The sequence below is a fragment of the Eretmochelys imbricata genome, chromosome 3 (genome assembly GCF_965152235.1).
Source record: "Eretmochelys imbricata isolate rEreImb1 chromosome 3, rEreImb1.hap1, whole genome shotgun sequence".
NCBI classification, from domain to species: Eukaryota; Metazoa; Chordata; order Testudines; family Cheloniidae; genus Eretmochelys; species Eretmochelys imbricata.
The window spans coordinates 30,267,657-30,411,835 of record NC_135574.1 but is presented as its reverse complement, the minus strand read 5'-3'; the positions used below and the strand labels follow the sequence as shown (position 1 = coordinate 30,411,835).

The 144,179-nt window shown below is 41.8% G+C and overlaps 1 protein-coding gene across 2 annotated transcripts; it reads right to left on the bottom strand.

Moving 5' to 3' along the window:
• Window positions 1-51,079: 51,079 nt before the first annotated feature.
• NOL10 (nucleolar protein 10) lies at window positions 51,080-136,826 on the bottom strand. Of its 2 annotated transcripts, XM_077812523.1 has the most exons (21): window positions 136,683-136,826; window positions 133,249-133,294; window positions 130,523-130,621; window positions 129,294-129,371; window positions 127,838-127,875; window positions 123,826-123,962; window positions 122,153-122,218; window positions 121,490-121,550; window positions 120,822-120,907; window positions 120,362-120,440; window positions 118,199-118,348; window positions 114,457-114,523; window positions 108,785-108,837; window positions 74,158-74,284; window positions 70,064-70,143; window positions 69,824-69,922; window positions 68,712-68,798; window positions 66,512-66,685; window positions 65,870-66,117; window positions 58,802-58,904; window positions 51,080-52,534 (listed from the first exon to the last, which is right to left on the bottom strand). In XM_077812523.1, the coding sequence occupies exons 1-21, from the start codon at window positions 136,746-136,748 to the stop codon at window positions 52,418-52,420; spliced, it is 2,061 nt and encodes a 686-aa protein (XP_077668649.1). In that variant the 5' UTR covers window positions 136,749-136,826; the 3' UTR covers window positions 51,080-52,417. The 2 variants fall into 2 exon arrangements, with proteins under 2 accessions (XP_077668649.1, XP_077668651.1); XM_077812525.1 differs by lacking the exons at window positions 127,838-127,875; window positions 129,294-129,371; window positions 130,523-130,621; window positions 133,249-133,294; window positions 136,683-136,826 and adding an exon at window positions 126,684-126,809.
• Between the last annotated feature and the right edge of the window lie 7,353 nt (window positions 136,827-144,179).

Sequence of the window (144,179 nt, the reverse complement as noted above, 5' to 3'; positions counted from 1 at the left end):
CAGGAAAGCACCAGAAGGGATATTCAAGTAAAGCACATCTGCAGGATGTGAAATCAGGGTCAAACCAAGGAATTTGGCAACTTTGTACGGAAATGATGATAGCAATTTTTTTTTTAAATCTCATGCAGTTTACCCATTCAGCAGGGACACTGTTTCCTATTTCAAGACATTTCCAACCTACATATCTCCAGGCAATGTAAACACATTTCAGGATTTGGTACAGCTCGTTAAAACGAAAAACTATAAACAAGGGCTTTCTAACATACCACTGCTAGTTCCAGCTAACTAGGAACTGGATTAACCATCCCGGCATGTGATATGCTGTATATGCTAGAAACAGCCACTAAGGGTAAACTATAGGATTCCAGTGATCTCAATCATGTACTAAATTTGATCTATGTCCAAAGAACCTAGAGCAATAAAGATTTCTCACATACAAACCATCTTGGAACTTTTGGAAGGGTGAGTGAGAAGCCCAGGTGCTGCCTTCCTGTTACTAACAATATCCAAATATGTTTGCACTGATCTTTAAGGAACACTTATGATGCAATTCCTGCATGCAGTGCCAAATGGTGCTCCTCCAGCCTGATGCATTCCTTCTCCCCTGCCACGCGTATTACTGTTTCTGTCAGTGGCAATCTGTAGAGTAGAGTGGTATCATGGAGGAGACTGGGAGCTGAAGGCACAGGCAGCGGCACAGTAGTGAGATGGAGGAGCCGTCGAGACCTCAGAGAGACAGTACTATTTCAAACAGTACTACGTCAATGCTCATGAGGGAACTTTTACTGCACACCACCGGGGTCCTCACGGAGAGTTAGTGCATGACATGCACTGGGGCACACTAGGATTTACACCCCAGCTAGTGTGCACTAACTCAACATGTAGACAAGCCCTCAGATTTCCTCAAAATTCGGCAGCCCTATTACTTAGATTTTGTGTAGAGAAGAAACGAGGTCATTCCATATAAGACAGATCTGAAATCTCTTATTTTGCCTCATCTTAACTTCAGTGAATGCTAATGATGGTTTGCTGGATTCTGCTTTTGTGTTTGATAAAAACCTAGGGAATAAATGAAAGCGCAAGATACTGACAAAGCAGCTCAGTTTTGGCCAGTGCTAAAGGGCCTGTTTTAAATGGTTACACTCTTTTCGGAACTCCGGTTGCAAATAATTGCTGAAGTTAACCAATGGAGGAGACAGGCTTCAGATACAAAACACTGTTGGCTTCCATTAATTACAAACCCAAGAATAAAACATGGTGAATAAAAGCAGCAGATAATGGCTTCTAGGAAACAACAGACTTTACTGACCCGCAACTGGTTCGTTGGGATAGGCACTATCTGTGCAGCAGCGATGGAATGTCAGATTGGTTAACAGTAATGAAAATGGCTGTTAAGTGTCTTATTAATGTGCACTTTGTGATTCATAATCTCAACCTACATGTCCTTAAGAAGCCCTCAATTTTTAAGTGAAGTTGACAAATTTCCTAAATGTTTTTCAGATTTTATCACTATTTGGCAGCTAGGAAAATGAGAGGAAGCCTTGCTGCTGTGAAATCAAAGTTCAGCTTTTTACCTCACGTGTGATGGGGGAAGGGGATGGAATAAAAGGATTGTGCCGTACTCCTAGACACGATTAAGGCCAAGATTTTCAAGAGCAACTAGTCATTTTATAAGCCTCAACTTTTAGGTCTCCAACTTGAAGAGCCTTAAAGGAGCCTGCTTTTCAGAAAGGGCTGAAAACCACCTGCTGAAAGTCAGGCCTCTTTAAGAGATTCAAAGGGGGGCACCCAATGAGCCACTTTTGAAAATCTTGGCCAAATCAACTACAGGCAAAGGCGATGAAGGTATCTCCCTGCAGGAAAACAAAGGACTTTGGGTTTCAGGTAACTTCCTTCTCCATGCATGCAAGGTTTTTAAGCAATTAAGTTATTTCAGAGGCACAATCTACTACTGTGTCAGGTTCAAATACTGTACAAGTGAATAAGTATGGCCCACATCTCTTAAAGGAAGCTACAGGGACAACTGAAGACAAGCACAAAGCCAGAGTAAGATACTAAGCAGAGGTCACTGCTATCTCCCAAACATGTGAGCAAGTCATTGGGCTGCAATACAGTCCTTCCACAGCAGCTGCTGCTGCCACCTGTAGACTAGAATACCAGCAGCTGCTGATCTGTAACAGGTTTTTATTGCTAAAAGGTGATGTCACAAATGTTTGCTTTGTTCTGGACACACTTTCATGATGAACTGGCAAAGCATTAGAATTAGTTAGGGACCAAGAAATTCAGTTATTAGGATCCCACTTCTCTGCCCTGTGATTCTGATGATGACAGGGCCAGGACTTAATTAATGAGTGATGCATATTTAAAGTTTGAAGCCAACACTTCAGATTGGGTGACCTTTTGGAAAGGGCATTTTCTAACTCAAAATTTCAAGCGCTCAGCAGACTGCTATCCAGAATAGCTATTTTGCTGGCATCTACTGCTTTGTGTGAGAGGGGATTCACTCAAAAACAAGCTTTGGGCATCATTAGAAACAGTAGCATAAATGAATTGATAATGATATCAATTAATGGGTCATCTCTCAAGGACTGTGATACAGATGGGACACTGACTGATGGAATTTTGACAGCAAAGCCACTCATCATATTGAAAGCCTGTCAAATTGAATGTCACATTTCTGTCTGAAAATGTACTTATTATTACAAGCAACCTCTAAATTTACTATCACAGCATTTAGACAAAATATGTATTTTCCTCCCCACCCTAGTGTGCTTACTTTGTGTAATTGAAAGCACTTTGTGTATAGTTATTTTCACTGATTTGGTTGATGGTGCACGCTCTTTCCAGTGGGAAGGGAAGGTGCTTACCCAATACAAGAGCAGCAGAGTACAAACTGAAAGTGAACTGGCAATAAGCAGGTCTAGACAGGAAAAGATGGGCATGAGCATGGTTGGTAGCATGGCTCTTGGGATCATTCTAACAGAAACAGGGCAACAGAAGAATACAAGAATGGCCATACTGGGTCAGACCAATGGTCCATCTAGCCCAGTATTCTGTCTTCTGACAGTGGCCAATGCCAGGTGCTTCAGAGGGAATGAACAGAACAGGTAATCATCAAGTGATCCATCCCCTGTCTCCCATTCCCAGCTTCTGGTAAACAGAAGTTAGGGACACTTCAGAGCACGGTTTTGCATCCCTGACCATCCTGGCTAATAGCCATTGATGAACCTATCCTCCATGAACTAATCTAGTTCTTTTTTGAACCCTGTTTTAGTTTTGGCCTTCACAACATCCTCTGGCAACGAGTTCCACAGGTTGACTGTGCGTTGTATGAAGAAATACTTCCTTTTGTTTTAAACCTGCTGCCTATTAATTTCATTGGGTGAAATGGTGTTCTTGTGTTATGTGAAGGAGGAAACAACACTTTCTTATTCACTGTCTCAACACCAGTCAGGATATAATAGACCTCTATCATATCCCCTCTTAGTCGTCACTTTTCTATGATGAACATAGGATCATAGAATCTTAGAATATCTGGGTTGCAAGGGACCTCAGAAGGTCATCTAGTCCAACCCCCTGCTCAAAGCAGGACCAATCCCCAACTAAATTATCCCAGCCAGTGCCTTGTCAAGCCTGAACTTAAAAACTTCAAAGGAAGGAGGTTCCACCACCTCCCTAGGTAACGCATTCCAGTGCTTCACCACCCTCCTAATGAAAAAGTTTTTCCCCATATCCAACCTAAACCTCCCCCACTGCAACTTGAGACCATTACTCCTCGTTCTGTCATCTGCTACCACTGAGAACAGTCTCGATCCATCCTCTTTGGAACCCCCTTTCAGGTGGTTGAAAGCAGCTATCAAATCCCCCCTCATTCTTCTCTTCTGCAGACCAAACAATCCCAGTTCCCTCAGCCTCTCCTCATAAGTCATGTGTTCCAGTCCCCTAATCATTTTTGTTGCCCTCTGCTGGACGTTTTCCAATTTTTTCACATCCTCCTTGTAGTGTGCGGCCCAAAACTGGACACAGTACTCCAGATGAGGCCTCACCAATGCCAAATAGAGGGGAATGATCACGTCCCTCGATCTGCTGGCAATGCCCCTACTTATACAGCCCAAAATGCCATTGGCCTTCTTGGCAACAAGGGCACACTGTTGACTCATAGCCAGCTTCTCGTCCGCTTTAACCCCTAGGTCCTTTTCTGCAGGACTGCTGCCTAGCCATGCAGTCCCTAGTCTGTAGCGGTGCATGGGATGCTTCCGTCCTAAGTGCAGGAATCTGCACTTGTCCTTGTTGAACCTCATCAGATTTCTTTTGGCCCAATCCTCTAATTTGTCTAGGGCCCTCTGTATCCTATCCCTACCTTCCAGCATATCTACCTCTCCTCCGAGTTTAGTGTCATCCGCAAACTTGCTGAGGGTGCAATCCACGCCATCCTCCAGATCATTAATGAAGATATTGAACAAAACCGGCCCCAGGACCAACCCTTGGGGCACTCCAATTGATACCAGCTGCCAACTACATATTGAACCATTGATCCCTATCCGTTGAGCCCGACAATCTAGCCAGCTTTCTATCCACCTTATAGTCCATTCATCCAGCCCATACTTCTTTAACTTGCTGGCAAGAATACTGTGGGAGACCGTGTCAAAAGCTTTGCTAAAGTCAAGGAATAACACGGCCACTGCTTTCCCATCATCCACAGAGACAGTTATCACAGAAGGCAATTAGATTAGTCAGGCATGACTTACCCTTGGTGAATCCATGCTGACTGTTCCTGATCACTTTCCTCTCCTCTAAGTGCTTCAGAATTGATTCCTTGAGGACCTGCTCCATGATTTTTCCAGGGACTGAGGTGAGGCTGACTGGCCTGTAGTTCCCCGGATCCTCCTCCTTCTCTTTTTTAAAGATGGGCGCTACATTAGCCTTTTTCCAGTCATCTGGGACCTCCCCCGATCACCATGAGTTTTCAAAGATAACGGCCAATGGCTCTGCAATCACATCCGCCAACTCCTTTAGCACTCTCGGATGCAGTGCATCTGGCCCCATGGACTTGTGCTCATCCAACTTTTCTAAATAGTCCTGAACCACTTCTTTCTCCACAGAGGGCTGGCCACCTCCTCCCCATGCTGTGCTGCCCAGTGCAGTAGTCTGGGAGCTGACCTTGTTCGTGAAGACAGAGACAAAAAAAGCATTGAGTACATTAGCTTTTTCCACATCCTCTGTCACTAGGTTGCCTCCCTCATTCAGTAAGGGGCCCACACTTTTCTTGACTTTCTTCTTGTTGCTAACATACCTGAAGAAACCCTTCTTGTTACTCTTAACATCTCTTGCTAGCTGCAACTCCAAGTGTGATTTGGTCTTCCTGATTTCACTGCTGCATGCCTGAGCAATATTTTTATACTCTTCCCTGGTCATTTCATAGAATATCAGGGTTGGAAGGGACCTCAGGAGGTCATTTAGTCCAACCCCCTGTTCAAAGCAGGACCAATCCCCAGTTTTTGCCCCAAATGGCCCCCTCAAGGATTGAACTCACAACCCTGGGTTTAGCAGGCCAATGCTCAAACCACTGAGCTATCCTCTCCCCCCCGCCATCCAAACTTTCACTTCTTGTAAGCTTCTTTTTTGTGTTTAAGATGAGCAAGCATTTTACTGTTACGCCAAGCTGGTCGCCGGCCATATTTACTATTCTTTCTACACATCGGGGTGATTTGTCCCTGTAACTTCAATAAGGATTCTTTAAAAATACAGCCAGCTCTCCTGGACTCCTTTCCCCATCATGTTAGAGTACTGTCCCTGTCTTTTTAATCTCTCTTCATACAGAAGCTATTCCATACCCCTAATAATTTTTTGTTGCCCTTCTCTGTACCTTTTCCCATTCTAATATATCTTTTTTGAGATGTGGCAACCAGAACTGCATGCAGCATTCAAGGTGTGGGTGTACCATGGATTTATAAAGAGGCATTATTATATTTTCTGTCTTATTATCTCTTTCTTTCCTAATGGTTCCTAATATTCTGTTAGTTTTTTTTTTTTTTTTTTACAGGGACCTGTTTTTTAAAGAGTACACTTTCAGCAAATGGAATTTTTAAAGATTAGTCCGTTAAAATCAGCTTGGTGTCCCTTTCAAAGTTTTCTCTTCTTTTTGCACATTTTGTTTGCATCAGAATTCTTGTCCACACTGTAGTTTATTCCACACTTAATCTAATCCACATGTCATAAGGGACAGATTTTCAAAAGTACCTAAGTGAGTTAGGTTCCTAACCTGTTCAGGGACTTTTATAAATTCCCTATGGGTGTATTTGCATTTTAGATGCCTAAATACCTTTGAAAATCTGGCCCTATGTAAAAAAAACAAAAACAGTTAAAATAATATGGGATTGATACAGGAATTGCTTGGTGAAATTCTGTGGCCTGTGTTATACAGCAGGTCAGATTAGCTTAATGATCCGTTCTAGCCCTAAAATCTATACAAAAATAAAGTTTAACTGTCAAAGAAATGTTTCAGTCCTTTAAATTGCAGCAGCGATGGCTCTGGGGGCACGTGGCTTGGGTGATGTCAAAGGTATTCTTCATTCTCATTTGGGGGATTTAGTCCTCAGGGTAGTAAGCATTAGGAAAATATTTCAAGCCTGAAATACACCAAAAGAGTATCAATAAATACACCCTGGTGACTGCAACAGGAGAGAGAAAAAATTATTATTTAGGCCCCAGAAATCATGAGACTGGCTTAAAACTCATGAAATTAAAAAAAAATAAAATAAAATAAATTAAGGGCTTATTCTTTTTATTTGCCTCCTGGTTTTTCAGCCCTTAGGGTTCACATTTACAAGTTCTTCCCTACAACCATGAAGGGCAAAAGCTCACTTTTAAAAAATGAAAGCTGAGACAGTCGTGCAAGCTAGAACCCTGCACAGAACTGTCCCACTTACAAAGTGGTTCTCAACCTCTTTTTAACCGAGGGACCCCTAAACTTAAACAGAGAAACCTGTGGATCCCCAGGTCCCCCCTTTTATTTTGTTGCTCATAATTTGTTTCTTTTCACAATCAAAAATGTTACTGTAGAGAAATTTTTTTTATTTGAACAGATCAACAAAAAACACAGCAAGTTCAAATATTGACAGCTTATCTGATATTAATGCGATCCTTGGGCTTGTTTGACAGCACACAGCTTGTCCAGCTGAAAAGTAATTTCACTTAGGCAAGTGCAAAGGTCATCTTCAACATTCATTCTTGAAAGGTGTTTGTTTTTAATGCAGGTGGAGCCTGAGAATTCATTTTCACAAAGGTAAGTGGTAGCAAATGGAAGGAGGACTCCCAGAGCACAGGTAGCCAGTTCGGAAAATTCACCAGACATGTGCAACCAGAATTCGGCAAACAGGCATGGTTTCGTTGCACATTTCTTATCAATGATGTTTCTCAGCTCAATAAAATCCTCCTCCTCCTCTTTAGGAATCATTTCAAGCATTAGTAGATAAAAAGGGATTTGTGAGCCACAGCATTTCAGTATTGCTTACCTAGTCACTGAAGTAGGTTCTGAGCTGGTAAAGAAGGGAATCCATGTGTTTTGTGATAATAGCACAAAGTCAGGTGGTCGGTCTTGACTTCGTCAAAGTCAAATTTATCAAAAATTCCTGAAGGAGAGGATATATGCTCATATTCCCTTTGTGTACTCGTTTCTGCTGTAGATCTAGTTTCTCAACAAACGCAGTCGCTTTGTTTGACAGTGTGACAGGAGTTGGCTGGCATCCTTGCATGCTAATATTAGGTTGATTCAGGTATTCAAAGATATCAGCAAGATAAGCAAGCCGAGCAAGCCAGTTCTCCTCTGAGAATCTACCTGCTGATTTGTGCATTTTCTCCTCCAAAAATACCTTCAGAGACTCGTGAAGCTCAAAAACGTGATTCAAAACCTTTCCCTTGAAAGCTATCTGACCTCCGTGTGCAGGAGAAGATGTGGTGCAATTCACCCATTTCTGCACACATTGCACAAAAAAATACATGCATTTAATGGGTGTGCTTTGATATAGTTAACAACTTTTATGGTCTTGTCAAGTACATCTTTCAGGTCATCTGGCATCTTTCTCATGACTAGGTTCTCCCTGTGAAGCATGCAGTGCGTTACACTTTTGTGAATGGTGCCTCCCTGTCATTGCAGCAGCACGGTCTGTGGAAACACCATACCATTGTCCCTAGTCTAGGATGTTGCACATCATGCAAGTATCCAGACTCTTAAAAATCTCATCACTTGTCATTTTTGTCAGTAGGGATCTGCAAAACAGCAGTTCTTCCATTTTCCCATCACAGATGTATCACACATAAACCAACAGCTGAACCTCACCTGGCACATCCAAAGATTTGTCCAGTTGTAAACTGTATTTCCCACTTGCTTGAATTCCGTGTAACAACTGGTCTTTCATGTCAGCTGTAACATCTGTAATTCATCTTTTAATGGCATTGTTTGCTACTGGCACATTTTTCAATTTATTAGCAGCTTCGTCCCCTAACATTTCATGGCACATATCAATTGCAGCTGGCATCAGTAAAGTTTCAGCAATTGTATGTGGCTTTTTGTTTTTACCAATTCTAATTGCAACCCAGTACGATGCTCTGAGAGCCTTTTCTTGTACAGTTGACACAGTTGTATAGTCTTTTTTTGTTTTAGTAAGCAATCCTGCTTCATTTCAAAATACTCCACTGCCTTGTCAATGCTTTCCGCATGCAAAGATCGCAGATGTCTTCTAAGTTTTGCAGTCTTAAGTGCTTCATTAGAAAGTATGTCTCCACAAATTACACACTGGGGTCTTGATTATCCTCTGACACATATGCACATAAAACCAAGTTTAATGTAGCTGTCATCATATTTCCTCAGTTTTTGGTTTTTTGAAGGTGGTTCAATTTCGCTTTTTTCTCTCCTGTCTTATTTGAGACATTTTCTGCTTCATGAACTGCCAAAGTAGATGGAGTCGTTTTACAAATAACAAAATTTATCCATTATAGAAATTAAACAAATTAATTATATTTCACAGTTGCAGCTGTGAAAAATATAGTATTTTTGTAGCATGAAATAGCATTTTTCTTTCCATGCTGAATTACAAGGTCCATGTTAAACCAACATCTAACTCAACTGGCGTAAACCAGATGTGTGATTGGCACATGATAAATTTTAAAAATGCAGAACCTCAGCTTTTACTTCAGTAATTTAAATACATCAGACTTGTATTCCTGTGCTTTGTTCTCAAACAATCCGGGCACTGTGGGTGCCCCCACTTCTAGGGAGCTTCCGGCGCTCACTCCCAGCCTCCCCAAGTGCAGGAGTCACGCATTGCCCATGGTTGCTTGCATTTTCATGGAGCCCCTGGGCAAACCACAGATTGAGAACCACTGTACTAGCAAACTCCCTTACCGCAGTTAATGTGCCAAACCATGGCACCAAATACCTTAAACTAGAGGTGGAAATTGGGAGTCACAAAGTCCAGTCCAAACCCTGAAGGGGGTGTGAGTTTGTAACCAAAGTCACACCTGAGAAGAGATGTAAACGGAGAGGCACTTTCTAATCCAGGGTCTGAAATATGAGGAAATGTCAGAAAAGATATTTCCTCAAAATATAAGGAATCACCAAAAATAATGAAGAGTTGTTTCATCAAAAAGGAAATGAGGAAAATCTGCACCTAGAGAAAGAAGGGAATCAGCAGACACTCCGTAATATTATGTGTCACTGAATGGTTTGAGAATGGACAGCAATGACAAAATGGACACAGGTACAGAGTAAGCTGGTAGGTGCTTTCACCATCCCGGAAAGGGAGTCAGCACCACACCCAAGTCCATTTCACACCCTTGCTTCAGGGCCCTTTTCATTACTCAACAGCACAAACTAATGAATAACACAAAACCAAAGCCTTTGCCCTGACCAATGCAGGATGCAGCCCCCAGGTTTCCTCTTGCCCCTTTCAGCTCCCTCTGCTGGGAGACCCCTTGCCTTAACCCTTTCCTTACTGTTTTATCTGGACACAAGGAGGTGCATTGTTTCCAGTAGAAATGTGATTTTCAGGTCAGTGGTGTCCCTTGAAAGAGGGATTTGTTCTGGTAGTTCCCAAAATGTCATCAGAACACAGAGAGAACTAGCCTCATTCCCGGTTTCCTCGCAGTGTATTGATAACTCTAAAGTACAGCACAGGCAAAGCATTTTTCTCAACACTGTAACCGAACTTCCCTTTGTTCCTGTGTTTTTGTTTCACAGAGAAAATTCTGGAGGTTCCTTTTTTAAAAAAATGTCAATTACTTTTGGCCAACAATGAACATTGCTAACATCAGAGGCTGTGTGGATCACCACATTACCATGCGAACTGGCAGAGAGACACAAAGCAATAAAAAGCTTAGCAGCAAAAAAAAAGTGCGAAACAGTGGAAGGGAAATTGACTGATTTAAAGGCCTTTAAACAGTCCTGTCATGTTTTATTTGAAAGCCATTTACCGAAAATGAGCATTTGCCTCTCTAATTTGCACTCCCTTGCAGAAGGATTATCATCTCCTCACTGTGATTTGCTGTTTGCCTGAGTGACGTGGCAGAGCTTGTTAGGCCTGGTTACAGCATTCGCAATATTGAGGTCAGTTGCCAGCCACAATGGAGGTGGAAATTAGAAGCCACAAGCCTGTTGATAAAATGCAAGCTCCAGGCTGTCTGGAGCCAAAAATGCTATGGATTTCCTTCCACAGCCCCTGCAAGCTACCTCCACAGCTCTACAGGCATTCACCAGAAGATAAACTGGCTGCCGTGGGAAGAAGCCTTCCACAGGACTTAAAATCATGTGACATTGTCATTGCATATAATCAGAAAGAGCTAGTTCTAGACAGCATGGAAGTCAATGGAAAGATTCCCCCTGACTTCAGTGGGTTTTGGATCAGACTGTTTGCTAGAATATTAAACAAACACTAAAAGTTACTGGTAGCTCTGCCTAAAAGGAACATTCTCTCTCTCTCTCTCTTTTTTTTTTTTAAATAACCCTAACATTATATCACATTTGCATCTTTTGGTATGACTAAGCCTCTTTTGAGTTTCCTATTTCTTGCCATGAGAAACAGTCAGCCATAATATCAAAACTAACCTACCTCACCCCCTAATGTGCCTTTTACAGGAAGGTTTGTTGTTTTAAAGTTCAGCTTTATCCAGATAGTGACAATAGAAAAAAAACAACATTTGTGTTGATTCTGTTTCAGTAGTACCTAGAGACCAGTCGTACCAGGAATTGCACAAATACATCACTAGTTGTGCAGGAATCAGAATTTCTGTCATTTGGAAAATTTCACATTTCCAAAAGTAACTGTGTTCTGAATTGGAATAAAAATTGGAAATACAGAATTTTCCATGGGATGGAAATTTTTGAAAAATTGAATTATTTAAAATTTCAGGCAGCTGGCAAACTGCTTCCCCAAACTTCCTCGCCAACTTGTTGGGGAACCCAAGGAGTAGGGCAGCCCACCTGCCAGTCAGCCAGTCCAGGAAGCTGGGGAGCCCATCAAGCAGGCTTCCAAGGAATTGGTGAGGCAGGCAGCCTGCTGGTTGGTTTCCATTGAAAGTTCTGATAGAATCAACATGTTCTCAATAGAATGTTTCAATTCCATCAAATCAGCATTTTCCGATGTAAAAGTGTTCATTTGGAAAATATTTGATCAGCTCTACAGATAAAACAGACAGTCCCTGCCCCAGAGAGTTTACAGTCTAGGACATGCCTTTATTAACTCTAATATTTTGGGGATATACAACATTCCTGAAGACCACGCATCATGATTGCACAATGAGAAAAGAAGACCCTAAAAGTGTAACATTCTTCACAGCCACAGTGTTGATTGAGTTTGATCTATAACCAAGATAAAACAAAAAGTCTCTATTCTAGGCTGTATTCTAGGTGCCCTGGACAAAAATACTTAGCAAAATAACTAATCGAGTTTACAGGTCCACTGATTTCACCGCAATGCCAAACCAACCACAGCCAGGCAAACAGAAACAAACAATGGGAAATCCACTCCTCTTCCCAGCACTCAGCACCTCAGAGTTCTCCATCCTCCACAAAAGTCAGGAAGAATAATATATGGACTTTGCAGTATCCCCTAAAGGTGAACAGAGTCTGGCTCTTTTGGGGCAATAGGGAGAAAGTTCCAATTCTTGGGAGAATACCCTGCCACCAGCCTCCTCTCTCATACATGGAGGGAGCCCCAGTACCTCTGACAATTGTAAATGCAACAATTTAGCATGGAGAACAAGACTGTCTTGCAGGCAGACATATCCCAGGGCATTCAGGGCTTTATAGGTTAAACTCCACCTAGCAACTAATAGGCAGAAGTAACGGTGTGTGTCTGTGTTAAGCATGTTTAAAGGAGAGATCTATCAACCACAACTGAGGCTCCATTGGGTTAGGCACCATTAAAACAAATAGTAAGATGATCCCTGCCCCAAAGGGTTCATAATCTCAAAAGAAACAGCAAAGGGATGTGACTTGCCTGAGGTCAGAGAAGGTGGAAATGAGAATAGAACCCTGGTGTCGAGAGGCCCAGTGCCCTATCTATTATTCAGTGCACTAGCCACTGGACCACACTGCCTTGCTAAGCCACAAACACTACCTGAAAAGTAAAAAGGGGGAGATAGGGGTCATTTTTTGTCCAATACTTGGAAGCAAGTGTGCATTTGTTTTTTTACTAGATGCCTTCCTCCTCCCCCCCCCCCCCAAATAATAATTTTCCACCAACCGTGCCCTAATTGGACCATGATGTTCATCTTTATTCTGCAGGCCACTTTGTAAGTCAGACACTAGATCTTGCACATATAAGCAGAGTCTGAATGAGCCCTCCCCTGACATCTAGTCATGAGCTGTGGAAGAGGACTTCAAGAGCTGATCTCATTTGCATAGGCATACCCACTCTACCTAGGTGCTCAATATGATGGGACTGCTTGCCCAAATGATCACTTTTGGCTGGTGTTAGATCCCCAGTTTCCTTGTTATTGGGGCAGGAGTAATAAAAGGTTGTTATCCCTGTTGTGTGAATCAAGGGCAGCAGAACTGTGCTTGGCATGCCCTGATTGAGGGACTCACCCTCAACTAAATGGCATTTGCTAGGTAGGGGACATGAGTTCCAAAGCAGCAGCCCAGTGAGTTGAGAGAGGGTGGAGGATAGGCACTTGTACTAACTACCAATGTGGCTCTCCACTGTGTAATAAAAGTGTTAATTTAGATTCAATTAAGAGTCTTGTTACCCACTATAGAGCTGAAATCACTGATATCTAGGTTTAAGTGTTAGACCTGCTTTGGGACAGTGTCTCTGATGCAAGAGATTGCCCAGCGTGTACCAACAGTGAGGCTCTCCCCCTAACAGTTGAAATCACTGAGAGCTGTGTTAAGTGGGACCTTAAGTGTTAAGGGGACCTGAAGACATCGGGGTGGATCAGTGATCAGCTGGCAGGGTGGCCAACAAAGAGGCATGGCAATGGGCGGGCAGGGCAGCCACCAGAGTGGAGCCCTGCAGAGAGGCATGGTGATCAGCCAGCAGGGTGGCTGGCGAAGAGGAGCAGCAAGTGAGTGCCTGGGCAGCGGAGCAAGTAAGGTGCCTTCTTACACACACACCCTCCACCCAGGGTGGGAGGTGAACTCTGCTGATGCACCTCTGAACTCCGGGTCTGCACTGACCAAGGACAGCAACTGTGAGCGGGGTGCAGAGAAGGGATAGGCATGTTAAAGGGACTTTGGTTGCTGGACTTAAGAACCTGAGGGAAAAGGGCACTGCCCAACTTACCTGGGGGTGGGTCTTTTGCTCATGCTTTATGTTTATGAGCCCTTGTTGTGGTGTTTTCCCAATTTGACACCGGATTACTTCCCCACTTTTTATTGAATGTTTCTTTGCTACACTCAGACTCTGTGCTTGCAAGAGGGGAAGTACTGCCTCTTAGAGGCACGCAGGAGGTGTGTATAATTGTTCCAGGTCACGGGGAGTGGGAGGGAGGCTTTAGCCTGTTTTGTGTTGTATAGTTGAAAAGGAACCCCTAGATGCTCAACACGGCCCTTGTTGCTGCCAACACTGACTGGTAGAAGAGTTACACACAGTGGCTGGAAGTGCCTGGCATACACAGAGTAGCCAGAGTTGTCTGAGCTCCGATTGCTACGCTCTAGTTGTAGACAGCACAGGCTAGAAAGTGGACCAGAACACTCCCTTGACAAACAGAATAGCCTACTACATTCTGGAGTAATTTCAATTCACTAGTCTTGAAACAAGACATTTTTATAATTGTTCACTGGAGTCCTTTAAAAATGTGAAGACTTGAGATCTTATAGTCATGGTGCGATGCTCCAGCATTATGCTAGGCATGCTGCCAAGGCATCAACAAGGGATTAGTTGTTAAATATAATTAAAATTACTGGCCCAGCTGTTTGTAGATTTGTGCAGCTTAGGCACAGCCTGTGGACAGACAGAATCATCCTTGAGCATGCAGGACAAAGATGAGCTATTGGAACATGAAGGTGTATTACTGTCCATGCAAACTTGATTCCCGTAAACGAAACCACACAAAACACTTCTTGGTTTGCCTGTGGCCAAGAATATTATGGTGTAATACAACATCTGGGGTTAATTGTTAATTTCCCAGTAGCATAACACTTACTTTTCTGTGCATGTCTTAGATTAAAACGTGCTGTTCATTGATTGTTTCAGTCAATGTATCCTTTGAAATTTAAATTTCACTATTTTGGGTTTTGAGACCTCTGTTTGTTCACTTCAAATATTGTTTTAACTGAAGAAATTTGGCCACTAAAAAATCTGGTGTATGAAACAATTTATTAGGATATCAAAAAAAATATAGAGAGTACTCTAGCAAATTGCATTCTACTGGCAAAGACCTCACAAAAGATAGACGTGGGACTGCAGATATCAGGAGGCATGTACATGCCAGTACAGTTCTAGTCAACAACTCTCTGCCTTAAATAGCCTAAGATCCTCACGGTATCGGGGAGATTTGTTCTGTTGACAAAATGGCTTGTAAGTGGAGCATGCTAATACGGGGCACAACATTGGAGAACTGCCTCACGTGGAGCCTGTCACAACCCCTAGTAAGGCAGGGCTCTGTTTTTCTGGGTTACAAAACATCTGTGACCATCAAATGGTGACCTGAGTTAAAGGAGGACAGCAAGGGATCAGTACAAGGAAACAATCAGAGAGGCCAAGGTGTTTAAAAAAAAAAAAGGTAGCAAGTGACAAACCCATAAAAATTCTCAAATCCTAACTGTGTCGTGTGTTCCTCCCGCCCCCCGCACCCTTGAAGGGAAATTTGCTGAACATGACTCAGATAAAGTAATGGATGAAAAATCTTTAGCATGTTGATTTAAGTCCACATCAGCAGCACCAAGAACCACAGAAATCAACACCAGTGGCTGAGAGCAAATGTAACTGCTAGAGAAAGCCAGGAATTTAAGTTTGTGCATGGTCTGAATATTGCAAAATTGTGACAACTGTGGAAGAAAACAAGTCTTCTGTGTTTGTTAGCAATAAGTCAGACAGTTTATTATGAGCAGTTGCAAGGGAAGACTGCAGTCGAACAGGGGGTCCCCTGATCTTAGGCAGATCTTCCTCCTACAAGCAGTGTAAGACAGGTATTTATACTTTCCCGTGACATACATCAACGGCTAACAGTTATCCTTTGTTTATACAAATTCCCTCCAGATGCTACCTTATCTCAAGGTTTCTGCTTAAGTCAGCATTCCATATTTAAAAACTAAAAGCAAGGCGAAAACAGCATCTCTTACAACTCCCGCATTATTAGGGTAAAGGTCAGGGTTTCCTTTCACTCTATCCTTACATTGACTAAGAGTTCTACCCCCAGATCCTCCGTTTTCTCTTTTTTTGCTTCCACACATGGATTTATTCATTTTTATATTTACTCTCTGTGACGGGTTCGGCCACAGAGACCCCCTTCGGACTGTCACCTGTCATGCTGAAACTACCTCTGAGCCTTTTTTTTCCTGCCAGCGTGGGACTCCAGAACCCTGTCTTGTTAAGCCAGACGCGCTAGCCTGCTGCAACACAGATCTAGGGTCTGAACCATGCCCCCAAAGTTGCAGACTTTAACCAAAACTGCTCAGCGGGTTTCCTATCTCCAGCACCCAGACACCCAGCTCCCAATGGGATCCAAACCCCAAATAAATCCATTTTACTCTGTATAAAGCTTATACAGGGTAAACTCATAAATTGTCCGCCCTCTATAACACTGATAAAGAGATATGCACAGCTGTTTGCTCCCCCAGGTATTAATCACTTACTCTGGGTTAATTAATAGACAAAAGTGATTTTATTAAGTATAAAAAGTAGGATTTAAGTGGTTTCAAGTAATAACAGACAGAACAAAGTAAGTTACCAAGCAAAATAAAACAAAACACGCAAGTCTAAGCCTAATACATTTAAGAAGCTGAATACAGGTAAATCTCACCCTCAGAGATGTTCCAATAAGCTTCTTTCACAGACTACACTCCTTCTTAGTCTGCACCCAATCCTTTCCCCTGGTACAGTTCTTGTTAGTTCCAGCTCAGGTGGTAACTAGGGGATTTCTCATGACTGCAGCCCCTTGTGTTCTGTTCCACTCCCTTTTATGGCTTTGGCACAAGGTGGGAATCTTCTCTCTCTGGGTCCCCGCCTCTCCTTCTAAATGGAAAAGCACCAGGTTTAAGACGGATTCCAGTACCAGGTGACATGGTTACATGTCCTGTGAGACCCCAAGCCTCCATTCTTTCTGGCCTGACTCACATGAACACAGTTAGGCTTACAAGTAAACAGAGCCATTTACAATCTGTCATAAATATAAAGGGAAGGGTAAAAACCTTTAATTCCCTCCTGGCCAGAGGAAAAACCCTTTCAACTGTAAAGGGTTAAGAAGCTAACACAACCTCACTGGCACCTGACCAAAATGACCAATGAGGAGACAAGATACTTTCAAAGCTGGAGGTGAGGGGGAACAAAGGGTTCTCTCTGTCTGTGTTTTTTGCCGGGACCAGAGCAGGAATGCAGGTCAGAACTCCCGTAAAGGGTTAATAAGCAATCTAGTTAGATATGCGTTAGATTCTGTTTTGTTTAAATGGCTGATAAAATAAGTTGTGCTGAATGGAATGTATATTCCTGTTTTTGTGTCTTTTTGTAACTTAAGGTTTTGCCTAGAGGGATTCTCTGTGTTTTGAATCTGATTACCCTGTAAGGTATTTACCATCCTGATTTTACAGAGGTGATTCTTTTACTTTTTCTTTAATTAAAATTCTTCTTTTAAGAACCTGATTGCTTTTTCATTGTTCTTAAGATCCAAGGGTTTGGGTCTGTGTTCACCTATGCAAATTGGTGAGGATTTTTATCAAGCCTTCCCCAGGAAAGGGGATGAAGTGAGCAGTAGCTCACGAAAGCTTATGTTCAAATAAATTTGTTAGTCTCTAAGGTGCTACAAGTCCTCCTTTTCTTTTTGCAGATACAGACTAACACAGCTGCTACTCTGAAACCTGACACAGTAGATTATAAGCTTTGTAATGATACCTTACAAGAGACCTTTTGCATAAAGCATATTCCAGTTACATTATATTCACACTCAGAAGCATATTTCCATAAACATATGGAGTGCAACATCACACTCTCCATCAAGCACAATTTTATAGCTGAAGCCAGTGCTTGGCACCAATATTTAGGGCAAGATTTGTGCTCAATAATCTGAACAAATCTTGGGAAAAATTCCTATTTCCCATGCCAAGGAAAATTTAAGGATATGAAGAAATATGTGGATTTGAGACTATGGAGTCATCACCAGTGCCTGGGGTTAGCACACAGGCCATACACACAGGCACAAACATAGCTGCTCTCCTGCCCTCTGGGTTGAATCTGCTCTGCACTGGGTTAATGGGTCTGTGCTACTCCCTGGGCCTGTCCATAGCACATTTGGGACAAACTTTTTACCTTGTGCCCCCACTTATCCCTGTCTGTGCCCCCCACACCTGCCAGACCCTGGGCCAGGAGCGGGGCTGCGGCTCCAGGAAGGGGGGGATGCAGATGGGGTAAGGGGGCCAAGGCTGGGGGGTGGGAGAGAAGCCTTAGCTGGGGGCCAACGCCAGCCAGGAGCGGATCTGGACAGTGCTTCCTCACCACTCCCCACAGGGCCTGACCCGGGCCCCGCCATGCCTTGCCGAACAGTCCTCTGTGCTCCTGGGGGGCACACCCACTCCTGTGCCTTAGGAGACAGTAACCAGCCAGCCAGTCACATATGTGCTTGGCTGTAATATCTGAGGCCAACCTTGCAAGGGACTTTTAAACCCAAAGATGAAGCACCACTATGTGAATGGCAAAGCATCATTAGCCACACATTCCAGATAGGTTAAATAAAGTAGAGAGAGCTTTTAATGAACTGAGAGGAGCCTTATAAAGAAATAATGCAAATAAATAATACTACTTTGTGGCAACTTCCATCCGAGAGTTTAAAAACGGTCTGCAACTAGCAATGAACTGAGTCTCTCAACAGCCGTGTTTGTGAAGTATTTCACCTATTTTAAAGATGGGGAAACTGATACGGTGTAACTTGGCCAAGGTCACACAACAAGTTTGTGACAGCAAGTAAACAGCTCAAACCTTCCAGCTCTCAGTCATATGCCTTAACCACAAGATCAAAGGCATAGAGAACACAGTGAAAATAAATAAATAAAATTACTAGTGACTAAGACCAGGAAAAGGAAAGAATTGATTGTAAGAACAGAGTACCTCATGATCAGGCCCTCTCAGAGGTCCAGAGAGGCCTGGGCCACTTCCAGCTTTTGAGGTCCCTAGCCATAATAAAAATAAAAAATGACAACACATGAAAACAAAATGAGGCACCACAAAAAGAGTGAGACATCATTTGAATATTTTTTTATTTAACAAATGCTTTTCTAGCCTTTTTCTGTGCAAATGCACTAATTATTGAGGAAAAATCTAGTTTTCATGCAATGTCACAGTTGATATTAAGCCTGGCGAGCCCATTCAAATGCTCTTGTCCCATAGTTGAACAGTGATAGTTCTTTACCTGCTTCAACACCTTGAAGGTGTGTTCACCGGATTCCACTGATGCAGGCAAACTGACAAAAATACACAATATTTATGAACATTTTTAACTCTTTAATATGACAAAAATCTATATCAGTTAACAAAAAAATTATGTCTTTTACCAAACCACATCTCTTACTAGCTTAAATTTGCAGCTCTAAGCTGAGAGAGTGTCACATTTTGTCCGATAGGGATGCGCATAAAAACAACGTTCAAAACGTAACAAATGCCAAAAAAATAACAAGTGTCTAAATCTGAGGCCCTCTTTGAGCTTGAGGCCCAGGCCAAATGGCTCTCCTGGCCCCCCCTCGGACTGGCCCTGCTCATAATCACCTCCAGAAAAACAATGGAAATTCTGCATAATGTCTGGCAGGCAAGCCAACTAAGGTTTGATAAGACACCTGAAGGATGTGAGAATCAACTATTCAGTTGTTTCACAAAAGAGCTATTAACAGTAGAGCTTGAATTCAGTAACAAAAGCTAATCAAATGTCAAACTTCTGCATGGTGGTTCTCGTATTATTATTTGTATTACTGCAGCATCTAGAAGCACCAACCATGATCAGGGCCCCACTGTGTTAGGTGCTGTACAAATACATAGTAATAGACCGTCCCCCCAGAAGAGCTTTCCGTTTAAATGGGCCAGGCTGACAAAGGGTGGGAGGGGAAATAGAAGCACAGATCAGTGAAGTGGCTTGCTGAATGTTACACAGGTCAATGGCAGAGGCATGAAGACAATCCAGGCTTCCTGACTCCCAGTCCAGTTCCTCATCTGGTCAAGCACACTTGCCTCTCTTTGGGGTCACTAAGGGGATGTCTACTCAGCCTGTAGAAGTGAGCTTCCCAGCCTGGGTCGACAGCCTCGGTCAAGAGGCTCAGCCTAGTGGGGCTCACACTAATACTCTAAAAATAGCTGTATAGACAGTGCTTTGAAGTTGTGGCTCAGGCTGGAGCTCAGGCTCTGAAGCCTAGGGCCACAACTTCAAAGTGCTGTCTACATAGCTATTTTTAGATTGCTAGTGTGAGCCCCACTAGGCTGAGTCTCTTGACCCCAGCTGGAAGGGTCGCCTCTGTGGGCTGCGCAGACCCAAAGGGTACGGTCACGTTCCATGATGCAATCCAGACCAGTGAGGGGCTGTGTCACCACCTGACCTGCAACCTTGGGTGCCTCACAATGCTTTGCTGTTGTAACTCCCAAGCTGGGCTGCTCACAAACAGCCTAACAGCATGCAGGTCATGCCCTGAGCGTCTGTGTAGAGCTGCAGCCCTGGTCTAGCAGCTCTGACCCCTGCAGCCTGTCAGCAACACACCAGTCACACGCTGGCTTCCACCAGCCTGGGTTATTACCTGCAGGATGACCCCAGCATACTCCCAATTCCGAATTTTCCCAAAATGTGTGTTCTGCCCCAGCCAGCCTGGATGGTTCAGGTATTAGAGGTCTGTTATCCCTCTAAAGGGTCAATATTCAACGATTTCCTACTTTAACTGTAGTTACCGAACAGTTCAGTTTAAACTCAGCCCTGGATTAGTTTAGATTAAAAAATAAATGAAGCTTATTAATAAAAGAAGATAGGAGTTTAAGTGAATTCAAGTATAAGGTATTAAGTCAGAAATGGTTACAAGAGAAATAAAGATAAAACACTTTCTAGTAGCTAAAATTTAACAAGTTAGACTTGGTTTAGGGTAAAATCCTTTCCACAAGTTCCCAGAATTGTGGCTAGCCAAATTCTCATGTCAGGATTTCCCCCAAAAATCAAAGTTCTGGTTCCTTTGTTGTCTTAGGAGAAAGTGAGAGAGATAGCTTGGAGTTTTCTACCCCTGTCTTTTATAGTCTAGTTAACCTTTGAAGTGAAGTCTTCTAAGGGTTTCAGAGGGTACAGAGGGTGTGAATACAGGGATGCTTTCAGTCATAGATACATCTACACTTTGAGCTGGGAAGATATCCTCATGCAAGCACTGACTGAGGAAGCATGGTAAAACTAGAGCGTACCATGCTGATGCAAGCAAGAGGAGGGGCTACCTGCAAGATTTAAGAGGGGCTCATGCAAGATACTAGGCATGCACTCATGGCAGCTGGCCCCTCCCATTGCTCATGCTGTTGCGGCTGCAGTCGACTTTTAGTGTCCTATCTCGATGAAAACTAGGCTGGGTATGTCTCCTTGAGCTGGAAATCACATCCCCAGCTCGAAGGGTAGCCATACGCTAAGTTTGTATAATGCACTAAACTCAGCCCTAGAGCCAACACTTGCAGCAGGTACACAGCTTTGTGTTTTGATACAGCAAATTTCGTGCTGATGAAAAGTTCTAGTTTGACTCCCCGGGAATATGAAGTACTGTGTCCATGGAACAGGCAGTAGGCACACCAGCTTCCTCACACTGCCCCACCAATATGCCTCAGATTTGAACTCATCTAGGGATGAGATAGTAGTTCAGTTGACACAAGCCCATGCCATCCATGGCCTCTTACCTGAGCTCTTTAGGATTAGTGCCAAGAGTCCTAGCTGTGGTGGTGGTTCCACGAATGGAATTGGATTAAGATTAATTTAAATCATATCAAAGACTACTAAAAAGCCACCAGCAGGCAATATTGATCTCTACTGACCTGATTCAGAGTCTAATCAGCAATCTAGAGGGTGGAAGGATCCATTATCCATCCCCTGGTTCATCCAGTCCCATGGAAACTAACTTCAGCCACCCTTTCTGGAAATAACCACAGTCATCATGGCTGCAGTTCCATTCTGTCTACAAATGACACAATCACTCTGAGTATGTGTCAACAGGAGCAGGAAGGGTGGAAATGAACCATGAGAAAATCACAGCCCATTTAGTCTTGGTGTGGAATAAGGGAGGGAGATCATTGAGGAGCAGAACCAAAATAAATTTCAAAAGAGACAAAAAAGGAAGATTAGAGAGTGGAAACACCCAGGCAAAGATAAACAGCTTTAATTTTAACTTGCAAAGGATTTTTAAAATTGGGTTTGAGCTCTTTTTGCTGATTTAGGATATATACAAAGGGTTGAAATATATTTTTTTACCTTGGTAATACCAAGAATGTCAAGTTTGGTATTACTAGTTTTGCTATAGGATTTCTTGGATATCTCAGATACACAGTGTGGTCTCTTACACCTTAGGTAAAGGAGTGGGACATTTAATTTTTTAACAAAGACATCCCTTCTCCAAAATATACATTAGACATTGGAATTAAATAGCTAAAAAACAAGGGTACATCCACACTGTGATAAAAGACCCATGGCACAGCTGTGGCTGGCCCAGGTCAGCTGACTCAGGCTTGCAGGGCTCAGGCTGCACGGCTATAAAATTGCAGTGTAGACAGCTGGGCTTGTGCTGGAGCCTGGGCTCTGAGACCCCAGCAAGGGGAGGGAGAGTCTCAGCCTGAGCTCCAGCCCTTGTACAAATGTCTATACTGCAATTTTATAGCCCCACAGCCCGAGGTCTGCAAGCCCGAGCCAGCTGACCCAGGCTCTAAGAGTCAGTTTCACAGGTTTTTAATTGCAGTGTAGATGTACTCCAAGACACCTGAACACTCCCTTTATCCTCATATTTGCTTATTTTAGGGCTATCTACATGCAAACTTGTACCAGTTGAATTAGAAGTGCAATTTCAAATTGTTTAATTAAACTGGTGCAAAAGGCTATGCGGACACTCTTAAAACAATATCAACCTGGTTTATAATGAGTTAGATTAAGCCAAATTAGGCCTGATCTGCACACATAGGTGTACTGGCAATGCTGTCAACTCCTGCAATTTGATCACAAGTGTTGCAATGTTTGGTGCATTTCTTAAATCATCAACCCCTGCAGCCATGTGATTAGGTGAGCATCTTGATTTACACTTTAAAAGGAGGTTTCTAGGCCTTGTGCTTGCAGTAGAAAAACTTGGAAACGTGACCTGAGTGTGCCCTCAAGGCTCATAAACCAGAAAGGAAATAAAAAGAACTGAAAATTTATTAAATCTCATGATTTTTTGGCACCTGACTCTTGATTTTCACATGCTTGCCAGCCAATGCAAACCAGCTCTAAAACCGATACAAGATTTCTACCCACAGTGTTTGCACCGACGTATGGGTTTAAAAATGGACACAGAAACTGATTTAAGACAAACTGTAAGTTACAATTCAAGCTGGGGGTGTGATTCCCTGCTCAAGAATTTATACTCCCACTAGGTTTGATTGAGCTAATATGCTAAAAATAGAATGTAGCCATGGCAGCACGAGTGGTTGAAAGGTAGACAAGTTTTAATATAAAAAACAGCAGAATTCTTTTTTTTTTAAACCCCTACTTCAGAGACCTTCTTTCTACATCACAGTGAAGCAAACCTAATGCACAAGCCCAAGTTTATTTTTCCTTTGCAGGTCACCTGTCATAAATATAAAGGGAAGAGTAAACACCTTTAAAATCCCTCCTGGCCAGAGGAAAAACCCTTGCACCTGTAAAGGGTTAAGAAGCTAGGATAACCTCGCTGGCACCTGACCACAATGACCAATGAGGAGACAAGATACTTTCAAAGCTGGAGTGGGGAGAAACAAAGAGTCTGGGTCTGTCTGTGTGATGCTTTTGCCGGGGACAGAACAGGAATGGAATCTTAGAACTTAGTAAGTAATCTAGCTAGATATGAGTTAAATTCTGTTTGTTTAAATGGCTGAGAAAATAAGCTGTGCTAAATGGAATGGATATTCCTGTTTTTGTGTCTTTTTGTAACTTAAGGTTTTGCCTAGAGGGATTCTCTATGTTTTGAATCTAATTACCCTGTAAGGTATTTACCATCCTGATTTTACAGAGGTGATTCTTTTTTACTTTTTCTTCTATTAAAATTCTTCTTTTAAGAAACTGAATGCTTTTTTCATTGTTCTTAAGATCCAAGGGTTTGGGTCTGTGTTCACCTATGTAAATTGGTGAGGATTTTTATCAAACCTTCCCCAGAAAAAAGGGGGTAAGATTTGGGAGGATTTTGGGGGGAAAGACATTTCCAAATGAACTCTTTCCTAACAATAATAATAATACCGGTGTTAGACTAGTTTGGTGGTGGAAGCGAAAGTCCAAGGGCAAAGGGTAAATTTGTACCTTGGGGAAGTTTTAACCTAAGCTGGTAAAAGTAAGCTTAGGAGGTTTACATGCAGGTCCCCATATCTGTACCCTAGAGTTCAGGGTGGGGAAGGAACCTTGACATCATCTTTAAAGGTTTCAGAGTAGTAGCCGTGTTAGTCTGTATTCGCAAAAAAAAAAAAAGGAGTACTTGAGGCACCTCAGAGACTAACAAATTTATTTGAGCATAAGCTTTCGTGAGCTACAGCTCACTTCATCAGATGCATGTAGTGAAAAATACAGTGGGGAGATTTTATATTCACAGAGAACATGAAACAATGGGTGTTACCATACACACTGTAACAAGAGTGATCAGGTAAGGTCAGCTATTACCAGCAGGAGAGCGGGGGGGTGAGGGGGCAGAACGGACTTTTTGTACTGATAATCAAGGTGGGCCATTTCCAGCAGTTGACAAGAATGTCTGAGGAACAGTAGGGGCGGGGGGGAATAAACATGGGGAAATAGTTTTACTTTGTGTAATGACACATCCACCCCCAGTCTTTATTCAAACCTAAGTTAATTGTATCCAGTTTGCAAATTAATCCAATTTAGCAGTCTCTTGTTGGAGTCTGTTTTTGAAGTTTTTTTGTTGAAGAATTGCCATTTTTAGGTCTGTAATAGAGTGACCAAAGAGACTGAAGCGTTCTCCAACTGGTTTTTGAATGTTATAATTCTTGACGTTTGATTTGTGTCCATTTATTCTTTTATGTAGAGACTGTCCAGTTTGGCCAATGTACATGGCAGAGGGGCATTGCTGGCACACAATGGCATATATCACATTGGTAGATGTGCAGATGAACGAGCCTCTGATAGTGTGGCTGATGTGATTAGGCCCTATGATGGTGTCCCCTGAATAGATATGTAAACACAATTGGCAACGGGCTTTGTTGCAAGGATAGGTTCCTGGGTTAGTGTTTTTGTTGTGTGGTTGCTGGTGAGTATTTGCTTCAGGTTGGGGGGCTGTCTGTAAGCAAGGACTGGCCTGTCTCCCAAGATCTGTGAGAGTGATGGGTCGTTCTTCAGGATAGGCTGTAGATCCTTGATGATGCGTTGGAGAGGTGTTAGTTGGGGGCTGAAGGTGATGGCTAGTGGCGTTCTGTTATTTTCTTTGTTGGGCCTGTCCTGTAGTAGGTAACTTCTGGGTACTCTTCTGGCTCTGTCAATCTGTTTCTTCACGTCAGCAGGTGGGTATTGAAGTTGTAAGAATGCTTGATAGAGATCTTGTAGGTGTTTGTCTCTGTCTGAGGGGTTGGAGCAAATGCGATTGTATCCTAGAGCTTGGCTATAGACAATGGATCGTGTGGTATGGTCTGGATGAAAGCTGGAGGCATGTAGATAAGCATAGCAGTCAGTAGGTTTCCGGTATAGGGTGGTGTTTATGTGACCATCGCTTATTAGCACTGTAGCGTCCAGGAAGTGGATCTCTTGTGTGGACTGGTCCAAGCTGAGGTTGATGGTGGGATTGAAATTGTTGAAATCATGGTGGAATTCCTCAAGGGCTTCTTTTCCATGGGTCCAGATGATGAAGATGTCATCAATGTAGCGCAAGTAGAGTAGGGGCATCTGGAGTACTGTGTCCAGTTTTGGGCCCCACACTACAAGAAGGATGTGGATAAATTGGAGAGAGTCCAGCGAAGGGCAACAAAAATTATTAGGGGTCTGGAACACATGACTTATGAGGAGAGGCTGAGGGAACTGGGATTGTTTAGTCTGCAGAAGAGAAGAATGAGGGGGGATTTGATAGCTGCTTTCAACTACCTGAGAGGTAGTTCCAGAGAGGATGGTTCTAGACTATTCTCAGTGGTGGAAGAGGACAGGACAAGGAGTAATGGTCTCAAGTTGCAGTGGGGGAGGTTTAGGTTGGATATTAGGAAAAACTTTTTCACTAGGAGGGTGGTGAAACACTGGAATGCGTTGCCTAGGGAGGTGGTGGAATCTCCTTCCTTAGATGTTTTTAAGGTCAGGCTTGACAAAGCCCTGGCTGGGATGATTTAATTGGGTATGGGTCCTGCTTTTGAGTAGGGGGTTTGACTAGATGACCTCCTGAGGTCCCTTCCAACCCTGATATTCTATGATTCTATGAAAGTATTATTGTCCCCATTTTGAAAAATAGGAAGACTGATGCAGCGAGAGATTAAGTGACTTTCCCACAGTCACACAGGAAGTCTCAGAGTTAGGAATAGAACCTAGATCTACCAAGTCCTACGCTAGTGTTTAACCATCTGACTATCATTCCTTCTGAGAACTTCCCATGGGATGGGATCCGCTAAACAATGTGCAATCTTTTACCAAACCTGCTATGTATCACAGCATTATTATAATATCTAAGTACTGTGATGCAGGAAACACTATTTAGCATGGGCTGTTCTATACGCATCACTCTTCTGAGTAAAAATAGAACCAACCTTAGTAGCCTATTTCTAGGGACAATGTGCTGGTGAAGGTGCCATGTTAAAATGGAAATCCTGGACATTTATGAACATTAATATCCTGTGACACTACACATCTGGCCCATTCTCAGAGAACTGTATAGCCCTCAATTGCCTGACATTTCCATCACAGCTGTATAGCCCGTCACTTCCTGACTCTAATCTGTCGTATAGCATAGCTATCATTGTTATAACGCTGGCCACATTCCACTCCAGAGGTGGCTGTATTTTAGTGGCATGTAACATGATGGGAGATCCCCCATTTGAATTAAGGGTCTTTATGCTGGTAGAACTCACTCACATGAGCAGTCTCACTCACTTTGATGGGATTGCTTTGGAGAGTGACAGCTAGTCTCACGAGTATGGGTTGCAGGATTGGGCACAGTTTGTAATTCTGTTAGGTACTTTAAGGTTTGTGAAGGGTGAAATATTAATCAAGGAATAAAAAGCCAAATAAATAAAAATCATAATATTCTCTTTTGTCTCATTATCAAACCTAGACAAATCCCATAAAGCTTGGGGCTCTCAGCCTTCAGCTCCAGATTACAAGCACCTCAATATTAATCTGTCTGGATGGGCGGTGAAGTGCTGGAATGCGTTACCTAGGGAGGTGGTGGAATCTCCTTCCTTGGAGGTTTTTAAGGTCAGGCTTGACAAAGCCCTGGCTGGGATGATTTAGTTGGGGATTGGTCCTGCTTTGAGCAGGGGGTTGGACTAGATGCCCTCCTGAGGTCCCTTCCAACCCTGATATTCTATGATTCTATAACAGTGAGCAGGTGGCAGCTACCAATATTTGGGCAGTGTCACAGGCAATACAGGAGGATGCTGGAAACGTGTGAACATTTGTATATAGAAGCAGCTGCTGCCATGTTTCCATCCCTTCAGATTGACATTTTTTATTCTCATCATTTCTGTCAGCTGATTCACATCAAGTGGCAGGACCAGGTCAGAAACGAGGATATTCTAAGCCAAATTCAGCAACAGCATCCTTCAGCACTGATTCAGTTTTGGCAGCTTTCTTGGTGAGAATTTATTATTAGAATGCCAGACCAATGAATCCCAAAGTGTGCGTACCAAGGAATGCTGCTACATGGCTGGTGATCACTTGGGACACAAAAGCTTCAGTGGCATGACAAGATTGCCAGTCATGGACATAAACTGAATATATCATCGGACCACCTTAAGCACCTTGCCAGAGGTCAATCTGCATGGATTTGCAAGGAGGCCATGTCACTTTAAGATTTGCCATGGTGATGATGATCTTTTCTTTTTAATTACACCTTCTTAGTCTCATCAGATTGCCCAAATTCTGACTTATTAATGCTTCATATACAACCCAAGTATCTTTTGCCGGTTTATACCCAGCCTCTATAACTGCCAAGACTGTGTTTGATTTCCTTACTTCTGCCAGAGTGTTGATGCTTTTAATGTATCAGACGAATAGCTGAGATACTAGAACCACTGGCAAAATAATTAGAAACAATTGCTTTACATAACCTATGCCAAGTTTCAATAGTATTAACAACAAGTTTAAAAAAATGAAACAGATTTTCAGTGGGATAACAATACTGCCAGTTTTTCTGGTCATAAATTCTGCCCCCTCTTTCTCACTTCCTTCCATTTTGGGCTTAAATAAGCTGACTGCTCACCACTCTCATGGGAGTCCATGTTGCTCAGCACATCTCAGAATCAATCCATTTATGGGAGTTTTGTACAAGCCATAGAAGTGACCAAAAAGTCAGATAAAAAGGACTTGTTGCAAGCACAGTGTGTGATTCACAGCACCTATAAGTTAAATAGGTTCTTATTAATATGGGTAAATGTACAATGACAATGAGCCATTGGCACCATCTATGACAGGAGTAATACATGATACATGTAGGTGGATCATCTAATAACATCTATGACATTAAAAGCAAAGCCAATTAATATCAGATGTGCACATTGTGCATGTTATTTAAGCAGAGAGATTGCTGTACTATGTCATTTAATGGAGTTTCAAAGGTACTAAATCATGATTAAGGCATGCTGGCAATCTGTTATTTATCTTTACAAGTTATTCTTAGGTTTTGTCTACAACAAATAGCATATGTATGCTTGCAGCATTTTATCAGCTCTGGTTCACACAGTTAAGCACATAAAGCCATTTACCTAACAGCTCACTGTAACACCAGCCACAACACAAGTGAAATCAACAATTGCAAATAAAAGAACAAGCTGATGTTAAAGAGCCTTAAAAGATTCTGAAATTAAAGATAATGGCCTTGAAAAGCAAATGCTAGTCAGAAGAATGTTGGAAGCCGTGCTGACCTGTTAAAGTTTCCTGTAGTTAGATTATCCAGGGTCGACAGATTAAACTGATTATGATTATCTCTTTACAAGAGACTTATCTGAGATTGGCCGTGTGTACACAAATACATCTTCACAGCAACTGGCTAAAGTGAAAAACTATATTCAGATAATACAATACTACATTTATTATACAAGAGTAAAACATTTCAGATGGAGCAGTAACAAATCCCTTACAAATCAAAGGATACCTAAAACCAGATGCTACTAAATCTAGGCTGGACAAAATTTCATACCACAAGACAGAGTCAGATCTTTAGCTGGTATAAATCAGCCAAGTTCCAATGACTTCCATGGAGTTAGGTCAATTTACACCAGCTGATAACCTGGCCCCCTAGAGTCAACCTCTTCATACAAAAATATATTATTTTCCTTTGCTCTTGAAAGAAATCAGGTAGAAAGTTAGCAAACAGAGCAAACTGACAGATGAGCTAATGGACTGCAAAATGAATGGGTAAATGCCACTTTGGTCTCTGACAAATTAGCACGTTACATTTCACATTTGCATCGTGGAGCCTATGGACATTAGGAAAGTCAGCTAATTGCTACAATGACATTATGATATATGCAAATATTATATGAATGTATCAAACTGAATATTGAATCTATAGTGTTACCATGATGATGCAGAGGGAAGAATCTGGTCCTATATTTTTACAGTAATGTTAACCCATTTTACAGTATATTTCAGCTATTAAAACTCCAGCTCAGAAGGTCAAAAGGGTGTTTGAAGCCTAAAGGCTCAAACATGGCTCCCAAAAGTTTGATTCACACTAGGGCCCTGAGAATCATCTTCTTCAATAAAAGCCAAACAAGCGGGCTCTGGAAGAGGTTTTCCCCTTCCCTCCTACTCCTACCAGAAGATGCTTCAAGGACCACGCAAAATCTGGCTGGTCCCTGGGAAGCCAGAGCAAAGATTCACCTTAGACTCATAGACTTTAAGGCCAGAAAGGACCGTCGTGATCTAATCTGACCTCCTGCACACTGCAGGCCATAGAACCTCACCCACCCACTCCTGTAATAGACACCTAAGCTCTGGCTGAGTTACTGAAGTCCTCAAATCATGATTTTCAGACTTCAAATTACAGAGAATCCATCATTTACACTAGTTTAAATGTGTAAGTGATCCATGCCCCATGCTGCAGAGGAAGGTGAAAACCCCTCAGGGTCTCTGTCAATCTGACCTGAGGGAAAACTCCTTCCCAACCCAAATATGGTGATCAGTTAGACCCTAAGCATGTGTACAAGACCCAATAGGTAGATATCTGAGAAAGAATTCTCTGTAGTAATTCAGAGCCCTCCCCATCTAGTGTCCGGTCTCCAGCCATTGGGGATTTTTGCTACTGGCAATTGCCAATGGGCCACATGTCATTGTAGGCAGTCCAATCATATCATCCCCTCCATAAATTTTTCAAGCTCAGTCTTGAAGTCATTTTGGTTTTTTGCCACCACTGTCCCCCTTGGAAGACTGTTCCAGAACTTCACTCCCCTGATGGTTAGAAACCAGCATCTAATTTCAAACCTAAACTTGTGGATGGCCAGTTTGTATCCATTTGTTCTTCTGTCAACACTTGCACTTAACTTAAATAACTCCTCTCCCTTCCTGGTGTTTATCCTCTGATGTATTTATAGAGAGCAATCATATCTCCTGTCAGCCTTCGTTTGGTTAGGCTAAACCAGCCAAGCTCTTTGAGTCTCCTCTCATAAGGTAGGTTTCCCATTCCTTGGATCATCCCAGTAGCCCTTCTCTGCACCTGTTCCAGTATGAATTCATCTTTCTTAAACATGGGAGACCAGAACTGCACACAGGATTCCAGATGAGGTCTCACCAGTGCCTTGTATAATGGTACTAACCATAGGCACCAAGTTTCTAATCTGCCAGGCGGAGTTCCCCCAGGCCCACCTCCACTTCACCCCTTCCTCCAATGCCCCACCCTGCCCCACCTCTTCCCACCCCCACCCCGCCTCTTCCCCACCCAGTTCTGCTCTCTCCCCCAAGCGCCCTACGCCCTCGCTCCTCCCCACTCCTCCCCAGTGCCTCCAGATGTCGCGAAACAGCTGATCCATGGCAGGCAGTAGGGACGGGGGAGGCACTGATCAGCGGGGCCCACCAGTGGGCAGGAGGAGGGAGTGGGGAGGGAGTGGGGGGGAGGGAAAACCATTGATGGGGAGGGTGCTGGTTGGTGCTAAGTACCTACCATTTTTTTCCCCGTGGGTGCTCCAGCCCTGGAGCACCCATGGAGTCGGTGCCTATGGTAATAACACTTCACTATTGGAAGTACCTTGCCTGATACATCCTAAGATTACATTAGCTTTTTTCATGGTTCCATGACATTGGTGGCTTATAGTCATCCTGTGATCAACTATACACCCAGATCTTTCTCCTTCTCTGTCGCTTCTGTTACACTCCCAGCTTATAGCAAAAATTCTTGTTAGTCCCTAAGTACATGGACCTTGCACTTTGCACTGTTAAATTTCAGCCCATTTCTATTACTCCAGTTTTCAAGGTCATTCAGATCTTCTTGTATGATATTCCAGTCCTCCGCCGTATTGGCAATACCTCCCAATTTTGTATCATCTGCAAATTTTATTAGCACACTCCCACTTTTTGTGACAAGGTCATTAATAAAAATGTTATTTAAGATTGGTCCCAAGACTGAGCCCTGAGGAACCCCACTACTAACCTTCCTCCAGATAGTTCACCTTTCAGTATGACCCATTGTAGTCTCCCTTTTAACCAGGTCCTTATCCACCTTTCAAGTCTCATATTAATTATCATCTTCTCCAATTTAACTAATGATTTCCCATATGGAACTGTATCATATGCCTTGCTGAAATCTAGTACTGCATTTCTTTTGTCTAAAAAATCTGTTAGCTTCTCAAAGAAAGAGATCAAGTTAGTCTGGCACAATCTATCTTTTGTAGAACCATGTTGTATTTTATCCCAGTTATTGTTTACCACTCTGTCTTTAATTACTTTCACTTTCAAAATTTGTTCTGAGACCTTACATATAATTAAGGTTAAACTAACAGGCCTGTAGTTTCATGGATCATTTCCTCCCCTGCCCCACTTCTTAAAAATAGGTACTATATTAGCAATCCACCAGTCACAGGGTATGACCCCCGAGTTTACAGATTCATTAAAACTCCTTGCTCTTGTGCTCACAATTCCATGTGCTGGTTCCTTTAATATTCTTGGATGGCGATTAATTGGGCCATCTGATTTAGTCCCATTAAGCCGTTTCAGTTTGAATTCCACCTCAGATGTGGTAATTTCAACTTCCATATCCTCATTCCCATTAGCCACCCTGCCACTAACCCTAAGCTCCTCATTACCCTTATTAAAACCGGAGTCAAGGTATTAGGTGTTGGGCCATGCCTAGATTATCTTTCATCTCTACCCCATCCTTAATGTGTAGCAGTCCCACTTCTTCTTTCCTTGTTTCCTTTTTATTTATATGGCTATAGAACCGCTTCCTATTTGTTTTAATTTCCCTTGCAAGGTCTGTCTCTGCTTAGGTTTTGGCACTTCTCACTTTTCCCCTACACTTTCTAAACTCCAAGAGGTAGCTTTCCTTGCTGATCTATCCATCTTCCATTCCTTGTAGGCCTTCTACTTTATCACCTGTTTGAGATGCTTGCTCATCCAGCTTGGTCTGCAACCCTTACCTATGAATTTTTACCCCTTGCTTGGGATGCAGGCTTCAGAAAGTTTCTTCAACTTTGACTTAAAGTAATTACAAGCCTCCTCCACATTCAGATCCTTGATTTTTTTAATCCAATCCACTAATTTCCTTAAAATTTTAAAGTTTGCCCTTTTGAAATCAAGGACCTCAGTTGCAGATCTATTTTTGTTTGTCTTTCCATTTAGTTTAGGCTGAATAAGCTCATGATCACTCCAACCAAAGTTGTCCCCTACAACCAGTACTTCTATGAAGTTCTCGCTACTCACCAATAGCAAATCTAAAATGGCATCACCTCTTATAGATTTGCTCAAGAAATCTGTCAGGTATCACATCCAAGAAAATCTGGGCCCTTCTATTAGTAGTAGCATTTGTCTTCCAATCTATATTTGGGAAGTTAACGTGTCCCATAATCACACAATTCCCAGTAGTTTTTATTTCATTAAAAAAATTAGAGAAGTCTTTAATGCTAGGGGCTGCTGTTCTGATCTGTGAACCCATGAGCAGCTAAGCAGGGTTTCCTCTAGTGCCGTACATGGATTAATTTTGTAGCTCAGTAGAACAAATATGGAGCCATTTTATTGGAGAGCTCTCCTAGAAATCAGTGCTCTCCTGTCCATTAGTCCACTGCCTTGCAAGCAATGGGGGCTGGAAGCAACACTTAAATCAGACTATCACAAAAGTTTGGAATTCAGAGCTGATAAACTAGGCCAGATGTTTTGTGACTATTTCTTTTGGAACGCCAATGTGAGAAAAGGTATCTTTCAGCTTTTTGACAATCTTGCTAGTTTGAGTCTAGTAAAGATAAAAATGTCTACAAAGCTAGAAAAAAATGGCTACCAGATAGCTGCATCCACTTTCTCCTTGCTGGGTCACTTGCATTTTCATTAGCTCAGACTGCTTTACCAGTTGCAAAGGTACCTACTTTACCAGGAACTGCCTGTTCCAGAGTTACCTCACATATGAACTGTTTTTTCCTGAAAATTCCTTATTTAAAATCCAAACCACTAAATGATTTTTATGTGGTCTTCATTACCAATACCACAACGCTTCTAATGATGGCCATGATTTGTCAAGGCCTCTGTATCCTCCAGCTAAAGGACACCCATTGGCTTATTATGTTTGAACATTGAATGCACAACACTTTTTTAAAGAATATACTTACTCTTATTTCCTCACTCAGTGAAAGCAAAATGATTTCATCTTCAGTCCCCATTGTATGTGTGTGACAGGGCGTATTCAGGCTTTGCAGCTGGGGCCTCTGTGGTGCTATTACAGTCCCCCTGCAAGAAGCAGCAAGCTGAGAGGGAAAGAGCCGCAGAAGTAGGTCCTCCAAGCTTGTGTAGAGAGCCCTCTCCAGGGCAGCCATTTTGGAGACTAAAGAGGCCTGGTCCTCCACGGGCTAGAGGGGCTAGCAACAGCCAATCAGGGCCCTGCTGGCCCAGATGAAAAGAGATGTCCTGGTTGGACTCAGAGGGGGCCGTTCTCTCTCTAAGGGGGCCTGGCAACCAGACAGAAGTATGGCAGGCTGACCTTACATAGCAGGAAATGCTGAGAGAAGAACTTGAGGATGTTGTAGGAAGAGGCCCAGGGAAATAGCCACGATGGATTGAGGTGAGTGGTATGCGGCTGCTGGGCATAGGATCCCTGAGTTGGAACCTGAAGTAGCGGGTGGGCCTGGGATCCCCTACCAGGCACAGGTAAAGCGGCATAAAGCCCAGGAAGAGGGTAGGGCTCATTTGGGAGCCTGAACAAAGGGGCTGAATTTAAAGGGTCCAGAGCCAGGGCTAAAGACCGAAGTGAGGAAAAATAGACTGTTTGTTTATTGGATTTTCTTAATACCTCAGAAGGGATTCATTTGGACTTGGAGACTTGGCTGCAGCCCCAAGCCACTGAAGACCACCAAGGTCAGCTGGCAGCCTGCAGGGGGCATTGGGGTAAGAAGGGGACTGTGGGACCATATCCTGCAAAAGTGGCCTGTGGAATCAGATGCTGTAAAGAAACAGGAGACAGTCACAGAGACCCTAGCTAAGGAGACTGAGTGGAGTAGCAGGGAGGGGAATGAGCTGTGGGAGCCCTGTAACTCTCTCCCCCCATCCCCATACTGCTCTAAGACCAGCCATGCAGGGAGCTGTTACTAGCAGTGGCCTGGGGGCATTAATTAATGATCTGGATGATGGGATGGATTGCACCCTCAGCAAGTTCGCGGGTGACACTAAGAGTCCTGCACTTAGGACGGAAGAATCCCATGCATCTCTACAGGCTGGGGACCGACTGGCTAAGCAGAAGTTCTGGAGAAAAGGACCTGGGGATTACAGTGGACTAGAAGCTGGATATGAGTCAGCAGTGTGCCCTTTGTTGCCAAGAAGGCTAATGGCATATTGGGCTGCATTAGTAGGAGCATTGCCAGCAGATTGAGGGAAGTGATTATTCCCCTCTATTTGGCACTGGTGAGGCTACATCTGGAGTACTGCATCCAGTTTTGGCCTCTCCACTACAGAAAGGATGTGGGCAAATTGGAGAGAGTCCAGCCGAGGGCAACGAAAATTATTAGGAGGCTGGGGCACATTATTTATGAGGAGAGGCTGAGAGAACTGGGCTTATTTAGTCTTCAGAAAAGAATAGTGAGTGGAGAATTGATAGCAGCCTTCAACTACCTGAGGTGGGGTGGAGCTAGACTGTTCTCCGTGGTGGCAGATGACAGAACAAGGAGCAATGGTCTCAAGTTGCAGTGGGGGAGGTCTAGGTTGGATATTAGGAAAAACTATTTTGCTAGGAGGGTGGTGAAGCACTGGAATGGGTTACCTAGGAAGGTGGTGGAATCTTCCATCCTTAGAGGTTTTTAAGGCCTGGCTTGACAAAGCCCTGGCTGGGATGATGTTGTTGGGGTTGGTCCTGCTTTGAGCAGGGAGTTGGACAAGATGACCTCCTGAGGTCTCGTCCAACCTTAATCTTCTGTGATTCTATGTGATAATAGTAAAGACTCACAGAAGAATCTTTCTTCTACCATTCACCAAAGAACTTTGGTTCAATGGCTCTCAGCACCCCCACTATACAAATTGTTCCTGCACCCCTGGATAATTCTGCTTTCTTTATTGTAACAAACTTTAAACCCTGTATATGCTGGACACCACTTCAAGCCAGGGGGTGCCGCAGCACCCTTAGTTCCAGCACCTATGGAATTATCCCTAAGACTATTCTGTCTCTCTCTGGGCTTCACTGTAGAACTTCTTCCTAGAAATATACCCATACTCCTCGTTCTATAAATTTAAAGAAACAATACACATTCTTCCATCTATGATGAAATCGAAATTGAAGGGGAAAAACCTTCACATCAAATGAAAAAGTTACGGCTTACACTAAAAAAAATTACCTGGTGTGGGTCCAATATTTAAACTTTATAAAATTGCATGTTAGCTAATCTTTTGAGATCTGCTTTTTCATTCCAAGAATGTGTGTGAGAAGTGTGACAACCCAATAATCATCTCACAATCCAGCTGCAACAGAAGCCATTTCAAGAATCGTAAATAATCCTTTAAGCAAACCCAGCAAGTTTAAATCTAATCTTCTGACTTCACTAGTTCTGTGAGCTGCAACAGAAATACAACCCTAATAATAGAATAATAGTACTTCACTGCCATGTTGCAACCATGATGCAATGACCCAGACCCCAAACCAAACATTTAGATACAATTCCTCTCCAAGAGAACAAGATAGAGATTTGTTATTAGGCTGGCTTATTTATAGAGCTAGGCAGGAAACAATTGTCCCATTTAGCAAAAATTTTCAAGATTTCAAAAATTTGCAAAATTCTCTGAATCACAAAGACCTGGGACTTGAACCCAAGTCTGTTGTATCCCAGCTGAGAACCCTCACTACTGGGTTACAGAGTTGCACTCTTTCTGCATACACTTGCACCATATGAAGGTGAACAAGCTGAACAGCAGAGCTTAACAGAGATAACACTCTAAGCGCCTAGTGGCTAAAGCACTCACTTGCAATGCAGAAGACCCTGATTCAAGTCCTTTCTTTCTCCCTTTCCTGGACTTGAGAAACCTTTGCCAACAAAAGTTTTTGTACGTTCCCCAGGAGAAGTTTTGGTTTTGTCAAATCAATCTTTTCAGCCAAAAAAATATCAAAAAACTCACACAGGTCTGTTTGAACATATTATGCCAATATTCTGCTGAATTTTCCAGTAGTTGCAGGAACACTGTCATAAAGGACAATACAAGGAGGATTATTATTCCAGCTAGCTTTTGTTTCATAAGCACAACCTTTCACCTCCCAGTGTTCCTCTGCTAGGCCTCCTTGCTACTTGTTTCAGAGGCTGTGATCAGTGGAGCAGCATTTAGGGATATTTTCACATGAAGGGTGCTGTGAATGAGTTCCATTGTACTCCACTGGATTGTCGCCTATAAGGAAAGGCCTTATCCAATAGGGAAAGATAAATCAAGATTTTGCAGAGCATGGGCAGCATGAATAGCCTTTGAGTAGCTGCTGGCAGTCGCTATAGGAACAGGATTTATATCTCTGGAACTGCACCGAAGTGGTTTATTTGTAGTTCAAAGCTGGGATGTTAATATTTTATATGTGGTGAACACTGTGGTAGACTTGGAACGCTGTGTAGTTGGCTCATAATATGCAATGAAGCAGGCATAGAGTGCATCTTCTGGTTTCTGAACTGGTATAGACAGTCTGGGTCTGGAGTTTTACTGTGCCTGGAGATAGGTTGTCCAGGCTTGGGAGTCTGTGGTCAAACAGTCTCCAAAGGAAGTGGATATTCATGCTTATAGGGCTGATTAGCTGGATCTGGGTGTTAAAGGCACAGTTATCCTAGCATGGCAAGGTAAGAGACAAGCACCGCGTGACTGGTAAAATACAAGGTAGCAGAAACCACAGCCTCTTTCTGGATAGGACTTTAATTAGACAAATATGTACACATTCACAGATGTTGTCTACCCTTCTTTTTGTAATTGTTAATGTTTCTTATGTTTATGCCAATTACGTTAGCGCTTGATTAATCTTTGACTGTAAATACATAGTTCTCAATGTTAATCTTTTTTCCCCTTTACGTTGTACATTGTTTAGGGCAGGGCCTTTCCCTTTGGAAAGTGTCTGCTGGTTAGCCATGCAGTCTAAATAATAAATACAACACAAAAAACAGCACTGAAAGAACATTATTAAAGGTGCAGAGTGAAGATTTGCTAGAAATAAGGTTGCCTACGTGTCACTTAAGAACACCCAGTCAATGGACTGCTTCAGTTTCAACTGCGGAAAGTTTGAGTGTCAGACATGTTATGAAACTGCTTAATCTGTGACTCTGTCTATCCAATAGGAACTTGCAGCATCACCACATGTCCATGGGACCAGCAGTCTTGATTATTGTATTGTAATTCCTTTCTCACAGGGCTTTGAGCAAGCCAGTTCCATTACTTGCATTCTTCAGACAAGCTGCCACAGTTTCTTCCCTAGCCCCAGCTATCCTACTTTTTTCCCCTGTAACATCCAGAGGTTCTTCTCTCACAGAATCACAGGGTTAGAAGGGACTGCCAGTCTAACCCCCTCCCAAGATGCAGGATTTGTTGCATTAAAGCTATCAAGCCTCCTTTTGAAAATCTCCAGTGAAGGAGCTTCCACAACGTCCCGAGGCATCTGTTCCATTGTCCTGCTGCTCTTACAGTTAGGACGTTTTTCCTGAGATTTAATTCAAGTCTGCTATGCTGTAGTTTGAACCCATTGCCTCTCGTCCGGCCCTCTGTGGCGAAAGAGAACAAATTTTTCTCCATCTTTTTATGGCAGCTTTTCAAGTATTTGAAGACCACTACCATATACCTCCTGAATCTCCTCTTTTCCAAACTACACATACCCAGTTCCTTCAGCCTTTGCTAATATAGCTTGCATATCATCCTTTTGATCATCTTTGTCACTTGCCTCTGGATTCTTTCCAGTTTCTCTACATCCTTTCTATACACTGGTGACCAAAATAGGACACACTACTCCAGCGAGGCCTAACTGGTGCCGAATAAAGCAGTACTATCACCTTCCATGACTTGCATGCTATATGCTCTGTTAATGCAACCTACACTTGCATTTGCTGCTTTTGGGGGGGGGGGGGGAACAGCATTGCATGGTTGACTCATGTTGAGGTTGTGATCCACACAACTTCCAGATCCCTCTTAGCAGCACTACTCCTGTTTAGTGACTACAGAATAGGGGTGTGGAACATAAGAAAAGCAGACATCTTCACTCTTGGGTGTTTCTTTCCCCTTCCCAATGCTGGAGGCCATAGAAGGGGGAGCTCTAGTTCTTGGAAAGTGGTTCTTCTCCCTCTCATCTGTGGCCAGAAGGCAAAGGCAATGAGAGAGGTTCTGCCCAGCCGTGACTGAACCACCTCTAGCACTGTAGGCCTGATCTTCTCACTTGCTCTGCCTGCTCTGAGCCTAGATTGGGCAGATCTAAGCTCCCACTGTATACCGGTCCTAAAGCCCAGTATCACTGGAAGGGCTCTTCTAAATGACTGAACAAAAGGTGTTGGCCTCTTTTGAGCTCCCCTGGCACACTGCTGCTTTGTCCATGAAACAGACTGAAGCATCTCTGCAAAATATGGTACAGTCCCAAAGCAACAGCCCTCTGGGCACTTCTCCAGCAGGCCACTTAAGCTATCGCACATCCATCCAAAATAAGTGTTCCTAGAGCACTTTAAAGGGTCACCATAAACTCAACATGTAGTGAATTTCCAAGAACGAAATGAAAATCATTACAGGGCTAATCCTGCCCTGGAGCCCTGTCATAAATATAAAGGGAAGGGTAAACCCCTTTAAAACTCCTCCTGGCCAGAGGAAAAATCCTCTCACCTGTAAAGGGTTAAGAAGCTAGGATAACCTCGCTGGCAGCTGACCAAAATGACCAATGAGGAGACAAGATGCTTTCAAAAGCTGGGGGGAGGGAAAAAACAAAGAGTCTGTCTGTGTGATGCTTTTGCTGTGGACAGAACAGGAATGGAGTCTTAGAACTTAGTAAGTAATCTAGCTAGATATGCGTTAGATTCTGATTTCTTTAAATGGCTGAAAAATTAAGCTGTGCTGAATAGAAAGGATATTCCTGTCTGTGTGTCTTTTTGTAACTTAAGGTTTTGCCTAGAGGGATTCTCTAGGTTTTGAATCTAATTACCCTGTAAGGTATTTACCATCCTGATTTTACAGAGGTGATTCTTTTTTACTTTTTACTTCTATTAAAATCCTTCTTTTTAGAAACTGAATGCTTTTTCATTGTTCTTAAGATCCAAGGATTTGGGTCTGTGGTCACCTATGCAAATTGGTGAGGATTTTTACCAAACCTTCCCCAGGAAGTGGGGTGCAAGGGTTGGGAGGATTTTGGGGGGAAAGACGTTTCCAAACAACGCTTTCCTAATAAATAAACCCAGATAAATGTTTGGTGGTGGCAGTGGAAGTCCAAGGGCAAAGGGTAAAATAGTTTGTACCTTGGGGAAGTTTTAACCTAAGCTGGTAAAAGTAAGCTTAGGAGGTTTTCATGCAGGTCCCCACATCTGTACCCTAGAGTTCAGAGTGGGGAAGGAACCTTGACAAGCCCTCTGCTATTTTTCCACATTGCAAGCCCACGAGCCTTTTTAAAAACAAAACAAAAACCCAGCTTGCTTTTCTCTCCTCTGTTGCCGTATGAAAGACCCACACATCCAACCAGGGAAATGGAACCTACTCTCCAAGGGAAACGGTGAAACGGACTATACACAGAGCTGGTAAGTGTACAGAGCAAACCAGCCGAAAAATACAGACGTCTTCCATCTATCTCAGCTCTAACCATCTCTAATGTTGCAAGTGACACTAGTTGGTAAATTAATTGCCCCTTGCTGGTTTTAAAAGTTTTTTTTTTCTTTTATAAGAAAAGCGAGCTGCTCCAAACAGCTGAACTTCTCCAAGGAGGAAGGTGTACATATTATAAATACTCAGAAACAGTCATGGAGGCACCCAGATGTTTTGGGAAGTACTGGTTCTATTGGATTGTTAACTCCTGAGGGGAGGGACTGCATTTTTCCTATGTTCTCTACAAAGGACACCACCTTGGCATTAAAGGTCTTATAAATAATTCTCAAAGATGTCAGCTAAGCAGTGCGAACAGCAGCATGGGGGAAAAAACCTGCCCTACTGCATCAGCAATAACCCACATCTGTGTAACATGCTTAGAAGGTTACACTGTAGATGATTGCAGAGATGACAGAGCATATTTGTAATCCTTTGCACTCTGATACAGTAGCACTTTTCTGCTAAAGATCTGAAAGTGTGGCTCAGTTTGTGTTTGGAAAGCTCATCACCCTCCTGAAGTAGGGAAGGGTTTTATCCTAGGGGAAACTGAGGTACCAACAGGGCAAATCAGCTAGGAATAACACTCAGGACTCCTAACTCCCAGTCCTCGGCTCCAGCCAATAGGTGCAATGCCTCAGTGGAACAATATCTCCTACTTCCATCTCTACCCTGCAAGAAAGAAAGGCAATAGGAAAACCGGAGTGTGTGATTTGCCTCACAACATACCTACACGCTGGGCCCAATCCTGACCCTTTGACATCAGTGGGAGTTTTGCCTGTGTCAGGACTGCAGGATCAAGCCCTTTTTGGAGAAAATGCAGATGGGAAGGAAAAGATCGGGGGTGGGGGAGGGGAGAATTGGCGGGAATGAAAGCCTGAAAAAAATTGAAAAATTATTCAGTAACAGTTCAAAGCCCTGCGCACGTAGGATGAAAGCTTTCTTGTGTGCAATAAATCTGAGAAGTGATTCAGTAATAGTTCATACTTTGCAGGGAGGAACCCTGTAATTAATGCAACCAACGTCCATAAGAACCAATATAATTTGAAGTACTGGTCGCTCAAATTACTTCTCTGCCTTTGGGCAGGCTTTCTTATGCACCCAACAAATGTGTATTTTTAATTTAAAGAAAAGCATGTCTAAGTAGCACAGCTAAAACAAGCTATTCAATCCATGATACAGATCAGCCAGTGAGGTAACCTTATTGCATGGATTTATAATATGGTTATAATACAGTTCTCGCAATAGCTTTCTTTTGTTAGAAAGTTATGGAAACTGTAGCCAGTTCTTCTCTTTGGAGTGATAAAATCATCCTGGTTTGAGTATAGATGAGGCCCCAGTCCTATCGGTAACCACATCTTGCCTGGATACAGTTATACCCCTTCCTGTGTCAGAATTGCCATACTAGTCTAGCACATTTAGACCACTATAATTGCATCCACACTGGGGTGGGTGTGTGGGTTGTAGCACTTTATACCACTATAATTAAAGTGGTACAACATGTGTATGTAGACAAGGCCTAAAAAGAGATTGGAACTGACAAAGGAATTTTTTTGGAGCCATCTGAGAAGGTACAACATAATATTGGCTTCTGATCCATTCAGAAATGACGACTGGTTAAATGGAACAGGATAAAGCAAATGGATAAATGTTATTTTCAAGCTTTTAGGAGGGTGTTACACTAAAGATTTGTAAGAGTACTGGACAGTGTCCTTTTATTTCTATTATTAATAGTAGAGATGGGCCCATGCTCTGGATTCAAAACACCTTTGAACTTTGGAGAAGTTTGGGATCATGATCTGTATTTTTGTGGCAAGGCTTGGACCCACTTCTAATTAACAGACAAGCATTTAGATCTGTAGAGACCGTGTAACTTAAGTGTAGTGGAAGCTTGTTGATTGTATAAGCATGTTGCACAACACTGGATTCTCTAACCATTTCTTTTTAAGTGGTTTTTCTATTTTGGTGCGTGAATCAAGATGCCCTGAAATTACTGAATTTTATAAATACGGATTTGTCAATTTCACAGGGCAGATGGACCTTGGATAATGCTTGGCAAGCTGGAGGTAAAAATACTGCCACAAGTAATTGTCAGAGGTGCCACAACTTCCTGTGATTTAAAAATGAAATCATCCCCGCTTCTAGATTATCAGGGCTAGTTGTCATCAATTTCTGCCTATACTAAAAAAGCAAAAAACCTCAGTGCTGATAGTGGTTGTCACCAACTCATTCCCACTACATCCCACTTAGGTGCTAGGACAAAACAAATACAGACAGCATGAAATACAGAAGAGGTTTCCTATCAAACTTCCTGTAACTGCTTTGGACTACTGTGCTATTAACACAAACGTTTTTCAACCAGCTGAGGGGAGACCGGGGACCTGTTGATAACAACCACTATCAACAACTGGTCATTTTTCTACTGCAGACAGTGCAAGAAGGTGGATTCATAAACCCAGAAGGAAGTGCATCGGAAGACAGTTCTGGGAGCTTAAGGAAGCTTAGTGGCCAATTGGAATGACTGACAAATCTTGTGATTCCATAGAGCTGAATGGAAAATTCCTAATGAGTCCAAATTTCAATGAAAATTGAAACAAGAAGTTTGAGCATGTTTCTGTGATTCTTATCAGCTCTAATTACATTGCATGCTGGCTGGAAAAATCCAAAATTCTATCTTGAAGACTGAGAACAGTTTGTACAAGTGACTAGATCAAGTCAGAAAATTATTTTCTCTGAACAGTGAAAAAATTGTTTCAGTTTGATGAAACTTGAATTTTTTGCAAAGATTTCCATTTTCATCAAAAAGCCATTTTCCAACTAAAAAAAGGTTTTGATGGAAACATTTTAACCAGCTTTACAAATGACTTTTTTTCCCCTTCAGCTGTTTCACCATCATAGCTGAAAGTGACTCACAGCGTCAAACTAATTCTCTCTACTTGGAATCCCACAAAGGAGTGAGCAAGATGGGCAATCTCTGCAGAGTAGTGAGAGTTCTGTTTTCCCAGAGTTTAGGGTAAGGTATTCTTCCTCCCCATTCTCCTTCACACATCTAGAGGACAATACAGTTTAATCACTTTGCCAGGATAGAAAGGGAACTTGCAGGACCCATGAGTGCCAGGATACCCACAATTGTGTATCATCAGTGTGTTTATTATACTGTATTCATAATGTTTAGAAAGGATTTCAAGAGGCCTCACACACATGTTGTTCAAACATGGGAGACAGGATAGATTCTTAAGGAAGATTGCACCTCCAATCACTCAGTGGTGACTGAGTTACATGTCTAGCCTCTCATGAAGTCTGATTCCTTCCTCTTTAGCATCACCAAAATCTGCCCTCTTCTCATTGTTCCCACTGGTGAAATTATTTTCCCTGCAGTGCTCATTCCTTTGTCTTGATTAATCTCAATTTCCAGTGTAGTCATCCTGACTCTTTCCCCCTCATGTCTATCCAAAAAGTTACCGCTGGAGTCAGCTTTCTTTCATTCCCACCAATCTTGCCAGGTCAGTTGTTCACTGAATCTCTGAATTAACTTGCTGTCTCCTACTGCATCACATTTGAGCTTTTCTTCCCCCTCTACAAAGTCCTGGATAATCTTGCTGCCTCCTTCTTCCTCCATCTGAGCTCTCATTTCCCCCTGCCCTTGGTGTTTCCTCACAATTTTGATTTGAGCCTTTTACCACATTACACCTGGTTCCTCTCCATCTCCTTACAACCCAGTCTCCCAGAAATCAGTTCTAGCTTATTAATAATTTTCATTTCCTCCCTTAAATTCAAACTAGTTTAGTGGATTAGACTCTCTCTCTCTCTCTCACACACACTCACCCACTTCTGGGGACATTCTGTGATGAATAGCCTTGTGATATCTCCTCTCCTCCTCCTTTGCTTGTACACTATTTTAGACTGCAAATTATTTAAATGTGTGTAAAGCACACATTCTAGTGTACAATTTGCAGGGCAGAGATTGTGCCCCTCCTTTGTTTGGAAAGTGCCTGGCACATATTGGGCAGATTATTGCAATATAACAATAACAACCACCAAATACAGTGTTCTAGAAATAAAGAGCTGTTCTGTTTCAAATTGGAGGCTCTTTTTGGACAGAAAACACACATCTTTACTTTTTAAAGTATTAAAAATGCGTTAACCTCAAGTTTATGCCACACATCCGTACCATAGGTAAGTACTATAGCCTCCATATAACAGTTGGGAAAAATAAACAGTGTTATACACATTCCCACTGGTCCAGCTAAACCTGTGGGACCATTAGCGTGAGCCCTCCACTAGAGAAGGTTTAAACGAGACGGTAGTGTTAAATCATTTATTAATAATAAATGATTATAATAAATGCTTATTTAACACTATAGTCTCATCCAAACCTTCTATAGTGGTAGACACTGGTCCAGGCATGGGAGCCTTGTGTACAGAGGGCTCATGCTAGATTTCACTAAGTTTTTCTTGGTAAGATTCTCTCCTTCATTTATACTGAATTGTAATAATATGCTGCACATGCACACCTGATTGTCTAATTGATTAATTAACATTCCGTGACAAATATTTCTTCTTCTTGGATGTTGTAGGAGAGAAATAAAAATATGCAGGAGTTTACGTTAAAATATGAGTATTCTCAACCAATGTAGTTTTTACTCTGGTTTATACAATTCACCTCTTTCCCCCAATCAGGGTTGTATTAATAAGCTATCTAGAGGTACCTGAGGTTGTGCACAAGTATTCCATAAGCGTAGGCTATATCTGTTACAAACAAAGAGCACTGTGTGAGCAGAGAAGAAATCACACACAAAATGAAAGAAGAATGAATAGGAGAGGAAAGTGAAAATAAAAGGGTTCTAAGCCTACACATACACATGAGGCCAAACCCTGTCATATTAAGGTCCGTAGGAATTTTGCCACTGGGACTGAATTGGGACCAGGATATGTCCCAAACAAAATTTTAAAAAGGGAGCAGAGGGGAAGCTATACCTAAAATTAGATGAAAATACAGGAAAAGTTAAAAGGGAGACTGAAGAAGGAAGTAAACATTAAAAGAAAACAATAAGGACGAGTGTCAGATGTGGATTTAGGGAGGAGCGGGGAGAAAAATCAGCTAAACCAGAGAGTCTGCTGTGCAGTTTCAGAGCCAAAATAACTGAAGAAGCACTTTGTATTAAGAGCTTTATGTTTATTCAACCTCTTGCATTAATACTTAAACAACTTGGATTCCGTGTACTCCAGTAAATGGTCTTTAAATATGTATTTACTGCAAAAGCCTTAGATTCTAATATATATATATATTTTGGAGACTGTAATGCAGATTGTCTCCTCTGTTGATACAACAGGACTGCTTAAGGCTCATCACAGAGTCAGTTATTTAACACAAAGGCTTAGAGGGAAAACAATATGATCAAGGACTACAAGCTAATAATAGAAGTTTGCAGTGCTTCCATTCAGCATATAAAAGCTAGGCTTAGTGAGATCAGACACAAAGCACGTTGTCTATGTAACAAAGCTAAGAAAAGTGTTATTATGAAGAAAAGTAAGAAGGCAAAAGTAGCAAGTGGTTTGCTTTGCAATTCGGAGGGACCGTCTGTGGGGGAAGCGGGGGAGGAGGAATATATTATGGAGACCCATATTTCAATTAATGTAGCTCCCTTACATTCTACAACCAATACATTAAAGATCTGTATGCTGGTGGATTACTCATCTGTAAAATCTTATGATAAAATACATCTACAAACAAACATTTAAAAGAGTGAAATATTTTGGATCCTATTTCACTAAGATTATTCAAGCAAGGGGGCATATTGGCAAAGGACTTGTCTCAATGGAGGGCAATGTTATTTCATTATTTAGGGTAAGTCCATGGTTGTTTTTAGATTTCAGAGTGAATTTTGCATCATAGGAGCTCAACATGTTTCTTCATTTATTAAAATATCTTCATAAGTATTTTGGGAAGGGTATTAAACTTTAATCATTAAGAGACAGATTCTGAACTTTATCTAAGTGGGATAGTAATTTAATGCCACAAATAGTGCCCCTGAAGTCAGTGGAGCTACTAAGTATGAATAAAGGTATCAGTATCTGACCCTAGGCTTTTTCTTTGTCTAGCTAGTATGTCATTCATGCATCTCTCTGATTGTTAAACAGCAATTTTAAACTTTTTTCTACAGTCAGTTTTGAAACTTGAGCAGTATTGCTAACTCCAAGTACATACTGAGCAGTTGGTTTCTAAAAGGCCATACTATCTGGTCACTCCTCACAGATCATTTAGAATCATTAATTTCTCTAAGATGCCCAAAGCAAATTTCAATAAATGTCAAAAACCTCTTAGGAATTTCCACACTGGGTCAGAGCAGAGGTCCATTGGACAGTATCCTGTCCCAACAGTGGCAAGCATCACATGCAGCAGAGGCAGGTGTAAGAAACCCACAGTTAGCTGATGTGGGATAATCTGCCCACACAGAGGTCTCAGCCTAATCAGAGTTTGGTTTAAATCCTAAAGCATGAGGTTTAATATCCCTTCCAAAATTTGTTATTAATTATAGCAACTCTGGATATTCTTGATATCTGTATCCATATCCAGTCTAACTCTTGTTAAAATCTTGGCCTCAATGACTTCCTGTGGCAATGAGTTCTACCTCTTAAATTGAGGTTACTTACCTTCAACTAGAGGTTCTTTGAGATGTGTGGTCCCTATCTGAATTCCAGACCTGGGTACACATGTGCAGAATGTGCTTGAGATCAGAGATTTCTAGCAAGTAGTGTCCATTTGTCCGCATCTGCACAGTTGCTCTCCTCATGCTCCGAACTGAGGGTATAAGAAGCAGTTCAGGCTGACGTCTTTCCAGCTCTGCTGTTACCACAAATCATAATGATCTGAAGCAGAGGGGAAGGAGGGTGGGTAGTGGAATGCAAAGAGGGACCACACATCTCAAAGACTCTCCAGGTACGGGTACATTTCTTCTGTGAGTGCTCATCCTCATAGGTATGTCCACACTGCAATGTAATCCCAGGGTTAGTGGGATATGAGTCAGCGGATCCACGTTTGAGAAGCCAGGGCTTAAGCACACTGATTGCCAACCCTAGCTTAAGGTTGACTTAAGGAAGACTTAAGAATTTTTTAACCCAGGCCCGAACCGAGGGCTCTGGCATCTACACTGCCATGTCCCGCCAACTGTATCCCAAACTCCCAAAATGTGGCTGCTCTAGCCCTTTGTTCGTGGTGCAGTGCTGAAAAATTAGACTGTCCACCCCACATGTTACAGGAAGTTTGAACAGGCTGTCAACACATCCTGCCGAGTCACCATTTTGGTCTGAGTGCTCCCAGATTCAGCAACATGGGGGACTTGCTATTTCAAGAACTTTTCTAACTTGGGCTTTTTCTCCTGTTTCAGCAAGTAAACAGAGCTTCCATGAGACACTGGTGGGAAGCTCAGTGGTGTTTCCTGACCCACCAAAGGCACTTGACAGATTTAATGATGAAGAAGGAAGGTGACAGTCATGGAAGACTCAGACTGGCTGATGCTGCTTATGACACTCAGTATAGCCACTGCCCCGTATGCAGCCAGTGTTTCTGGGGCAGGGTCACAAGCACAGACTGGATGGGATGACAAGCAATAGGTCCAAACATTTGCATGAAGAAAGGTTCTGAAGCACCGTGAATAGCTTGCCCAGTACAAAGATGCGCATAAGGGCAGCCATGCTGGTCCACAAGTAGGTTGCTATAACCACCTAGAATGTGGCTACCCAGACTGCTACAGGTCAGTTACTAACCAGTTTGGTGTTGGGAAGTTGACTGCAGGAAAATGGTGGCAGAGGGTTTCTGAGGTAACCAGTCATGTGGCTTACCCCAAAGTGGTAGGCATAAAAGACATGCCTGAAATAATTGCTGGCTTTGCTGCGCCATGTCCATTGATGGGATTCCTGTGCCCATAGTTTGTCCTCCTCAAGGAGCATGAGTACATAAACTGCAAAGGGTACTAACTCCGTAGTTATGCTGGCTCTGGTGGGCCACAGAAGCTGATTTATGAATGCCAGTGTTGGCTGCTCTGGAAAGTTCATGATGCCAAAGTTTTCTGACGTTTCGGCGACTACCTTCATGGACAAGCTGGGACACTATTCCATCCACATGACATTGTCATAAACAGAGTTACTGTCCCCACTGTTACTCTGGGAGACACCCCCACCCAGACCTCCTTCTGCCATGGCTTATGAAACCATACCCTGATCTCAGAGGCCCTGACAAAAGATGATTTAATTACTCTCTCAGGGGGTGTGGAATGGTGGTGGAATGTGTGTTTTGCACATTGGAATCCAAACAGGTCTGTAGACATTGCCAATGGGATTTCAGTGTCATCAATGCTGTCTGCATTACTGTAGCTTGCTGTGCTCTGCACAGTCTTTGTGAAGCTGAATGGACCTATGACAGCGAGGGACAGCTGAACTGGTACTGAGCCAGAAAGTGCACCTACTGCAGCTGCGGCTGGATGCAGTCCAGCAACAGAAATCAGGGATGTTTGCATGGCCCAATGGAAGAGGGAGGCATTGATTGTTTGTCTGGGTGGGGTGTTGACTGCATTGCACTGTATTTCTGAATGATATTACTGCTTATGAAATGGGGGGGACAGAAGGGAAACCATATGAATTTATGTATATAACTGTACTGAGACATGGATTTTGCATACAGCCCCCAAATTGTCCCTGATCATGTGTTGACCTTTATTACTTGAAAAACACATTAGCTGATGTGTTGCAATGAGGGCAATAAAATTTCTTTATAATTTTTTCCCACATATATTGGACAAGTAAACTATTAAACCACTGCCTGGCAAGCCAGCTGCCATTACACCAGCAACACAAAAAGCTTTAAAGTAACCAAGCACAAAGTGCATAAACAAGTACAATCAGTGGAATGATGTACAAGACACCGCCCCTCATTACTACTGAATGTCCCATCCTCCCATTCTCCTTTCCATTCCTTCCACTTTTGCCACACACTTGAGGCTGGAGCAAGGGGGGAGGCATCCACAAGGGAGGGGTTCAGCACTGAGGACTGCATGGGGTTCATTTGCCCTATCCCACTGTTCATATGGCCCACACAGCTATGCAATTGTCCAAGCTGTTCTTGGAATGCAGGCCAGGTTATGCAGAGGGGTATGTCTTATGACTATTAGAGACAGCAGCTGCTCACAGTTCTCTCTCGTGCACTCTATCATCCTCCCTTCACTGCCATTCCTGTTCCAAGAACTGCAAACAAATGTCTGCTCCTGTTCTGCTACCCTATGCTCAAGCTGCCAAGCCAGCCTCTCACCATATCTTTCCTCTTGCTGCAAGTTTCTTTGCCTTTGGTACTCAACCTGCCTGTTGGCCTGGGCCAGAATGTCAACGTAAGTACACAAACGCTTCCTCTTGTAACAGTGCAAGAAGCTATGGGGAGCCAGGCTTCTGCAGTGTGGGGAAGCTTTGGCGGTATTATAGCTTGTAGAGGGCGAAGGGCCTGGAATAGGACAAGACATAGAGGGTTGTCTCAAATAGCCCAGTGCCAGAGCACAGAAAAAAATCGTTTTGGAATATCAAGGGCAGAAAATGTTACTTTTTGAAAACTGAACTTCAATACATTGGCAGACGGCACAAACTCCTTAGGCACAGCTGGTTTAATCACAGTGAAAGAAGTGCTGAGAGAATCATAAGTTAAAAATCACAACCCCCCCCCCCCCCCCCAGGCTCTGCAACTGGAGTTGTGGGGAGGCTGGTAGCCTACAGAAGCCTACTCCTGTCATTTCAGGAACTGCACATTTTGGAGGACGGAACAGTTCTTGAAATCCGAAGACTTACTTAATAGGCATAATAACCCTATAGTTAAAGCACTGCCACGGCAAAGGACCATCCTTAAAGCACTGCCACGGCAACACTTTAACATCGTTGCCCCTTTTGCCTCCCCCTGTCCCCCCGGCCGCCAATGGTGGGGCAAACGGAGCAGCTGCTCCGGGGCCAGCGATTTAAAAGAGCCCAAGGCTCCGGCTGCCGCTGCCTCAGGTCCTTTAAATCACCGCTGGAGACCTGGGCGATTATTCCAAGCTGCCAGTGGGAAACCAGGTGTGTATGCCACCAGGTGAAAGTAACTCCATAAGGCTGAAGTCTTTTACTCAGTCCCAGCAGCCAGCCAGGAGCTCCCTCTTGCTCCCCCAGATCTTGCCAGCAACTGAACTGTTTGTGGTCCTGCCGTTCCTGCAATCAGCCAGGAACACAGTCCTCATGCCTCCAGCTCCAGGCAGCAACTGACTGTCTCTTGTATGCCAGCTCCTTTTATATATGGCCTTGGTGGGCCCTGATTGGCTGCTTACCTGCAGCCTCTCTCCAATTAGCTGCATCCCCCACAGCCCCTTTAGGCAGACTGGAAGACTTCTCTACTGCTCCTTTCTGGGACAGGGTGTGGTAGGACCCTGAGGCCTCCAGCCGAGGGCCTCTGGACCTAATACACTCTGTCACAGAGACACTGAAGGACCTCAATCAAAAAGAAGACTGAAAGGCAACTTGACATAAAATACCTGGTACTTAATCTTGCAGTCCCCCCCCACCAAAAAAAAAAAAAAGCATATAAAGAACCAAGAGTTGGAAGTTAAAGATAAAATTAAATTAGAAACAAAGCATAACTTTTTAATGGAGGGTGATTAACCACTGGAAAAAACTAAAATGGGAAATTATGGTTTCTCCATCTCTTGATATCTTCAAATCAAGACTGGATGTTTTTCTTGATTATATCCTTTAGTCATACACACATTACTGGGATCAATACAGGGGTCACTGGATGAAGTTATATAGTCTGTGTTATTTAGAAATAGGCTAGATGATCTCATTGTCCCAAGTTTGAAGATCACTGCTCAGTGCTTTGAATTAAGGAGATTTTGAAAACTGGCTCTATCCAGAAAGTTCACAATTTATTTGGACTAGCCAAAGAGGTATCAGATTTTTTTTAAATGATGAATAAATTATTTTAAGATTCAAAACACTTAAGGCAGAATTCATTCGATTGCCTAGAGCCTTGTATTTGCCCTCTCTGCACTGAAATTAATTTCACCCCCGTTGAAAAGTGTAGGATTTAAAGTTACAACTAAGTTCTCTTTAAAGCATTTGATAGACATCCCATTTACAGTATGTTCCTTGACATGATTCCAATCCTGCAACATTTGAAGTTAATGGTACTAATTCATGTGGGTGAGGACTGCTTGCATAAATGAAGGGTTTGCATGATCAGGCCCCATGTTCACACAGCACTGAACATACTGGTCACTTCCTAATTTAAGCCCTGATTCATCGAGGTACTAATCACGTGCCTAACTTTACACATGCGACTAGTCTCATTGACTTCAACTTACAGACATTTAGGCACTTAACTACTTTGCTGAATTATGGCCTTACTTACCAGTACATACCAAAGCCAATGCTCAGGGTTGTGTTTGATTTAATCTGCTATCAGGACAACAGCAATACCCAAAGCTATGGTGATTCCTATTTTGTGTGTTTATAATGTCAGCTATTATAGGGAAAAATGACTTAACCCTTGATCTCAGGTCTTAGCAGCCTAAAACTTTTCAATCCACATTTAAACAGTGAACATTTCATGATGCTATAAAAAAAAAATCATTGTTTCTCAAATTAAAGAGACAGATAATGTCCTGTTTGCACAGACAGGACTTTCATATAAATCACATCCAGGGTTACACAATAACCAGTCACTGCTGCTCCATGCACAAGTCAAAATCAAGACTTTGAGTTTGTAACACTGTCCTCATGGTGTCTTCTCCAAATACTCCAAGCATTTTGTGAACTTCTCATTAGCTCGCATACAGTTTAACAGGTTCTAGTTTTCTTGTGTCCACCTTTTAGATACAAAAAGGAGTATGTCTGCGCTGTAAAGTCCCACCTTCCAGGTAGCAAGTGAAAGTAAACCAGTTTCTTTAAAACATAATTAAAATGGCCCTCTTCTACCACGTTTACTCTTGAGGTGGCTTGCTGAACGCCTGATATTTTTCCTCTCCTGATGATGTTGCTTCTCAGCTTCCTGCTGTTTCTTCTGCTGCCCTGACTGGAATATTTACAAAAAACAGACTTGAGTTAGAATTCCAGCTGGCCCGCAAAAATGGTACAACATTAACAAAGTCAGGGCAGTTCCTGAGCTACATGTAGTAAAAACTGCACAGTTCTAGACATAAAAACGAAAAGGAACAAGATAATTTATGTGTAATATTTACAGTTTACAAAAACTTTCCCCATTAAACTGTCAAGCACTCAGGTACCACAGAAATAATGTTTTTTATTTTATCTACATTGCATGAATTTGTGTAAAACTAAGGTTCTTATACATGCATCCATCATGTTATTTGAGCATAAAAAGCTATGTTTCCAGTAGAGAATTCTAATGGTAAAAATATTACCATTAAGGTGATGTTATAGCAGTTTGTTCAGCACGATAGCTTTAGGTTCTAGCACTGCAGCTTTAAAATGCAGTGTATTTTAGAGGCACACAGTTTAATGTAATGGTTAAAAAAAAATCTTCAGTCCTTTTGTTCTCCAAATCTTCTGCCTCTCTAGTTTGAACTCAAAATTATTTACATTCCAAACATACATAAGATTTTTACTTTGTGCTTTCCTGACGTCACCTCTACTTCAGAATGGAGACACACGGTTTACAGTTCATTACAGGCTTCCATGTGTTCTATTCCACCTACTCATGTTCAAGCCCAGAAGAGTTTGTTCCTCTGTTGGCTAAAGATGGCTATCACACACTTTACACACGAGTATTTCAAAAGACAATAAGAGAAACTCCCAGGAAACAAAGGTTTTTGTTTTGTTTTGTATTTTTAAACTTGTATCATGTTACACAATAGCTCTGCTATTGATTACATTACTAGGCATGTTTTTACAAAAAAAATGATTACATTTCTGTACCAACATGGCATGTTTCTGTGCTTTGTTGATAATGTTATTCCTCCTTCTCATTTATCATTGACTACAAATACTAGCTCAACAAAACCTTAAAAGCACACTGTACGTTTCAGGACAAACAGGAACAAGGCAGGTACGTAGTTACCCAGTGCAAATTAAACTGCCTCTCTACAAATCATATCTGTAACTTCAGGAAAAGAAAACTAGGTATTACTTTATAAGACAAGAAACTATAGTAGAGCTTCACTAGTCAGCACTTTTGTAGGGCCAGCCCAAGAACTGACTGGAAAACGTGGTAATGGGCAGAGAGGCCAGCATGCACATTCTCCCTGGGCCAGTGGGGGAGCACTGCATAACCCCATGCCCCAAAGACTCACGCAAGCCAGAACAGGGATGGGTTATACGGTGGTGACAATTTCTCTTCCACCCACATTGGAAGGAGGCAGAGGCACGAGCACCACCTCACCTGTTTTGTATTTTAGCAATAAACTGCAATCCTGGAAATTCACTAGAGTGTGAATTCACAGTGTTAAATGAAATGTTTTCCCTTTAGAGCACAAAATACATATCACCACCAATAAGTCATGGAAATACACAAAAGGGAGGGGGAGAGAAATCACATTAATAGGGAAATAAAACCAAAGCAAACCTAATAGTTATGCATACAGAATATTTATGCCTTGCTTCTGCAATCTGATTAATATGAGTGGACTCTCATGATCCACCTGAGAGCAGGAATCTGCCCACTGGGCTCACACTGCAAAATCAGGGCCTTTGACTGGAAGCTGTTCAAAGCACTGAAGTATCTTTTCTGTGTGCTGTAAAATGACTAGTATACTTTAGCTGCGATAAGATTATTTATATCTGTCAAACCATAAATAACATGGAAAATAAATCAAGAAGCTTGAATTATTTTTATTCAGATTCTGTCAGGAATGCAATGCAATATAGGAGGGACACTATACTAACCACTGTATTAATATTATTGTATTAATCAATCTGTGTCATACTCAGACTCATAGATAACGTCAGCAGGGACCACACTGTGATCATTTAGTCTGACCTCCTTTATAACACAGGCCAGAGGCTTTACCCGAAATAATTCCTGTTTTGAACTCGAGCATATCTTTTAGAAAAAGATCTAATCTTGATTTTAAAATTGCCAGTGACGGAGAATCCACCATGACCCTTGGTAAGTGGTTCCAATGGTTAAATATGTGTGCCCTATTTCTAGTCTGAATTTGTCTAGATTTGGTTTCTAGCCCGTAGACCTTTGTCTGCTACAGCGAAGAGCCAATTATTGGAGATGCAGAAAGAACTAGTTTCTATATTCATTAAATCAATACATGCCATTTTGCTTTTTAGCACTTTTTTGAATGTATATGAACCAGTTAATTCAGAAGTTTATTCCTTCCAGTTATGTATCTTTAGTTTCATAGATATTTTTATGAGTGTATCAAGAACTTACTTACTACACTACATTACTACAGCATTTTGGTACATTAGCAACATTTTACACTAACAAGCAAAAAAAAGTAATACAATTTGATAGCTGAAAGGCACACAAAGCATGGGATGAGTATTATTAACTGATCAATTTAATCCAAAAAGATTTTCCTTAAAAAAAAAGAAGTTACTAAGGGTATGTCTACACTGCAGTTAAAAACCAGTGGCTGGATCGTGGCAGCTGATTCGGGCTACGGGGATCAGGCTAAGGGGCTGTTTAATTGCAGTGTAGACATTCGGGCTTTGGCGGGAGCCGGGCTCTAGGACCCTGCGAGGTGGGAGGGTCCCAGAGCTTGGGCAACAGCCTGAGCCCAAACATCCACACTGCAATTAAACAGCCCCTTAAACTGAGCCCAAGTCAACTGGCATGGGCCAGCCACTGGTTTTTAACTGCAGTGCCAACATACCCTGAGATTCCCCTCGCTTTAACTGTTCAGCTACCTCCATTTTGACTAATTTAATAGACGTCTTTATAACATGTGCTAGCTCTCCTAAAACAAATTATAATTGTTTTTAAATAACTTGCAATGACTGTTCTTGCATTTTAAATATTTTTTCCTGGAGAGCATCTGAATACCCCATAAAACCCTTGTTAATACATTTCTTGGTTCAAGAAACTCTCTTAAGTACCTTAAATCTCCACACAGTATCTCTTTGCAACACTTACTATAGTGCCAAAAGTTACTGCTTTTTGGACTTTTAAATTTATCAGCTGTTCTTACGCTATAAGCAGATATCAAACATGCTATGTGATAGCATAAAAAGGGGTTTCCTACCATTGTCCAGAATGCATTCTACAGTACTCTTTAGAAAATAAAGTTGCATTGATTTAAGCATTAGCTTGTTAATATGGAACTGACTTTAATCATGCTTTTCTCTTTTGATGACCAGACTTTGCTTCCACACAGTCCCTTTCACATCTTTATCCAGCACATTAGAAATGCTACTTTACTGATTAAGTCAAATGTCACTTGTTATGAAGGACATTAGAAGGCCAGCGCTGAAGAAAACCCTGTGTAAGTTGATTCAGTAAAAGATATTATCTCAACTACTGTGTGTCTCCCCTCTCTCTCCAATATCCTGGGACAACACAGCTACAACAGCACTGCAAACAATTGGAATTGAAAGGCACTGGACAATATTGTGGACCCCTCAGTAAAAACAATGGAAAAAGACAGACCATCTAGGAAATACCAGGAGATAAACTTTGTAATGTTAACAATGATCAATTCCTGTGGGGGGGAAGTTGGGATTTGGAGGGAAGCAGATACCACAGAGCCACTCAGGTACCAAAACCTGTTCAACCTCCAAACTACATTGATCCACAAGAACTAAAAATACCAACCCATGGAGGATAGATAAGAAGACAGAAAATATCATGACATTCAATAAATCCATGGTATGCCCACACCTTGAATACTGCATGCAGTTCTGGTTGCCACATCTCAAAAAAGATATATTAGAATTGGAAAAGGCACAGAGAAGGGCAACAAAAATTATTAGAGGGACAGAACAACTTCCATCCGAGGAGAGATTAAAAGGATTGGGAGTGTTCAGCTTGGAAAAGAGATGACCTAAGTGGGGCTATGATAGAGGTTATAAAATCATGAATGATGTGGAGAAAGTGAATAAGGAAGTGTTATTTACCCCATCACATAACACAAGGACCAAGGGTCAACCAATAAAATTAATAGGCAGCAGATTGAAAACAAAACAAAAAACAAACGGAAGTACTAATTCACGCAATGCACAGTCAACCTGTCGAACTCATTGCCAACGGGTGTTGTGCAGGCCAAAAGTATAAATGGGTTCAAAAAAGAATTAACGAAGTTCATGGAGGATAGGTCCATCAATGGCTATTAGTCAAGATAGTCAGGGATGTAACCCCATGCTCTGGGTGTCCTAAGCCTTTAATTGCCAGAACCTGAAAGTGGACAACGGGGATGATCACTCAATAGTTCCCTGTTCTCTTCATTACCCCTGAAGCATGTGGCATTGGCCACTGTTGGAAGACAAGATACTGGGCCACATGGATCATTGGTCTGACCCAGTACAGCTGTTCTTATGAAGGCTATGTATTAATTTTATGCCCTCTTCCAAAAGGGCATCATATCGGTGTCTAAACCTTGGAGATGGGACAACGAAAGGCAGGAGTTAATGATGGTCCTAGCAGTGTTAAACTCCCTCTAGGCTTGCCAACTGCATTCTCTTCATCTTTTGAAAAGATCATATCATATGACATGGCTCCTTTCCAGCCCTACTTTTTTTCTGCTCCCATGGACTACAGTGGGATTGGCTCAGGGAAGGGGGGATTTTCCATCCCATTTTACTTTTCTTCATCTCTCTTCTCCCCACTTCACAGAGAGGACACTGGGGGCCCACATTCACTGAACTATGTGTCATATTTACTTTTAACTAGGCCTTCTTACCATTATAAATTGTGTACATTTGTATATTCAATAAAGCACCCACACTGAGAAGAACTTTTAAATGGAGTCACTTGCAACAGAATTGTAACAAAGTAATATACTGATTCTGCTGGGATCAAATCCAGAATGGCATTTCCAACTATTCCCAAATCTTCCCCTCCCCCAAAAATCTTTATGGAAGCTGATCTTTCTTTTGTTCCCCATCATCAACTGTAGGAAGCATTCTGTCTCATCATTTTCTAATATAAAGCTACTATAAAGAGGGTATACATGGGAAGCCCTGCACGCTCATTTAATTAGCTGTAAGGAGTTACTGTATCAATTACACCTGCTGGTAATGCTCCTGAAATGGTGATCCTTTCCAGAGCTTCACTGGAATCTGTGACTTATTCCAAAGTCCACACATTTTAAATTCCAAAGTGGATACAGAGAAATGTTGATGAGAAACGCGTGTGAAAAATTGGTGATAGGAAGTACAATAAGAAATTCCAGTGACTTTGGTTTACTTAACCTTTTGTGTCCCAATTATCCAAAGTGGCACATTCTAATAACTACTTCAGACATTCTGACCACACTATTGTAGTTTTACTTCCATGATGAGAGTTAATTGACAGGTGCTGAACACAAATGGATGATGATGAACAACTTGCCCAGAGGAAGACCAGTTTTAACTGAAACAGATTTCACCAGCTGAAGAATCAACTAATATGAATCTTTATCTTTCACCATCTCCGACCATGTTTTACATGTGCATCACTTTTCCACCCAGAGATCCCAAAGTGGTTTACAGAATATGTAAACACATACGCAATCAATTTCCCTCCTCCTTGCCTCCTCCCCATCCCCTCAAATGCAATCACCTGGAGGGTGAAACAGCTTTTTAGAAACTACACAACTGTTTCCGGAAAGAAATTATGAAAACACCATCCAGTTGAAATTGCTTGGGAAAGTTAGGTAGGAAGAATGCAGTTACTCACTCAAATTGTAATTTGGCAAGTACATTGGAACTACATTTCTTATTCTTATCAATAGTGCCATGGAACTTCAGTGATCAAAGTTGTCGGGAGTTCTGTTTTATCAATATGAGACACTCCCATCACTAACGACTCAGGGGGAAGACTCTCACCTACAGGACATCATCACCACTTCTTTCAGCATCCTGGGTATTTTTTGCCTATGAATCAAGTACTGATCAAACCCAATACTGTGAGAATTGACAAGGTGCTAGCATTGGATGATATAGCTACAGATGATCTACTAAGAGAGGGAACTAGTGTTTCCCACCACGATATGAGTCTGGTGGGGCTGCCCACACACACACACGGGTGTGCAAAAAAGTAAAGGTGCAGTCAATTTATTAAGAAATCAAGAAGCACATCTGTTTTGGATGGATTTGGGCTCCCTGTTTTTTCAGATGACAAATTTATCATCCTGTGCATTATCTTATTTACAGAAGATATTTTTTAACTCACCTTTTTTAATTTGAATGTCATCTGTTTGCTGCCTACTGTGGTATCAGATACACTGAGTGTGCCAAGCTTTTCTTCAAGCTTCAAACGATCTCCAAGAGTTTTTCTGCAGAGAACAATTAAAGAAAAGCCTGTTTCTATTCTTGTCACCATCACATTGTATTATCAGTCTTTACAATAGCAAACAGAAGAAATCACAAACTCTACGAAACAGTCAAATCCTATAACGTGCAAAAAAATTGCAATTGGGTTGTACTTCTGTCATTCTGCACCCCATTATTAAGCAACATACATGCAGCCAACACAAATGAAAAGCAAGTTTCAGTTATTCCCTTCAAGCATTGCTCATTGTACAGCCGTTTTTCAACTTCTGACAGATTTTTTTTATTTTTAAATTCAGGCCTTAGTTCAGACACAAACCAGACCCAATTAGTCCATGTCATTCCCACTGAACCAACATGTGCTATGACAACAGTTTTCTATGGAATATCTGCAGGTGCCAAGTAATTCAGTTGCAGTAGATATTCTAGTGTATTGATCTTAAATAAAATGTAAGACAGGCATTTCAAAGCAAAATGCACCCATTTTGCTTAGCAACCTTAGTTTCTAAAGCCAAAAATACTTTCTACCTTCTACTTCTACTAACATTTATTTTGATTTTTCCCCCCATTATAATAGGCATTTCTGACTCCCTTATTTGTAGCAGCTACCTGAGCTGATTAAAATAACACTGGCGATATGGCAGCTCAATGTAAGTGATTCTAAAAGTTTCATCCTACTTCTATATCAGGAGAAAATATTCTATACCTATCATAGGTTTAGATTTAAAAATTTAAAAATAGAGTCAAACCTCATGATTCTGCACTAATGAATGGAAGACCTTTGTGAATGACTGAATTTTTCTGAATTAGCAAGACAGACCCTGATTCCATAAGGAGCTCTATGTGGACAGACCCCTTCTCCCACTGAAACAGAGTCTAAACTCTTTGGGAGAGGGACTGTGTCTGTTATGTGTTTGCACAGTCCCTAGCACAATGCGGCCTTGATCCATGATTGGGGCCCTATGTAGTACAGTACTGTAATATTAACTGCAAATAGGACAGGGCCTAAATGACCAATCAATAAGGAAGATTAAACTTTATTATGCAATATACATCATTTAGTCTGACAATTGTAGTTTACTTTTAAATAGCATTCATTATAAATGAAGTATACTTCATTCATTCATAACTGTAATGAAGTCTTAGAAATCCACAATCTCACTATTAGATCTTTGTTGAGATGGGGAGAGAGACTGCCTTTTTTGTGCAAATTATCAGCAAGGTACTGATGTATATATTTCACAGATTACTTTTATGAAGGGAAAAAACAGACAGACAAATGGCTGAAAGACTGGGCCCTCAGTATGGAGCCAGGGGAGTTTGCAGGATGTTGGTTAAAAAATAATTTATGTATATGAAAGGCTTTTTCATATGAACTATACAAAATTACTGTCAAGAATTGCTTTCCCCCCATGACTAGCTATTTTGACTCTGGTTTTTCTTCAGTATATTTTTCAGTGAGAACTTGTAAAAACTTGTTCCATCTGTGCTATTTGAGAAGACAAGCTAAGCCTCAGAGCTAACTATGGCAGGAGATCAGTCACTGACAGTGTAGCGGGATTTCTACTTTAAACTGAAGTTCACTTTTCTCCCCTTTGAAAGTGAATGAGAGAAATGTGGCTACTACCCAGCAATTCTTTAGCATGACTGCTTGGATGGTGCTTCAGTCAGAGGAAAATTAATGTGCGGGAGATAGTAGGAAAATGCTATGGGATAACAGCTTTATTCTATAAATAAGGTGGTGCATATATGTACTGTGTGGTATGCACTCACAAAAATATTGCTTAAACATCTATGTTGTGACATACAACTACTCCATACATAGCGAAGGGGAAGGAAACATACTTTTTATCTCCTCCAAAAACATGGCCCAACGGGTACACTAAGAGTGCTGTTCAATTATTATTTATTATTTGTATTACCATAGCACGTAGGAGTCCCAGCCAAGGACTCCTGCTAGGCTTTGTACAAAGACAGAAAAAGATGACAGATCGTAAGCTCTTTGGGGCAGAAACAAAGTGTAAGACAGGAGTCAACAGATGGATACAGACAGCCAGGGGAGCACAAGGAAACAATGGTCAGCATAATAGGCTGATCTCAGCACACCAGCGGCTTAATAGTTGTGGAGTTTTTGCAGGCATCAGAGCAGAGGAGTTTTAAGGAGGTGCAACATGTGAGAAGACACAAAGGGGTTTATCTGAAATTTTAATAAGTGGATGATGGAGGCTGACATGTTGACAGAGAATGAAAGATAGGGTTGTAATAGATTGGGAAGGGCTTGAAAGTGAAGACAAGCAACTTATATTTGATGCAGAGAGATTGGAAAACATGGTCAAAGCACTGTGGTAGGAAAATGGTCTTTGCAGCAGCATTCTCAATGGATATGAGCAGGGCACGACTGCATTTGTCAAGACCAGAGAAAAGGATGTCGCTGTAATCAAGACATGATATGATGATAGTCTGGACGAGAGTCTTAGCTATAGGAGACGGATATGAAAAGTTGAATCTATTACACAGAAAGAGTCTGAAAGATTTGGACATAGAGAGAGGTCTATGTCTTCACGCGCAGGCTGAATTGAAGATGACACCCAGGTTGTGGGTCTGAGCGACAGGCAGGACGTTGGCGTTGTCCAGTGTGACCAATAAAGGCAGTAGCAGGGAGGGTTTTGGTTGTTTTGCTTTGATTAGTTTTGGAGGGAAAGGAAAGGGGAAAATTAAGAACTGTTTTAGCCATGTTGAAATTGAGCTAATGGCTGGACATCTATGAGGAGATGTCAGAAAGACTGGCCAAGATTTTAATTTGGACAGGAGACATGCCTGGAGTAGATAGATAGATCTGTGAAGTTGTCAGCACAGAGATGGTATTTGAATTTGTTTGCAAATAAAGTACCCAGAGATAAGGTATAGAGGGAGAAGAGAAGGGGAACACAGACAGAGTCCTGTGAAATCCCCACAAAAAGTTGGAGTGGGGATAAGGAGAATCCTCTGAAGGAGTGATGAGCGGTAGGATGTGAAGCAGGAGAGTGTGTCATGGAACCAAAGAAGAATTTCAAGAAGAACATGGTCAACAGTGTCAAACATGGCTGACAAGTCAAAGTAGAATGAGGATGGAGTACTGGTTCTGAGCTCAGTCTGCTCGCTACATAAATGTCATTAGAGACTACTCTTAAGGACTTTGCTGCATTTAAGAATATGCTTCAGAATGCTCCTGTCCTGAGAATCCTTGAATTTATGAAGAAATTTTTAAGTATACACCAATTCTTCAGAAGCTGGGCTTGGAGCAGCGCTGAGTCAGGAACTTGACAAAGAAACACCCAGTTTTATATAAGTCATAAACTGTTTCCCCAGGAACATTATACAACTATAGAAAAAAGAACGCTTTGCCATTAAGTGGGTAGTGGAGGCATTAAGGTACTTAATTATGTTGGTCACAGACCATCATTCTTTAAATTGGTTAAATCAAATCAAAGACAAACATGCCAGAATCACCAGATGGTACATGCCACTACAATCTTTCCAATTTTCAGTACATTGCTCAAGGAGTCAGGATAAAAGTGCTGAGCATTTATCATGCCATAGGGCCAGTAGACTTCTCTTTAGGGCTAGTCTTCTTTACAAAATTCTACCATGTTCAAACATGGTTCTAAATAATAAAGCTAGCTGACACTATGACGATTGTGCCTTTACGATAAGCACAGACCAGGACAAATCGTGCTTTGCATCAGATCAGCTATATGGTATTATAAACTGACAGCAGCTGATAATTTAAGGTTTTGGAAGAGTTTGGGGAGTACCCCATGTGCAATCTGAATGCTTCTTGACTGAGTGTAAATGGGATCACTCTTCACAGAACTCGTAATTTAAACATTTTTTTCCGCGGAGAAAGAATTTCACGTGACATGACAACAGCAGTTCACTGAAAAAGGAAAAGGATGCGATGTGCACTCTAGTCCACTTCACTTGTTTAATTATCCTATTTCTTCTTCATTTCATTTGCTATCACGTCACTATGTCTTATTTGTGTTTTGCCTAAGCCCCACATGGTGGAATCGTGTCTTGTTTTACATTTGTAAAACGTCATGCCCACTGGTAGTACAATAGGCACTTTTCCAAACGGCAGCGTTTTTAAAGTCTACTCAGTTTGTCATCACTGGTACTCCTTTATCCCATGAAGAGATCTACAGTATTTGCCGTCAATTTTCTCCTCTACAACAGAAAACAAATATACCCACATGCACACAGACACGCACCTAACCACCCATCCACACAGAAGATTCTTTACTCTGCTTAATTTCCACAGTAATTTCTTTCCTGCTGTGTTGCACTGTACTAATTTCTTCTGAACTTTTAAGTCTTATCTAGAGCTGACTTTAGCTTGTTAACTGAATCTTTCAGTCTGCTTGCTTACAGTTAAGGTTCCCATCTGTTTGTGATTGCTCCTCAGTCATTTCATTTAAGATCAAGGAAGCATCTGAAAGTTTCTTTCAGTGGGACAGAACACCTTAATCAGAGGTCATTGCGTGCACTTACAAAACAGTAGGTTGGCAATAGTGAAACGTGCTTCCATTTCTGCCCCTGTTGCAATGGAAATCAGAGCACATGCCACCTGATCACAATTTGTTCTCCTTTTCAGATCATTGGCTGAAGTAGCAAAACAAAGATGCACACAATCCACTTCCCTCTGACAGAGCACCCGGTGACCTTACACTACAATCTGTATGCCTCTGAAAAACTCAAAAGGGCACAAAAGCAGCCCCATCCCCTGGAATGAAAAGAAGGAAAACAGCCAGGAGCAAGTAAACTGAAAACTTAATACGTAAGATGAAGAAGATTCTAGATAAGGAGTTGAAGCATCCAGAACATGTACGCTGAATAAAGATATGAACACAAACCTGCTGTGTGTAAAATTTGCTAATAAAAAGTGAGCAGGGAAAATGCGAGCAAACCTGCAGAACAGACAAAGGTTAAAGTACTAATCTCAATTAGGATTTATAATATGGTGCCCAAGATGTGTATGTCACTTTACAGACAGAACATGTAGATTGTTGGTCTCTTCCCAAGGTTCTTTAACCTGGCCTCCAAGTGCATAGATTTTTGAGCACTGGCCTCTTCACACATGTTGATAACATTTACGAGCAAAGAACCCCCCCCATATGCATATGAACTGCAGAGTTTTTATGATGCTGTGTGTTTGTTTTAGATAGCACTCCATAAGAAAATTGTTTCTTGTATTGTTTTCTATCTTAGGGATTTCTATAGTGCTTATAGTAGAACCCAAAGGTTGATATTACAGAACCAATTTTATAGTTTAAAAAAAAACAAAAACAAAAAAACAGGTCCTAGAGGTTTTGGGTTCAGTGTTTCCTTTCAATGCACATCACTGTGTTACTTAACTATTTCTAAAATGCCCATCAACATGCAGCTGAGTGACAAAATGGTACCTTGACAAATCTGCCCAATCTGAACAGTAGCAAAATGATCATCAGACATTAGGATGGATGCATTTGTTCACTATTTGTGCAGGAAATGTTTTGGCATGTATAATCGCCCTCTTGTTATAGCATTCATTCTAGTCAGAGCTATGCTGAGCACTTGGCATGCTGTGACATATCTATCTCAGCAGCTGCTGTCTTTCAAGGCTTTTTAATTAGTTTCAGCACAGCTCTCCAATTAATAAAACTGTAATAAAAGTCTGATTTTTTGAAATGCTGCGGATATCTAAGTGAGGTCAATGAGAATGTGTGGCACTAAACACCTGGAAAATCAGGACACTTTCTGTCACCTCTAAAGGACATAAATGCTCTAGATACAGAATCCTACTGCTTTAGCTAACAGCTGAGTTAAAGGATACAAACAAAATTGTATTTAACACGTCTCCTGTCATGAGGCAAGGAAGGAGGAAAAAAAAACAAGGAGGCAGCTTAGTGGGTTATAGATAGTTGCAATAAGCCATAAATCCAGTGCCTCTATTCAGTCCATGACTTTTAATGTCTCCTTTCACCCCTATGACTAGAAAAGTGTCAACTGGCCACTTCGCCTTGAATGCTCCCTTAAAATGTGTGCTTACCTGCCCCCAACTGGGGGCTGCCCTGGGCCCCGCCCGCCTCCCCCACCAAATATTCCTCCGAGTCCCCTAGGGGAGTGCAACCCACTATGCTAAACAACCTGTTCCAACTTGTGTTTAGCTGTGACACTCTCAGTCCTTTCCCCAGGCCTGAAGAAGAGCTCTGTATCAGCTCAAAAGCTTGTCTCACTAACAGAGGTTGTTCCAATAAAAGATACTGCCTCTCCCACCTGGTCTCTCTAATATTCTGGAACCAACAAGGCTAGAACAACACTATATATAAACAAAATATGAAACTCAGACAAAATATTTAACCATGGCTTTTAGCACTGCAAGGAGAAAGCCTGGAGACTAGAACTCTGACAACTAAAATAGATTATTTTTTATAGAATCCAGACATTTTGGACCTATCTAGGTCAAAACATGTTTTTACTGTCCCTGCCCAGCAAAGAGAGGTTTACTTTGTAAGCATGGAGAAATCATGGGGTACTCTATGTTTTCTAACGGGGAGAGATCACACAGGGTGAAATTGTAAGCCCCTTTATTCACACTGGTGAACTGATACTCACATGGAGTAGTCCCACTAACATCAATGGGACTATCTATATGAGAAACTTATCACCAGTGTGGGGTAAGGGCCTCCCAATCTAGTTCAAAGTATCCAACCCTTACTCTTTTCCCTTAAAGTAAGGCACAGGGAATACACATACCACATTCACATAACAAGGGAATAAGAGATGAAATGAGTGTCACTTCAAATTATGCCCCCTCATTACAAAAGTCTAGCTGTAGAAACTGCTTCCAGGACCATTGTGCCTGCTAAATAAAATAACCTGGGTCCCCATAACAAAAAGACAGTCGCGAACAAGCCAACCAAACGTCATTAAACTGAAGTGTTAGTCTTACTTCATTAACTTTTGCTTTTTGGCAGAGTCCTTGAAGCTTCTGAATTCCTCCCCTGTTTTAAGCTCAAGGAATTGGGGTTTCAACGTTGTTTGCTGACCCTCCTTGAACCTTTCCTGCCGTTTTACTTTTTCCTCTTGGCGTAGAAGTTTGCGCTGTTTCCTGACCTCTTCAACCCAGCCTCTCTCATCATCTGAAGTCTCAGAACTTTCTGCATCACTTGGTTTCCCTTCTGGCTCTTCCTCCTCTTCCTGCAGACAAAAATAGTTACTCTAAGGAACCATTAACTGATTCTTTTAAAAACTATTTGCCCAATTAGAGTACGTGACAATCTCTACATATGTCCAATTTGAAGAAAACTAGAATTCTAATACATTAACCAAATACAGCATGCAGAGTAAATGCTAATTACATCCACAGACACACTATGTGATAGATATAACAATAAATTAGTATATTTAGACATTAATATTAATTTAATATTAAGTTATGTGTATAAATCTTAATCACACTCATTTATAGACAGATTGATAATTTTCCATTGTTTTCTTCACCTTTCTAAAGTCCATAAAAGAAAAGCCTGAATGCTTGTAATAAAAAACAAAGAACTAGAAGTAATCCTAACCTAGAAGGAAAAAGTTTTACCTGCTCTTGTGCTTCTTGCTGTTCTAAAATCTTTAGTTTCTTCTTTCTTTTCTCACTTATTTTAGAAACGAGTGGATTAAGCAGCCTAAATTCTTCACTCTTCTCATCCACCTGGAAATCTGGGTTCTCAAACATGACTTTGAACCGGTCATCAGTGAGAATGTTAGGCAGATTCTACAATGGAGAAGAAAAACAATAGTTACAAAATTTTGAAACAAATGCCGGTACAATGATTTAAAATGTAAAGCTCATTCAATTACTACTCAGGTTTAATTAAGCAAGAAAAGACAACTGGATATAGGTATTGATTGCTTGGTTCTCCCAGACCATTTACATCAAGATCTATTCAATTTATCTAAAGTATGGTTTTACTATTTTCATATAAATCACAAAAACTATTCTGACACATCTGTTAACAATACATATTCTGCTATTCAAACTATAGGAACCTCAGGTCCAGTGTTTTATATTTCAAGGTAAGTGTCTATTAGAGCTGGTCAAAACTCCAACTTTCCAGTTCATTGAAAATTCTGACTTTTAAAATTTGAAATTTCTTTTTGGCACAATAATTTCATTTGGGAATTTCAAATATTTATTTTAGAATTTATTTTATGTTTTTTTCTTCATTTTTACATTATGTTATGACATGTCATTATGCACTACTACTGCTGAGATGACAAAATAGTTAAAAAAATAGTCTATTTTTATTTTTGAAATCATTAAGGACAGGTGCTTAGTACTGAGACAGGATATCTCCTTTTCTAGATCTAAGAGTCCTCTGTGTCCTAATGAAACCGTTTTACACAAAAAAAACGTTTCCATGAAACCAACTCTAGCATCGATAACGTGTTGAATATATGTGAACTTGGACATTCCTCTGCATCCGTTAGCTAATCAGCCATGTTTACAGGTGGAGAAAACTGCTTGACCAGGATGGTTCCATCACATATGAAACACTATTCCTCAGAGATGCATTTCCATTCATATTTTATAAGACTGCTTTAGTATCAAAAATATTTACAACTCTCCCCCCACAATGGTTCTATGCATCCTGCATACTTTCTCCCTCCCCCCCACCAACCAATCCCAAACATAGCAAGGAAAGAGACAATTTTGTCTGTCTCATTAAAGGGCCTAATGCTGCAACACTGGAGCCAATGGTAGTTTTGCCACTGACTTTACTGGACCCAGGATCAGGCATAAGGAATTTATAATTTCAACTAGTATTAATATGCTTCATATTAAAGATTTCCTCAAGACTTTTTTCCTTTAATAAAAAAAAAACACCCTTTTGTCTGATGCAGCTGCAAAATTTCTACCAGGAGGGCTCTCTCTGGTCCAACTATTTGTTTTCACAGCTGCTTAGAAAGGAAAAAACATAAAAGGGGATAGGTTTAAATTAGAGAAGCTTAGTATCTACAAATGTCTGGCTAATGGTCTAATCTAAAAATAAACAGCAGAACAAACAAAAACTAAATCACCTGTCCTTGGTAAAATCCTTAATATTGTTTCAGGGAAATATTCAGAACCTGTATTTTTATATGGCATTTTATTTCTACTTTAATGCACAGTATATAATATATATCTCCAAACAAATATACTATGAAAGTAAAAGCTGAGACTTTTGATAGAGGCTCAGAAAGTTTGCAGTGAAGACTCCACCACCATCATCTACCTCTTCACCCCTTTCTCTCTTCCTACCATCCCACTTGCCAGCCAGAAACTCTCACCTGATCAGACACCACATGAACCGTATGTTTTTTCTGCTAACTATATGAATTCCAGTGCTCTTCTGTTGTAGCTCAGTCACCCTTCTCATCTATATAAAGTAAAGGGAGTCTCTGCTGCATACCAGGAGGGTGTCAAGGCAGATTTTATATGGCCCATGTTGGAAAGAGCCATCAAAAGGTGTTAGTGTTTTTGGACTCTCCATCCCACCTCATCTCCACAGCAAGTGCTTCCCCATTATAGGTTTGTTATACAATTGGCCAGATGTTATCGCACTGTATTCCTGATTCCCTAGCACTGATGAATTCCACTGGAAAGCCACCTATTTAGACGACTCAGTGTATGATCATCTAAAAAACAAAGGAACACTGACCTACGAATCTGCCTAACCATTTATAATAATGAACACAAGAACAATTTATTATCCTGGTGCTTCTGTAGAGTTTTGGACACCTCCTACATAAAGTCTTACCTTTTGTTTCTTTTTTCTAGTAGGCTGCTGTTCCTCTTCCTCTTCAATCAGCTTGAGTGCCAAGTCTTTATTAACCTTTGGAAGTTTCTAATGAAAAAAAGGAAATGTAGAACTCATCAGTATATTATTCTTTCGTGCCCAAGAAATTTTGGCTACACTACACATTTGACAATCATGAATTTAGTTCCAAGGACAAAAATAATCTCTACCATCTCTACTTTTTTCCTCACTGTGATCACAAAGTTCAACCCAAATTAATGAAAAACTGGATTTACCCATCCAATACAGTTACAGGCATTATTATAAAAAATGTTTAACCTAACAGCTTCCTAAGACCTAAGCACAGAAACAGTCACGGTTTAAATCACGGGACTATTCCCTGTCAAGTTAATAAGAAAGGTCAAGGTCCCCAAAGCAGTACTGAGTCTTCTGGCAAATGGCATACCATGTATTCACCTTCTAATTGTTGACTGCGAAGCCATATCATGGTTTCAGAAGAGGTCATTCATCTGCCATAACCACAGGGCAAAAGCAGTGTTAACACAGCACCTAGAAAGCTGCAGAAGCTGTATATTCTCTCTGATCACTAGTCCAAAGGAATTGGTAGGGTTGTACTGAAATGCTGAAGCATCTTTGGCCTTGGCAGGGATAAGATATCAGGACAGATAGTTAGGGGGGGAGTTTTTTTTTTTTTTTTTGTATGCTAAGCAGATTTGATCTGTAAAGCCTTGATAAACAAACATGGAAGCCCATGATACCATTTTCAACAGTCACTTTTCAGGGCATAACTGCATTTTAAGGATCTGAGTCATTTGGTAAACCTCCAGTTTTACATGTAGAAGTAGAAAAAAAGTGCAAGCTTTATGCCTTGAGTAGTCTGGGGAAGTTTTGAAGCATGACAAGACTAAAGTGTCCATTTTCTTCTACTGCTTCATCTCAGGTTTCTTTTAATCAAATTGGGTTCCATATACATGGTAACATCAACAAACTTATGTATGAGGCAAAACACCATAAACTCCTAATCCAGTTACAGCTCTGTGGTGTAGTTATTTTACATTATTCCATATGAACAATTTTTTCTAAAAGTTTAATCATCATAAATAGGATTCTACCTTTAGTTGAACTCTTTGTGCACGTGTTTCTTCTATCTTCTGTCTAATTTTCTCTTTTCTATATTCTTCGTAGGCAAATGGATTGACCATCATTTTCACCTTTTAAACACAAATAGAAGGCATTAAAGAAAGGAAACAAATAATGAAGGAGTAAATATATAAATTAGTAAATATACAGTATACATAATGGCAAAAATGTACCAAAATAAGGATCAGCCTTAATGAATTAACCTTATTTACCTTGTGATACAGTCGTATGTCCATGAAAAAGCCATGCATATATGCTCTGAGTAGTGGTGATCCAATGAGATGGGCAAGGCCTGGGGGTGTTTGGGGGGGTGGGGGAAGAGGTGGAACAAAACAAAAACAAAACAGCATAATGTTATCAGAGGACTTCAAAGGAGAGTAGGATATAGGAAATTCTCCCAATTAAGCTGACTGAATACTTGACTAAAGCAAAACAACGGTACTGATTTGAAAGTATCAAAATTACCCATATTCATGTCCATTCTATCGAGACGGTAGCACCACAAACCATTATGTTAAGCTAGCAAAGAATGTGAGCAGCTCCACAACAGAAATAGTCTTTTCTTTTCGCTGCAGTAAATGTTTACTGCACACTTTTTAAAGATGCCCACTAGCCCACAATCTATGGATAGTTTACCAAGAAGCATTATTTGTGAGGAGAGAGCTTTCTGAAGGTATGTACGTGTTTGATATACACATTTGAATTACAGGTTTTGGTGTGGCATACTGATGTTTTAATTAAGAGTTTTTGCCCTGGGTCACTACCTTTGAAGAAGAGGTATGCTGAAAGATATAAATACAGCACGGATATAGATACCACAGCAGTTCATAAAACTGTTACCCTAGGCCCTAACCTAAAGAAAGAATGAAAATCTCCAAATGGGAGAAGATTGTGAGAGTATTTATCTCAGGCAGCTCTGTATAGTTGAGAAAAAGGAGAACTTTTCTTTAAAGCAAACATTACCTACAGATCCAGTAGTTCCAGAAATTAATAAATCTTGGCTAAAAGACAATTTCAAAAATAAGAGATTTACACTGAGTTTCTCTCTTATCTCCCAAACTAATTTTGTTTTTAAAAACAAGACACAGGCATCATCTTTGAGAGGAAAACGTGACTGAGTTCAAAAAATAATGCTATCATTGTAAAACATGAAACTAAATTTTATAAACTTGATTGCTACTAGTCATAGAAGGGACTTAAACTTATACAGATGTATAGCTCCGAAAGACGCTACATCAATTGATACAAAACAGTAATACCTGTAAGTTCTAGGTGCAAGATGCCCCAATAAACCTGATTTGTCAATCCTAGGTGAATTTGGTTTAGCTTCTGCAGGTTAATGAAAATCCCAAACTGCAGCTTAGTTGCTCAAAAGGGACATTCTGAACCCTCTCCAAGTTCACAGAAGAATGGTCTTTTGGTTAAGACACTGGACTAGGTCTTAGACCATGTCTACACTACCACTTATGTTGCTCAGGGGTGTGGAAAAAACAACAACCCTCAGTGACATACATTTTGCCAGCATAAGTGGAAGCGTGCACAGCGCAACATAGCTGTCACTGCTCACTGGGGGTGGTTTAATTATGTCGACAGGACAGCTCTCTCTCATCGGCATAGAACGGCTAAGTGGGAGATCTGACAGTGGCGCAGCTGCATGGGTACAGCTGTGCCACTGTAAGCTCTGTAGTGTAGACACAGTCTTAGAGATCTGATTCTATTCCTGGGCCTACCACAAACTTTTTGTATTATGCTGGTCAAGTTGCTAAGATCATGTCTACACTACAAGCGCTATAGCAGCGTAGCTATGGCACTGTGGCTATGAGACTGTAACCCTGTAGTGTAGACAGAGACTACAGTGATAGAAGGGGTTTTTACCATAGCTGTAGGAACTCTAGCAATAGCAGGTATGTCACTGGAAGCATTCTTCTATACCCTAGCTGCGTGTGCTCCAGGGATTAGGTTGGCAAAGCTACAGGACTCAGGACTGGGGATTTTTCACAACCCTGAGCATTGTAGCTATGTCAACCTAAGTTTCCAGTGTAGACCAGACATTAGTTTGTGCCTCAGTTCCCCATCTGTTAAAAAAAAAAAAAAAAAAAAGGGGGGGGGGGGGAGATAATACCTGCCTATCTCCCAGTGATGTTATGAAGGTAAAGCGTTATGGGTGGTGTATACATAAAAAAGCCCATAAAAATAAGTTTCCATTGACATCTGTATGAATTTCATTGTATAAAAGTCCAAAATATACTCCTTACTGAGGATACCATTTGCAAGTGGATTCCTTTATCAAGGTACTTACTATGGCCTCAGCACCACAGTATCTGAGCATCTCATAAGTATTTAAAAGTAGAAACAACTTCTCTTCCTTTCCTGTGTTTCTCATTGTGTGGCTAAGGGGTTCTCGCAACAAATTTTTTGGCGGCCTCACAGAGTGGCCACCCAACTCTTGCTGGTGGCAGCACTGACGCTTTTTCCTAAAATACTTGATTAACTTCAGGAAAAACAAATCCATAGCACATATACACATCCACACCACTGTAATTTATTTATGTAGGGGATTTTTTGCAGACTCAATAATAAAAATATTACAGTGAAAAGTGATATTTGTATGTTCGTTAATATCACTTTTCTCAGCAAGTCTCAGGACAAATTAAACCCTGGATTGGGGGTGGGTTGAGAGTCAGAGACAGAGGCAGTGGGGGACAAGGTGGGATGGATGTGGGCTGGGGAAGGCAGCGGGGGTCTGGGGTGATGGAGGGGTGGATGCAGGGCCAGGAAGACAGTGGGGTCCAGGGGCGATGGGGAGAGGGCATGGATGAGAGAGAGGAGGGTGGGTGGAACCGGGGATAGGCACCTGCTGCTGTGCAGCTGGGAGTCAGTGACCGTGGCCAGAGCAGGAGCTGCATGGCAGAGGCAGGGCATTGGAGCAAAGTGCCAGGACCCGCCACCACGTGGCCAGAGCCTGAGGCCGCGTGGTCGGATGTGGGGGTCAGTGCCCACCACCACAAGGCGAAAGCCAGCACCCATTGCTGCGCACCTGGGACCGGGGATCGTCGCACACCCAGGGCCGGGGATTGGTGCCCAGAGCGATGCCTGCTGCCACGCAGCTGGCACTACAGATCAGCACCCAGGGTCAGCGGCCAGGACTGGGGGTCGGAGCACATGGCCGGGGACTGGTGCCCAGGGCCAGCAGCTGCTGCCAGGATCAGGGGTCGGGGCACTGGGCCGACGCAGCATGGCCGGAGATGGGGATCGGAGCCTGCCGTCGCGTGGCCAGGGGTTGAAGCCTGGACTGAAGCCCCATGGCCGAAGGCTGGGGATGCATGGCCAGAGTTGGCAGTCAGCACCTGAAACCCTGCAGCTGGAGACAGGTATTGGCACCTGAAGCCCCATGCCTGGAGCCCTGGTCCACGCAGCGAGGCTCCCTAAGTCCCGCCACTGGAACCTGCCTCCCAAGCACCTCAGGGCTGAAGCCTGAGCCGTGGTCTATGCTGTGGAAGAGGGAAGGAGGGTAGCTAAGTTTGTCTAAATTACGCAACTTCTGCTACGAAAATAGCGTAGCTGAAGTTGACGTACTTAGAGCTACTTACCATGGTGTCTTCACTGCGGTAAGTCTACTGCTGACGCTCTCCCGTTGACTCCGCCTTCGAGTCTCGCTTCGGTGGAGTACTGGAGTTGACGGGAGAGTGCTTGGCAGTCGATTTATTGCATCTTCACTAGATGCGATAAATCGACCCCCACTGGATCGATCACTCCTGAGGTAAGTGTAGACATGCCCTAAGTCTCATTGTGCCCCCCCAAGTAGAGAACTCATCGTGCTCCTGCAACATTGTGCACCACCTGGGCAGGGCTGCGCATCCAGGAAGAACAGGGAAGGAGCTGGGAAGGGACGATGCTTTGCCTCTCCCCCGCATCACCGCTCTTCCTGGCCACAGGGGTGGCTGCATGCCGCCATTTGAGAAACACTGGGCTAAAAGAACCTCAAAGCACTTCCACAGACACATTAAATCACTGTACATCAACCTTCTCCTTAGGAGACAAGCTGTGAGCAAAGGTTCTCATTAAATTGACAAAGATTACCACCAATTAGGGCAATCAGGACTGGCATGTTAGAAACTGTGGCAAGAGTTAGGAAGAACTACTTTGACTAACTTTCTAACAGTCCTTTTATTGCTATACAGCACATCCAAACTTCAGACCTGCAACATGCAGCAATGTGAGTGCTTTAAAACTGAACAAGGAAAAGAGGACAAGAAACACACACATACACAAAGAAAGGGTGGGGGGGGGGTCTCTTAAATTTTACCTAAATTTTCAAGGTCTTTTCTGGTAACAAATTTGTAATCATCATAAACTGTGCTCTCCGGATTCTCCTCCAGTTCTTCTGTCAAGTTGTCCAAGAATGAGCACCATCTTGGGGCAGGACCTAAAACCTGTAGGCATGTTAAGAAGAGTTCTGAATTTATACATACACTCAAAAGATAAAAGCACAGCCAGCTCCTCACATCTGCTGCTCTACTGCAGTATGAGAGTAAATAAACAACACTGAAGCCAAATATGCTTAGACATCATCTTGAGAGCACAGCACAGTCAAACCTACTGCTTGTAGTACAAACAGAAATAATCCTGTATACTCTTTGACAGCACTATTGTTACAATCTAGGTAATTTAATCTAAGTCAACAATTTAGAGGCTTCTAGTTTAATTGCTTCAAAATGTGACAAATTGAGCTGATTATATATTAAAAGCCAAACATGATGGATAGTTTTGAACTTACCTAATAATGCTAGAAATCAAATAAATCTTTTACACTCAGCTGGATCTTGAATTTATTAGCTCACTGGGCAATTATGTTAAATCCCATTTTGACCTGTTCATGTAATTAAGATGCCTGTGCGCATTTCACATACTTTCATTCGAGGAAAAGCACACTGTTGTGAGCTGGTAATTGGAAACATTTAAAAAATTTAAATACTCAATGTGTGAGATTTGAACTCAGTTTTGCTAGACTATCAATGTACTTTCAATTCATGCTTCCTCCTCCCAAAAAGCATGTATTAATTTTTTTTTTTTAACACCCCTCACTTTTTCCACTGCTGATACGAATCCTTCTCAATCTTGATGCATACAGTCACAGCCACTGTGCTGAGCCTATTATTTTAGTAGGCGTGCTAGCTCTGTGGAAAAAAGGTCAACACGAAGGTCCTCTCTCCAGGGGGAAAAATGGAGAATCAATGGGAAGCTTGGGATGTAAGGGAGGTCACTAACTCCAGCAGAGTGGAACTTTTAATAATCCATTTTCTTTTTTGTTCCATCATTACTAATATGTGAAATGGGAGAAAAAAAGTCGCAATAGATACGGCAGTGGATGCAGTTCAAAAGAAATTTTTAGGAAACATTTGATAATGAAATACATATAATTTGTTCTTAATGAGAAGACTGCATTACACCAATAAGGATCTCTCAAAGTCTATGGTGACAAGACACTCTGCTCCAAATAGAAAAGTGTAATTTCCCTTTTTAAAAATGTATTTTCTTCAAATAACTATAGTTGCCTTAAAATAGCAGTAGTGTATTCCACACCATAACATTCAAATTTATTCAACATTTAAACATCCCTGATGCAATATTTCCTTCATCGAGAAAAATGTCGGGCAGATTTGGTAGGGTTTCCTCATTTTGTTTAATCTGCTCTATTAACTGGCTTTATATATATCCTTTGCAGTTTAGAAATTTGCAGCACTATCTTTTAAAGTCATAAGAAATAAGAATAAGGTCAAACTGTGATCAAAGTTGGCAACCACAACAAACATGGCAACTGGAGATGTACACTGGCATCATTAACCATGCCATTCGTTTTACCCAGATTAGTTCTTTCCTCGGAAGATCACAATTAACTTGTCTCGGACAACAGAAACAGCTGCCTACTTAATCAATAAGGCTGGATTAACCAAATCTCCATGGCTGTCTGAACAGCAGTAACCACTTGACTAACATGGGTAACATTCAGAAAAATCTTACAGTCATCATTCCTGTCAGACATTTTTTCCTCCTTTTAGATCTTAAACATCTCCAATTATATTTCCTGTTTTTTCCCTGCTTCAAAGCTAAATGAAAAGCTTTTAACAAAACTAGATTTCAGTCAACTGAGTACAAGTGTTCCAGTCTTTCATGCTAATTCAAATGGTCACTGCTAAATGTTGCTTCATTACCATAGCTAAAAGAAAGGATTTTTCCTAGTCATATGTTTTGTGGTTAGCTACATTCTTGTTTTGGATACTATTCTATTCACTTTTTTTTTTTCTATGTTACTGCTGAGAAATATTTTCTTTCATCATGATCTTAGTCTGTCTCCTGAAGAGTCTTTGAAGTAAGTGGAGTTCTTAACTCGTGTATATTTGAATCCCACAGAAAACTAGCTCTTCATAACATCTTGCTGTCACATTGTTTTAACAAATGCAAGGTTCCTGCTTGTCACTTGGACAACTTTTTAAAAAAATAGCTATCATCCATTGATACTACACCACATCCTCAGGCTGTGTCCAACAAAATTTAAAAACTACAGATTTATCCATTAAAGCACAGGTTATTTCAGATGCACAGTGAGCTCCAAAGGACATCTTGAATACAGCAGAATCTCAGAGTTACGAACACCTCAGGTATAGAGGTTGTTCATAACTATGAAATGTTCGTAACTCTGAACAAAACGTTATGGTTGTTCTTTCAAAAGTTTACAACTGAACATTGACTTAATACAGCTTTGAAACTTTATGCAGAAGAAAAATGCTGCTTTTAACCCTATTAATTTAAATGAAACAAGCACAGGAACAGTTTCTTTGCCATGTCAAATCTTTTTTTTAAAGACTCTGTTTTATCTAGTTTACATTTAACAGTACTGTATCTCTAAATACAGATATTCTTTTATTAGTTTTACCACTTTTGTTTCTCCCCTAAAGCTCTCTGAAACTGAATTCCTGCCCATCCTCCCTTTGCTTTATAGCATATGTTCCATTTTAATAAATTTACAGCAGTTTTATTTTCCTCTTTAACTGTTAATTCCTTTCCTCCTCTTACTTCCTCTCTCCGTTAAAACACATTACATTCCCCTCCCCTGTCTTCCAGCAACTACTCAAACAGCCTTGGCCTTTCCATCTCCACAGGGCCCTAGGCACCATTAGAGAGTTTCTATGCTTCTCCTATTCAGAGACAAATCCTCCCCTGGCACACACACACAGACTATTGATGGGTCAGCAAGTGTTCTGGGAGCTGAGAGGGTCTGACTATCCAGTTCCCTATTACCAATGTCACAGCCAGGGGAACAGAGACTCCTTCCCCACCTGGGAGATCAGGCTTTGCACTGAGAGAGGTTAAGCAGGAGGACTGCCTAGACTAAGTGGTTAATATGCCTGCGAACCAACATGGAGATACATAATTCTACAAAATCCAAATGGAGAAAAATGCATTGAAATTTGCAATTAGGTCAAGAACAGGATAGCTGATGCAACTGCAGATACACAAAGAAATGAAAACAATGTGATGAAACTAGACTCAAAGTAGAAAGTTCCCAGTTGTACAATATTAATAAATGACATTTCTAATCTGTTAAAATGACAATTTTAATAAAGTTAGCAAATTGTAAATCACTGAGCCAGTACACGTTTAAATTCATTTTTTATTCGTGTTCTATATTTCTATAAAAACATAGAAATTTCAAAATCACTAGCAACATTCATCAAGAAGTGGAAGATTTTCAAAGGCACAAAGGGAAGTTAGGCACCAAACTCCAAGTGAAAAATCAATGAGAGCCGGACACCTAAGTCTCCCCCCTACAGTCTAATATGGACAAAAATATCTAGCCATTACGTCTCTGATTCACCAGGCAAAGATGCAAAAATCAACAGACAGTGCCTATTTTTCCTAGTCCACATTACAGTGTTTGGGCAAAGAATTCTCTCAGCTTTTTCATTGTTAACACAAGACAAAATGTAATGGGTCCTCTATTACTGAAATGTTCTGAGATGTTCAACTGAGTTTTAAATATGCCTAAAACTTGTTCAAACATTAATTATAAAACGGAAAAAATTTCTGGTGGGATTAACCTCCCCAAAAAGACTGTTACTGTAAATTACATTTTTTTTTTTTTTTAGATTTACTATTCTTTGTATTTTAAAGGGCAATTAAACTAACACCAAGAGAATGATATTGTAATACAAGAGCCTCATGTGGTACAGCTCTCATACAATGCAACTGTTAATCTATGTTGCTGTAGATGAATTTAAAGAAAGTGTATGAAATCCCTGCGGACCTCTCCTGATAATACCATGCTGTTGTCATCCCATTAACATTCCACTAAAGTTAATGAAATGTTAGGCTATACCAGATATTATTTCAAAAGCATAGCATGTTCTTGCGAACCTGTATTTGGTACATTTGATAGCAATTGAGCAGTTAAATGCTGTTTAATTAGTCAGTTCCACAGCTTCATTTGAACCATAGAAACAACAGAACCAATCCCAAAAGGTGCTGAACTCTCTAAACTCCTATTGATTTCACAAGGAAGTTGAGGGTGCTCAGTACCGCACATGATCAAGCCCTATGAGATAAACAGAATAAGGTTGACTTTAAGAAGGGGAGAGTACTATGTTAAGTATCAGTTTGATGCAGTTTATGAGCCCAATCCCATGCAACTGAAATTAACAAGAGTTTTCAAAGGAAGCAGAAGTTTCTATAAAAAGTTCTATTTTATCAAATTCCACATTATAGGAACCTAAAAAGAGTTTATAGTGGAATTACCAAATTGTAAATGGGATGCTAGAAATTGCAGTAAGTCTTCCCACGGCACAAAAAATATTTTGCACTATTTATCTACTGCAGTAAAAATATTAAAATATATATTTGCAAGCAGCAGAAATTGGATTTCCAAATGCAGTTATATAGTCTAAACTGCATTAAATTGCCCAGAAGGCAGAACACAAAACTAATTTGTAATGCTTCAAATTAACACTTCACATTTTACAAAACACACAAGGATATATGGACTATCAAGTTATCAGTCAGTCAATCTTAGGATTCTTATTTTAGGTCAGTACTGATTAATGTGTAATCTTGTAAAACATCCATTTACTACTTTGTTGTGGGTTCCACAGCACATAGAGTGGCGGCTTTACGGGTGGGATTCAAAAGGGGGACTTCAGTTCTTAACTGCCCCTACAGGCGCCTAACTAACCCCCCTTGTATTGCATAGGGAGCCTGGGTGCCTAACATGGAGTTGTGAATTCCATTTGGCAGCAGGGTGCTTAGACGGCAGGTGCTGCAATGCTCAGCCCACCCCACCCCCCAGTAATTCCCACCTCCGCTGCCTAGTTAACACCATATCACTGTGCATATAACTTGCGTCTCCATTCTTCATATTAAATAAGCCTCTCTTTTAGGGGATTCCAAACTGGTTATTTACCTTGGAATGCAAGATCTCAGCCATGTGGCAAAACGGTATTAATGTATTTAAAAAATAAAAATACAAATGCATCAGGTTTGAATAACTAGTTCAAACAACAAAGACAGCCTTTTACTACAGCTTGACTATGCAGTCAGCCTGGTCTTGAACAGGCAACACACAAAATTATCTAATGGTGGTCTTCAAATTAAGGTGGAACAGAATTGTTCTTGGTTGGTCAGATTCTCCTTTATAGTAAGGTTATGTCTACACAGCAATGTAAGCCCAGGGTTCGAACTCAGGCTCAAGCCTAACCCTGCTCCATCATAAATTGTGCTAACCCAGGGATCGGACCCAGGGTCCCAGTACCCCTGCGGGTGGAGGGTCCACGCCTGAGTCAGGCTGGGACCCGGCGTTCAATCCCTATTGCTTTGCAGTGTTGGCACACAGCCACAAACAAACGGCTACAGCAACCACACTTTGGAAGGGCACTAGGAAGTCTGGGATGGGGGGAGGAGGGGACGGACGGACGGACTCAGACCCACATAATGCAGCATTGATGCTGGAGTCCCAGGTTTCACCAATTCCAAACCTGGGGTTACAAGTGAGCATAGACAGACACTCAAGCCCTAAGTTAGACCCAGGCTCTGCTAACTTGAATTCTACTAACCCTGGGCTTACACTGAAGTACAGACATACCCTATGGCCACTTTACATTGCTCTGGTAATGCACAGGGGTCTTAAAATGGATGCAAAAGTAAGACACTCTCATGGCAAGGCCTCTTCACACTCCCAGAATGTGGTTAAAAGGAGCCTTAGTGTAAATGAAAACGTTGCCCATTATGTTTGGGGGACACATTGAGGAAATCTTTTTAAAACAGAAGGTTCTCTAATAAAGGTGGATTTTTGTACAGTTTTTACTGTGTATTTAGCCTGACAGACTAGAATAGTTATGAAAGGTATATATTCTTTAGACTCCGACGGTGCAAGTTCATATGCCCATGCAGAGCCCTAGTGACTTCAACAGAGTCAATCCATGTATATGAGCTTACTGGATTAGGACTTTCATGCAAAACTTGTCTAAATGTATCTATATTTTTAATTAACATTAAAAAAATTACTTGTTAAATTTTCAGTAGGATGCACTTGTTAAAAAGGTTAAGTATGTCTAAATGGACACACAATTACACTTGCACATGCTTTCAGGTTTCAGTAGTGCTGCTTAATTGCAGAGAGACTACAGCAAGCCTAAATGAGGGAGGAGAAACAAATGGGTGACCCTCAGGGTATGGGTGGCGATTTAAATGTGCAATTGCATTTTCATCATAATTAGTTCTCTAATTGCACAACCAAGTTTAGTCAATGCACTTGTATGAGTGATTAATTATGACTCACATAAAGAGTACTATTTTTAATGTTTTCTTCTCTACTTCCTAATATTAGAGGTATCGATCTGAATGTGCAACAATTTTCCATCATCTGTATTGAAAAGGCAAGAGAAGGGAGAAGGCATTTTTACTTTAACACAGTAACTAGCCAAGAACAGATTTAAACAGGGAGGTAACATCCCGCTATCATGACCCTGGGGCAGTAGAGGGCACATGTAAAAAGACAGGCTGATCTTGGTGTGAAACAATGCATTGTGGAATATCAGAGGGAGGACTGAAATGTTAATACAAAATACAGACCACACAACCTTTCCCACACTAATTTAATTTTGAAATGAACTCAACCAACTTTCAACGTGAATTATCCAATTTACATTAACTAGCCAGTTAATTCAGAAGAAGAATTACATCGTGTGGATGCAGTCCACTTTAATTTATAAAATGGCAGTTAGTCTGAAATAAAACCAATATGCAAACAAGCCTTTAATGTTTCCAAGTTATATCTTTGACAGCATTGCTTTCTATTTCTTTTTAACTTTTTAGGCTGCAATTCATGGTATGGGTCTGACTTCAAGCACAGGAACAGCCTTCGTTCGCTACTTTGTTTAGTTGCGGTCTTAATGAGGGACAAAACAATCTTCTACTCATTTAGTGCAATGAGCCCCAACAGTTGGTCAAGGCATTTCTGTTTTCAGATACCATCAATGATCAGAAGGACTAGTCTTTTATTCATTTTCCATTAAATATTTTTCAACCATCTCATAATAATCTCTATAAATCCATCTCTCCCTATCTATGGTATAAATTATCAAAATCGCCATTCCAATCAAGAGTACCTCTGCAATCATATCATGATTGACCTCAAAACCCTGACACATCTGTGGTTCTAAATTCTCTGTCCTGCTACCCCATCTTTTTGGCACTGCTGAGTCAGGCTGCTCAGTAATTTTTACAAAAATCCAATAAAGTGTGAAATGTATGTTTCCATACTTCATTTATATTTATAGTGTAGAAGGAAACAGAGGCCCCAAGGAGTCCCAGTATGAGATATCTCCATCACAGACACATAAGAAACTCTCCCTGTCCAAAAGAGCCTACAAGCTAAGAATCTTGTGGCTTTGTTAGCATATGTCTGACTGCATCTCATATATAGCCCATATACAACACCTGTTACATTCATGCTCAGAATTTTGCAAAATCACATGGAGTAATAAAAATCAGATATCAACTGTAATTTGCTACCTTTGATTTCCACAGGCTCGTCCCTGATTTCTCTCAAATATGCTCTTTCCAACTAAATCTCTAAAACCAGATCGAACTCTGCAACGGTTACTTTGGCAAGTACTCCAAATTAGTTTAATGCAGCAACCTGCCTGAATAAGGGTTTGCGGGATTGGCCCCACGTCTCTCTCCCATAAATTTCTATTTTTTAACATCTCACATTCTCATCAGCCTCAATATCTGGGAGATTTAACACTATAACCATAATCACAGCTTCTCTTTAGTCAGCCAGGAGCACACTGGAACGCAGTTTTAAACAAGAAATCAGTTGTGGGAACCCCACATTTCACTTTTTGCAGCATACTACTGGCAGCAATATTGGTTTTCAGCCCATGTGAGCTTAGGTCTGATGGTCCCATAACTTTCCCATTATAAACGAGGGAACAATTCCAAATTGGATTGATTTGGATCTCAATCCAATTATGTCCAGTGTGTCTTAGCAGCCCTTTTAGGTAGATTATTTGTAAATCACATGCAGGAAACGGAACCAAACTTACTCTTCAAGGAAATGGACCTGCTGTGCCTGCATACTTTATTTTCTTCGGCCTGGTCTACACTACGAGTTTAGGTCGAATTTAGCAGCGTTATCGCGATTTAACCCTGCACCCATCCATACGACGAAGCCCTTTTTTCGACATAAACGGCTCTTAAAATCGATTTCTTTACTCCACCCCGACGAGGGGATTAGTGCTGAAATCGGCCTTGCTGGGTCGAATTTGGAGTACTGTGGACGCAATTTGACGGTATTGGCCTCCGGGAGCTATCCCAGAGTGCTCAGTTGTGACCGCTCTGGAGAGCGCTCTCAACTCAGATGCACTGGCCAGGTAGACAGGAAAAGGCTTGCGAACTTTTGAATCTCATTTCCTGTTTGGCCAGCGTGGCAAACTCACCTGCACAGGTCACCATGCAGAACTCATCCTCACAGGAGACCATGCAGTCCCAGAATTGCCGAAGAGCTCCAGCATGGACCAAACAGGAGGTACGGGATCTGATCGCTGTATGGGGAGATGAATCCGTGCTGGCAGAACTCCGTTTGAAAAGACGAAATGCCAAAATATTTGAAAAAAATCTCCAATGGCATGAAGGACAGAGGCTACACCAGGGACCCGCAGCAGTGCCGCGTGAAAATTAAGGAGCTCAGGCAAGCCTACCAAAAAACCAGAGAGGCAAATGGCCGCATCGGTTCAGAGCCCCAGAGATGCCACTTCTATGATGAGCTGCATGCCATTCTAGGGGGTGCAGCCACCACTAACCCAACCCTGTGCTTTGACTCCGTCCAAGGAGTGGGAGGCAACATGGAAGTGGGTTTGGGGGGCGAGGAAGATGCGGAGGAAGAGGAGGTTGTAGATAGCTCACAGCAAGGAAGTGGAGAAACCGGTTTCCCCAACAGCCAGGATCTGTTTATCACCCTGGACTTGGACCCACTACCTCCCGAACCCACCCAAGGAGGGCTCCCGGACCCTGAAGGCGGAGAAGGGACCTCTAGTGAGTGTACCTTTGTAAGTATTATACATGGTTTAAAAGCAAGTGTGTTTAATGATTAATTTGCCCTGACATTCGCGGCCAGTACAGCTACTGGAAAAGTCTGTTAACGTGTACGGGGATGGAGCGGAAATCCTCCAGGGACATCTCCATAAAGCTCTCCTGAATGTACTCCCAAAGCCTTTGCAAAAGGTTTCTGGGGAGGGCAGCCTTATTCCGTCCACCATGGTAGGACACTTTACCACGCCAGAGCAGTAGCACGTAGTTGGGAATCATTGCAGAACAAAGCACTGCAGCGTATGGTCCCGGTGTTTGCCGGCATTCAAACAACATTCGTTCTTTCTCTCTCTGTGTTACCCTCAGGAGAGTGACATCATGGTCACCTGGTTGAAATAGGGTGGTTTTATTAAGGGGACATTCAGAGGTGCCCGTTCCTGCTGGGCTGTTTGCTTGGGGCTGAACAGAAATCTTCCCCGCTGTTAGCCATGTGGTGGGGAGAGGGGTGAAGCCATCATCCCAGAGAATTGTGTGTGTGTGGGGGGTTAGTTGGGTTTCTGCTGCACGTGAACTCAGAAACCGCAGCCCCTCCTTTTAAATTGCCAACCCATTTTAGATATCCAGCCCAACGGCTACTTCATATGGGAAATGAGGGCACTGCTGTTTGAAGCCATTCCCACATGTTATGAAGGTTAAAGAAGCCAAAAGACTGTGGCTTACCATGGCTGCCTGCAAGCCGAATTCTGCTGCCCGGCCCTGCGTGTGTGATTTCTCACACCAAACCGGTATACCCTCAATAAGAGGCAAAATGCGACCTTGTAATGAAAGCACATGTGCTATGTAATGTTAACAGTAAGGTTTACCATGAAAGGTGTACCCACTGTTCTATAAAATGTGTCTTTTTAAACTACCACTCTCCCTTTTTTTCCCCTCCACCAGCTGCATATGTTTCTCCTTCCCAGAGGCTAGAGAAGATTAGAAGGCGAAAAAACCACACTCGTGATTAAATGTTCTCTGACCTCATGCTGTCCTCCCACACTGACAGAGCACAGCAAAATACGTGGAGGCAGACAATCTCAGAGTGTAGGAAAACACAATATGACTGCGAGGGGAGGTGGCGGGCTGAAGATGGTAGGTGGCGTCAGCTTGCTGAAAGAAGGCAGGAGTCAATGCTCAGGCTGTTGGAGGATCAAACTCATATGCTCCAGCATATGGTTGAGCTGCAGGAAAGCCAACAGGAGCACAGACCACCGCTACAGCCCCTGTGTAACCAACTGCCCTCCTCCCCAAGTTCCATAGCCTCCTCACCCAGATGCCCAAGAACGCGGTGGGGGGGCCTTCAGCCACTCCACCCCAGAGGATTGCCCAAGCAACAGAAGGCTGGCATTCAATAAGTTTTAAAGTGCTGTGTGGCCTTGTCCTCCCCTCCTCCACCACCCCTCCCGGGCTACCTTGGCAGTTATCCCCCTATTTGTGTGATGAATAAATAAAGAATGCATGAATGTGAAGCAACAATGACTTTACTGCCTCTGCAAGTGGTGATCGAAGGGGGCAGGGGAGGTTTCCCATCAAGGAGAAACAAACAGAACTTTCACACCATAGTCTGGCCATTCCTGAAACTGGTTTTCAAAGCTTCTCTGATGCGCACCGCGTCCTCCTGTACTCTTCTAACCGCCCTGGTATCTGGCTGCGCGTAATCAGTGGCCAGGCGATTTAACTCAACCTCCCACCCTGCCATAAACATCTCCCGCTTACTCTCTCAGATATTGTGGAGCGCACAGCAAGCAGTAATAACGATGGGAATATTGGTTTCGCTGAGGTCTAACGGAGTCAGTAAACTGCGCCAGCGCACTTTTAAATGCCCAAATGCACATTCTACCACCATTCTACACTTGCTCAGCCTGTAGTTGAACAGCTCCTGACTACTGTCCAGGCTGCCTGTGTACGGCTTCATGAGCCATGGCATTAAGGAGTAGGCTGGGTCCCTAAGGATAACTATAGGCATTTCAACATCCCCAAAACGGTTATTTTCTGGTCTGGAAAGTAAGTCCCTTGCTGCAGCTCTTGAAACAGACCAGAGTTCCTGAAGACGCGAGTGTCATGTACCTTTCCTGGCCATCCCACGTTGATGTTGGTGAAATGTTCCTTGCGATCCACCAGTGCTTGCAGCACCATTGAAAAGTACCCCTTGCGGTTTATGTACTCGCTGCCTTGGTGCTCCAGTGTCAAGATAGGGATATGGGTTCTATCTATCACCCCACCACAGTTAGGGAATCCCATTGCAGCAAAGCCATCCACTATGACCTGCACATTTCCCGGAGTCACTACTCTTGATATCAGCAGCTCAGTGACAGCATTGACTACTTGGATCACAGTAGCCCCCCACAGTAGATTTGCCAACTCCAAATTGATTCCCGACTGACCGGTAGCTGTCTGGTGTTGGAAGCTTCCACAGGGCTATCGCCACTCGCTGCTCAACTGTGAGGGCTGCTCTCATCTTGGTATTATTGCACCTCAGGGCAGGGGAAAGCAAGTCACAAAGTTCCACGAAAAGTGCCCTTACACATGCGAAAGTTTCGCAGCCATTGGGAATCGTCCCAGACCTGCAACACTATGCGATCCCACCAGTCTGTGCTTGTTTCCGTGGCCCACAACCTGCCCAACTGACACCATGATGTGCAGGGGCCCGTACTTTGTGAGAAGTCTATGTCCATGTCGTCATCACTCTCGTCACCACGCTGCAGTCGCCTCCTCCTTGCCTGGTTTCGCTTTTCTTGCAGGTTATGGTTCTGCATATCCTGCTGGATAACACATGCGGTGTTTATAGTGCTCATAATTGCCGCGGTGATCTGAGCAGGCTCCATGTTCCCAGTGCTATGGTGTCTGCACGAAACGATTGTCTGCCATTGCTCTGATGGAAGGAGGGGCGACTGACAACATGGCTTACAGGGTTGGCTTACAGGGAATTAAAATCAACAAAGGGGGGGGCTTTGCATCAAGGAAAAACAGAATGGCCTCCTCAAGGATAGAACTCAAAACCCTGGGTTTAGCAGGCCACTGATTTCACGGAGGGAGGGAGGAGAAAATGAATACAAAACAAATCTGGTCTATTTTTTGTTTTGATCCACTTCATCTATCTTTATACATCTTGCTGGCAGCAGACGGTGCAGTACGACTGCTGGCCATTATCATCTCCTGGCTGCTCATTAGAAGACGGTGCAGTAGGACTGCTGGCAGGACTGAATTGCCATGAGACGAAATATAAAAAGGAAATGACCTGGCTGAGTCACGCCCATGTTTGCCCAGGCACCTCTGACTGACCTCACCGAGGTCAGCTAAAAGAGCACCCTGAAGTATGGTGACGATGGCTACCAGTCATACTGCACGGTCTGCTGCCAAAAAGCAATGAGCTGCTGCTGTGTAGCAATGCAGTCCCGCGTCTGCCAGGACTGAGGAGACGTACGGTGACGGTGAGCTGAGCGGGCTCCATGCTTGTCGTCATATGGCGTCTGCACGGGTAACCCAGGAAAAAAGACGCCAAACGATTGTCTGCCGTTGCTTTCATGGAGGGAGGGAGCAAAGAGGGGGCTTGACGATATGTACCCAGAACCACACGCAACAATGTTTTTGCCCCGTCAGGCATTGGGATTTCTACCCAGAATTCAAATGGGTGGCGGCGACTGCAGGAACTGTGGGATAGCTACCCACAGTGCAACGCTCCGGAAGTCGACGGTTGCCTCGGTACTGTGGATGCACTTCGCTGACTAAATGCCGACTAAATGCACTTGAAGCATTTGTGCAGGGACACACACAAATCAACTGTATAACAACGCTTTCTACAAAACTGACTTCTATAAATTCGACCTAATTTCGTAGTGTAGACATAGCCTTAGAATAGGTGGGACAGATCAGACATTAGTACCCAATCACAATTTTTCTACATTTGGGAAAACCAGACTTCACCTTCCCCCAGAAAACCACACTTTTCTTTGGATCTATATCCTTTGCTCCCCTTCCTCCAGTCAAATGAGAAATTTAAATTGGCTAAAAGCATATAGCAGCATTTTTGTTGGGCCTTTTATACCCGATCTCTCCAGTAATCTTTTTATCCTTTCCACCTTCTGGTTTAGACACCATTCAGCCCATTCAGTTTTCTATCTCAGGATGGAATTGCATTAGAAGACAATTTTTTTCCCTATGTGATTCTTAAGCCTTCTACCTCTTAATTAGTTTACACGGTATTCTCAAAGACATTGCTGCAGATGTTTTGACATCACACAGTAAAACCTGACTTCCATAAGTCTTTGATATGCCCTGTCCAGTGCATGAGACAGACTTCTGAGGATTTACAAGAGAGTAACAGATCACTTGTTTATAAAGTAGGTCCAGTTTAATTTTCTCCCCTGCCAAAAGTTCATTCTCTGTAGTTTAAGTTAGTGTGTCACTAGCTCAATAATCATAACAAATAAGATGGGACAGTGGGCATTGCTATGTTCTTGCTGACCCCACGGCAAATCTCCCCCATGCATAAAACATTCACATACTGAAAACTTGGACAATGTGTACAGGAGTTTTGCCAAAACACCACTTTTTGTTTTTGCTTATTCAGCATGTCAAAGAATGCCACACTCTTATTAAAAAGTTTTTCTACATTGATACACAGATTGCTGCAAGAACTTGCACAGATTTAGTGCAATGTGTAATATTTAATATCTTCCCATTCTGGTATTATCTGATAATAACCATTATTTCTGTTAATCCTGCCCAGTGTGACTTTACAGTTTTATGCATCATATCCTGCGCTCTGCCAGGGTTTTGCAGTCAGTCATTCATTGACAGGACCAACTTCACATACTGTGGGTGACTTCTGGGATTCTGATTAAGACAATGGATGTGTTGCTCATCGTCTGTGGGAGCAGCCCTGAGGAACAGGAATCACTAAGAGTTTAAGTAATAGTTTTTCCAGAGTAGACAGGATAGTCACTCCTTAAAAAAGGTAAATAAAACTGATAGAAGCCTCTTTTCGAGGCATTTTCCCTTTGTTTCTTCCTTTTAATGCATCATTTAATCTTCTCTTATTAGTTGATCAAATAGCTGTCTTTTCAGATCTTCAAGTGTCCCCACAGTAACAAAGTCATTAATTTAAAAAAAAAAATCAATCTTTTTATTCCTCTATCATCGTCAACTCTGCTCTCTCCTTTTTGTTGTCACCCCGTTTGCCCTGGTTGGTGACATTTTGTGTTTACTGTCTTACCTTTTTAGTTTTAGATTCTGGTTCTTGGTCTCTAGTATTTTATCATCCAACATCTTGCTACCACTTTCATTGTTTCCTACATTATGTTTGGATTTGCAGATCTTTCTTTTCCCTCAAGAAGTTTTTAAATGTTACTCTATTTGCGAGGAACATCTTGGGGCCAAATTCACCATTGGTGTCAGAAGCTGCAAGTCCTTTGAAAACTCTTTTGTCCTTCTATAGTACCAGAATCAGTTTTCATCTTTTATGTCTTGCTTCTCAGTATAACCAGCAGTGGCTTTAAGCGATCATCAACAGGATTTTAAGTTTTCACCATAATCCCTTTCAGATTTCAATATGAAGATAAGGGAAAAGGAAAATCTATGTAGATATATACCTGAGAGTAAAACAAACTCTTTCCCATTCATACTGGGCTTGCCACACATCCAAGGAGTAGCAGCTCCCTACTTATTTGCTAGGTTTCAGAGTAACAGCCGTGTTAGTCTGTATTCGCAAAAAGAAAAGGAGTACTTGTGGCACCTTAGAGACTAACCAATTTATTTGAGCATAAGCTTTCGTGAGCTACAGCTCACTTCCTCAGATGCATACTATGGAAAGTACAGAAGATCTTTTTATACACACAAACCATAAAAAAATGGTTTTTCCAGGGCTAGCCTGAGTGTGACACTCAACATTCCTTTTACCGCATACCAGATTATTACTTACGCACCATCCCCAGCTTGCCTAGGTGCAACATCTGACCTGGGCCTCAAATGCAGATCGTCTTACTAGACCATTATGCCCTGCAGCCACACCTATGACTGTGTGTGCTTTCACACACTTGCGGTGCAGCAGATGCAGCTACAAGAACTGGTATGTGAGAGCACCCAAGCAAGCTGGTTGGAGTACAGGCTGACAGTGAACTTAAAAAACAAAACAAAAACAAACCCTGACAACAAGCTTCAAGCAGAGACTCACATAAACAGAAGTGGAAAGAGAGTCAAAGGTTCACTAAAGACTTCATGAATCCAATCTAATGAACTTGGGAAGCACTAACACTATGATAATGGATTCCAATATAAAACCTTATGATCGGTAAGTTTCCCTAAGTGAGCTCCCTAAGTGAGCTTTTTTTGTATAAAACCTTATGATCAATAAGTTTCCCTAAGTGAGCTTTTTTTGTTACCACATTTAAAATGTGCAGAAATTCCATTTCCAGTTAGATTTGGCACCTGAAGAACTATTTATATTTACTTACTTCTAAATTTCTTCTTGCTGCCAGCCATTTACCTAAAAATTGATAGTGACACACCAACAGCAGGAAAGCCTAGCAGATGAAATTGCTAAACTAAAGTAGGAGACACACTGATTTTGCATCAATAGAAGCACTTTAGTCTAAAAAAAGCACACAAGTTTCATAACTGTCATTTTGAAGCACAAGATTAGTACATTTTAAAAAGGATGATTTTACAATTTGTAGAGACCACGCATAGCCCTTCATGCTGCTCAATACTGTTTCATTGTTTTCTTGTATTCTCCTTTCTGGGTCCATGTGGTCTTAGATTGTAAGTTCTCTGGAGCGAGGACCAGCTTTCCATTCTACCTTTGTACTGTATGTAACACAATGGGGTCCTGGTCCCTGACTAAAGCTCCTAGGTACTGCAGTCATAAAAATAATTACTACTTTTCATAAGCTTTACAACCTCTAGGGTATTTGTATCCTGTGTATTTTCTGATTGCTGTGCTGAACAGAATATTCATGTTAAGGACTGATAATTGGTATTAGTTAACCAAATTACCCATGAAAAGAGGAAAATGAAGGAAATTATTTCCTTCTGTTTGATCCTATTTAGACACACAAGTATACTATAATGTTCTGTGGGAATACAAATCCCACAATGCCACCTCCATCTTACTCTAGCGGCTGTTGTTGGTACAGGACACAGTGGATCCATTCTCACAAGTATTATACTTGCAGAGGGTTCCCCTAAGGTGGGAAGTTTCCACAGACTACCTCCAGCTGAATTAAGGCAAAGAAGCCTTTACAGACCGGAGAATCTGACCCAGTAACTTTGGACATTGGCAGAGAACTTTTACCTTGTTTTCCAAGTATATTGAAGAAAACCTTGGGTGCCCAGGCTACCATGCTCATACAGGATGTTAGAGGCACAAAGATAGTACCTCCTGGCCCAAACGTGTGTCTCATTTATCTTGACCACCAGCTGCATGGTAATGTTTATATCAAGACACAGTTTGCATTTTTAATGCAAGCAAACACACAGATGGCTTTAGAATATTATCCATGAAACTTGTGTGTTATTGTTTCCTGATCAGCATTGTGCTTCCATAGCCTCTATGACTATTTCATCCCACTGTTCTTCATAATGAAGTGCAGCAACCCAGCTCATATGTAATTTTCTGAGACCTTTCCCCACTAACAGTATTTTAAAATTCCAAGGGATAGAACATGGCACAGGTTGTGGCAGAACACATTTAATGAAGACCTTCCACAATTTATTTTAAAAAAAGTTTCCTTCAACATTCCACTTTTTAAAGCTGTTCTAAATTTTAGAATTTGTCATCTCAAAATACAAAAGAATTCCATGACAAGAGTATTTTTAGAGCAACATTAAGACTAAGGGTAGCTCAGAACCCAACTTGAAGCAGTAAAATCTAAAAACACAGGAGAGGAACACAAGAGACTGATTTCAATAAGCTTGTATTGGCCTTTATAATACAATATAAACTAACTGATAGAAGTTGCTAAGGGTCATTTCTAGAAACCAGAAATGGAAACCTCCATCAGGTCATCTTGCCCTTAGCCCTGACAATACAAATTTGTTCATGTGCTGTATCATCAATTGACTTGTCTAGCTCAGTTTTAAGTCATTTAGAGCAACAGGGGTTATGACACTTTCCTTATTGAGACTACTCTAAAGTATATTAGATTTTCTACTGGAATTAAATTTATCAAAAAAGTTTAGTCTACATATTTTGTGGAGTCTGAAGTGTTGGCTGCGTTCAAGGGAATCCTGTGGGGGGGAATAATGGGAAGTGTGTGTGAGAAAGATGACAAAGAATCAGGAATGCCAGGTCTATTGATATGTTTTCTAGCTTGTGTAACTGAAAATTAGTTGGGAATCTTGCGATGAGCAAGTGTGTGCTAAATCACTGGCATGGCAATCTAATTTCTTCCCTCACAACGTCCTATCTTATAAGCCTTGAAGGAAGAAAGACTGGCATATCAGTTCTCACAACTCCTGCCTGATAATATAGAGGGAAGGAAGGGTAACTGTTGGGGTCTCCAATTCATCTATTCAGATAACAGAGATGTCCAGGATAAACTGATAAACTGTAAAAGTCTATTCCTGCAACTGTACATAGCTGAGTTTCAGTTAGGGACCAGTTAGTGATTTGCAGTAAGTTCTTTTTATAGCTTTTCTGAATATAAAAGCAGTTTTCAATATGAAAACAAAATATATAATTCCTAATGTTGGCTTTAGGGTGACCAGATGTCCCGATTTTATAGGGACAGTCCCGATTTTGGGGTCTTTTTCTTATATAGGTTCCTATTATCCCCCACCCCCGTCCCGATTTTTCACATTTGCTGTCTGGTCACCCTAGCTGGCTTTCATGCATCTGCTGATTGTATTTAGCTCACAGCTTTAAACGTTAGAAACAGGAACACATCTTTACATCCTCATAATTCTGTGACTGTTGGTTTATAATTATGAGAAGTCATAACTAAGAAAGGATTTAGCTTAATAGTTAAACACACTGTAAAACAGTATAATCTGTATAAATTACTCACAGGAAAAAGAGTAATCTACTCGATACCTATATGAGTTGAAACAATGTAGAGGTTGGATATCAGCAAACATTTAAAGTTACCCTGCAGAGAAAAATCACAAATGCTTTTTTTATTAGAAGGAGTCTACCATGACAAGTATCCAGTTACTCTTTTTTATATACTGCTAGACAAGACCAGTTTCTAAACTCTCCCTCCATCGTTATTACATCCTTCAAATACTTGCAGATGGTTTCCTTTACCCTTTCATTGGCTAGGGCTAAGTAAATTACTGCACTGTCTCTATATAACATGACAAAGAAAAATCACACACAGTGTACAAGGTCAGATATACTGAACTACCAAGTGCAACTTTTAAAGAGATCCTTGAAGTTCAAATCTTCTGCCTCCTTAGAGAAAGAAAAGGGGGGAAAAAAACCCAAAACCATTTTTTATTTTTAAAATGAGAACCCAAGAATAGAGGTCCCTATACTACTGATTCCTTTGCAAACAAACTCTCACCACATCTGTGGAAAAGATTCAACTAAGTCAGACCCACAGAATCAACTGGCAGGGTGCAACCACGATCTGTAGGTCAATGACTGCCCATCTACCCAAACTTTACAACAAAGACCGTCCAAGGAATTCTCTTCTCTGCAATAGCCCAGTTACAGTGCTCCACATACAAGCTGTAGTGCATTGGGGGTGAAGTGGGGTGGGCGTCCGAGACAAGACTGCGAGCAGGACCACAGCATGTAGCACTGTCAGGATTCTGGGTGGTACTGCTGCCTCTGAGCAGCCAGGGACAGGCTGGATCACTGAAGTTATTCCGGGGTCATACCCTTCTCAACTTTATGCTTCACCCCTCTAGAAGCACAACACAAAATCTCGCAGAATATCAGCATCTGCATGTATGGTGGTGAAGGAAACATACCATGTAAGTGGCAGAGAATTTACTTCTATCTCAAGCCCCCTCCCTGCTACCAAGCGAAAGGTGGAGTCTGTAGTTCAATTCAAAAATTCTCATGCACATTATTTAACCTTCAAAAAGCAGGAGCACTCTGCAATGAAAATTTGAGCACAATTTGGAATATCAAATCTGCTGGAGAAATGATAGAGAACACTGCAATTAAGGACTCAAATAGAGCTCAGAAGAAAATGGGAGCTACACAGCAGAGGGTTAATGAACAAAAAGGGCAGTTTCTCGTTGGCTTCTTTAACCTCTTTATTATTATTAGAGTTAAGAATGTATGGATATATGATCTAGCTCATAAAGAGAAGTCTTACCTGGACTAATTTAGCTTACTAGGAAACAAGAGGGCAAGTAGATAACCACACTACTGGTCCCTTGTAACTCACAGGATGACTGAAGATACTTGCTTTTTCCTTATCACTGTTACAGTAAAATTTGCTAATTGTATAGAATTTAGTCTGAAGGACTTTTGATATAATATTCAATTATTGTTATTAATGTAAAAATCAGAGCACAAAAAATAGTGACCATAGCATAATGTATTTTGTAAGGAGTGCTGTCCTGCTTAACTAAGCTACCTGAGCTGTTTGGTGTAGTCTGTATTTAGATTGGCTACTTCCCTCAAAATGAGACATGGACTATAGTCATGAGTCAGTGTAGTAGTGTCAATTTAAAATGGACAATTAATTACTGGATTGTCTTGTATTAGATATAATAGCAATATGAAGGCTTCATATACTTTCATAATGCAGGCACATGATTTTAGCTGAACATCGACACCAAAAAGATTCCACAGGATGACCAGGAAATTGCTTCCTGAATGTCACACATTGATGGTTTGGGTATTCATGCCTGCAAGGGTGTGATTCTTCTGAACCAATTAATGCTGATGGGAAATAGAGGATTTCCTTTGTTGGGAATATGCCCAATGTGCTACTTTTCAGCCTGAAAACCTTCAGGTTAAAAGATAGGAAGCTCACACTTCCGTCTGCATGGACAAACAATTTTTTTTGTGTTAAATTTGTTAACATACTGTAAAACAGGCTACATATTGTTCAACTAAAACACATTTCGTAGTGTATTTGCTCAAACTCATGTTTAAGATATCAGGATGATATGATAGAACTTATTTTCAAGTTTACACAACAACCAAATACTTTAAAGAGGATGATGTACTAAGTCTTAAAACAAGTTCATCTTTGGTTTTAGTAAGAAGTAGTTTTCTTAATACTAAAACATTTTGTGCTTTTAATGCCACCACCCTTTAGCTCAAGGCTCCCAAAACATCTTTGTCAGCATTAAACTGTGATGAGGTGGGAATTTTCCATAACCTTTTTAGGAAGGGTATGCACCGCAGTGACTTACATGACTAGCCAGTGGGGGCACAACAGTTAAAATGCACCTGGAGCACAGTGGGAGACATGAGGTGTTTAGCGAAAAGAAAAGGAGTACTTGTGGCACCTTAGACACAAATCTGTTAGTCTCTAAGGTGCCACAAGTACTCCTTTTCTTTTTGCGAATACAGACTAACACGGCTGCTACTCTGAAACCTGTCATGAGGTGTTTAGGTCATGCAACTGCCTGGGATGATATGAATGGGTCCTTAAGGACTGGCTGAAACCAACCCATATCAACAGAGGATCCCAAAAGACAATGGTAACCTCAATCGCCAGGACACTCACACCTAGCAACCAACAGCCAAGAGGCAGGAGATTGCCCCCATGGCCACCCCACCCGTAGGGAATCAGAGAAAGGCCTTGAGCCAGAGAACAAAATTGAAAGGCGTCAGGTGGCTGTGGTAAGAGCTGGTCTTGGAAAGAGACAGCAGCTCTGACCGAGACTAACAAAGGGACAGAGAGAAAGCAAACCAAGATGGTTCCTAGCACAGCCCAAGGCCAAAGCTTTCAACGGCGCCCTGGCTTTAGCCAGTACAGATTGTGTCTTAACCTTAGTTTCTCTACGTTCACCTATGGACTTTCAGATTCTGTAGCCAGATGACTAATAAACTGTTACCTTCTTTTTGAAAAGGCTGTAGCAGTGGTGCTACTTACTTACTGAGATACTCAGATACTTACTGAGAACACTGAATCCTGAAGGGGTACAGAGCAAGCCTCCCACAGGAATCTGACTTGCCTGGATTCACGGCAGGGAGCCACGGAGAAAAGACAGGGATCGCGGATTCCCAAAGGCCCAGTTTGGGGTTGTAGAGGTGGCAGGCTTGGCCCTGTGAAACCGTGTGGACCCCTGGGGCTCAGCACATTAAAAGGGTCACTCCCAAGGGACTGATTACAGGCTGGGGCATAGACCAGCCCCTGTGATTCCATGACAACCCCCAAACATCCCTGTTAGCTGTATTACTGATGAAGAAACGTTAAGGCATTTTAATTCTTATCTCATCTTCTTTACTGCACTAACTTTATGTTACCAGTGATTTTAATTTGGGGATTCGAGACTGTTCTACATTTCATAGTGCTTCATCAAAGTCGATGAGCTTATGGTACAATTCATTTGCTTCATGGTTGCCTTTCACCTCACCTAAAATTAGGACAGTAGGGATTACATTGAAGGATACACATCACTGGTCTTCTAAAGTTCATCCAACAGTGTGTGCTTTAAAAAGGCCTAGTGACAGTATTGATCCCACAGTGATCTAATACTACCTAGTACAAAACAACAGAATGTCCTAAAGAAAAATCAAAGTCTACCGTGGTTGATGCCAATTTATTAACTATTTCTGAATTGTCAATGTGCTTAGTTCTACAACCATCTTACAGCAATGAGCTTGCAATTTACAAAAGACAAGTAAGAGAGCACAATGGGAAAAACAGAGAAAGGAATGTGAATTTGATCTCTCCACCTTGACATAAAGCTCGACATTTCACTGACACAGGTCAATGGTTTTGAGCATTGCAGAAAAAATGAGTTTTTAGAAAAGACTTGGAACTCCCAGAGAATTAAGATCCAGATTGATAGCTTTCCTTCTTTTGTAAACAGAATGGGCTAACATTTGATAAATGCACAATGTAACTGATAAAGTCTATTTCAAGACGACTACTTTTTTGCATTGCCACTACATAACAAATAGGATGCAGTTCTTGCCATCTACAGGAAGCAACAACTACAATCAGTATTGTTTCTAGCACTCTCTGCTGGTCTACTTCTATTAAAGCATCAACTGGTAAATGGATGCAAGCCCTGCATCCTTCACTATGTGTTTCTTAACTTTTTCCACACAGGGCCCAACCACTTAAAGGTTCCTCCTGCAATGCAAACTCTCTGCACCAACCAAGGATTGTGGGATTTGGCCATAGCAAGAAACCAGGAATGAGATTTTGAATGTTGGGAGTGAAAGTGCAAGGTGTGTGCATGAAGAGGGAGAGTAAATGGGTGCTGGGTAGGTTGGATGCTTCTGCCCTTTCTTCACCACACTCTGCTTCAAAGAAGTCCTGCCTCAGGAGATGGGATATGACCAGCAACACCCAAAAATCATGAAAAACAGACATGACAAACATCTGTGAAGCCCTAGATGGGCACAACTACAACTCAAGGCTGTACTTGCAGAGGCAAATGGTGAACAAAGGATGGTTTCTCACTAGGCTGTCTGAATTGGCATGCTGAAGATAGCTATACAAGACCCCTGAGCTTAGTTGCCATCTCTTACAGCACCTGTTCCCCAACAGACTGCTACAGTACAATACCATTCAGGAAAATTGTCTTGTTCCGTCTATGGGATTCTTGAACACAGCTCTTTACCCATTCAGTTACATGTGGCCTTAGAAGTATGACCTAACTCAGGAGCCTACAGCAGGATAAAAAGAATGTTTTCATTCTTACTCCAATCCCGCCACCCATTCAGCATTGCTGTGGATTGATAAGAGGGTGAAGCAGGGGAGATGAACTATAGAAGTCAAAAGCTCCTTTCATCTATGCGGAGGGGGGGGGGGAACAAATTTTCCCATTGAACATGAATTTGTTGATTCAATTTTCAGTTAATTAAATGGAAGACACATGCACACATAACCCTAGAATTTGATGAGATCGTTCTATGTTGACAAAATGTGTTAGAGCATTGCTATTGACAAATCAACGTCACTTTTCTAAATGAGATTTTTAATGAGTACAGATGCAAAGTAGTGAAATATCCTGGTTAATACCGATAAGAGAGAAGACTTTCAAGAAAATACAAGAACTGATCGTTTAAACAGCACCCTGTATAGGGGAAAAGCAAACAAGATTGAGTGGATAAGTCAACCGAATTGCTGATCCTTCTGGGAGAAGAAATCACAATGAAGAGACATTTAGAGGATGGAGCCATAAGGAGACATGCCCACATAACAAAACTGAGGCTGAAAGAGAGTATTCTATTAAAACCAGAACCTTTTAAAGATACTTCTTTGAAGAAATGAATCAAGGGGAAAAATCCCCACAAGGTGATCTTGAAGCATTTTCAAGTAGAACACCAGCCCTGAACCAGGAAAGGGCTAAGGAATCAAGTTATTTTCCAAAGCCACCTGAAAGTCAAAGATGTTCTAGGAAGTTTTAGAGACTAACATCTCTTCCTTGCACCAGAAGCTAAACTACTTCCAGTCAGAGAAGCCAGTCTATGTAGCTGTATGCCAAGACTTTAGGAAAGTCAACAACTTCTAAAGCGGACACACTTCTAATTTAGAAAAATTCCACACTCCTCTTTTAACGATCAGGCCAATACACTAAAGTATCGAGATTTGGTATAAGTATGTAACCCCACATCAGCTGTCTTTAAGTCTAGGAAATGAGAATCAGTCTGCTTTGAGATACTTAAGCAAGGATTGAGTATGTCCATGTATCCAGTTTCGAGGCATCAGTATTAAACAGCTTCAGCCCCTTGCTTTCCTTAGCACTTGGTTCAGCAGAGATAACTTAGAATATCAGGGTTGGAAGGGACCTCAAGAGGTCATCTAGTCCAAACCCCTGCTCAAAGCAGAACCAATCCCCAGCTAAATCATCCCAGCCTGGGCTTTGTCAAGCCTGACCTTAAAAACCTCTAAGAAAGGTGATTCCAACACCTCCTTAGGTAACCCATTCCAGTGCTTCACCACGCTCCTAGTGAAAAAGTTTTTCCTAATATCCAACCTAAATCTCCCCCACTGCAACTTGAGACCATTACCTCTTGTTCTGTCATCAGCTACCACTGAGAACAGTCTAGATCCATCCTCTTTGGAACCCCTTTTCAGGTAGTTGAAAGCAACTATCATATCCCCTCTCATTCTTCTCTTTTGCAGACTAAATAATCCCAGTTCCCTCAGCCTCTCTTCATAAATCATGTGTGCCAGCCCCTAATCATTTTTGTTGCCCTCCGCCGGACTCTTTCCAATTTTTCCACAACCTTCTTGTAGTATTTGGAACCTACTTGAGGGAATCTGTTCCATAGCATCAAAGAGGCACAATCCTTTGCACCTGCACAGACTACTTCAGCCTTGACCTCAACACACAAATGAACTTGGTCCATAGATCAGACCACCAGGAGCAATATAATCGCTAGGGCCCTAGCGAATTCAGAGCCATGAAAAATGTGTCACGGACCATGAAATCAGACCTCTGCCGTGAAATCTAGCTATTGGAAGGGAGGGGAAGGGAAAGGCAGACCTGGAATGCATACACAGGAGAATCTTTAGTAGAGGTAAAGAGGCTATTTTACCTCTGCATTTGGCACTGGTACAACCACTGCTGGAATACGGTGTCCAGTTCTGGTGCCCACAATTTAAGAAGGATGTTAATAAACTGGAGAGGATTCAGAGAAGAGCCAGGAGAATGATTAAACAATTAGAAAACATGCCTTTTGTGATAAACAGATTGTTAAGATAGACTCATGGAGCTCAAAGAGAAGATTAAGGAGTGACATGATTATAGTCTGTAAGTACCTACATGGGGAGCAAATATTTAGTAATGGACTCTTCAATCTAGCAGAGAATGGTACAACACAATCCAATGGCAGAAGTTGAAAACTTCAGCCTGGAAACAAGGCACACATTTTTAACAGTGTTTAACTATATAACTAATTAATTGGGACAGTTTACCAAGGGTTATGGTGGAGTCCCCATCCCTGACAATTTTTAAAATCAGGACGAGATGTTTTCCTAAACGATCTGCTCTAGAAATTATTTTGGGGAAGCTCTATGGCCTGTATTATACAGAAGGTCAGACTAGATTATCATAATGGTCCCTTCTGGCCTTAGAATTTATTAATGAACTGCTTCACCTTACAGGGACTCCAGGATATTTGTAACTGGATTTCTGATCTCAATTAAGTATTCAGCACAATTTATGACGTAGGCAGGCATCTGTCAAACTGGCATCTGCACAGCTCTTTCAATTACAAGGTAGGAAAACATTAAAAACTTTTTTTAAATGTACAACACACTGATTTTTTTTAAATTGTCAGCTAAGACGAGCCTTATAAAATTGCTCCCAAACTTTACAAAACAAAATTTATGAAATGGTAGAAAACTGAGAACATCCCACATATTTCACCCATATAACACAGTCATCAGCCAGGATGGGAATCCAGGACCTTTGGCTCCACAACTGAAATGACAATCTCTAGGAGCTGCAGCAGTATTATGACTGCTCTGAGCTAGCAGCTGGAGAATGACATAGTCACACAGTCATTTTATTACACCATACAAGAAGCTACAGGTGGATTAATGTAATTTTAGCAACATCAGAGAGTAAAGACTGTGTTAAACAGAAAGCTGGTCAAAACCTCAAATGTGGAACGATTGTTATCCCTCCATAATATAGAGCAGGGGTGTCAAACACGCAGCCCGCGGTTCTTTCATGCGGCCAGCCAAGCTCCCCGTGCCCCAACTCCGGCACGCCCCTCTGCCTACCCCATGGCACCGTGAGCCCCGTGCTCCTCCCTGAAGTGGCCAAAACCATGCCTCTGCAGGAGGGGAGGGGTGGCAGAGGGCTCCATGCATTACTCTCACTTCCAGGCACCGACCCCTGCAGCTCCCATTGGCCGGGAACAGGGAACCGCGGCCAATGGGAGCTTCAGGGGAGGTACAAGCAGGGAGAACTGGAAGTCCTGGCACAGTCAAGGAATTATGATGTGATTGGAATAACAGAGACTTGGTGGGATAACTCACATGACTGGAGTACTGTCATGGATGGCTATAAGCTGTTCAGGAAGGACAGGAAGGGCAGAAAAGGTGGGGGACTTGCACTGTATGTAGGGGAGCAGTATGACTGCTCAGAGCTCAAGTATGAAACTGCAGAAAAACCTGAGAGTCTCTGGATTAAGTTTAGAAGTGTGAGCAACAAGGGTGATGTCGTGGTGGGAGACCACCAGACCAGGGGGATGAGGTGGATGAGGCTTTCTTCCGGCAACTTGCAGAAATTACTAGATCGCAGGCCCTGGTTCTCATGGGAGACTTCAATCACCCTGATATCTGCTGGGAGAGAAATAGGGCACAGCGGTGCACAGGCAATCCAGGAAGTTTTTGGAAAATGTAGGGGACAATTTCCTGGTGCAAGTGCTGGAGGAACCAACTAGGGGCAAAGCTCTTCTTGACCTGCTGCTCACAAACCGGGAAGAATTAGTAACGGAAGCAAAAGTGTATGGGAACCTGGGAGGCAGTGACCATGAAATAGTCGAGTTCAGGATCCTAACACAAGGAAGAAAGGAGAGCAGCAGAATACAGACCCTGGATTTCAGAAAAGCAGACTTTGACTCCCTCACGGAACTGATGGGCAAGATCCCCTGGGAGAATAACATGAGGGGGAAAGGAGTCCAGGAGAGCTGGCTGTATTTTAAAGAATCCTTATTGAGGTTACAGGGACAAACCATCCTGATGTGTACAAAGAATAGTAAATATGGCAGGCGACCAGCTCGGCTTAACAGTGAAATCCTTGCTGCTCTTAAATACAAAAAAGAAGCTTACAAGAAGTGGAAGACTGGACAAATGACCAGGGAGGAGTATAAAAATATTGCTTGGGCTTGCAGGAGTGAAATCAGGAAGGCCAAATCACACCTGGAGTTGCAGCTAGCAAGAGATGTTAAGAGTAACAAGAAGGGTTTCCTTCAGGTATGTTAGCAACAAGAAGAAAGTCAAGGAAAGCGTGGGCCCCTTACTGAATGAGGGAGGCAACCTAGTGACAGAGGATGTGGAAAAAGCTAATGTACTCAATGGTTTTTTTGCCTCTGTCTTCACTAACAAGGTCAGCTCCCACACTACTGCACTGGGCAGCACAGCATGGGGAGAAGGTGACCAGCCCTCTGTGGAGAAAGAAGTGGTTCGGGACTGTTTAGAAAAGCTGGATGTGCACAAGTCCATGGGGCCGGATGCGTTGCATCCGAGAGTGCTAAAGGAGTAGGCGGCTGTGATTGCAGAGCCATTGGCCATTATCTTTGAAAACTCATGGAGATCGGGGGAGGTCCCAGATGACTGGAAAAAGGCTAATGTAGTGCCCATCTTTAAAAAAGGGAAGAAGGAGGATCCTGGGAACTACAGGCCAGTCAGCCTCACCTCAGTCCCCGGAAAAATCATGGAGCAGGTCCTCAAGGAATCCATTCTGAAGCACTTACATGAGAGGAAAGTGATCAGGAACAGTCAGCATGGATTCACCAAGGGAAGGTCATGCCTGACTAATCTAATCGCCTTCTATGATGAGATTACTGGTTCTGTGGATGAAGGGAAAGCAGTGGATGTATTGTTCCTTGACTTTAGCAAAGCTTTTGACACGGTCTCCCACAGTATTCTTGCCAGCAAATTAAAGAAGTATGGGCTGGATGAATGGACTATAAGGTGGATAGAAAGCTGGCTAGATTGTCGGGCTCAACGGGTAGTGATCAATGGCTCCATGTCTAGTTGGCAGCCGGTATCAAGTGGAGTGCCCCAGGGGTCAGTCCTGGGGCCGGTTTTGTTCAATATCTTCATAAATGATCTGGAGGATGGTGTGGATTGGACTCTCAGCAAGTTTGCAGATGACACTAAACTCGGAGGAGTGGTAGATACGCTGGAGGATAGGGATAGGATACAAAGGGACCTAGACAAATTGGAGGATTGGGCCAAAAGAAATCTGATGAGGTTCAATAAGGATAAGTGCAGGGTCCTGCACTTAGGAAGGAAGAACCCAATGCACCGCTACAGACTAGGGACCGAATGGCTCGGCAGCAGTTCTGCAGAAAAGAACCTAGGGGTTACAGCGGACGAGAAGTTGGATATAAGTCAACAGTGTGCCCTTGTTGCCAAGAAGGCCAATGGCATTTTGGGATGTATATGTGGGGGCACTGCCAGCAGATCAAGGGATGTGATCGTTCCCCTCTATTTGACATTGGTGAGGCCTCATCTGGAGTACTGTGTCCAGTTTTGGGCCCCACACTACAAGAAGGATGTGGAAAAATTGGAAAGAGTCCAGCGGAGGGCAAGAAAAATGATTAGGAGACTGGAACACATGACTTATGAGGAGAGGCTGAGGGAACTGGAGATGTTTAGTCTGTGGAAGAGAAGAATGAGGGGGGGATTTGATAGCTGCTTTCAACTACCTGAAAGGGGGTTCCAAAGAGGATGGCTCTAGACTGTTCTCAGTGGTAGCAGATAACAGAACAAGGAGTAATGGTCTCAAGTTGCAGTGGGGGAGATTTAGGTGGGATATTAGGAAAAACTTTTTCACTAGGAGGGTGGTGAAACACTGGAATGCGTTACCTAGGGCGGTGGTGGAATCTCCTTCCTTTGAAGTTTTTAAGGTCAGGCTTGACAAAGCCCTGGCTGGGATGATTTAGTCGGGGATCGGTCCTGCTTTGAGCAGGGGGTTGGACTAGATGACCTCCTGAGGTCCCTTCCTACCCTAATATTCTATGATTCTATACCTGGAGGAGCAGCAAGTGCAGCAGACGGAGCCGTGTGACCCCCACCCCCACGGATGTGGTTCCAGCGGCTTCCTGGAGCAGCGCGGAGCAGGGAGACGTGGGAGCAGGGGCCAGGGCAGGCAGGCAGGCAGTGAGCCTGCCCTGGCCCTGGTACGTGCCACTGCCACCCCGGAGCCACTCTAGGTAAGCAGCGCCAGGCCAGAGCCCGCACCCCACACGCCTTCTGCACCCGACCCCCTGCTGCACCCCTTACGCCTTCTGCATCCCACACCCCAACTCCCTGCCCTGAGCCCCCGCCGCACTCTGTGCACCTCCTGCACTCCCTGCCCTGAGCCCCCTGCTGCACCCTGCACCCCAATCCCCTGCTACACCCCCACCCCTCCTGCACCCCACACCCCAACTCCCTGCCCTGAGCCCGCTGCTGTACCCTGCACACCTCCTGCACCTCAACTCCCTGCCCTAAGCCCTGCCACACCCCGCACCCCTCCTGCGCCCCCTGGGGGTGGGGTTGGGGTGGGGACTTCGGGGAAGGGGGTGGAATGAGGGCAGGGAAGGGGTGGGAAGAGGCAGAGTGGGGGCTGGGCCAGGGGCAGCAAGGGTGGGGTGTCAGTGATGCAGCCCTTGGGCCAATGCACTAGTTCTCATGTGGCCCTCGTGGTCATTTGAGTTTGAGACCCCTGATATAGAGCTTCCCATTTTCAGTGGTAAAACATCTGCCTCACAGAGATGCCCTGAGGATTTACATGTCAGCAATCTTATATCCATAATTTGTATGGGGGAAAACAGACACTAATAAGTAATTTGCCAATGAGGCTAGAGGACTAGGCATGCAACCAAGGCTTCAGCCCTGCATTCTAACCCTGTTTGTCCCTATATACTCATCATACGACCTTTCAGAGACTCAATTTCCCCACCTCATTTTTAAATGTCGGTAACAGTGTTTTTCTCACTCAGTGATAATTTAAGACTCTCAAACCCTTATATTAGGGGTTCTGAAATCCTTGAACAGAAGGCATTATGTAAACGGAGGACAGACTAGAGGATCACAGTGGTCCTTTTGGGCCTTAAAACCTATGAATCTATTTATCGGACAGCTGCAATTAGAGCGAAAGAGTTCCTGGTTCCAATTTCAGATCTCAGTCCATTGGACCTCACTGCCCCAACAGATTTTTCCTCCTCATCTCCCTGGCAGCAGTCTCAGTGCACACTTTTAACATCAATAGCCTTCAAATATCCCAAAGCACACATACCTTTGATTTCAAGCTTCCTGAGGCACACATCAAACTATTTATCAGGAAACCGGCTCATGGGATGCAGGTTCCGAATGTTTGCATAAACTGTAGGTAACTATTAAGCCTCTGCCAAACTGCCCAATTCAGTTCAGAGGCACTTGCCCTCATTAAGGCCAACAGAATAAAACAAGACTGGAATTTCTACGCCAGGCCCTTTGACATATAAGCCAAATAAAATTAAAACGTCTCATCAAGGGCCAAATTCCACTTGGCCTTTATGCAGTGCAGGGAGGGAGTAAGGAACCATTTAAAGGTCTGCACAAGGCCTTGACAGTGCTGTAGTCTCTGGGCCGTGGGGAATATAGGCACTACTCCCTTACAACTATTCTGGGGGTACATGTTGCACCCCAAAAGGGGTGACGATGGGGTATAGAGCAGACACATCCATTACTATCCCTGCTACATAGATGAGCGTAGCAGCATCTATGTTCTGTTGTACCAGGGAGCTCCTGAAGGCATCCTGCCTCTGTGCTCCCTTTGGGACATGACTAAATGTTATCTAGGGTTGCCAGGTATCTGGTTTTCGACCTGGTCAAAAAGGGACCCTAGTGGCTCCGGTCAGCACTGCTGACCGGGCCGCTAAAAGTCCGGTCAGCGGTACAGCAGGGCTAAGGCAGGCTCCCTGCCTGCCCTGGCTCCGTGCAGCTCCCGGAAGCAGTGGCATGTCTGGCTCCTAGGTGCAGGGGTGGCAAGGGAGCTTTGTGTGCTGCCTGCACTAAGAGCACCGGCTCCACAGCTCCCATTGGCCAGGAACCATAGCCAATGAGAGCTGCAGGGGTGGCTCTTGCAGGCGCAGACAGCACACAGAGCCCCCTGACCCCTCCACCTAGCAGCCGGACATGCTGGCAACTTCTGGGAGCTGCCTGAGTTAAGCACCTCCCGGAGCCTGGAGAAAGTACATGCCGGCTCAAGCCTGCTGCTGCAAAATGACCTTTTTAAACCACCAGCTGCACGTATGCAGTCACGTCACCCATTATGGTCTCATTCACCACGCCAGGATGTTAGGGCAGAAACACTCTGGCGAGAGGAATGGATATCTGTTATAATCCCCAACCAGTCCCTTGTCGCCGACCCCACAATCTCCCTGCCTGGTTATGAGCTGCCCCATTGTCAATGGTCCCTATTGAACAGGTTCTGGATCGGGCAAGGTCTCTGTGCAGCCAACCAGTATCACTGGGGCCTTTGTGACAGCCCTTTATGCAGCTGCGGCGCAATACAGACGATGACGCACATTGTTGATGAATGCCTGCTTACTAGCTTCAGCGGTGGCGTAGAAGAATGGCATCACGCCACTGAAGATGCCGTCACTGGGCTAGACGACTATGCACATGCTAAATAATTAAGAGACAGGATCAGCTGAACGGATTTTATTCGAGTGTGGCACATTAAATTATCCCGAAAGGTGCTGAAGGAACATTGCCTTGTACATTAGTAAGCCCTTTCTGAGGGCATTTATTTGGTTGTGAAACTAAAGGATAATAAATCAGCTCTTGTCTGCATCTCAGAAAGACAGGGTTTCTGAAGCACTATTCATGCCTAACTTGCAGCAAATAAACAAATAAATTAAGCCCTTATTTGTTGGTAAAATTGAATCCTGGCTCAAACCAATCCCAGAATCGTCAAAAAACTTGCCTGGGGAAAATTGGAGCAGTTAGAACAGCAAGCTGCTGGGTCTTGGAGGTTAAGATCTGCTCAGAGTAGCCACAGGGCTAAAGCAATTTTTGTCTCTCTGCAAGGGAACCATCACATTGCTTAGGACGCCAGAAGTGTGAAGAAAAATGAAAAAATACTTTTGTTTTTAAATCATCTACTGACATGCAAACTACAGGAAACATGGATATGTGAATCCGCCTGTTTCTGAGCCAGACTGCTCAAAAAGTAAAGCTGTAGCATGAAGACACTAAGAAATGCTGAGTTAATCCTGGTGATAAATGCCATGAAATATTTTAGGACTAACCTGATCTCTGTCTTTTATATTTCCATTTGCTAAGTATGAAGCCTGTAAAAACATTTTCACATTTTTAACTTCAAGAAATAGTTCACCGCAAATTCAGCAGGTGACACGTTAGATTCAATATGCATCATGGACCCCCTGAATTATGTGGCACTGCCTTTCCAGGCTTTCTTCCCCTCTAGTCCAGCTGTTTACTTTGATATTAAATTCAATATATTTTATGGTGTACCAGAACTTTCCATTTTAAATGGATCAGATTTTTGTACTAAAAACATATGTTGGCATTTAAATTATCCTCAGTAGACTTCAAACTCAACAGCCTCATTGAGGTGAATGAGAGAACTCAATTTAAATTTCTTATATGGTTGGACAACGATCTCCACACCAAAATTCAATTTCCTCTAATGTTACAGTCCTGCAAAACCCGTACTTCATCTATTACAAGTATTTATAGAACATTTATCATTTGGATGTCTAAGTGCTAGCCTCTCTCTCCAGGACCATATTTTGAATTTGTGATGGGAAAACTCCTAAAGAAGGCATGGTCTAATCAAAAGTGGATAGATTCACACACAGTTAAGACATATGCTAACAGGAAAATGGGGCAAAGGAGAAAATTCTGAGTCTAGGCTAATGCTGACTGTAACTGGAATAATTTGTGCTCTACACAAGTACAAGTACAAATGCTCTACGCTAGGGAATGTCTGGCTATGCGTGACTTACATTTCTCAGATATAATCTAAAATATAATGCAAAATGTTGCATTCAGAAACACTGTGTAAATTCAACAGTCCTAGGAGGATTTTTAAAATTTCAGACTTTTGAGATGGACAAAATGGATTCTTTTTAGTTGTTTTACAATTTATACGTTTGTACTCATTGAAAAGGAAATTAACCAAAATAAGTCTGAGTATAGCATTTTGTAACATAGCATGCCTGTCTGTGAAAAAGAAGGCATGCATGCAATGTTTTCATTATGAAACAACATTGGATTTGTCACTGCAAAACCCAGCACCATCACAACAGAATATAGGTAAGTTACTACATTTGTAAAGCACATGTGATATTCATAACATGCACAAAAAAGGATACTGCAACATACTCAGAAAATTTTCAAGCTGTTTTAGAGACAAGAAGTACAGTCACCAAATTATTCAGTTGAACTGAAGACACTGACAAGACACTAGATTGAAACATTTTTAACACAACTTCAATCTTCCTAAAGAGAGAACTTTGCAATAACTCATATGCTACCACAGAAAGCTTTCAAACTACATGCTGGACTCAGAAGGAACAAATTATTGAATGAACAATGATAATTAAGGAGCCAATCTGTAGAGCAAGTCAGATTTGTGGAAGGGCAGCGTTGCCAGAATGTTGAAAAGGCTTGGTGGCCCTCTCTGTGGTCAGATATACCAACATTTTTGGTTTATATGCATGATATAGAGCCAACATGAATATAATGATTGGTGAAAGGCCTATCTATTTTCAGAGGTGGCCTCCTTTTCTGCATGTAAAATTGTTCACATGTATATTAGCACCTGAACACTGTAGAGATAAAGACGTGTGCATACACTTTAAAGAGAATCCAAACACGCATGCGTTAGACTAAAATGCAGATGTAGCTGTATGTGAGCAACTAGAGATTGGGTACAAGCCTGGTTAAAATATACCTCAAGATTGAGGATATATTTAAATTTCTGAAATCAAAAGCTCCAATTCAAATAGGACATTGGGTAACCAGGTGCTAAGAACTGCCACCAAAATTAAGATGGCTGTCAGAGCAGCAGCCATGAATATAGTGCTTATAGCTGAACTATGATGCTAGGGTAATTATTTCAGAAGACAGTTTATATCTTGACGGTAAGTTCCACATTTTATATTTAATGATCTATCTTAACAAGTTGATAGATTCTCTCTCTTGGGCTCTGACTGAATTTCCCCACGGCCACTAGTCAATTTAGGAATTGTTAAGAGTGTGGCAAGCTTCAGGATTGATTTTCAATAAAATAATGATGTAATATAAATACACCACACTTTGTTTCCAATACCTAGTTTAGTATGAGATTAAGCAATAGATTTTACAAATTATTACACATGTGTAGAAGCCTTATTTATAAATTTCCAGAATTAATTCAGTCTGCACACAAAATTTACTATAGAACAATTGGACAAGAAAATGTGTTACATTAAAGTGCTGACAGTTTTAAAACAATATTTCATAAATATTTCTAGCAGGGCCAAACTTATTTGCATTACTTACTGGAATGTAATAGATGTTCATTTTAGGGTCTTCATTGGCCGTCAGCAGCATTCCTAAAGAGAGAGACAATTACATGGTGTAAACAATGGCCATAAAAGACTAGCTTATCTATTTTATTGTTTTATTTAGAAGTGTTTTAAGAAAATAGGTCCTATTCAATACAAAGCAGATTTGTACATCAATTCCATTTCCCTTAAGTTATTTTTTCCTAAAAATAAAATAAAATAAGACTAAAAAGGAACAGTTATTAGAATAGCAATCTGAGTAAACATGAAAGATCTTTGAGGAAAAAAAAAGTGTTAACTACAGCATATCGAAACAGAACTGATTAGGACTTGAATAGAGCCTGTCAACTGCGCCCCAAGTAAGTTGCTTATCCCTGCCTCATTGCCCTATTTAAAAAAATCCCATTATTGCTAATACTGGTTCATCTCCACTGATGTGAGCACTGTTATGAGCCCCACTGTATGTAGGCTGCCAGGGGCTGCTACGGTCCTCTCACTCTGCTCAGAGGGCATCTAATTAATACTGTGCTTAACTTGGTGGTCAGCACCAATGGAGATGAAACAATGTTAATTCTGGGGTGAAATTTTTGAAAAATTTCCTTCGCATTGATAGGGTCCTCATCGGTAGCAATTTTTAGTTTCCTGTTACTTGGGGATCTATAGACCGTCTCAGTGAAGCAACTGCCATTTACAGTATTGGTGATGGCCCAGAATACATCATTCTGGGAATCAGACGTATGGTCTGAGTACAGAAGTGGGAGTCAGGATCTTGTGACACAGATGTCAATTGTATTTATGATATTGTTGAACAAGCCAGTTTATCACTGTACCTCAATTTGTGCAACTTTAAAATGGGAAATACCTACTCTTATAGAGGTATTGTGCAAACTGAAATGCTTTGAAGACAAGAAGTGAGGTACAAGTGTCAAGTATTATTAAATCTAAGCAAACCCAGAACTGGCAACAGGCTCTGTACAAACTTGATGTGACAAATGATATGCTATACTTCTCCCCTCCCTCCCCCTCCCCCCCAAACTAGTAGGTAAGGACATTCAGCATATATTTCTGCATTTATGTCATTTGACTTTCCTACATAAATGACCTTTAAATAATACAAATAAGAAAAAGCAATGAAGGGGAGTGTGTGTTGTGTGTGGGGAGGGCAATCAATTTAGATAACTTTCTGACCTAAACACATTCTAAAAGATTCCACTGAGACTATGAATAATGCAATCAATCATCATGTAGCCAGAGGGGAGAAATACAATTTATACCCAAATAGAGGCACACAATTAATATGGGTGGGGATAATCCCTTCCAGACAATCCCTTTATTAAAAATACACAATGCAGTTGGACTCTAGAAGACCGAAAAAGGGCTGAATATTTCTGGAACACCAAGAGAGTCACAGTAGCAAGGTTAAAAACCAAGTGCAGAAAAGTTTACGGGCAACCTAAACAAAACCAGAACGATTTATGGTTATTTCATGGATTAACAGTGCCTTGGAGCATTAGCATTTCACTACCACTAGAAAAGGAAAAACCGTTCATTCAGTGAACAGGGAAAACCCCAAAGACAGAACGGTAGAAGCAGTTTACCAATTATGCCTAATGCTTCAAAGAAGACCGTAAAGGTAAGCATCTTGGGAAGTTTCCACCAACAATTAGAGGAGGAAACAGTCTCAGGGACAGTACCTGGGTGTATACCACAGGGGAAATTTGAGAAACAGAAAAAGAGAGTCTTGATCAAAGAAGTCTCCTATGCATGTTTCTGCTGTCTCAGCTTGTTAGCCTTGACCATCTTTCATGAGAACAGAGACACACCTATCAAACCACAGACCAGACTAATCTTCTTATATGCAAGAGATTTCACAGACTGGAATAAGCAAGAACTCTCTTTTCAATGGGAAGTATTAATTTGGAGCCTGTTTGAAAAAAACAAGTTCTTTAGAAACTTGCAATGAACAGAAGCAGATGGGGCAGAGAGACTTCTACTCAATGGAAATATGATTATGTCTCAATCAATATTATACACCCAAAAACTTAGTTAACACAACTTAGATAACGAAGAGTTAAAGGTGGCCAGTGGTACCTCATGCCCTCCAAAACCGTGGAGAATGGCCGAATATAAACCTCTGAAAACCAGGAAGTACAGATAAGGTACATGCCAACTCAACCTTAACTCTGCACCCCCACCCCCGAGATGGCAACAGTCACTGGGAATTATGTGCACGCGTTCCAGCTGCCTTCATTATGTTATGAGAAGTTGTATCGAGTGGCGGAGGGATTAGCTGAGTAGCTTGGCAAAACTGTGATTGTGATTTAAGGAGATATACAGAAGGAGTGATCTGAGCCTCTCTCCAAGGCACCCCCTGTGTGTGATATAAAAGGAAAGAGGTGCGTGTGTAGCCTGAGGGACGCAGTATGCCTCATTTCAGCACTAGTTCTGAAGTTGTGTGAGTAGTGGTGCATAGGGGCCCTTCTTGCCATAGTGAGGTGGGATGTGAAAGTGGTCTGTAGGTTTAATGATGGGTAAATGAAAGTACAGTGTTTGATGGAATCCTGTGCAAAAGGACAAAGGGATTGTACACTTTAGCAAGTTTTTTGTTGTGTCTGTGGAGAAGGCTGTGTTTGAGTGCAGGGCAGGTATAGGTAGCTCCTGGCTAGTACCCCTCACCCGAATACAAGTTTTGCTTTAGCAAACATAAAATATTAAACTCTGTGCTACAGTAATCATGTGCCCTGTTCCCTGAGTGTTCTGCACTAACTGCAAAGGCAGATTGTTAGTAGGCATATTATGGGCACATTGGAGCATCACTCCAAGGGCAGAGTTAAGACTGCAATGGATTGCACCTTAACTCTGCTTCCTAGTTTTCAGAAGTTTGCATTACTGTAACTCTATTTCCTGGTTTTCAGAAGTTTAGCCAGCCTCCATGTTCCAGAAAGGTACGAGGCTCCACTAGGCAATCTTAATTATGAGGTAATGGACGTTGGGGACATTTAATTTTCTTGTTTTTATAAAAAAAATTATTTCTCAGCATCCCCATGTACCACAGGCCAGCACTCCCTTTGCACTGCCTCTGGATCCCTGTCAACAATTACACTGGCCACAGAATGCACTGGCTGCTTGTTAATCCCTTCACTCCCTCTGTGCTATCTTCTCATTGTCCGTCTCTGCTGTCCAAGACAGCCTGGTTCTCCTTCCACAAGAGTCCTCCTGTGGCGAGCCAGGTGTCAGGGTGGGAGCTGCAGACTGAGGAACTAGGGAGAGGCTGCAGGAACAGTATAGGTACTAGCATGGAGTCAGTGGGGACATTTTCTGAGGGGAGGGACAGATACTCCTTGCCGCTCCCCATCCTGGACTCAGCACTGTATACTTGGTGCATTTTTCATGCATGCTTGTTCTCAGCTCACCACGCAGAGGAACAGGGTCCTCCCACCCCCTGCATCCTGGCACACACATGGGTCAGAGAGAGGAATTCAGATCCTCCAGGGGAACCATGGTCCCCGCAAATACCAGGTCACATGGGGGGATACAGAGAGGGGCAGACTCCCTTCCCAATCCACATTCCAGCACACACATGGGGGGAAGGAAAGCAGCCTCAGATCTCCCCAGATCCTGGCACACACAGGGGAACAGGGAGAGGGACTCAGAACACAGAAGGGGAGAATGTGAAGCTGACAAGCCTCCAACCTCTAATCCCCCACCCACTTCCTGCCACCCATCTGTCCTACCATCCCTAATCCCCACTCCCTCCTCTTGGCCTGACACCCACAATCCCTTGTCCCTACCGCCCTTCCATTTATCCCCCTCATCACCTAGACCCCTCTCCTCTGCCCTCTTATCCCCCCGACCTCCAGCAATACTCCAACATCCTCCTACATTCCACCTTACTGCTCTGACCCCTTGTATTCCCTAGCTCTGCACCAACAAAGTTATAAGAATCTAACAATGTTATAAGCACCTTGTATGAGAGGGCTGTGTATCAGGTACACCTTGATCAAATGATCCTGCGACCTGGTTTCCTTTAATGACACTCAGTTTCATTGTTCAGGAAACATGATTACATTATCCTAAAGGCCTTTCATCTTCCTTCCAGTTAATCAATGCTAGCGCTCTGCTATAATAATCCCCAGGTGGAAAAGTAGCAAGTACCCAGCAATTACTCTAATATATTTACGCAGGGCACGTATAATTGATTATCATTCAGAAAACAGAGCTCCTTCTAAATTTACTGGGCACATTTCCCAAAAGTCAAAAAACCCTTAATAGAGACAGAGACAGACAGTAGCAGTATGCCTACAGATCATTCTCAGATTCCTGATAAGGCTAGGGTTTGAACTCTCAGTGCATGGGTGTAGCTCTGTTCAATAACCACAGCATCTTCTCTTGAGCTACCCAGATACTGTCAACAAGGTGTCTGGAAACCCTCTAGTCCTACTTTTGCTGCACATCTGTATTTCAATCTTGTTGACTTGATAGTTTTGGTATGTGCCATTCTAGAGATCTAAACTCTTCTTTAATAACTTCGTCAATATTGCTTCCCCAAAGAAGCAATGGGTGCCATGCACTAGGTGAGATAAATACAGACTAAGATCAGTTGGAGGATGATCAGAGACGTAGGTAGAGTCCCAGGTGTGCATGCAAAAAATATTATAAGAACCAGATTTTGTAAAATGCTGTTTTTTCCAAGGGGGCTGTATCTCAGGAACCCCTTTCTCTTCTGAGCCCAAACAAGGACAACTAACACCACCTACACCTCTATGAAGCATAGTAAATTTCAAGATAATCCAAGTAGACATGCAGATTATAAAGTGCACCTGAATCTTAACTATAGCAGAGCTGGCTTGCCGTATAACAGGCAAGACCAAACTGAATTGTAACACAGTATTGTCATCGTCATGACTTAACACACCAATGACACAGCAGATTTTACTGTGAAAACAGTCAGTCCTCTTACCCTCCCGCAAAACAATAGTGAATCAAAGGATATGCCTGCCAAAGAACCAATCTGACCAAAATTTTCAAAAATTTGTTTTGTTTTTCAACAACAACAACAACAACAAAACTCTAATAAAAAAACCTTTCATTTGAGATTCAAACATTTAATTTTTTGAGATTCCCCCACCCATCTAACTTCCCACACACACTGAAAAAACGTCTGTGGGAATGGAGAATTGATAGAATGGGAAAATAAATTATTCTTTTTCAAAACAATCAAAATTGTCGGTTTTAAAATGGGAAATTATGACAAAACCCAAACATTTTAAATGTGTTTGTTTTTTTTTTTTTTGTCAAAACACTGATGAAAAAAAAACTTGTCCAGTTCTGAAAAGAAAACTTTCCTTACTCAAATTAGGTCCTGGCCTGGACACAGAGCTAAAACCACTACTCTTATGAAAAATGGCATGGGATTTTCAATGGCCAAAAGCAGCTGATCCTCCGAATGACAGTACAGTGGCCTATAACCATAGTGTCCACTGATTCATTACCGACTCAGAGGAAAGGAGGATACAAATAAGACCACACTAAGCTCCATAAAAAGTCTACCAACCAAAGTCAACCAAGCCTGACTCTCCATCACTATGACAGCTAAGGAGATCACAGCCTGAGGCAGTAGGTGCTTTACCTGTTGAATGTAATAGGTATTTAGGGTATTTTAAATACCTGAATTAGGATAAAGGCAGACATCATTGATATCATGTTCTGGCTCCATGGAAGTAAATATTTTCCCCTGAAATAGTAGGAAGAAAACATTAGATTTCAAATGATGCAATTACAAAGTTCAATAAAACAAACCGATTAAAAAGTAGCCCTTATGGAAATTAAAAATATAGTGGAAGAGTACAGCAGGCAAGGCATGGTACAAACAAGGCTTTGCACTATGATGGCAAAGGCAGCTCAAGGAATTCTACATTGTAGCCCCTGGCTGACCAGCTCTTCAATAAGAATATGTGGCCTACCGGTTGCTCAACTCAAAATACAACACTGCATGCTGGGACTTGTAATCTCCCTTTTGGAACTGCTGCATTGAAGATGGGGATATCAGCAATCTACTCCATTTTATTTAAGTTGGATGGGGCCCTCAGGTTCAAGGCAAATTGCCAATGTAGCCCTCGTTTCGGCAAAGTTTGAATGTGCCAGTTCTATGTAGTCTCATTTTAATAAGTAACCCATCTATACTAGAGAGCTGAAATGACAGGTTGGGTGTGGGCTTTGGTTCTCCCACCCTATTCTTGTGTGTAACATAAGGCATGGCATAGCACTTTACACTACCTGTAATTTATTAACGTTGTATTAAAGAGGTCTGAATAAAAGGATCCAGTGGTAAGTAACTTAGAAAGACTGGAATAGAGGTTAATAGTGATTTAATAATGATATTAAAAGTACGCAGTTTAAGGATTGTGTGTCTCTTCAGGAATTTGACTCGATATATCAAGAAAAAGGAAAAAAAAAAAAAAAAAGACATCTCAGTTTACAGCCAAACTACTATAGTGAAGTAAGACAAGAGGACACTATTTTAAAAAATATCCAAAGTAACAGAACAGGAGAAATAGATAAACAGGAAACAATGCTGCACAACATTAAGAAAAGGGTAAGATCTGTTGAACAACCTTTTCAGTTCATGTTGCTACACATAATCCCACTGATAGGCAAGATATGCATTAAAATAATTTTGTGACCCAAACTGTTGGTTTTTTTAATTAAAAAAAAAAGTTTTGTTTTTAAATATTTTAAAATGGATCCCTTTACTGACAGCATAGAAGGAATGAGCCTCTGCCTGTTCTAACAAATTGACATAGAAGGGTGCCAAACCTGCTTCTTAATTACACTGAGGTGAAAACTAGGTATACAGTATATTCTGGGTATAATCGTATATCATAAATAGCCATTTAATACCACTTGGCATTTATACAATGCCGTTCAGTTGAGGATCTCAAATCCTCAACCACGAACTGAGATACATGAGTGATATATGCCGATCACTTCACCCGTAACTGAAAGACAGCCTGTTCTTGAGTGGAACGTGATTTGTTTAACAACACATAGCAACACTACACATCAATTTAGACAAAGTGAAGAAAACCGTATGTAGAATCTACAGGGGGAATTTAGCTAGGAAGAATGTGATTACCAATTAGAATGGTGCCTGGACAATGAAACTACCGTGTGTGGCAGGGCACTGAATGAGGGAAGCAGTTGATGTCCGTCTCCGTTTTCATTATAGAAACATCAGCAAAAAACACACTGAAACATAGCGCTTGAAATTCTAATATATAAAAATATTTCAAGCATTAGGTTACTACCAAAGATGCGGATGTCTAAAGGCAAAGGATTTGCTTGAAAATGTAGGAATTCAGTCCCTTCTCTGCAAGCACCTCTCTCCGACTGCACAGACTACAGGGTCACTCGTTCATAGAAAACTTTCCCAGAATAATTTTATGATGACTGGCCCTTTGAGTTGGACAGAGAAAAGCAGCTGTAGCCCTGAAATAGCCATTTGGCACCCACTTGGTTCATACCCTTCCTTGCCAGCTTGTAGTTATTCCTATTATTCTTTCCCTTTCTGTTATCATTGAAGAAATGGCACATCTACTCCTACTCACCTGAAACATGCCAAGTGAGCTTTAATGACCACAATGGTCAGAACCTGTTTTGCACTGAATCCAGAATTATTGCGCAAATTTAGAGGGACTCAGAAGCAAGACTATTTTAAGAGTGGGAAAACCCAGACAGCACAGATATGTTTGCTTATAAAAGCACCTAAAAGACAGCCAGTAAGAAAGAAGCCTCTAAGACTTAGGCCATAGTACTAAAAGCATGATCATACACGTCCTCAGTGTTCTAAAATGAGGGACAAAAGCAGAGCAAACTTGGATCCCATTTCTCGTCTCTTCTTCCTTCCCTGCAGCAGTCACACCTACCTCCCAGGCGAATGCTGTTACCCCACCCACTTCTGGTCTTTTCCCTGATGATTAACAGAAGAGCATTCTCCCACCCCCATCTCAGCAGACAAAAGCCTCCCGCTCCCCACCTGAAGGCACGTCTCAGCACGGGGCTACTCTGGTATCAAAGCCAGAGACTCTCCACCCCAATCTCCCTCTGCACAGTTGGCACTCAGCCAGAGATATTCAGGAACCAACATCTGGTGGAGGTGGGGCCAGTTGGCACCCACTCTAGGAAAGAGTCCAAACCCAGCGCTGCCTCCTGCAGTAAGAAACTCTCTCTCTTCCCACCTCAGGAGCCACCTACTAAGCTTTATGGTGCTTAACTGTCGTTGAGAGAAATGTATGAAATTAAGAAAAATGGAGAGAGGCTAGCACTGGTGTTTACACACTAGTCAAGGATTTATCAAGCCTTGTAACTAACTATACAGTTACTGCAAAGGGGCTTGTTACCAACCAACCCATGTGTGATCATAGAAAACTGTAAGAAAGCTGGTAAACCTAAAAGGCCTCTCAGTGTTTGTAAAGGCAAGTAGTTTTCCTATGGTGGAGAAATAATAGTGCAACCCTAGATGACTGACTGAAATAGGCTATAAAGCATTTGGAAACTACTGAATGGGCTGTGACTTCTCTTGATAAAGTCCATCATCAAGTCAGAAGAGGAGTACAGGAGCAGAACAGCTAGTGAGTCATTGAGGACTGTAATGCAAGCACTTGTAAGAGAAAAACAGCAAATAATGCAAGACCCTGAAATGAAACTAAGTTACAACAGCGCTATTATGGATCTGCTAATTTGCGCATAGTAAATTCCATACAGAATATTAGTATGAATGCACAGATTAAGACAAAGAGATTGTCACACATCCAACAAACATGACATCTCCTGCATCATATGGATATTCAGGCTGAGAGCTCAACTGTATCTCTGCCTTTTAAGCTTATAAGGTTAAAAAGATCTACTGTAAATGAGTCAGTTAATGCAATATATAACATATTGCACATTGCAATTTGAGTGTAGGCTTAATTTCTCCTTCTTTGTACTGGCATAGTTATATAAATATAAGCATCTGACTCCTTGAATTACAGAATGTTGATCACAGGGGTTAGAAATGAATTAAGGGCATTTTGGGCAAAACAGACTTTGTGCCAAAAGGACAGAGGAAGGAAAACATTTTGTGTTTTGTTTTTTTTACATCTCACCAATTTTACATATGTTTTAGACCTTTACTTTTTTTTAAAAAAGGCTTATAAGCAATTATATAACTGTTGAAAACAGTCTGTGCATCTGAATACACAACAGCTTACTGAAGATTTTCCCAAGGCTGTGTTTGTAAAGTCAAACAGAATCTAACAATACTAAGCAAATTAGGATACACAAAAAAACCTCACTATATTGAAATGCAGACATAAGACATAAGTTCAAATCACGAACAAAATTAAGAAAAATAATTTAATAGACTTACTGTGTCCTTGTTCCACATTTTTACGATTCGTGAATCTGCAGATATTATTAAATCTAATGGATCCTGGAACTGGATTGATTTAATAGGCAGGCCATATTGGTGATCTTTGACTATTAATGGATTACTGGATCTGAGATCATACAACAAAACCTGGAAAAATAAAGACAACAGGAATTCCCTGTACTATCTAATCAAGAGGGTTCAACCTAGACCTGGCCTACTCTCAGTGTTGTACCGGTTAAACTAAATTTGTACAACATCACCTTTAGGTTAAACTGGTACAACTTTTGTATTTAGACAAGTCTGTAAAAATATAACTAAGAAGCAGTTGAAGTTCTGAACGGATTATTGTTTATGAAACAAGCCTGGTTTACTCTGAATTAATCTCTTATACCGGGGTGGACAAACTTTTTGGCCCAAGGGCCACATTGGGGTGCGAAACTGTATGGAGGGCTGGGCAGAGAAGGCTGTGCCACCCCAAACAGCCTGGCCCCGCCCCCTATCTGCCCCCTCCCACTTCCCATTCCCTGACTGCCCCCCTCAAAAACCTCCCCATCCAAACCACCCCCCAATCCTTGTCCCCTGACTGCCCCCTCTTAGGACCCCCGCCCATAACCAGCCCTTGGGACCCCCCCATCTTACCCCCCTGTTCCCTGCCCCCCATCCCTCCCAAACCTCTGCCCCATCCAACTGCTCCCTGTCCCCTGACTGCCCCACAGGACCCCCCACCCCCTTACCATGCTGCTCAGAGCAGCATGTCTGGCAGCTGTGCCGCCCGGCCAGAGCTAGACACACTGCTGCTCTGCGCTGCAGGAGCGCACAGCCCTGCCGCCTGGCGCACTGCCCTGCCCACATGGCAGCGCGGCCAGCAGAGGAGGGGCTGGGGCTAGCGCTAGCCTCCCCGGCCAGGAGCTGGGCAGGATGGTTCCGCGGGCTGGATGTGGCCCACAGGCCATAGTTTGCCCACCTCTGTCTTAAACCAATACCACACGGATGCTTCAGTACTATGATAATTATATATGAACGTAAGCATTTACCATACTTCCTTGTAAATACCGAAAATGAAGTGTTATCTGTGCTGTCATCTGCCTAGTGTATTCCAGTGCTATTTTTCCTTTATGGCACAAGATGGTGATAAGGCAAGGTAACTTCAAGTAAAATATGTAACTCAGGTTCTTAGAAGCCCCTTGGGATTTAGCAATTTTTAATCAACTTACTACCTGGGAATTTCATTTTCACTCTTTCATTGAAAACATTAGTGTTCACATTCCCTTTATGGGAAGTAATGTGGTCCAGTAGGTAAGAACCCTGGCCTGGGATTCAGGCGACTTAAATTCTAGTCCTGGCTCTCCCACTGATCTGTCATCGGGCCTTGGACAGTGTCTCAATTTCCTAAATGTAAAGTGTGGAGACTAATGCTAACTTACCTTTGTAAAGCACCCAGTTCTACACATGAGCAGAGCTATGCTAGTACTAAATATTCTTCTGGTTCAGCAACATTAGACTTTGCACCCCAAGCATTCAGGTGAATGGCTCTCTCAAAACATACAGAACAGGTACTCAGAAAGCAGATGTACACAAACAATACTCAACCTGGGGCTCTACAGTCAAACAGAATACTGAAGACAGAAGAAATTGTAACACTGCACTACACATGGACAGCCAAAGTAATACTGAATCAATGAACTGGAGTTGGCCAATCCCTAACTTCACCCGGGAGCAGTTGGAAGAAAGATGAAAAATAACCCCTTTCACTACAATAGCCAGGAGGTGGGGTAGGAGGAGAGTGGGTATGATACATTGAATTGAAAAGCTGAAGAACCACAAAAAACAGTAACTTCCTCACACTACTGAGTCAACCGAAAGTTACACTGAGATGTTGTGCATGTGGGGGGGATTTTGCGCCATCCCATCAGGACATCACTACATTGTTATTTTGTAGCTCTTTAATTCCTCTTGATGAAGTTACTCTGTGCCTTAAGGTTGAGTATTACTATCTTGTATGCAAACAAAAATGTTTGTTTGTGTATATTTTACTCCTTCGCTAGTACAAACTGGCTTCAAAACAACTATACTGAATGTCTGAAAAGATCCAGGTCTTTGGTACAAGAACTGTATCTCTCAAGATCTAAGGCAAAGGAAGTTAATTCAACAGCAGCCTACCTGCCCAGTGGATGTGCCAACAGCCATATTCAAAGCTCCATTAAACTTCAGTGCTGAAATAGATGGTAAGCCATCTATCCTGAAAAGAACAATGTTTATAATTATATTTTCCTTTTAGTAAAGACTGTGAATATTTGTTAAAATGCCTATAGTTAATGGCTTAAAATACTGAATGTTTGTTTATATACTCAGAAATTAGATACAAAAACTAATGGGGACACCAATGACATGCATTTTTCAGAAATATTATTGTTCATCTTCACAAGCATTGTGTTGATGTGCATTTTTAAAAGTTAGCCTTTGCCTGTCAGACCAATGAAATAAGAGACCTAACTTTCCAGATAAAGGATCAATTCTACAGCATATACACACTAACGTTGATGAGATTACTGATGTGTAGTAGGACTGGAATGTAAGATCAGGACCTAACATTATGCACTAACAGCCAATCATTACTTACTCTGTATCTGCTGTTACACTGCTTAAAGCACAGTCCAACACACCAACTCGATTTCTTGTTCTAGGGTCCCAGCATTCCACTTTCCCCTAAATACAGTATAAACAATTAATGACAAAAAATATATAATTCAAGATTACAGTGCGATTATTTAGCCCTGTCAGAAACCAGAAATCAAAATTATAGAGGATGCTGGATCTACTGACAAGCCACTTTAATTGTAAAGGTGAACAGCTCATGGAAGGATTGGATTTAAGTGATAACATGCTAATTGCCACATTTTAGTTTTCTTCTTTTTCTAAAAAATACGATCAGATCTGAATATCTTTAAAATGTTAAATCCTAAAATAGTAACAGGATATGTGTAGGCTACTTAAGTTATACATATGTCTATATTTTAAAATTAAATGTGATGATTATTTTCTTTGTTTTCTTGTGGAATCATAAGTGTCTCCACATCCAATATAGTGCAAGAAATTGTGTTTGCATTATGCTCTGAAAACAGCCATGCTGTCCAACATCTTAATCAATTCACATTTAAAGTAATACATTAGATCAAATTAATTCTTCAGCTATATATTATGATTTACTTCTATGATCTGCATATGATCACCAAGAAATGAGAAAGAAATACTACCACAGTTCTTAGAAAGGTTAATTTAAACATTTACCTCAGCTGTCCCAGTAGCAAATAAGCAGTGTATGGGATTTATGTCACAGACATTATTCTCCCTAGAATAGAGAGAGGGGCAAAGTTTAATGACCCACAAAATGACTTAGAAGAACTACAACAATTTTAATTATCACGCTTATCCCAAAACCAAGATCCTACCAACAATCCCACCCTCAACTGCCTGCTTATTCATTCCTTCCATAAATATCTTATTGTTTCTCATCCCCTCTTGTACTTGAAATCTTCCCTGAAATGATTTACAAGTCTACCACCTCCTCCAAGTCCCTTCTCAAGACCCACTTCTGCCATGAAGACTGCAAGAAATCAGCCAACATATGATCGCTAGACAGAAGAGCACTGGGGATGGTTATATGAAGGCACATTAATCAAAAGGAAGTTTCATAAAATCTATTTTAAAGAGCAGATTAGACAATTAAAAAATATCCATAGAAATAAACTGAACACGTCTAACTGTCAGAGTGAAGATTTTTTTAAAGTATGAAGCTCATAATTGACCATGCTTCTTCCAAACTATACCTTTATTTACATTAAAGTGCATTTGGATTGCACATGGAATGTGCTATTGATAATGAGCAAGATAAATATTTGGCTCCCCCTGCTGGAAAAATTGTAATGAACATGATAAACTGTAGTTACTTACGAAGCATCTGTTTGTAGAGAATTCAGGTACCTTCCTTGTTCCAGATTTAATCTGTATACTTCAGAACTACAAAGAAGCTAAAGTTAATTATTTCTCTCTAAATGCTGCATATTTTAAATGAGTGAAAACCATAAGACAATTCTTGTTTAGATCTCATTTTTACAGCAAATATAAATTTTCAGAACTTAATTTGAATAGCACAGGGAAACTCCTACGCCCGACTAATCTTTCTTCCCATCTCCAAATGTTCACCAAAAAAAGCGTTGGTACTATACTAAAAACTACACCTTCCCAGATAAGGAATGTGTTAATTTTCTAACATGTTATCTTAGTAACTCTCAGCATTTTCTGTTGTTTGTTATTTATTTTATAGATAAAATATAAATTATTTCCTTAAAAAAAACCCCACAACCAACTATTCATCTTGGTTTGAAACTTTGAAGGTCTACATATGGCTTTCACTCCCCTGCCTTCCTAGGGACTCTATAATTCATGTTTTTACATAATTTTACTAAATTGAGTTAAATTGTAACAAAATCATCAACAAGGACAAACATGGAAAAATATAAATTGACTTTTGGATTTTTCTGATTTTTAAATTACATAATACACATGATTCAACATGACAGTATGTTGTGTTGTAATTTTTGACAGCTATTTTCAAAAACATAACGTAACTGGGCATAGAACTATCCAATGGTAACAGACTAAGGAAATGAAGGGACTTAAAGAATCACAGAAATGCAGGGCTGGAAGGGACCTTGAGGGGACATTTAGCCCAGCCCTTTGTGCTGAGACCAGACCAAGTATGTCTACACCATCTCTGCTAGGTGTTTGTCCAACCTGTTCTTAAAAGCCTGCAGTGACGGTGATTGCACAGCGTCCCCTATTCAAGAACTTAACTACTCTTATAGAAAGTACTTCCTAATATCTAACCTAAATCTCCATTGCTGAAAATTAAGCTAATTATTTCTTGTCCTACCTTCGGTGGACATGGAAATCAATCAATCAATCAATATCCTCTTTATAACAGCTCTTCGCATATTTGAAGACATATCAATCTTCTTTTCTCAAGACTAAATGTATCAAGTTTTTTTAACCTTTCCTCACAGGTCAGGTTTTTCTAAACCTTTTATTGTTTTTTTTGCTCTCTTCTGGACTCTCTCCAATTTGTCCACATCTTTTTAAAGTATGGCTCCCAGAACTGGACACAATACTCCAACTCAGGTCTCATCAGTGCCAAGGAGAGCCAATTACCTCCAATATATTACATATGATAATCTTGTAAATACACCCCAGAATGATATCAGCCATTTTTGCAACTGCATCGCATTGTTGGCCCATATTCAAATTGTGATCCAATATCCTCCCACCGATCTTTTTCTGCAGTATTGTTGTCTACAGAGTTATTCCCAAATTAGTATTTGTGTATGATTTTTCCTTCCTGAGTGTTATTGCAATTAATTTTGTAAAGTCTTCTGTTTAATGAACCAACTTAGATTTTCTATCACCAACATTTTCTACTCTTCACCGAAGAATAATATTTTCCACTATGCATGTAGATGGAATTGTCAATTTTTACAGTATATTTTTAGCTTCATTTTATACTTGAAGAAAAAAAAACACAGTCCTAAGAAAAATGAAAACAAAGACCAGCCCATCTGGATCAATACCTTGCTCCTACAAAATACAGGTCACATGATGGGTAGTGGTAGGAGAAATCTCTACCAAACTTTGGTATTCTTGTCCTGTAATAACGGCCATGTTGTGAATGAAACTCAACGTATCTGTCACACTGCAAGAAGACAATCTGAAATCACAAAGCAGAAAGGATTTGGGGGTTGGTTGCTTGTTTTTCTGATGGTTTCCTCCCCTTCCCCACCCTCATTACTCTTTTCTTTAAAGAAAACTCCAGTTATTTTTCAAACTCACAGGTTTTTATCAAAACCAACTGATTTGGCTATTATTTTTAAATAACATTGTATTTAACTAACAGTGGTAAAATTTACTAACATTGATCCTGACTCGCTATTTTCATTGGGTATGGGGAGAGAGTTTGATAAATTAATTTGAAGAGAATCTTTCCAAATGATTTCTGTAGCCTTTGATCAATGTTTTTAGTGAAATTTACACGTGTTTAAAAAGTTGCATAATGGTGGTGGCGTTTTCTGTCCATTTGTCTGAAATTTGTATGCATATATGAACAGCTCCCCTACCATCACCACTCCCTGAAGGGAAGGGAAGGAAAGGACCAATGTCTAACTGATGTGCACCTTTGATATCATGTTTCATGTCTCAGAGATTGGCCAGCACCAGATGCTTGAGAGGAAGGTGTAAGAATGCTGCAGCAGACAGATGCAAGATAATCTGCCCCATACATTAGGTCTCATGATCCAAGAACTAGAGACTGACTTAAACCCCGAAGCTAGAGGTTCAATATCTATTCCCCACAATTTGTTACCATTAATTATAGCAACTCTGGATATTCATGTTATTCACATAGAAGTCCAAACCTATTTTGAATTTTGCTAAATTCTTGGCCTCAACAATTTCCTGTGGCAATGTGTTCCAGAATTCAATTACAGTTTGTGCGAAAAATTACTTGAATTTGCCACCTTTTAATTTCATTGAATATCTGTTGTTCTTGAGTTATGAGACAAGGAGAACAGAAATTCCTGATCTACATCCTCAAGACCATTAATTATTTTACATAATTTTATCATGTCCCCTCTTATTCATCTCCTTTCTAACATAAAGGATCCAGATATTTTCAATCTCTATTCATCATAGTTTTCCCACATCCTTGATCATTCTGCAATTTATTTATTTTTTTACAATGTGGGTGATTAATATTGCAAATGAGGCCACCCCATTCATTTATATAATGGCATAACAACATTTTCCAAATTATTCTCCATCCAATTCCTCATGCAGCCTAACATCTTGCTTGGCTTTTGACCACAGCTGCACATTAAGCAGAGCTCTTCATTCAGCTTTTTACAATGATGCCCAGGTCAATTCTCTTCTCTAGTCTAACTAGAATCTCTTCTGTTCTAACTCGACAGTCTAGTAAAACTAAAGGAAGTTTCTGAAGCATGGAGCAGTACAGAAAATAAGTTAAAGAGATTAACGCAAAATGAGATCATATTCAATTTAAGCTTTAACAGCATGTTCTAAGTCCACCGACAGAAGGAAAGGGGGAAAGACATCAAAGGATCACTCTCACGGGGAGCAGAGATGCAGTTTATTTTCAAGAACAAATCTGAATATTCATCCTCCTTTACTTCCCACACAAAAAGAATTTTTAAAGACTTTTCAAAATGTACCTAAAAATAAAACACAATCAAATTTCATGCCTCCATAAAGTAAGCTCAGAGTAATTAAAGGACATACAAATGTTGAAGTTTCCCTCAATCTCTAATAATTGTTGTTTTAGATATTTTTGGAAAGTCTCTACAATACTGGAACGGAAAACACTCAGGTTTTCCTTTATTAATAAATAGATCCAACTCAGTGGAACTTTTTTATATTAGTTTTCCCTTAGCATCATGTCAGTTTCTGCCACCACTGAGTTATTCCTAGAGAATAAAACCACTGGATGACAAGATCAACTTCCCTAATGTATCTGGCTACTGGTACGGGTAACAGACAAATGGGAAGACAACCTTCTTTGAAAAGGTCAGGGAACAAAAACACCATTCCTTACTAAACCTACACAGTGAGTCATAAAAACATCCAATAGTAAATACTTCCAGAGTAATGCCTCTTTGATTAAAAATATCTTGAATGCACTACTAATTTAAATGGTGACAGGTTTCAGAGTGGTAGTCGTGTTAGTCTGTATCAGCAAAAAAAACTAGGAGTACTTGTGGCACGTTAGAGACTAACAAATTTATTTGGGCATAAGCTTTCGTGGGCGAATGAAGTGGGTTTTAGCCCACGAAAGCTTATGCCGAAATAAATTTGTTAGTCTCTAACGTGCCACAAGTACTCCTAGTTTTTTTTGCTAATTTAAAGTAGGTAGGATTATTTGGACTGGTTTTCAGTTTTTCTCCTTATTGATTATATAGTATGTTTTTGGATAATAAAGTTAAAAAAAGACATACAACAAGGAAAATATGGAGTTAGTTTTTCTACATCTGAATATATTGGCAATTTCAGCTAAACACAAAAAAGCAAGACTATATTTAGTAACCAGACAGGAAACTAATTTGTAAACAAAAATGTCTTCTGATAACCTCACAAGTTCTTTTTCAGTCCTTAAGATGGCCAGCATTTTCTCTTAGGCTTTGTCTAGAAAGCTACATTGGTCACAGGTATGAAAAAAAATCACACCTCTGACTAACACAGCTATGCCAACATAAACCCCAGTGTAGACGCAGCTATGTCAATGGAAGAGTGCTTCCATCAATGTAGCTAACATCGCTCAGGACGAGGTGTTCCTACACCAACAGAAAACCCCTTTCTGTCAACGTACGCTGCGTCTACACTACTGGACTATGCCAGTATAGTCTCCATAGTGTAGACGTACCTTTAGAGAGAAAGCAGGTGGAAGACTGCTGTAACTCATAGAATCAGTTCCCTCCTTTTCCCCTTCAATGCCGACACAGTTATTCTTAGTTATCTAGCAGGTGGCAGAATTTTAGACATTCTGAATCTAGAAAAGCAACAAGTTTATGTATCCAATAAAATGGCAATGTCTGTCCAGGGAAACTGAGGTCCTGATTCAGCAAGGTACTTAAGCATATGTCTAAATTTAAACATCTGAGTAGTCTTATTGAAGTCAACAAAATTACTCACATGCTTAACATTAGACACATGTTAACAACTTGATCAATCAGCACCTTAAATACATTCACATTTAAAGGAACAGTCAATTTGAAAAAAAATCACATTTCTGTCTGAAAAATTTGTACCTACCTTATAGTTGTGAATGACTGTGACTAAAGCTATGTCTATATTTACAGTGGTGTGTAGAGAATAGCCCCCTAGCATGAGTATAAACAGTACTGTAGATGGTGAGGAACTGCTTAGGCGAGTAAAGATGCACCAGAACCGTGGGAGTATCTATCCTACACAGCTCTTTACACACCTGAAAAATGCCTCCCACATCTACCCTGCTATTTTTAGCAGTGTACTGCCTTGCCCCTTTCCTGCTGTGGGAAAGTGCTCCCCTTTCCCTGTCAAAGTTGAAGGCTCTGGCAGCAGGGAAAGGGGAGAAGCAGTGAGGAGAGGACCATCCACTGCCATGTGTAGCTGTACACTGCAGTGTGGACGCAGCCTCCTAGTCACTGAGGCATATAGGTACTCATACCCGATACACTGTTACTAATATAGACGAAGCCTAAAATGTCTATAACTGAAAGAAATTAGTAAAGACATTTCCTTCTTTTTCACATTTCATTTTTTTGTATTTTTGACCAAACTTTGCATTAACTTCCAGTTTTGTTCTTTGTCCTGTATCCTGACTATTCAGGAGAAGACATCCAAACAACAGAGGCAGAAAAAAATAAAACATTTTAAAGATCATTTTAAAGACTCAGGACATGCTATTTAAAGAAACTGGACTTTCATTTTTTTAACTCATCAACTTCAAAAGTTTGTATTGGCAGTATCCCTTTAATACATAGAAGTCTAAAATAATTCAGTTCTCAATAGACATTAAAAATAAAATATTAAACATACCTTTGAGTAATCATCTGATAAAATATCAAATGTAACCACTGGGGAGGAGGAGGAATAAAGGAAGTTTAAGAATCAATTATGTAAACATGATTTACAAACAGTGACCTAGATCTTTGATGCTTAACTTTCATCATATAAGTAGTTCACACTGACGTCAATGCATTATGTATGCAATCTTTAATTACATGATCAAATACAATCTTCATATGCTTTTCTAAAGCCTTAGAGATAAAACATTACGAGAAGCTACATGTGTATCATTCTTGTAAACAATGTATTTTCCTTAAAATAATACTCAAGTATATCTTTTTTGACTCAGTCTAGTTAGATGCTAGTTAAGTCACAAAAAGGCAATTTTTTTTGGTGAATTTAGGCAGCTTTTATATGCCAGCAGGTGTCCACTATTAAACTGTTGTACTTACTCTGAAGGAGTTCTTTGTAAATTAATGACTTTCACAGATTGTTTTTCTGGAATACTAGAAGACTATACACGTGTTTAAAACAAATGGAGATGTAATGATGAAATTAAAGGTTATCATAACGAATATGCACAAAGTTATAACGAATATGCACAAAGTACAACCTTGCCTTTGTCATATCTTGAGCACTTAACCACACAACTTTAATAATATCTTAATTTAGTTTTTTAGATGAAATTATTTATTCATTTCTAGTAGCACTCACAACATGTAAAGTGCTTTTCAGATAGGAAAGAAGGCAAATAAGCTCAAATTCCATTCAGAATGTAAGCAATTAACATATAATTAATAACCTTAACTAGCTTACAGATTTAAATTTGATACCGAATAAAAAAAATTAAAGCTTTTTACAGTTTTCTAGAACACTAACTAGATTGATTCACTTGGAAAGAAGAAACTGCAATACTGGTGTGACAGTTTCTACTATTCAAGACAGGAGTAGGCAAATTAGTAAATTTTACTCTGTACTTATTGCTTTTCTTGATAGCTGATTAGATAAAGGTTATTTGATTAGATTTTTTTTGTAATTAAAAAAAAAAATTGTAAAAGGCCAGCCAGCCATAAAAGCATGTTTATCTAGGATTGATGGCTCACTTTCTAGCAATCTTATTGATTACGGAAATCCCATTTGGGTTGACCAAAGATACACATGGACATTTGGATCTAACAACCACCAAGAAAAGTGCAATGTAAAACCTTATGATCTTACAAACTTAAGTTACAAGGTAAATCAGATAGCCTGTGCTTTGCTTTAGATATGTTATTTAAGTTCCCACAGAATTCAAAATGATTTACAACATACGTTAAGTAACATTATCCCCCTTTTACAGATGGGAAAATGGAGGTACGAAAAAGTGACTTGCATAAATCACAACAAGTTAATGACAGAACACAGGTCTCTTTACTCCACTTCAGTGCTCTACTCACAGGTCTACACTGTTTCCCATATACAGTTTAAAGCCATATCATTTACTGACCTTCAGAATCCAAGCATCTTTCAAATTTCAGGGATAATTGATAGGTATCAAAACACCGGATCCTTGGCTTATATGTTCCTGCAAAACAGTTTTATCACTGACATAAGCAAACCAGAGAATATGTTTTCAAAACAATCAGTTAAACAGAGTCAGGTCTTAAGTATGCACAGTGTTTACTTTTGCCATTATTTCAACTGTTGGGACCTTTAGCCCTAGAAATCAATGGTAGCTGCTGAGTGCTTGCAACTTTTAAATATCAAGACACGTAGGGACATAACTTTAGGGACCCGTTTTTGAAAACCTTGATCTTGGTGCTGCAGATTTATTCTGAAAACCACACACAAACACATCTAAGCTGAAGATAACGGTCTCTGTGACTGGATTTAACAATAGTACCTTCTAATCAGTCTGAAAGGCTAAGCCTGTGTACTGTATTAGATTGCCCAGGTCTGCTTAAATAACTAATTCTCAGTTGTTCTCTCTGTGAAGTTTAGTTGTAGTACTATACCTCCAACCTTTTAAAGAATACCAGATTAATTTAAAAGAAGATATGATTATTGTACAAGAATAATAATCATAACAGGAGCATTTTAATCAACATGGCTGAAGTACCCATAGAAAGGAATAGGAAGATAACATTTTCCTTACACTTTACCATTAAAGTGAGATTCATAACTAAAGACCACATTTACTGTTCATTCACCAAGTCAGACATGCAGCTATCATGTCTTAAAATAGTACATTTAATATCAAATAATATATGGTTTACCTGGGCCAATCCATTAAATATTTAGAGTTTCACTGATTTTTACTTTTGATTTGGAAAAAAAAAAAAAAAAAGATCAAAACCAGGTTTCATTACTTATGCAAATTTGGATCAGTAAATAGTTTGGTGGCCACTGGGATTTTCAATCAATTAAACTTTAAAAACTTATTTTGAAAGCCAGATTCATATACATGTAATAGAAGTGTCAAGGGCAGCCTCCATTTGCAAAAAATAACTTAATTAAATTCTACAAATACCCATGTGCTACAAAGAAGTGCTTCATGGAGCATCATGACACGTGAGCTACCAGGATCACCACCTGGTAACAGTAAGCTGAAAAAGCACCTATACATTGACACTTAAAAATTATCTAGAAAGTCTTCTCTCCTTCAGTAAGGTAGCTCCAGGTCAAGGTTTTCTAATATTTTAGCCTTTGGCATACATAAACATTTAGTTAACTCACCAGCTGCCATAATATACTGTCCATCCCTTGATACCTTAATCTTTGTGCTAACTGTGGGCATGTCAAAGTCTTGAATAAGTTCAATTCTTCTGCGAACATCTGAAGAGAAAACATTCCTATTAAAGAAAACTGGTAACATCTTTTGTTTGACAGGCACAGTTTTCTAAGGCAGCATCATTAGTAACTAAACAAAGGACAAAAATCCTCATTTTAAGCATGATTAACATTTAATATAATGCTCCTGGGGGAATTCTGCGCAAAAAAATTAAAAATTCAGCACCAAAAAATTTAAAATTTGGTACAGAATATTTGAAATTCTGCATATTTTATTTGTCAAAATAACACAATATAATTAAGCCAGTTACAATTATTTTGGTAATTTGTTTCAAAATATCTGTCAGAAAGTATGTCTGTAACAACACAGACAAAAAAACAATAAAAAGATTCTGGTAATTTTTTTTGACAGATTCCTTACGAGGCATATTAATACAGAACTTTGTGTAAGTCACTTAAGTTACAATACAGAATTGTATTTCCTGCACCTGTCAGAAACAGTGCAAAGGCTTGGGGGAGACAGGGAGTTGAGGGAGAGGGAAAGAGCCTAGGAGTGAACCTGGAGGGTGTTGGTGGGAGGTTTTTCTTTGCAGGGGTGGGGGGAAAGATTGTTAGGGTGTTGCGAAGCCTCCACCATGCAGACCCTGGCTGACCCCAAGCCTCTCTCATTCAGTCAGGCATGTCTGCCCCTGACCCCGCCCCGCCCCTCCCCCAGGCTCAACGCTGTCACCCCACTAGCTCCTGAGCCCATGCTCCAGTCTGTCCCCCCGCCCCACGAGCCATTCTGAACCCCAGTCTGTGACCCCCAGCAGCCCTGTGTGCCCCACTCTGTCCTAACCTAGCTCTGCGGGCAGGGTGCTGTGATGAACTCTATTCCTGGGAGAATTCTGCAGCACTGGGAATAGAATTTTGTATTTTCCCACATAAAAAGCACTTTGCCTAAGAAGTGCTGCAGTTCCGCCTTTTGTCCACCAGAAGTCGCTGTGGCGCCCGAACAGCCAGCTGCTTTCATGCTGGCTGTTCTAGCGCCACAGCGGCCTCTTCTGGGCAAAAGGCGGAACTTCAGCACTTCTTAGGCAAAGTGTTTTTTATGTGGGAAAATACAAAATTATGTCAGGTTTCAGAGTGTCTGTATCCGCAAAAAGAAAAGGAGTACTTGTGGCACCTTAGAGACTAACCAATTTATTTGAGCATAAGCTTTTGTGAGCTAAAGCTCACTTCATCGGATAATTTGTTAGTCTCTAAGGTGCCACAAGTACCCCTTTTCTTTTTACAAAATTATGTGAGACAAATGAATTCTGCTAGTCCACAGATGCGCAGAATTCTCCTAGGAGTAATTAATACTGCTTCCAAAAATATGCTGAGTGATAAATTTACAGATCAGTAAATTCTGTGAATTTTCAGAAGTAGACTATATCAATATAGAACAAATCACGTCATTTCAGTTATGGTATATTAGTATAATTATAGTACAGACAGTGTGTTAAACAGCTTTTTACCTTATATAGCAGAAACATTGTATAGTGCAGTGGTTCCCAACCTTTTTGGGCTGTAAATGTTTATAGCCTGTCATGACCCAGTAAATAATCTGGGGATGGAGGCCCTGGGGTAGTTTCAGGCAGATTCTGCCCAGCACTCACCCCACAGTGGCGGCTCTTGCAGCTCCTGTGCTGTGGGGCTGGCTGGGCATGGCTCTCCACTCCAGGCATTGCAACTTCTAGGGTTGCAGTGAACTTGAGTGGCACCGGGACCCCGGAGGTTTCCTGGAGTAGGGAGGCAGCCCAGCCAGCTTCACAGGATTGTAGCCACAGGAGTTGCCACACGACGCTCTGAAACATTCTGGCGAACCAATTTTGGGTCCAGACCCATGGGCTGAGAAACCCTGATATAGTGTATCACATTACCCTCTGTTATAGATTCATGCAATAAAATCCAATATATATATATCTATTTTAGCTTTCCGTATGGCAGTTATCACTATGGTATTTATACCAAAAACAAAAGAGCATAAAAATCCAGAGTAAAAAGGTGAATTTTTTTTCTCCCAATCTCTAGGCAGAGGAGCATGACTACACATGGGTAGGAATTTTTGTTTGCAGGTTTTTTTGTTTGCTGGGCATTTTTTAACAGCATAGAGTCTGGGACAAGAAGAGGAGGCTTCAACTCAAAATGTAAAATCCACATTTTAATTAAACAACAGATCTTGGTGACAGGACTTCTTGCCAGAAAAGAATGCTCTGATATCAGTACTCAGTGCTGAGAAATGTGAGTATAACCAACTGCATTGTCCTTGAGGATCATAATTGTCACATTTCTGATGCAAATACAATCTTATCATAATGTATATGTAAAAGGGGTCCAGCATATATTCTGTCCCACTTCCTACAGTGGCCGACACCTGATGCTTCATAGGAATTCAAGAACAACCCATAATTCATCCAGTCAACTGTACAATATTGCGCATGAGAAAGTTTAGTTCTTGACCCCATAATCTACAACAATTTACAGCTGTGCCTCTTCAATCCAAAGGTGGCTGCCAACTATCTACGTACATAAGCAAGATATAATTGTAGCTCTTAAATCAGTTTGTAAAGTTTTTTGATCTACTTCTGGACTAGGATGCTATGTAAATTCAACCCATTACCGAACAGTATGTGTTAAGGACAACTTACCCACATTTTTCTTTTGTAGTGCTCTCTTCTTCCTATCGGAAAGCCACTGTAAGAAAAGGAAAATAATTGCTGTCAGTACTAATTTAAAGTGCTAGGAAAAGAAAGTGTGAGTTAGACTTATCAAATTTGCCAGTGAAACAATGCTGGGATTTAACAGTCAAATTAATTCTTTTTCTGTTTATTGTGCTATGTATAGCAAAGCAAGCATTTCCATGAAGATATTTAATAATTTCACACTTAAGAAAAAAAGTAATTGAAAACTTGAGTGCGCTGTGAGTCTCTCAACACTCACCTGATTATTACAGCTTTTAAATTCAGAATGTTTATCTTTGCAATCAGAGCAGTTATACATTTTTTTTGCCCACATAAAATCTTAAGAATCACAGCCTCCCTGTACCGAGGCGGTGTGGCTCCCCACTGCCCCGGAGAAGGTCGAGCCCCTCCAGCCATCAGAGTGGGCGAAGCCAGGAAGCTCTGAGCCCGCCCCTCAGAGGGACAGGTGGCGACCCGGAAGTAGAAAGGTGGGACCTTCCCGCTCACTACAGGACCAGCTGCCAGGGAGGCCAGACGTAGCCAGCTTAGCCTGCGACTGGGAAAACCCCACGGCCCCAGGTCCATGCCAAGACTGGCCGGACCTGCCCTGCGCCAGCTATCCATGGAAGTTACCAGTCCGGCCGCTTGTCCACTGCCCCGAGGAACCCATGATGCTGGACACCCCGGAGACCACTGCTGGGACCCAGGTACCAGAAGAAGGGGAGTTAGGAAGTAGCCCGGGGACAGCTGACCCTAGTCTGGCTGTAACTCTGCCAGAACCCATGTCAGTGTGTTGCGGTCAGGATCCCCACTGACCCAGCAGCGGGTTGTTTGCTGCTGCTAGGGCCCCGGGCTGGGATGCAGTGGAGTGGGTGGGCCTGTGTCCCTCCTGCCACCCAACTCGTGGATGGCAATCTCCCCCTCTCCCAGGTCCTTGGAGGCCTGGGCTAATTCACACATGCTGTGTTGCTCAGCCCCTGCCTGAGGGCCTGAGGTACTGACTATTAGGTGCCCCGCCCGGACCTACAGTGCTCAGTCCAGTTACCGCAAGGGCTGCCGAGGGAGACTCCAGTGGCCAGACAAATTCCCCAAAGATAACTGCGTGTATTGAGCCGGTGTGGCTCCCCACCGCCCCGGAGATGGTCGAGCCCTGGCTTAGCCCCTTTACACTCCCAAAACCAGCTTTGCCATCAACTCTAGCCTTGTCTAGATGAGGCTTTAAGATGTGCTGTTAGCATGTTAACTAATTAACTAACAAGTTTTAACAGCCTAGTGTAGACAAGGCTCCTACCTAGCTGTAACTCTAACAGTTTAGCACACGTTAAAGTATATAAACTTCATAGTCTACACTAAACTTTTCAAATGTATTAGTTAGCATGTGCTAGCTAACATACTGGCAACACAACTTTTATCTAAGTCTAAAAGCCCTACAAGTTACAATTCCAAGGATTAGGACAGCAGTCAAGAAAGAGACTAGGAATGGGGTGGGAGAGAATGATATAATCCACAAATATGTAAAAGGTTATTATTGGGGCAGTTAATTTAGGTAAAACAGCACAGACTTCACTCAAAATTATTACAATTTTGTCATGAGACAACATTTTTTTTCTTCAGTTTTCTTCACCTTGTTCTATTCCTATTTGTCCACTCCACTTTGTCTTTGGGGGGAGGGATAGCTCAGTGGTTTGAGCACTGGCCTGCTAAACCCAGGGTTGTAAATTCAGTCCTTGAGGGGGCCATTTGGGATCTGGGGCAAAAATTGGGGATTGGTCCGGCTTTGAGCAGGGGGTTGGACTAGATGACCTCCTGAGGTCCCTTCCAACCCTGATATTCTATGATTCTGTTTCTCAGATATCTGTGTGAGACACGGACAAAAATATTAAGGGGACATCATCAACTTAAAACCCAATTTTTAAGACCTATTACCACAATTTATAACATCTGTATGAACAGAGGAATTGCAGAGGTGGATCAGACCACAGGTACATCTAACCTAGTATCCTATCACCAACAGTAGTCAATACCATGAGCTTCGGAAGAGCTGCAAAAAAACCATGATGCAGGAAGGCATAAAAAAGGGGATAATCTACCCCGGCTCACCTTTCCCCAGCCTCTAATAGTTAGAGGTTGTCTTAATCTCTGAAACCTGAGGTATTATATTTCTCCATAAACATTTACTTTTTAGAGGTTTTTACTAATATAATTCTGGATATTAATATTATCCTCATACAGGTCTAATCTCCTTCTGAAGGCTACTGAAACCTTGATCCCAGAGAGACTAGAGAAGAAAGTTCTAGGGCACCGGCTTTCAATCTGTGGTCCGCACACCCCTGCAGGTTCACTGGCTATGGCTACACTACAGAGCATGCAGCTGCACCCCTGCTAGTGCAGACGCGCTAAGCCCATCAACTCAATTACTCCAGTCCCCATGAGCAGTAACAGCTATGTCATTGGGACAGCGCTGTCCACACCAGTGCTTAGGTTGGTGTAATGTACTTCACTCGGGGGGGGGGTAGCTTATTAGGGCTAGCGTACACTGGCAGCACTTTTAATGTGCCTTGTGTGGTGACGGCGCAGCGCCGGGAGAGAGTTCCCCCAGCGCTCTAAAAAAAACACACCTCAACAAGGGGCATGACGCCCAGTGCTGGGGCACTGTTTATACTGGCGCTTTATAGCACTGCAACTTGCTGCGCTCTGTGGGGGGGTTTCACACCCCTGAGGGAGAAAGTCGCAGCGCTGTTAATTGCCAGTGTAGACAAACCCTTATTCACACCAGAGTGGCATTACTTAGACAGACTTAAACCGTAGCGTGTACCCAGCCCCAATCGCCACCTCCACTGGAAATTTGTTAGGGGATCTGCAACTGAAAAAAGGTTGAAAACCACTGATGTAGGGAGTTCTCTGCCCCCCCCCCCGGCCCGTTTGCACATTGCAGCAGGTTTTGTCGAGGAAGTTTCACCGTTTCGCCTGTTGTTCAAGCAGATCTTCACCCGGACAGGGGCAGGCTTTACAGAGTCAGAAAAACAGGCCTGAACACGCCCCCCCCCCCGCCAAACCGCCGTTCTAGAAGAAACTCCGTCGCTCTGTCAGGTTCACGCACAAAGTTTAAAGGGGTTTCAGCAACCGTGTTCCCAGCCTGAGCGCCCCCTCCCCCGCCGACGTGGGCCCGGCCAGGAGGGACGCGCCCAGGCGGCTGTGGGGGGACATGAGACGGAACAGAGACAGCGGTTCCCCTGCCGCAGACACGCCTGTCCAGGTCCTGGAGGGGGAGCACGGGGGTGTTTTCCGTGCAGCGCCCCCCACGCGGGAGCAGAGACTGCGCCCCGCCCCACCCCTACCCGCGGAGAAAGGGCCAGGATCCCGCTGCGGGCAGCGGCGGGCGGGGGCCGCTCTTGTCTCACCTCGGGGAGGCTCCGGCCCGCGCTCAGGCTGTAGATCTTCACCTCGTTGAGGCTGGAGACCTGCATGGCCGCCGCCGCCGCCTTCTCTGACTGCCGGCCCGCGCCTCTCCCTCGGGTGGCCGGCCAAGCGGAAGTCAGCGCACGCGACGGGATCAGCGACCCGGAACGAATCCCTCGCGCCGGGACTTCCGGCTGCCCTTTGATCCGGTGGTGTCGAGTGACACCCCCCCCCGCGCGCCGAGGGGGCGGAAAGTAGCCGTTAGGTGCTGGTCCTCCAGATTCCTCCTTCCAGCCCGGCTCTCCCGGGGAGGCCTAGTGGCGGCTCGTGCCTCGGAGCGCGGGTCAGGACCCGCCCCTCCAGCGGCTGTCTGGCGCCTGCAGCGCGGGCCGGGGCCCTGAGCCGCTGGTTGTGGCTAGAGCCGCTCCGCCGAGCTGGGGCTGGCTGGGCCCGCGGGGGAGACCAGAGGGCGGGGAGGGGGAAGCCCGCTAATGGGGGGGAGCCCGCGGGCGGGAACTGAGAGCGCAACAGCTGGAGCGAAGCAGGGGGTACAAGTCACTGGGATCAGAGTGGAGGCGCCTGCAGCCCCAAGGGGCGAGTCAGGAAGCGGCAGCGGGATAAAGAGCGCGCCTGTCTCCTTATTTGCATTGCTGCAGGGCCAGTGAGCCCCAGTCACGGCCCAGCACCCCCGTGTGCTAGCCCAAGAGCATGGACCCTGCCATACAGAGTTTACAGTCTAAGAGGAAATGACAGATAGGATGCAAGGAGATAGCGTTGCTCAGCGGCCTCAGGCCGCTAACAGCTTTACTGTTGTCAGGGGTTTTTTTTTAGGTATCACAGAACAGGAAAATTTTAAGAGGGATAATGAATTAGACTTGTGGATATTTACAGGTAGCTCTTCACAAGTGTGAGGGGCAGGGTGGATTAAAACACACAGTAACTTGTTTGAAAAACTTAACAAATGAGGGGAGGGATAGCTCAGTGGTGAGGGGAGGGGTAGCTCAGTGGTTTGAGCATTGGCCTGCTAAACCCAGGGTTGTGAGTTCAAGCCTTGAGGGGATTGGGGGCAAAAATTGGGGATTGGTCCTGCTTTGAGCAGGGGGTTGGACTAGATGACCCCCTGAGGTCCCTTCCAACCCTGATATTCTATGATTCTATGTCAAGCTATGGAGGCTGACATCATGAGCTGATTGAAGTGAATGAGAGATGATAGGGTGCTGATTAGCTGTTTGATACAGCAGAGAAGACCAAGCCATTGTAAGGATGCAAAAGGATGGTGAGATGGTCAAAGCAGTGGGTTAGGAAAATGTTCTTTACAGAACCATTCTGAACGGATATGAGTATGGCAAGGTTATGTTTGTCAAGGCCAGAGAGAAGTATGTTGCAGGAACACCCTCAGAAAGTTGATGGGAGGATGAGGAGGATCTTCCAAAGTACCCACTGAAGGAACAGTTAGATAAGAGGAGAACATACTAATGGAAATTTGACACCTGAACAAAGTGTCTTCAAGAGTTTAAACAGCAAGCCAAGTACAGGGAGGAAAGAGATCAGAATACCTGACACGCAAATTGCTAGAAATCAGAGGTCAAATTGTGTGTGGGCGATGTTACTTTCCCAGTGTTCAGTTTCTACAATTCCAGCTGTACCCCTTCCTGATACTATAACAAAATACAGCTGACAGTAGAGCCTGCAGAACTCAATAGTGCAACTTCCTTTTCTTTCTTGTGTGCTTTGATCACTGGTGAACTTGTTAATACCGTAATTATGCTTCAGAGTTAACACCTAGTGAGATAAATGGAGCAGTTGACACTTTTCTGTGACCTGTTGTTTCAGGTTGTCTGTTAACCTTCAAAAATGTGACCAGATGTAATCTTGCAACCATAAGGTTTAATTTAAAAAAAAAAAAAAAGTTACATCCAGGAGCACAGGTTGGCAACCAGAGGTGGTTGATCCGGCTCCAATTCACTCCTGCAGGAAATAGAGCGACACGGTATTGTAAAGATGTAAGACTTAAGCCAAGTGTACACTACAAAATTAAATTCATCTAATTTATGTTGGCATACAGGTACCGCAGTAATTACATTTCTTGGGCATGTCTACGCTTTGCTTCTTGTGTTGGCGGGTGTGCATCCTCACCAGGAGCGCTTGTATCAATTGTACTGTTGGTGTGGGGCATTATGGGATGACTCCTGAAGGCCAGTAACGGTCGATATAAGCAATGCAGTGTCTACACTGACTCTGCATCAAGCTAGCCGCATCAACCTTGACTCTATGCTGCTCGTGGAGGTTGAGTTACTACATCCGATGAAGTGAGCTGTAGCTCACGAAAGCTTATGCTCAAATAAATTGGTTAGTCTCTAAGGTGCCACAAGTACTCCTTTTCTTTTTACATTGGTATAGCAGGGCAATTATATCAGTTGGAGTGAAATTTAACTGTTGACACTTACATAGGTCAATGTAAGCTGCCTTGCGTTGCTCTAACTCTGTAGTGTAGATCAGATCTTAGGGCTTGTCCACAAGTGGTATAAGTATATGGGTATACCTCTCCATGTGAACACGCTTATTCCAAAATAAGCATGCATGTGGGGAGTTACACCAGTATAATTATGCTGGTAAAATTCCCCATGTAGACATTCCCTGCCATATTCATCTCAATAGTGATAAAGACTCCTAATGAGGAGTCTAATCTTCAGGGTATTTCTCTTTCAATAAACAGCTTACCATGACGACATGTAATTAGGATATCTGAATGCACAAGTGAACTATTGTCATGTGAAAGATCTTTTTTATGTTATTAAGGTTAGTATATGCCCCTGCACATAGAACATATTTAAAAATGCAGTTCAGTCCTCTCCACAGAACGAGTTTGATACCCAGAATGTCCAATCACTGCTAGCATTCAGGTGCATGAATTCAAGTTTGCAATCACGTTTAATAGCACTGGAAAAAAGCCTGCTGCTGGTACTAAAATGTGCTGTTGTATTTCAGTCTTTTGAAGCTCCTATCCTAGGCTGATCTTGAAAACAGAGGTCTCTGATCTACCTGAGTGCAGACGCATCCGCGTAGAAATATATGAAAAGTAAAGTTGGTTCTTGCTAAATTCTTGACTGAAAAGAAGCTCTTCAAAGTGTTCAGGAGTTGATGTAAAGATTAGTCTAATCTAGGGTTATTTGCCATCTAGGGAAATATTTAGGGCCTGATCATTCCCATATTTGTGTCATTCAGTAGAACAAAAGGGTGTACCGTATGCCAAAATAGGACAGCTATCATGATGCCTCCAGGCAAAGCAGTGTACCCAGTGTGGCTATCAAATAGTTTGCTAAGACTGTAACATAATTATAACATAGGTATTCTCCCATCTACACAGAGAAGTGCAAAATGTAACAACGTAAGCCCCTTTAAATTAATGCTCTAACACCAATTAATGTCCAAGATCTGACCTAATAAGACTGGTTAGTCCCTTTTGAAGTCTTTTATTCCAACATTTCCGCCTGAGGAAAATGATCCTAAAAAAGATGAGGGAGGAAACATAGTTTTATGAACAGTGTTTGAGTAGGAGTAGGGAGACCTCTCTTCCTATTTCTGCCACAGACATGCCTGAGCTTGGCCAAGTTTACTACTTTCTCTGCCTCAGTTGCTCTTCTGCAAAATGGAGATAATTCCTTCTTCCCACTCTTTGTCATGTCTATTTAGACTGAGTTCTCTGGGACAGGAATTGTCTCTAATGTATATGAAGCACCTAACATATTTTGTTCTGAGTCAGAATTAGGGTCTTAAATGCTATTGTAATACTATCACTAAGGGCTATTTACACACAAAACTTGTACTGATTTAATTATGCTGGATAGTTAAAGCAGTACACCACACTTTGCTATGTCTACACTTAGAAGGATACAGCTGAAGCTGCGCAGCTTTAGTGTTTCAGCGTAGACACTAAAGTGATGGGAGGAGTATTCCTGACGTAGGTAACCCACCTCCATGAGAGGCAGTAGCTTGGTCGATGGAAGAATTCTTCCATTGACCTAGCACTGTCTACACTGAAGGTTAGGTCAGTTTAACTACATCTCAGGAGGGTTGATTTTTCTACATCCTGAGAGACATAGTTATCCCAATATAAATCCATGGTACGCCCATATCTTGAATACTGCATGCAGATGTGGTCGCCCTGTGATGGGTTGGATCACAGAAGCCCCCTGGGGGCTGCCAACTGATGTGCCAAGACTACTTCTGCCCCTGCTTTTCCTGCCAGCTTGGGACTCTAGCACCCTGTCTTGTTGAGCCAGACACATCAGTCTGCTCCAACACAGACCCAGGGTCTGAACCATGTGCCCCAAGGGTGCCGGCTTAAACTGAAAGCAGCTTAAGAGGTGTTCCTGTCTTTAACACTCAGATGCCCAACTCCCAATGGGGTCCAAACCCCAAATAAATCCATTTTACCCTGTATAAAGCTTATAAAGGATAAACTCATAAATTGTTCGCCCTCTATAACACTGATAGAGAGATATGCACAGCTGTTTGCCCCCCACCCCCCAGGTATTAATACATACTCTGGGTTAATTAATAAGTAAAAAGTGATTTTATTAAATACAGAAAGTAGGATTTAAGTGGTTCCAAGTAATAGCAGACAGAACAAAGTGAATTACCAAACAAAATAAAATAGAACACGCAAGTCTATGTCTAATACAGTAAGAAAACTGAATGCAGATAAAAATCTCATCCTCAGAGGAATTCCAGTAAGCTTCCTTTTACAGACTAGTCTCCTTCTAGTCTGGGTCCAGCAATCATTCACACCCCCTGTAGTTACTGTCCTTTGTTCCAGTTTCTTTCAGGTATCCTTGGGGGTGGAGAAGCTATCTCTTTAGCCAGCTGAAGACAAAATGGAGGGGTCTCCCATGGGCTTAAATAGACTTTCTCTTGTGGGTGGAGACTCCCTCCTCTCTCCTATGCAAAGTCCAGCTTCAAGATGGAGTTTTGGAGTCACATGGGCAAGTCCCATGTCCATGCATGACTCCATTTTTTATAGGTAGCACCCACGGATCACATGCTACCTTGAACATCCTCAGGTAGACTTCTTATGTGGATTGGAGCCTTCCAAGATCCATTGTCTCTTAAGTGCTTCTTGTTTCGGCACTTAATTTGCACATTCCTTTCTCAAGAAGCTGACCAAATGCTTTACAAAGGCTATTTAAAAATCAAGCAAGTACACAGTAAATATTCATAACTTCAAATACAAAAATGTTACATGCATGCAAATAGGATTAATAGATTCAGTAGATCATAACCTTTACAGAGATATGTTACATGGCATATGTAGCATAAAACATATTCCAGTTATATCATATATATATTCATAAGCATAGTTCCATAAAGCCTTATGGGGGGCACCGTCACACGCCCTATTTAAATATATATATATTGGAATTGGAAAAGGTTCAGAAAAGGGCAACAAAATTAATAGGGTATGGATTGGCTGCCATATGAGGAGAGATCAATAAGCCTGGGACTTTTCAGCTTGGAAAAGAGACGACTAAGGGGGGATATGATAGAGGTCTGTAAATTCATGACTGGTGTGGAGAAAGTAAATAAGGAAGTGTTATTTGCTCCTCATACCACAAGAACTAGGGGTCACCAAATGAAATTAATAGGCAGCAGATTTAAAACAAACAAAAAGAAGTATTTTTTCACACAATGCACAGTGAACCTGTGGTACTCCTTGTCAGAGGATGTTGTGCAGGCCAAGACCATAACAGAGTTCAAAAAAGAACTGGATAAGTTCATGGAGGATAGGTCCATCAATGGCTATTAGCCAGGATGGGTAGGGATGGTGTCCCTAGGCTCTGTTTGCCAGAAGCTGGGAATGAGCTACAAGGGATGGATCACTTGATGATTACCTGTACTGTTCATTCCCTCTGGGGCACCTGGCTTTGGCCACTGTCGGAAGACAGGATACTGGGCTTGATGGACCTTTGGTCTGATCCAGTATGGCTATTCTTATGTTCATAATATAACTTTTCAGCATAGACAACCCATAGAAAAGATACAGTTATGCCCATATAAAGGTGCTTTGTGCTCGTATGGGTGTTTCCATCCAGGAAGGGAAATAAGTGATGACAATGTTATACTGGTATAACTGTATCCACAGTTGGGATTGTATTGGCATAACTATTTCAGTTATAAAAAAAAATCACACCGCTAACCAAAAAATTTATACCAGTACAAAAACTGTGAATGTAGACCAGGACTAAGCACATAAGAATGACCACACTGGTTCAGACCAATGGTCCATCTTTTGACAGTGGCCAGTGACAGGTGTTTCAGCGGGAATGAACAGAACAGGGCAATTCATCAACTGAGTCATCCCCAGTTGTCCAGGTCCAGCTTCTGGCAATCAAAGGTTTAGGGACACCCAGAGGATGGGGTTGTATCCCTGACCATCTTGACCAATAGCCACTGATGGAGCTATCCTCCATGAACGAATCTAGAACATAAGAATGGCCCTATTGGGTCAGACCAAAGGTCCATCTAGCCCAGTATCCTGTCTTCCAACAGTGGCCAGTGCCAGGTGCTCCAAAGGAAATGAACAGAACAGGTAATCATCAAGTGATCCATCCCTTGTAGTTCATTCCCAGCTTCTGGCAAACAGAGGCTAGGGACACCATCCCTACCCATCCTGGCTAATAGCCATTGATGGACCTATCCTCCATGAACTTATCCTTGGGGGAACCCCACTATTTACCTCTCTCCATTGTGAAAACTGATAATTTATTCTTACCCGTTGTTTCTTATCTTTTAAACAGTTACTGATCCATGAGAGGACTTTTCCTCTTATCCATGAGTGCTTATTTTGCTTGCCCTTGGTGGAAGGACCTTGTCAAAGGCTTTCTGAAAGTCCAAGTACACCTTGTCTATGTTTGTTAAGCCCCTTAAAGAGTTCTGATAGATTGGTGGGGCATGATTTCCCTTTTCAAAAGCCACGGTGATTCTTCCCCAACATATTGTGTTCATCTATATGTCTGATAATTCTGTTCTTTACTATAGTTTCAACCAATTTGCCTAGTATTGAAGTTAGGTTTACTGGCCTGTAATTGCCAGGATCACCTCTGGAGCATTTTTTAAAAATTAACATTACATTATATGTCCACAAGTCATCTGGTATGTGGAGACTGATTTAAGCAACAGGTTACATATCACAGTTAGTAGTTCTACAATTCCAAATTTGAGTTCCTTCAGAACTTGGGTGAATAGTATCTGGTCCTGGTGACTTTTATTACTGTTTAATTTATCAATTTGTTCCATAACCTTCTCTATTGACAGCTCAGCCTGGGACAGTTCCTCAGATATGGTAGTGTAGTGCTCTTACTGAATATTTGAAGAATAAGTTCTACAAGTGCTGATGTGAAAAAACAGGTAAGAGAAAGGCAAAATAACAGTTAAGAAAGGCAGTCTTCATGAGTGGACCAAGGGAATGAAAAAAAAAATCATGACAGCAATGCAGGAAA

What these genes read in the sequence shown, in the direction of transcription:
- NOL10 (XM_077812523.1), bottom strand. Translation starts at nt 136,748, where the DNA reads ATGCAGGTCTCCAGCCTCAACGAGGTGAAGATCTACAGCCTGAGCGCG. An exon ending in TCTCTACAAACAGATGCTTC is followed by an intron (nt 121,551 to 122,152) that starts GTAAGTAACTAC and finishes TCTCTATTCTAG; the next exon opens with GGAGAATAATGTCTGTGACA. An exon ending in CACAAAGAGTTCAACTAAAG is followed by an intron (nt 68,799 to 69,823) that starts GTAGAATCCTAT and finishes TTTTTTCATTAG; the next exon opens with AAACTTCCAAAGGTTAATAA.